Source organism: Dendrobates tinctorius, unplaced genomic scaffold (assembly GCF_039654945.1).
Source record: "Dendrobates tinctorius isolate UK_male_01 unplaced genomic scaffold, ASM3965494v1 ptg000201l, whole genome shotgun sequence".
NCBI classification, from domain to species: Eukaryota; Metazoa; Chordata; class Amphibia; order Anura; family Dendrobatidae; genus Dendrobates; species Dendrobates tinctorius.
This window is the reverse complement of record NW_027361868.1, coordinates 11,069,546-11,213,724: the sequence shown is the minus strand read 5'-3', so window position 1 is coordinate 11,213,724 and position 144,179 is coordinate 11,069,546. Positions and strand designations below refer to the sequence as shown.

The following is a 144,179-nucleotide window of genomic DNA, read 5'->3' as shown; positions in this document are numbered from 1 at the left end:
CTTATCCTGTATGCCCGTTTGTAAAGACTGTCAGTTGTCAAGTAAAAGTTTGATTGTATTTACGAATCCTGTGTCCCCTGGATTGATTGCTGTCAAGGTTCCAGAAGAGGAAAACCTGTAGCCACTGGAGGTCTGCGGACCAGAAGTGAGTGTGATGCACCTCGAACACAGCAGGGCCTTGGGACAGGGAAATATGTTGTCTGTAGAGTGCCAGAGCGAGTAGGAGCAGCAGCTTGCCCATGACTACCTCGCTTGGGCACTTTACACACTGGCAGTCAGGGTAATGGGGCTTGACTAGTGGCGTACCGCCAATGGTGGCAGACCATGTAGCCACTATGAGGCCTGTGAGTTGGGGGTGCCCTATGCCAGCGATGGAACCTGGCTCCCACTCCTGACATCGTACTGTCAATAGTATATGCATCCTGGTCCTGCATGTTGATTCAGTTAAAAAAAAATGATGGGAGAAGGAGTAGTCAGCCGATTCTCCCTCTCCCATAATTGCCCCTCTGTGTCTGAGCTCTGTGACGTCACTAGGTGCAGAGGGCACGATGACGACACTAAAGGTAGTGCAGAGGGTCAGAATGCGTGCTGCAGAGACCAGAGCAGTGAGGAATGGGGAGAGATGAGTATTTATTTTTAATGTGGGTCCCATATACTGTATGTAGGGACTATACAGGGCCCATAATAATGTACAGAGATTTATATGGGGACCATTATACTTTATGAAGGACTATGTGGGACCCCTAATATTGTATGGATGACTATATGGGGCCCATAATACTGTATGGAGGACTATTTGGCACACATAACACACGGGGATTATAAAAGATTCATCGGGTTTCAAAGAGGTATGTATCAAAATGTATTACATGCACAATAGTGAATGGCATATGATACCGAACATAAACTTTCCAAGTTTATCACATAATCTTTACAAATGTTCTATGTATCTTCCTTTTGTCACACGACACACATCTACGCGGTAATCCAGTTCTACCACAAAACACCGTGCAGCACATCCCCGTTGATGGTCATTAGAGTGGCGGTAAAATGTGATCCTGGAGCTCATCCAGTGCTGATGGCAATTATGACACAGAAACAATGTCTCAACAAGGAAGAAGAAAAAGCACTGCTGCAAAATTGCGCACACTAACCCAAAATAGAATAATATCAATGAACTTTATTAGTACACAAAAGAGCATTAAAACATAAGTAAATCACACAACCATGATTATCTGCAAAGTTAGCATAATACATAGATCTAGCAATATCATATCAAAAGATGTATAATTATATATATATATATACCCGGTAACATGTGCAAATATAACCCCCATCTATCGATATGGCTCATGAGGACATAATAGAATCTATATAGAGCTCCTAAAAAGTAACAAAGTCATGAAACATGACATAATAAATACAGCCATAGGGCTAAAATAAGGCTCCGTCCTGATAACATACAAGTTCCTCAAAATAGAGATCACGACTAGGGATATAATAAACCCTAGTCAGAAGAAAGCAAACGCCGAGCCTATGTAATGTGCATGGCCTGGCTTACAAGAAACTACAGTGGGCAAAATAGCTTAGTTACTCACCGATAACGGTGTTTCACGGAACCCATGACAGCACCACGGAGAGAGGGGGTCCGCCCATCAAGGACAGGAACCTACAGATAAAAAGGCGGCACCTCTCCTCCGCCCCCAGTTGGTTACAGAGCATCAGAGGGTCTCCCAGTTAGTTAACAACAAAAGTATATACATAACATTATAATATTGCATATTATGGAGAAGCACCGTGTCTAATGAAAACACTCGACACATTAAACCGTGCTCACCGCACACGTGAAGGGGGGGGAATAAGCGGGTGCTGTCATGGGTTTCGAGAAACACCATTATCGGTGAGTAACTAAGCTATTCTCTCTCACCCATGACAGCACCACGGAGAGAATTTCAGAGATTGGTAGCTTAGAGAGGGACCACCGCCTAAAGGACCCTTCTCCCGAAGGTCAGGTCAGACGTAGAGGCTAGATCTAAACGATAGTGTCTGAAAAAGGTGGAAGGTGTTGACCAGGTGGCCGCCTTACAGATCTGTTCTATCGATACCTCTGATCTTTCTGCCCATGAGGTCACCATTGCCCTTGTAGAGTGAGCTTTTAAACCCTCCGGGATGGTATTCCCGCTGGATGAATACGCCAGGGCAATCGCATCTCATCCACCTTGCTAGGGTACTCTTGGATGCCTTGAGTCCCTTCCGAGGTCCCTGGAAACACACAGAGAGACCCTTCCTTCCTACATCCCTTGGTGGCCTCTAAGTACTGAACTAGGCACCTCTTCACATCTAGGGTGTGAAATCTCTCCTCTCCCCTATTCCTAGGATTTGGGCAGAAGGAAGGAAGGACTATTTCTTGGGACCTATGGAAGTGTGACTCTACCTTAGGTAGATATGCCGGATCAGGTTTCGATATGACTCTATCGTCTAGGATTTTAGTGAACGGTGGCATCGTTGAGAGAGCCTGAATATCGCTACTCTGCGAGCGGATGTTAGGGCCACTAGAAGTACAGTCTTTAATGATAGGGTTTTTAGGGGTGCTGACTGGATGGGCTCAAATGGGGGCCTTGTTAGTGCAGACAATACTAGGTTTAGATCCCATGACGGTAATTTCTGGGTGATTATTGGTCTAGACCTGGCTGCGGCCCTAATAAACCGTGCTACCCAGAGATTGCCTGCCACATTCTGGTTATACAGGGTACCTAGGGCCGCTATCTGTACCTTCAATGTATTAGTCGCCAGCCCCTGTTCTAACCCCTTTTGCAGGAATTCGAGAATTTTGTCAATCTGGACTCCATCCTGCACTCTTGCCCCCGAGCTAGACAGAAATTTCCTCCAAGTTCTCCCATAGGCTTTGGTGTATTTGGTTTCCTACTCTTTTGTAGCGTGGAAACTAGGTTTTCTGAGAACCCCCTCAGCAGTGCCCTTTCAAATTCCATGCTGTTAAATGGAGGTTCACTGCCCGAGGGTGTAACACGGGACCTTGGGACAGAAGGTCCGGGAGATCTGGTAGAACCCAATGGTCTGTTATTGACAGTATTCTCAACCAGGAGAACCAGGTTCTTTTTGGCCAAAAAGGGGCTATTAGTATCATTCTTGCCCTGTCTTCTCTGACTTTCCTTATGACTGCCGGGATGAGAATGGGCGGCGGAAAGGCATAAATTAGGCCCTGTGTCCACGGAAGCATAAACGCATCCAGGGTCCGGGGATTTCCCCTGGGGTTTAGGGAACAAAATGCTTCCACTTTTTTGTTTTTGTGGTCAGCAAACAGATCCATGTCCGAGGTTCCCCACATTTTTACAATCTGTCGAAAAATGGACTGTTTTAGGACCCATTCCCCCTGGTGTAACTGGGTGCGACTCAGAAAGTCTGCTGTCTGGTTTTCTGCTCCCCGTATGTGTAGTGCAGAGAGGGATAGTAGGTTTTTCTCGGCTAGGGTGAATATTTCGGAGGATGTGTTCATTAGTGTTCGGGATCTGGTTCCCCCTGATGATTTATGTAGGCCACCGTCACCCGATTGTCTGAAAATATGCGGACATGATGACCCCGTAGTGCCGGTAGGAAGTGTGTTAGGGCATAGCCCACTGCCAGTAGTTCCTTTTGGTTCGAGGAGGCTTCTAGTTCCTGACCTTCCCATTCCCCCTGAGCCACCCTGTTGCTCATATGTGCTCCCCATCCCTTGGGACTGGCATCCGTGGTAATTATGTGTGTGATTTTTATTACCCAGGGAATCCCTTTGGATAGGTTGTCTCTGCTTCTCCACCAAGCTAGGGAATGAATAGTTTTGGAGTCTAGTGTAACGTGACCTTCCAAGTGACCTCCTAATGCTAACTGGTTGGCTAATACATCCCATTGTAGATCTCTAGTATGTAGCTGCGCCCACTGGACCGCTGTCAGGCAGGCGGAGAGTGACCCTAGTAGTGACATCGCTTTTCTTAGCGTCATGGAAGGGTTCTGAATCGCTCTTGCTACCATCTGAGCAATCCTCTCTTTTTTTGTGGTCTGGAAGGTAACACTCCTGGGTGTTTGAGTCCAGTGTTAATCCTAGGAACGCCTGAACTTTGCTGGGCTCCAACTTTGATTTTTTTTAGGTTTAGAAGCCAGCCGAGGTTTTGTAAAGTGTCCATCACTCTGTCCCTCTGTTCCTTGCATCTTTGGGCCGAGTTGCTCGCTATTAAAAAGTCGTCCAAATATGGGATTATTAGAATATCTTGTTCTCTTAGGTGAGCCATCATTTCTGCTACTAGTTTCGTGAAAATTCGCGGGGCTGCCGAAATCCCAAATGGCAGGGCCCTGTACTTAAATTCCCTTATTTCGCCTCCTATGGAGACCGCCAGTCTGAGGTATTTTCGGGAGTCTTTGTGGATGGGGACGTGATAGTACGCATCGCTGAGGTCTAATACGGTCATGAAGCAATGTGGGAATAGAATTTTGGTGGTTGACTTGATTGACTCCATTTTGAATTTTTGGTTTTTGACATAATCGTTTAGCCTCTTTAGATTTAGAATTGTCCGGAAGGTACCGTCTGGTTTGGTCACTAGAAAAAGAGGGGAGTAGAACCCTCTGCCTCTCTCCTGCGTGGGAACTTCCTGGAGGACTCTTTTGCTTAACAAGCTTAGGACCTCTTTTTCAAGAGCTTTTTGTTCCTTTATCGACGATCTTAGTGGAGTCACCACATATTTTTGAGGAGGGAGGGAGAGAAAGTCTATCCTTAGCCCTGATCCTATCAGATTTAATAACCAGGGGTTGTTCGATATTTCCCTCCAGGCTGGGAGAAAAAAGCTTAGCCTCCCTCCCACCCTGGGCAAACAGTCACTTGGAGGGTTTTTTGTCTCGGGACGAGTTACCGAAGAAGAACCCCCTGTCCCTCCTTCTGTCGTCCCATTTCTGTTCTCTCAGGGGTCTCCTTTGAAAAAACTTTTTATTCCGAAAGGACCTTTTAAAAGCATGTAGGACGCAGGTTTGGGAATCCCTTCTTTTTATTCCCTGCCTTTTGGAGGATGTCATCCAGTGTCTCTCCAAAAAGGAATTTTCCTTCACAGGGGATGGAGCATAGCTTCATCTTAGTCTGTAAGTCCCCTGGCCAACATTTGAGCCACAGCGTTCTCCGGGCTGCGTTTGACAGGGCTGCTGCTTTAGATGACAACCTTACTGAATCAGCTGATGAATCAGCTAAGAAGGCCGCCGCTCCCCTTATTACTGGAATGGATTCCAGGATGTTCTCCCAGGGTGTACCTTCCCTTAACTGCTTCTCTAGTTGATCCACCCACACCATGAGGGCTCTGGAGGTACATGTTGCCGCTATCGCTGGTCTAAGATTTCCCCCAGCTGATTCCCAAGTGCCTTTGAGGAAAGTATCGGCTTTTTTATCTAAGGGGTCTTTTAGAGTAGCCATATCCTCAAAGGGGAGTGCAAATTTTTTTGAGGCCTTGGCGACCGCCACGTCTAGTTTCGGGGCTTTGTCCCTATACGTGGATGCCTCCTCGTCAAATGGATATTTTCTCTTAAGGGAAGGGACCGTGGAGTTCTTCCTATCCGGTCTTTCCCATTCTTTTTTTATCAGGCCCTGTACATTCTCGTTTAGCGGAATCACTCTGCGTTTCTTTTGGCCTAGTCCCCCGAACATTATGTCCTGGACTGATCTATCAGGCCGAGGGTCTGCAACCCCCATAGTAGACCTTACTGCCCTTACTAACTTATGTCTACCTCATCTAGGGGAAAACAGTGACGGCCCCCGTTTCTCCATCTGAGGATGATGAGTCGGTGTCCGAAGTCTGTGAGGTAACTTCCCCTGACGTCGAGACTTCTGACTGGGAGCCTACTACTACATCCCTTCTTTTTGGTTTGCCCTTGTGTTTTAGCGATGAAAAGGCACTCTGAAACTCCGAACGGATTACTGCTCTTAGATCCGAGGCGTAATCCGGGGTTTCATCACAAAGAACTCCCTGTATGCAGGAGTCGCAGAGCTTTTTATCCCAAGAAGCTGGTAGTGGTCTGCTACAGGTGGGGCATTCCCTGTTCTTTGTTTTCTCTTTCTTCTTTCCCTAATAAGGGAAAGAATTCTATTACAATGGGGAACATTCACATAGATCACTTACCCCATTATGCGCAGTTGCAGGTACCGGTTCGGGAGGTGGATTCAGATCCCTCACGGGTTGATCCACGGAAGGTGACTTGCTCCTCGCAGTCAACTTGCTCCGCTGCGTGGAGTGGCTACTGGACCGGCCCTCACGCCTGTCCTTCTCTTTTTGCCGGTGATGGTGGTGTTGCCTGTGCTGCTGCTACTTAGGCTGCAGCATTGGCTGCTCCTCGTGCTGGTCGCTGTCCTCCATACTTACAGGACGCTTCCAGCAAGGAGTAGCCCCAGCGTTCTCCTTTTGAATTTCCCGGCCGTGACGTCACCTCCTCTCCCAGCCTGCCCCGCTGTACAGCCGGGGAGCGGGCAGTGCGCATGCGCCGACCGCGGGGACCCGGAAGTCGTTCACTCCGTTTCCAGTGCAGCGCCATCTTGGTACACCTCTGTACCGTGGTGCTGCCCCCGTGTGTACTGGCGTCCTCCAGCCCTGGCCTCCTTTCCAGAGTGGCGGCTCGGTCCTCTCCCCCCCGCTCACCCTGTGAAGACCCTCCGCTACAGCGGTGGCGGCTTCAGGAACCGACCCCCACCTCAGCAGGGGCCTCCCCGCTGCCAATACTACAGACGGGACGGCCCTGGACTCCTCTTCAAAGGTAAGCTGCTGCCGCTGCTGCTGGTTCCACGGGTCACCCATCAAGGACAGGAACCCAACTGGGGGCGGAGGAGAGGTGCCGCCTTTTTATCTGTAGGTTCCTGTCCTTGATGGGCGGACCCCCTCTCTCCGTGGTGCTGTCATGGGTGAGAGAGAAATAGGAGATGTTTACCTGGAAGATCATATGCCACAAGTGAAGTCCCAGAGTCATGGAGGCAAACCCTAAAGCATGGCCCCATGAGTATCACCGTAACATACACACAGCTCTACTGCCTGTATGTCCTACATATACACACAGCTCTGCTGCCTGTATGTCCTACATATACACACAGCTCTACTGCCTGTATGTCCTACATATACACACAGCTCTACTGCCTGTATGTCCTACATATACACACAGCTCTGCTGCCTGTATGTCCTACATATACACACAGCTCTACTGCCTGTATGTCCTACATATACACACAGCTCTGCTGCCTGCATGTCCCACATATATACACACAGCTCTACTGCCTGCATGTCCCACATATATACACACAGCTCTACTGCCTGCATGTCCCACATATATACACACAGCTCTACTGCCTGCATGTCCCACATATATACACACAGCTCTACTGCCTGCATGTCCTACATATACACACAGCTCTACTACAAATAATAATACATATGTGACAAAGTGCTAATCAGACGAAGTAGACGGTATCAACCCAAAATACCCTACTCCTCCACCAAGATGGAAAAGTGGCCCCATTGTGCATCCCTATAGGAGCCCACGTCCTGCAAGCCTTTTTTGCCTTTATTGTTTTTAATTTTATATGTGTTTTTTCACTAATTTTAACTTTTTCTTTTTTATGTGTATTTCCTTAGTTTATAGTACTTCTCCTGTTCTGGACACTGACGTGACTATCATATGATTGGACTGCTACTATCAAGTTTCTGCAGCACTATATGGATATTTATATTTGTCTGATTATTGGAATTCTTTTATAAAAATGCTCCGCTGTATATATGTATTCCTCTACTAAAATACCGCCATATCTACTCCTATATAAATTTTTAACCAACTAAGTGTTGCTGTTACTTGTATACTCCCTGTTTAGGCTATATATGCATCGTGCTATTTATATTTGGCTCTTTTTAGATGGACGTAAATATATTTTGTATGGTATTATATACATGCATTATGCATTTCTCTCCTTTTTTAAAATTTTGTATTACTTTTGCTGCACCTACTCTTTTGTTTAAACTTCCCTCCCTTTTCTTGTCCTATCTCCGTGATGGATGGCTGTGCGCATCGCTTCCTGCACTTTGCGGCTCCACTTTGCAGCCGGCATCTATATGTACTGCGCGTGCGCCTGGGGTACAAGATGCCCGCACTGCTTTGTAGGACCTGCGGTGACTGGGGCACATGCGCCAAGCGCGCCATTACCATTGGCTAACCCCGGTCACATGACCAAGTTCAGGGGCTACTTTAAGGTCCTGTTTGGACCTCTTATTAGATTCCTCTTGATAAAGCGGCCTGAGGCGCCGCGAAACGCGCGTCGGGGGTGGCATAGCCTGGTTCTCCCTCTCCTCCCTGTCCCGGTAAGCTCCCCTGTGGTCTGTCTTTGATATTGCTTGGCTGCACATTGCGGCTGGTCATTATACTATACTGGCGCCCTTCCTTACTTTGTCTCTTGATTTCTAATCTTGGATTTACTGTTTGGGCGCTTCCATCATTCCATTACTTGCAGGACATGAGCCCCTATGGAGATGCACACTGGGGCCACTTTTCCATTTTGGTGGAAGAGTAGCGTATAATGGGTCGATACCATCTACTTTGTCTGATTAGCACTTTGTCACATATGTATTATCATTTGTAGTATTTTATTCTAATAAAATTTGACAAATTTATATGCTAATTATCGCAAGCTCCCATTTTTTCTCCTGGTTCTCATATATATATATATATACAGCTCTGCTGCCTGCATGTCCTACATAAATACACACAGCTCTGCTGCCTGCATGTCCCACATATATACACAGCTCTACTGCCTGCATGTCACACATATATACACAGCTCTGCTGCCTGCATGTCCCACATACAGTGGGGAAAAAAAGTATTTAGTCAGTCAGCAATAGTGCAAGTTCCACCACTTAAAAAGATGAGAGGCGTCTGTAATTTACATCATAGGTAGACCTCAACTATGGGAGACAAACTGAGAAAAAAAAATCCAGAAAATCACATTGTCTGTTTTTTTTTCATTTTATTTACATATTATGGTGGAAAATAAGTATTTGGTCAGAAACAAAATTTCATCTCAATACTTTGTGATATATCCTTTGTTGGCAATGACAGAGGTCAAACGTTTTCTGTAAGTCTTCACAAGGTTGCCACACACTGTTGTTGGTATGTTGGCCCATTCCTCCATGCAGATCTCCTCTAGAGCAGTGATGTTTTTGGCTTTTCGCTTGGCAACACGGACTTTCAACTCCCTCCAAAGGTTTTCTATAGGGTTGAGATCTGGAGACTGGCTAGGCCACTCCAGGACCTTGAAATGCTTCTTACGAAGCCACTCCTTCGTTGCCCTGGCGGTGTGCTTTGGATCATTGTCATGTTGAAAGACCCAGCCACGTTTCATCTTCAATGCCCTTGCTGATGGAAGGAGGTTTGCACTCAAAATCTCACGATACATGGCCCCATTCATTCTTTCATGTACCCGGATCAGTCGTCCTGGCCCCTTTGCAGAGAAACAGCCCCAAAGCATGATGTTTCCACCACCATGCTTTACAGTAGGTATGGTGTTTGATGGATGCAACTCAGTATTCTTTTTCCTCCAAACACGACAAGTTGTGTTTCTACCAAACAGTTCCAGTTTGGTTTCATCAGACCATAGGACATTCTCCCAAAACTCCTCTGGATCATCCAAATGCGCTCTAGCAAACTTCAGACGGGCCCGGACATGTACAGGCTTAAGCAGTGGGACACGTCTGGCACTGCAGGATCTGAGTCCATGGTGGCGTAGTGTGTTACTTATGGTAGGCCTTGTTACATTGGTCCCAGCTCTCTGCAGTTCATTCACTAGGTCCCCCCGCGTGGTTCTGGGACTTTTGCTCAGCGTTCTTGTGATCATTCTGACCCCACGGGGTGGGATTTTGCGTGGAGCACCAGATCGAGGGAGATTATCAGTGGTCTCGTATGTCTTCCATTTTCTAATTATTGCTCCCACAGTTGATTTCTTCACTCCAAGCTGGTTGGCTATTGCAGATTCAGTCTTCCCAGCCTGGTGCAGGGCTACAATTTTGTTTCTGGTGTCCTTTGACAGCTCTTTGGTCTTCACCATAGTGGAGTTTGGAGTCAGACTGTTTGAGGGTGTGCACAGGTGTCTTTTTATACTGATAACAAGTTTAAACAGGTGCCATTACTACAGGTAATGAGTGGTGGAAAGAGAAGACTCTTAAAGAAGAAGTTACAGGTCTGTGAGAGCCAGAAATCTTGATTGCTTGTTTCTGACCGAATACTTATTTTCCACCATAATATGCAAATAAAATGAAAAAAAAACAGACAATGTGATTTTCTGGATTTTTTTTTCTCAGTTTGTCTCCCATAGTTGAGGTCTACCTATGATGTAAATTACAGACGCCTCTCATCTTTTTAAGTGGTGGAACTTGCACTATTGCTGACTGACTAAATACTTTTTTTCCCCACTGTATATACACAGCTCTGCTGCCTGCATGTTCCACATATATATATACACAGCTCTGCTGCCTGCATATCCCACATATATACACAGCTCTGCTCTCTGCATATCCCACATATATATACACAGCTCTGCTGCCTGCATATCCCACATATATATACACAGATCTGCTGCCTGCATGTCCTACATATATACACACAGCTCAACTGCCTGCATGTCCTACATATATACACAGCTCTGCTGCCTGTATGTCCCACATATATACACACAGCTCTACTGCCTGTATGTCCCAAATATATACACACAGCTCTGCTGCCTGCATGTCCCACATATACACACACAGCTCTGCTGCCTGCATGTCCCACATATACACACACAGCTCTGCTGCCTGCATGTCCCAAATATACACACACAGCTCTGCTGCCTGGATGTCCTACATATATACACAGCTCTGCTGCCTGCATGTTGTTAGGGCTGGCGGAATGCACCAAAATAATAAAAGATGGTAATGAGGTGCGTTTGCAGCCCGGGGTCCACCGTGCAGAGATGGTAGTCTGCTGCTCGGTAATGGCGGACAGAAACTGGCGGTATAGCAAACACACTCAGGTTAACTTCACCCGGTGAATAGGAGGCGGACCCTGTTGCTTCACAGGGCCGCGATACCGCAGAGTGAACGCTAGTGTCTTGGTCACAGGACCCTACCCCAAGGACACGGGGTTAGAGTCCCTCTAGACCCACTAGCGTTCGGTGCCGCAACTGCGACGCCATGGAGAGACCCTTACTGAAAGTTGTGCCCTGTTAACAGACACAGGGTGCAGCTGATAGATGAATACCGCACGAAGTACGTACAGCGCAGCTCTGGAGGACGCAACTAACCAGCCTAAGCTTTGGTCTGGAATGCGCATTAATGGCGCATGGCGCCGCTCTGATTGATATCGCTGAACGTGCAGTACCGTAGTGTCTCATGTAGTGTGGCGCCACTGGCGTTAACATGTGATAGGAGCTGGCGACACCGGCGCTATGCAGTGCCACTACTCGGCGCTGATTCGAAACACTAATCCCTACTAACGTGTATCAGAGGGAAGGGGTTTCATAATGAGTCAGTCAGCGGTTCACAAGCATCCATCATCACACACACTACTACAAATTACAGACTATACTAGCGCATGGCCGAGGGGCCATGCGAACCTTTTATAGCAGTGTCCTTCCGGGACCTTCCTGATGGTCCAATCCGAGCTGGAGAAGGACCTGAGCTTGTGACCCCCGACCTCCAATGAGAGGTCGTCCAATGGGCATGCTCAGAAGGCTGCAAAAAAGGATTTAACCTCTGGAGCTGCTGCCTAGTGCGGATTGCCAAAGCTGACCCAGAGGTGGCAGCAGCAACTAACCTGACCGCACTAGCCTGAGCAAGACGCTGGGAATGACATCTTTGCTGAGCAGACTGCTCTGCGGCTTGGACTGAATGGGAAACCGCAGAAGGCAAGGCTTGAGATTCCTCCTGTGCAGAGGTAGGAATCTGACATCTAACATTACCCCCCCCTCCTAGGGCCCCCTCCCTCCTGCGCCTCGCTATGCTCAAAGGCCGCAATGAGCAGGGGAGCACGAATATTCTCCACAGGCTCCAAGGTCCTATCCTCTGGGCCATGACCCTTCCAGTCTATCAGTAATACCTTTTGCCATGTACCACCTTACACCCCATGATGGCGTTCACCTCGTCCGAGGACAAGTCCGATGTCCCGGTAGATGACTCAGAAAGCTGGGATAAGTGAAAGGGCTTAAGAAGAGACACGTGGAAGGTGTCCGTGATACCCATGTGTCGAGGAAGGGCCAGACGGTAGACCACAGGGTTAACTTGCTCAAGGACCTTGCAGGGAGTTAAAAAGCGAGACGCGAACTTAGTGGACTCAACCCGCAGCCTGATGTTACGAGCGGAGAGCCACACCGAATCGCCGGGAGCAAAGGTGGGAGCGGGGCACCGGTGTACGTCAGTGGAAGACCTCATTCTCTCCTTGGAGGCCCGTATGGCATCTGTCAGGGGTGCTTCAGCAGCACCGCCACCTCAAGTAACAAGGACACAGAGAGTGTACGTGGAGGACTCTTACCCGGAGCCACGGGAGTCCTGGCGTCTAACGTGGGTAGGAGCAGAGTAGCTTGAGGACCTGCGGGAGGTGGAGCAACGATGAAGAGCTAGGTGCGCACAGGACCTACGATCATGTGACCGCAGGGGGCGGGGCTTAGCGTCCTACTACTGCAGATGATATAATATACTCGCTACAGGAATACTGAAGTAGAGGAGAGGGGAACTCAGGTCAGGCATGCCAGGAGGTCATACACAGAGCGGGTAGCGAGGTACAGGAGGGATAATCACAGAAAGGTCAATACTTAGCCAGGGGTCATACACAGAGCGGGCATAGAGGTACAGAGTTAGAATACAAGAGACGTTAACCGAGACAGGACCGAATCAAACACCAAGCAAGCATACGAAGACAGGCATGAAGCACAGACAGAACAGGGTCAGGCACACTCAGCTAGGAGTATAAACGACAGTGGACGGCTCCTCCATGAGGCTATACGAACCCTCCCCAGTTCCATAGAGAGGCTTCCCAGATTAACCTCTGCACCGCTTAACCTGGAGCCTCAGTAAACTATGACAGCATCCTAAGTGTGGTCACAAATGTCACGTGCCTCCACCGCCCAGTCTGACACCCTAGAGTCGGTGGACGACACGGGCATGGGCACAGGAATGCGCGGATGCTGGCCGTAATTAAGGAGGAATGGGGTCTGACCGGTGGAATCGGCCACAGCGTTGTTCAAAGCGAACTCCACCCATGGCAGCAAGGATGCCCAGTCATCTTGCCTGGCCGAGACAAAATGTCGAAGATATGTGACCAGGGTCTGGTTGGCCCTCTCTACCAACGCATTCATCTCGGGGTGATAAGCCGAGGAGATATTCAGCTCAATACTGAGCAGATGACATAACTCTCTCCAAAAGCGAGACTCGAACTGGGGACCCCGGTCGCTGACAATCTTGTTCGGCATACCATGCAGACGGAAGACATGCTTAATGAACAACGCCGCCAGGCCCCGTGCAGAAGGTAACCGGGAAAGAGGCACCAGGTGCACCATCTTAGAGAAATGGTCGGTGACAACCCAGATGTCACGTGGACCCGTCCTGTGTGACGCGACCAGCAGGCCAGTAACTGAGACAACAAGACACAGGGGAAGGGGAAACAGTTACAATGGTGGGCCCTGCGATAGGGAGCGGGGAACGTGGAGACCTCCTGCTCTCCCCCGAGTCAGTGTCCCTCACACTCCTAATGATCCCTAGGCCGGTTCCGCACTCTGACGCTGATCAGGATACCTGTCACCCTAGCACACCCTACACCTATTCCTTACTAGGGAGCTGGGTGGTGCAGGCACTGGCCCCACCGCTGTACTAATACACACCAGGGAAAAATACAAACGGGAAATACCAAAACACTTATCTTGCTCTGCTGCAGCACCAGGCAGCAGAGTGCATCACCGGATTAACTTTTCGCAGTGGCTTGACACCTCAGAGCCAGCTGCCACCTTCACCTTCTCACTCTGCTGCGGACACCGGGCAACCAGAGTTCACACCAGTTTCAACAGTGGCTCCAACCTACCAGCCAGCTGCTTACTTCACCAGGTTTCTGCAGTGGCTTCACACCTCAGCCAGCTGCTCCCTTCACCGTGGTTGGAATCCCAAAAAGACGCTATCACCAACACCTGCTCATAGACCATGTGACCCTATATAGGAAAAGGGAATGGTCAAATGATCAGGGGCCAAAAGCTGCAATAATCCCAGTGACCACCAGGGGCAAAAGGCAAAGCAAAGAAAACATCAAGTGCAATGACCCTAACGGCCACCGGGGGCAAAACTAGAAAAAAGATACCACTGTGTAATAACCCTAATGCCACCGGGGGGCAAAACCAAGCCTGAGCAAACAGCTCAAAGAAAAAAAAAGGTTACTTATACAAAAACCTGTCATAATCCAGCATGGATCATGACAGTACCCTCCCCTTAATGAGGGGCCTCTGGACCCTCAAGACCGCTCCTCATCAGGTAACCACCTACAGCGGGGCACCCAGGTCCAGAGCTCACCCCAGCAACTACCTGCACTTCAGGTTTATGACAAACGAGCACCGCTCTTATTGGCAATGTATGTTCCGGAGGCACCACACATCTCCGAAGCGCCGACCTGGGGAACAAGTTGTGTATGTGTATGTTTGGGGGTAACTCGAGCTGGTAAGACTCCCAACACACTTCCACTGGATGCTTTTTGTTGGCCACCCATACATGCTCGTTCACACACAGGTCCGAACCTGAACGTTTATTGCCACACATTAGTTTGTCACAATTCGGTGAACTCTTTCTGGGATTGACAACAGAGGCGTCCCCCTGTGTCACCGCACTCACCAAGGGGTACACCACCCTCCAACCCTTTCCACTACGAGGTCCGCGCCTCCCAGGGTTGGCCAATGGCGAGGGTTGAGACTAGCCCCTACTCTCCTGCAGCACATCCGCTGCTCTCACTGGAGAGGAAGGGGTCCATTGAAGAGAGACGGCAGAGACAGTCCCTAGGCAGCAGCCCTCACACGACTGCCCCCAGCCAACTACTTCCCTCGCCCGCCAATCAATTACCGGGTTGTGTTTTTTCAGCCAAGGGAGGCCTGAAACGATAGGTACTGGCGTTCCCTCCAAGACGTAGCATGACAAGGACTCCTCATGATGTCCTATACGTAGCTGGATTTTTTCTACGACTTGGGTCAAGTTCCCCTGGCTCAGTGGAACAGCGTTTATGGCCTGGACGCTTATAGGCTGGGCTAGCGTCCTACACCTCAGGCCATGAGTCTGGACAAAGCGAGCACCCACCAGACTGACTCCTGCTACGCTGTCCACAAGCACCGGTATCACCTCTGGTACCCCGCCAGCCAACACCTCTGCTGACATAGTACCTTGGGAGGGCAAAATGGAAGAAATATACACTCCCTGGTCGCTTCCCTCCAAGCGACCAGGGGAATGCGGCTTCTGAGATGACACAGACAACTTGGCGCGCATTGGGCAAGCCTTAAGGACATGACCAGTCTGCCCACCATAAAAACATGCCTACACCACTCCCTGAACCGTAGGCAGGCCTAAACACAAACTAGCTCCTCCTACTTGCATAGGTTCGTCTGGAGACTTGGCACGAACTGGATAGGCTCTCATGAAATGGCCCGGCTTCCCACAGGAAAAGCATACCCCCCACCACCACGAGCCGCAGACACCCCCTTTTTTGTACCAACAATCCCGGGCTGTCCTGGTTCCTCCGTCCGCACTGGTGGGTCCTCCTCCCTAGCGAGGACATCAGGGGGCACATTTTGTGTATGTCTCTCCCTAAGGTGTCTATCCACCCAGATGGCAAGGGACATGGCGGCCTCCAGCGAGATGGGGGCGGCGTACTGCACCAGAGTATCCTGCAACTTTGGAGACAGACCCTGCACAAATTGACTCCTAAGTGCAGGGTCATTCCACTGAGTGTTAGTGGTCCACCTCCTAAACTCTGAGCAGTACTCCTCAGCAACCCGGGCTCCCTGTTTACACCTACGGAGTCGGGATTCCGCCAGGGCGACGCCATCAGGATCCCCATACACTAGCGCCAAAGCCACAAAAAACTCGTCCACAGATTCTAATGATGGTGAATCGTCCGGCAGGGAGAAGGCCCAGGATTGGGGATCTCCCTTAAGAAGGGACATAATGATTCCCACCCGTTGCTCTTCACTCCCTGATGAACGAGGACGCAGCCTGAAATATAATTTGCAGGCTTGCTGAAAAACCAAGAATTGATCTCTCCCTCCAGAAAACCTGTCAGGAAGGGGTACCTTGGGTTCTGGCTGAGCCTGTTCATGAACAAAGCCCCCAGAGCCCAACAGCAGCTGCCGCCCCAACCCTCCGCGCAGCCCCCTAATCTCATCATAAAGGATCTGCAGCATTTGGGCAAAGGGCTGCATTGGGTCCATGGCTCAGCAGAAAAAAATGTTATGGTTGGTGATAATGTCACGTGGACCCGTCCTGTGTGACGCGACCAGCAGGCCAGTAACTGAGATAACAAGACACGGCACGTGAAACTGTCCTGTGTGACACGGCCCGCAGGCCGGTAACTAAAACAAGACACGGGGGAAGGGGAAAAAGTTACAACGGTAGTCCCTGAGATAGGGAACGGGGAACGTGGAGACCTCCTGCTCTCCCCTGAGTCAGTGTCCCTCACACTCCTAACGATCCCTAGGCCGGTTCTGCACCGGACGCCAATCAGGATACCTGTCATCCTAGCACACGCTACACCTATTCCTTACTAGGGAGCTGGGTGGTGCAGGCACTGGCCCCACCGCTGTACTAATACACACCAGGGAAAAATACAAACGGGAAACACCAAAACACTTATCTTGCTCTGCTGCAGCAGAGTGCATCACCGGATTAACTTTTCACAGTGGCTCGACACCTCAGAGCCAGCTGCCACCTTCACCTCCTCAGTCTGCTGCGGACACCGGGCAGCCAGAGTTCACACCAGTTTCAGCAGTGGCTCCAACCTTCCAGCCAGCTGCTTACTTCACCAGGTTTCTGCAGTGGCTTCACACCTCAGCCAGCTGCTCCCTTCACTGTGGTTGGAATCCCAAAAAGACGCTATCACCAACACCTGCTCATAGACCATGTGACCCTAAATAGGAAAAGGGAATGGGGTCAAATGATCAGGGGCCAAAAGCTGCAATAATCCCAGTGACCACCGGGGGCAAAAGGCAAAGCAAAGAAAACATCAAGTGCAATGACCCTAACGGCCACCAGGGGCAAAACTAGAAAAAAGACACCACTGTGTAATAACCCTAATGGCCACCGGGGGCAAAACCAAGCCTGAGCAAACAGCTCAAAGATAAAAAAAGGTTACTTATACAAAAACCTGTCATAATCCAGCATGGATCATGACACCAAATGACCGTGCTGCCCCTGGACTTGTGCAATCCCACCACAAAATCCATACCGACCATCTCCCAGGGCCTGTCCGCTACTGGCAGGGGGTAAAGTAGCCCAGTGGGCCGTTGCCGAGGGGACGTATTCTGGGCGCAGGAGACACATGCCCGAATATAGTCCCTGACGTCATGGGCCATATGCGGCCAGCAGTACGTCCTCGCCAGAAGCTCAGAGGTCCGTTTTGTCCCAAAATGTCCACCCACCTTGGATGAGTGAGCCCAAAAGAGGACCTCCGGTTGCAGACGGGCCGGGACAAATGTCTTGTCCGGGGGGTACAGACTCAAGAGCGACCGGAGCCACAGTCCTCAGGCTCTCAGAAGGGACAATCAGCCGAGGCTCCTCCTCCGATGACACCACGGAGCGGGAGAGAGCATCGGCCCGAACGTTCTCACTGGAGAGGAAATGGAGGGTGAAGTGGAACCGGGAGAAGAACAGGGACCAACTGGCCTGGCGAGAATTTAGCCGCTGGGCTGTCTGCAAATACACCAAGTTCTTGTGGTCAGTGAACACCTGGACAGGGAGGCGAGCCCCCTCCAAGAGGTGTCTCCACTCTAAGATAGCCAACTTCATCGCTAGCAACTCCCTGACCCCGATGGAATAATTCCTCTCCGCCGGTGTGAAGGTCTTGGAGAAAAAGAATCATGGGTGCTTCCGACCTTGCGAGTCCTTCTGGAACAGGACCGCTCCAGCACCAACGGAAGAGGCATCCACCTCCAGAATGAAGGGTTTATCCACATCGGGGCGATGTAGAATGGGAGCGCTAGCGAAATGGGACTTAATGGAGGAGAAGGCCTTGGAGACAGGTTCTGACCACAACTTGGGATTTGTACCCTTCTTGGTGAGGGCCACCAAGGGGGCTACCAAAGTCGAGAAGTGGGGGATAAATTGACGATAGTAATTTATGAACCCCATAAAGCGCTGCACCGCTTTAAAGGGAACCTGTCACCCCCCCAGGGCGATTTTCAGTTAAAGAGCCACGTTCAGCAGCACTATGGCTGCATTCTGTGAAGGTGGCTCTTTTTTTTCTGAACCCCAGTAATGCCAAAATATTGACTTTTATAATTAGCTCCTCATACCTGTAATGTGTCCCACAAGAATGTTGTGTCTCCCTGTATAAGCTGCCTACCATCCGTCAATCATGCCTGTCCGAGGCCTCGGCGCTGCCCACGATATGCCCATCATGATGCCCCGTGTGTCGCTGCCTCCTCTTGATTTGAATCCCGGCGCCTGCACTGTAACAAGTGTTCTCAGGCATGCGCAGTGCGCGCTGCCCGAGAACCGACATCAGGCTATTGCACCTGCGCATTGTGGAGGCCCCAGATCCCGCCCCACAGTGTGTTATGTATTTACACTGCGGGGCTGGGGCCTCCGCAACACGCAGGCGCAATAGCCTGATGTCGGTTATCGGGCAGATCGCACTGCGCATGCCCGAGAACACTTGTTACAGCGCAGGGGCCGGGATTCAAATCAAGAGGAGGCAGCGACGCATGGGGCATCATGATGGACAGATCGTGGGCAGCGCCGAGGCACCGGACAGGCATGATTGACGGATGGTAGGTGGCTGATAGAGGGGACACAACATACGTGTGGGACACATTACAGGTATGAGGAGCTAATTATAAAAGTCAATATTTTGGCATTACTGGGGGTCAGAAAAAGAAGAGCCACCTTCACAGAATGTAGCCTTAGTGCTGCTGAAGGTGGCTCTTTAACTGAAAAACGCCCTGGGGGGGTGACAGGTTCCCTTTAAGGGAGTGGGGTTCTTGCCAATCCATCACCACCTGTAGCTTGGCAGGATCCATGGCCAATCCCTAGGCGGAGATGATATAGCCCGGGAAAGGCAAGGACTCCTGCTCAAACACAAACTTCTACAACTTGGCATAGAGGGAGTTTGCCCGCAGGAGGTCAAAAACTTTGCAAACATCTCTCCGATGGGAGTCGATATCTGGAGAGTAGATGAGAATATCATCCAGACAGACTACTACCGAGGTGGTACGCATATCCCGGAAGATATCGTTCACAAAGTCTTAGAAGACGGCCGGGGCATTACAGAGCCCGAAGGGCATCACCAGGTATTCATAGTGCCCATCCCTGGTATTAAATGCCATCTTCCATTCGTCTCCCTCACGGATGCGAATCAGGTTATAAGCCCACCGCAGATCAAGTTTAGTAAAGACTGTCGCTCCCCGTAGCCTATCAAACAGTTCTGATATCAGGGGCAGAGGATACATGTTCTTAACGGTGATGGCGTTAAGACCCCTGTAATCGATGCAGGTACGTAGTTCTCCATTCTTCTTCTGGACGAAGAATCCCGCCCCCGCTGGTGACACTGGCTTCCTAATGAATCCCCTTGCCAGATTCTCCCTGATGCATTGAGCCATGGCCTCTGTCTCCGGGAGAAACAAGGGGTAGACTCGACCCCGGGAGGCTCAGCGCCAGGCAAGAGGTCAATAGGACAGTCATAGGGGCGATGCGGTGGAAGGGTTTCTGCTGCCTTTTTGGAGAACACGTCTGCGTACTGTCGATAGTGTTTGGGGAGAGAGGAAAGATCTGCGGGGACCTCAGTGGAGGCAACCTGGACGCACTCCCTCAGACATCTACCCTCACGTTTTACTCCATCTCAGAATTCTCCCTGAGGACCACTCTATATGAGGGGAGTGGTAGTGTAGCCAGGGAACCCCTAAAAGGATCTGATCGATGCCCTCGGGCATGACGAGAAGGGATATCGTCTCCTGATGGGATGGAGACACCGAGAGTACCAAAGGGGCGGTCCGGTGTGTAATCTGTGAGGGGAGGGTCGCGCCGTTCACCACTCTGACAGTGATTGTTTTGGACAGCATAAACAGAGGTATTGCGTGCCATTGAGCAAAGGCAGAAGACATAAAATTGCCCTCCGCTCCGGAGTCCACGCATACCTCCACCGCCAGAGTGGATGAACCAAACTCAAGCGTCCCCTCAAAGGACAACTTGGAGGAAAACGCCGCTGAATCCAGTAAGCCTCCCCCAATGACCACTGGACGGGGGCGTTTTCCTGACCGCTGTGGACATCGGTTGGCAAGGTGACCAGACTGTGACACACATAGCAGACCACGAGTGCTCGAGCGGACGGAGACCTGGTTCCCAAGCGAGAACCCTCCTTGGCCTCCTGGGGCTCGGATGCCCTATCAGAAGACTCCTGAGGTTTAGAAAAACTAGGTGCCAACCTAAACCTCTGCCTACACTGGGCCCGCTCCAACCTTCGCTCGACGAAGCAAAGGTCAATACGGGTAGAGACGGTAATAAGCTCCTCCAGTGTAGTGGGAATCTCCATGGTGGACAGGGCGTCCTTCATGTGGTCAGTCAGGCCTCTCCAGAACACTGGGATGAGGACCTTGTCTGGCCACTCCAGCTCAGAGACCAGGGTCCGGAACCGGATGGCATAATGGCTGACCAAGAACGAGCCCTGTGACAGTGCCAGCAGCTGGAGTGTGGTGTCATGGGTGGCTCGCGGTCCCAAGAAGACCTGCTTCAGAGAGGCCAAGAAATGAGAAGCGCTCTGCACCACCTGATCACCGCGCTCCCACAATGGTGTGGCCCACTCTAAAGCCCTGCCTGACAAGAGGGAAACCACAAATCCCACCTTAGACTGCTCTGAGGGGAATAGTGCCGCCAGCAGCTCTAGCTGTATAGAGCACTGGCTCACGAAACCCCTACACAAAGCACTATCACCCGAGAACTTCTCGGGCAGTGGGAGGCGGGACAAAGTCAGGGCAGGGATGGCAGTGATCACACGGGAGACAGCCTCCGTGGCTGCCTGAACAGCGACCGTAGTAACATCCGCAGCTGAACGCTCGAGAGCTGCCAACCTGCCCTCCAGCTGCCGGATGTACAGCAGTAGTCGCTGTTCGTCCGCCATTACTAGCCAGACCCTGGCGTTAGTATAATGATAGGGCTGGCGGAACGCACCAAATAATAAAATATGGTAATGAGGTGCGTTCACAGCCCGGGGTCCACCGTGCAGAGATGGTAGACTGCTACTCGGTAATGGCGGACAGAAACTGTTGGCATAGCAAACAGACTCGGGTTAACTTCACCCGGTGAATAGGAGGCGGGCCCTGTTGCTTCACAGGGCCGCGATACCGCAGAGTGAAAGCTAGAGTCTTGATAACAGGACCCTGCCCCAAGGACACGGGGTTAGGGTCCCTCAAGACCCACTAGCGTTCGGTGCCGCAACTGCGATGCCAGGGAGAGACCCTTACTGAACGCTGTGCCCTGACAAGTCACAGGGTGCAGCTGATAGATGAATACCGTACGAAGAACGTACAGCGCAGCTCTGGCGGACGCCACTAACCAGTCTAAGCTTTGGTCCGGAAAAGCGCATTAATGGCGCAAGGCGCCGCTCTGACTGTAGTTGCTGAACGTGCGGTATCGTAGTGCCTAATGTAGCGTGGCGCACACTGGCGCCAACATGTGATAGGAGCTGGGAGCACTGCGGCGCTAGGCAGTGCCACTACTCGGCGCTGACTCTGAACCCTACTAACATGCGTATCAGAGGGAAGGGGTTTCATAATGAGTCAGTCAGCGGTTCACAAGCATCCATCATCACACACACTACTACAAATTGCAGACTATGCTAGCGCACGGCCGTGCGATCCTTTTATAGGCGCAGCCTTCCGGGACCTTGCTGATGGCCCAATCAGAGCTGCTTGAGGACCTGAGCGTGTGACCTCCGACCTCCAATGAGAGGTCGTCCCACAGGCATGCTCAGAAGGCTGCAAAAAGGACTTTAGCCTCTGGAGCTGCTCGCTGCTGGCTACTGCGGATTGCCAAAGCTGACCCAGAGGTGGCGTAGCAACCAACCTGACCACACTAGCCTGACCAAGACGCTGGGAACGACGTCTTTGCTGAGCAGGCTCCTCTGCGGCTGGGACTGAATGGGAGAAGGCAAAGCTTGAGATGCCTCCTGTGCAGAGGCAGGAATCCGTCGCCTAACACATGTCCTACATATATACACACAGCTGTGCTGCCTGCATCTACCACATATATACACACAGCTGTGCTGCCTGCATGTCCCACATATACACACACAGCTCTGCTGCCTGCATGTCCTACACATATACACACACAGCTCTGCTGCCTACATGTCCCACATATATACACAGCTCTGCTGCCTACATGTCCCACATATATACACAGCTCTGCTGCCTGCATGTCCCACATATATACACACAGCTCTGCTGCCTGCATGTCCCACATATATACACAGCTCTGCTGCCTGCATGTCCCACATATATACACACTGCTCTGCTGCCTGCATGTCTCACATATATACACACTGCTCTGCTGCCTGCATGTCTCACATACTGTATACACACAGCTCTGCTGCCTGCATGTCCCACATATATACACAGCTCTGCTGCCTGCATGTCCAACATATATACACAGCTCTGCTGCCTACATGTCCCACATATATACACACAGCTCTGCTGCCTGCATGTCACATACAATATTAATAAGGATAGATTACCTGAACAACAGGTGGATAGACGTCTGAGAAAGTTTATGGGCCCTGTTGTTGCTGAACCCCATTATAATTTCAGATCCTGATCCCAAAGGATGATCCTTTGGATTTCTGGTGGTCTGGTCAGCTATGTGTTCTGCTCAGGTCGGATCCCATATTCATAGTCTTATTAGTTCTCTACACTCTCTATCTATAGACCCCTCTCTAGTACGGGCCTGCATACTAACATGTCTGATTTGAGCCTTATAAAAAGTATTTTCACTCTTCCTTATTTCTGTACAGATAATTTACCATCTGATAGCGAGGAGAGCTCCGCTACACAGGAGAGGTAAGTAGGCCAGATACATCTACCTCTATATAAAGCCACTAGCTGAAGAGCCTGGCGCTGCCCGGGCATAGTAACTAACTGTGGTTAGTTATAACAAATTATAATTATCCTCCATCACATAGTCCCGTGCCCATATACCCATCATACATATCCACCATTCCATATTCGAGTGCTCATATACCCATCATACATACCCATTTCTCCAGCGATGCTCTAGGTGTGCTGAACGCTTATGGAGGAAAACACGCACACCAGAAGACTTCATACACTTCAAATTTATGTTAAGGACATATAACTCTGCCCTTCACCTCGCCAAACAGACCTACTTCACCACCCTGATCTCCTCACTATCCAACAACCCCAAGAAACTTTTTGACACCTTTCACTCCCTCCTCAGGCCAAAAGCACAAGCCCCTATCACAGACATTTGCGCTGATGACCTTGCCTCCCACTTTATAGAGAAAATAGACAATATCCGTCAGGAAATCCGCTCCCAATCACCAAATTCAGTGACTCCCATCCCTCCCTGCATTTCCCCTGGCTCACTCTCCACATTCGATCCCATCACAGAAGAAGAAGTCTCCAGGCTCCTCTCCTCTTCTCGTCCGACTACATGCACAACCGACCCCATTCCCTCACATCTCCTCCAGTCTCTCTCTCCAGTCGTCACAACTCACCTAACTACAATCTTTAATCTCTCCCTCTCCTCTGGCATCTTCCCCTCCTCCTTCAAACACTCTATCATTACTCCATTACTAAAGAAACCCACCCTCGACCCATCCTGCACAAACAACTACAGACCAGTCTCCAATCTCCCCTTCATCTCTAAACTCTTGGAGCGCCTGATATACTCCCGCCTTACCCGTTACCTCTCCACTCACTCCTTCCTAGACCCTTCACAGTCCGGTTTCCGCCCCCTACATTCGACAGAAACTGCACTCATCAAAGTGACCAATGACCTTCTGACAGCAAAACGTAATGGTGACCACTCTCTGCTCATTCTTCTCGACCTTTCTGCAGCTTTCGACACTGTTGACCATCCTCTCCTACTCTCTAGGCTTCAGTCACTAGGCATTAAGGACACTGCTCTTTCCTGGTTCTCCTCCTATCTTTCCGACCGCTCCTTCAGTGTTCTGTTTTCTGGCTCCACTTCATCTCCTCTTCCTCTCGCTGTTGGGGTACCTCAGGGCTCAGTCCTTGGCCCCCTTCTCTTCTCTCTCTACACGGCCCCAATTGGACAGACCATCAGCAGATTTGGCTTTCAGTACCATCTTTATGCTGATGACACACAACTGTACACATCATCCCCTGACCTTACCTCTGCTGTACTACAGAACGCCACTGACTGTCTGTCTGCAGTCTCCAACATCATGTCTGCTCGCTATCTGAAACTCAACCTCTCCAAAACTGAAATTCTTCTGCTCCCACCATCTACCAACCTCCCTAAATCTGACATTTCCCTCTCTGTGGGTGGCACCATAATAACACCCCGACAGCAGGCGCGCTGTCGGGGTGTTATGTTTGACTCCGATCTCTCCTTCACCTCCCATATACAATCTCTTGCCCGCTCGTGCCGCTTACACCTAAAGAACATCTCTAGAATCCGCCCTTTTCTACCATGGAAACAACAAAAACTCTCACTGTCGCCCTGATCCACTCCCGCCTGGACTACTGTAATGCTCTATTAATTGGCCTCCCTCTCACTCGACTCTCCCCTCTCCAGTCTATCCTTAATGCAGCAGCCAGGGTTGTCCATCTGGCTAATCGTTACTCAGACGCGTCCGCTCTTCGCCAGTCGTTACACTGGCTGCCAATTCATTACAGGGTACAATTCAAAGTACTTGTTCTCACCCACAAAGCTCTCCACAGTGCGGCACTCCCTTACATCTCCTCCCTCATTTCTGTCTATCGGCCTAACCGACTGCTGCGCTCTGCAAATGACTTTCGACTAACCTCTGCCCTAATCCGCACCTCCCACTCCCGACTCCAAGACTTCTCCCGTGCTGCGCCAATTCTCTGGAATGCTCTACCCCAAGATATTAGGACCATCCACAATTTGCATAGTTTTAGGCGCTCGCTCAAAACACATTTGTTCAGAGCGGCCTATCACATTCAGTAATCAAAGTCATGTTATGTTTGTGTGTGTGTGTGTGTGTAGCCCATTCACTATCTCCATCTAACCCCCACCCCCTGAAGATGGCTGGACCATCATTGTAAATACATCATTGTAAATACAAACCTGTGCTTTGTATCTCCCCCACCTCATTGTAGATTGTAAGCTCCCACGAGCAGGGTCGTCTTATTTCGCTTTAATTATTGTATTGTTAACGTTGTTACTTATGACTGTTGTGTTTGAAACTGTTCAACTGTAAAGCGCTGCGGAATATGTTGGCGCTATATACTGTAAATTAAGATTATTATTATTATACATATTCTCCATCCCATAGTCCCATGCCCATATACCCATCACACATATCCTCCATCCCATAGTCCAGTGCCCATATACACATCACACATCCTTCATCTCATAGTCCCGTGCCCATATACCATCACACATCCTCCATCCCATAGTCCCGCGCAAATATACCCATTATGACATCATCATCACCATGGCAACCGTTATGACATAACCATCACCATTGCAACCTATTAAGACCTCTTCGTCACCATGGCAACCATTGTGACAGCATCTTCGCCATGGCGGGGCTTGCAACCCATGATGATATCAGTGTCGCCATGGCAACCATTATGACATCATAATGAGGGGCGGGGCTTGATACACACACTTTTTCCTGCCTGGATCACACTTCCGTTTTTTTAAATCCGTCCAAATCCATCGTTTTCCGTTAAAAAACAGATCCGCCATGTTTTTGGCGGATCCGTTTTTTTTTTCCCATAGACTTGCATTAGCGGCTACTGCGGATCTGTCAAAAAAAGGATCCAAACGGATCCGTTAGCATCCGTTAGTGGCAAAAAACGGAAACGGATCCGTTTGGCGGACACAAAAAACGGATGTGTGAAACGTAGATAAGGACAAAATTGTTTGGTAAATTGGAACGCGCGGGGTTACAATTTTGCCTCACAACATAGCCTAGGACACTCTCGGGGTCCAGACATGTGACTGAGCCAAATTTTGTGGCTGTAGCTGCGACGGTGCGGATGCCAATCCCGGACATACACACCCACATTGAGCTTTATATATTAGATGAACTAGGCAAGATGTTTCCTGTGGATTTATATAGGATTTCTTATCTTTGCCAGGACACCACGATGTAACGTCCCCGGCTGTTTCCTGGAAGATGTCATTTCTCCTACTTCCATCTATGTTACCCACTTCCAGGAAAATAAGGAGGAGCTGGTGGAGCGACTGTACAACTGGTACAACCGGACAGTCTTCGATAATAAGGTATCACATCTTATCATGGGTTTCTGGGTGATACATGACTTCTCTATTATCTCCCCCTTTAAACAATAAATTCCAAGAAAAATGGCTCTAACTTTCTGAAAGGCAGATTCCTAACCCCTTGGTCATGTTTCTGTAATATAGTTATTGAGTATCTCAGGTAAATCTTACTTAGTTTGGTAAATGCCGTCACCGTCTTCTTATCTGTGCGATGAGAGGAAACCTTAGATGATCCACCACTGCAGAGACAAAAAAGATTAACTTTTGGCTTGAAGTTCAAAGGATTTTTACATTTATACATTAAAAATATTAAGTTGATATTTGGACATTTTAGAATAAGTTTATTTTTATTTTTGTTCTCACATCTTGGACTTCTCGGTAGACCCCGTGCCTCATACAAGTAGACCAGTGCTGTAAATCACACATGAGAGTTAGGGACTTTACAAGGTTGGGGTCAAAGAGTTTACAGATGTAACGGAATTTGTTTTCTTTATTTTAGCTCCCTTTGAAAATGGACATTATGTGGAGCAAGAAGATGGGAACAGCATCCGGCCGATGCTGGAATAAGCTGCAGAACAACCGCCGACTCTCACGTATTGAGCTTTCTGAAACAGTCTGCGATTCTGCCGGTAGGTTTCACATCACATCCATCCTACAGCTTCATAAGACAACCTGTGTACAGGGCAAATAAACTGCTACTTGTTATGTAATACATCTTATAAACTCATTGTACATACTGTCTGCTCTGAATCCACTCCTGTGTCTCCATTCAATGTCAGCAAGCAGTTAATCCTGAATGCTATCTCTGTGTTTTCAACTCTGCAAGCTTATATATGGTAACCAGCTTTTCCAACCTCTGCTCTGAATCCACTCCTGTGTCTCCATTCAATGTCAGCAAGCAGTTAATCCTGAATGCTATCTCTGTGTTTTCAACTCTGCAAGCTTATATATGGTATATAGTTTTTTTCAACTTACTCTGCTTGTCCCCTTATGTTGTGAGGTCAAGAAACTTTTCAAAGTGCTTTATGATCCATGTAGTGCTGGACATGTGTTTATTTGACCACAACATTTTATTGGGTCCTGGTGTCTCAATTTAGTGTGATTGATTAACGAGAAGAGAGAGAGCCAAAAAAAAAAAAAAAGTTCTAAGTTTTATCCTCCTATATATTCAGACATAGCTTGGGGATAGCATTTATGCAGGGGGCATTTATGCACACTTTATCAAAGTACTGGCAGTTATAACATGGCAGTTAGACAGGTAAGACATTTATATACATCTACTCCCTATACATTTGGAGTACAACAAATATATACCATATGCATTTGTGTAATTTTAATCCTGGCCGCTGCATTCACACACATCCACCGCCCTGGCATTAACTCTCTACACTCCATCCACATTGGCCCCTCACTTCTTTCCTCTCCTATGTATAGCACTCATGCTCTTTTCACGTTGTTAAACTGCACAGATCCAGTCAGTCCCACCATTCAACATCAGAGACGCTCTCACAAATCACTTAACCATCTGCTCACTCTTTCTATCCTCCTTCTCCTAGTCGCAGGAGACATTGCTCCCAACCCTGGCCCCCCATGTTATAGAAAGTCAAACCTCCCGACTGCTACACTCAGAAACCCCTCTAATCTTATTAATATTCCCTGCCTGCCATCTGTCTCTCTTAATTGTGCACTTTGGAATTCTCGCTCAGTGTGTAACAAACTCTCTTTCATTCATGACTTTTTCCTTTCTAATTCTCTTAACCTTCTGGCTCTTACTGAAACCTGGATCCAGCAGTCAGACACTACCGCTGCTGCTGCTCTTTCATACGGGGGGCTTCACTTCTCTCATACCCCAAGATCAGACAATAGAGCAGGTGGAGGCGTTGGTCTGCTCCTATCACCAAAATGTACCTTTCAGGTTATACCTCAAGTACCCTCACTTGTCTTCCCTTCTTTTGAGGTCCATGCCGTCAGACTCTACACCCCCTTCTCCATGCGAGTGGCGGTGGTGTATCGTCCTCCCGGCCCCTCCCATCAGTTCCTGGATCATTTTGCCACTTGGCTTCCACATTTTCTCTCCTGTGACATCCCTACCCTCATCATAGGAGATTTCAACATCCCCATTGCTCTTCCCCTCTCACCATCTGCTACTCACCTTTTATCTCTAACCTCCTCATTTGGCCTTTCGCAGCTTACTAATTCTCCAACGCATGAAGACGGAAACTCCCTCGACTTGGTCTTCTCTCGGCTTTGTGCAGTGGATGACTTTGCAAACTCCCCTCTCCCGCTCTCTGACCACAATCTTCTTTCATTCTCTATCAAGAACTGCCAGGCTGCTCAGGTCACCCCCACTGTCCAGACTTATAGAAACATACAGGGCATTAACACCCAGAAACTTATGAAGAACTTGCAGTCTTCATTGGCCCCTATCTCCTCCCTCTCATGTCCTGATTCTGCATTGAAGCATTACAATGAAACACTTCAAACTGCCCTGGATGAATTTCCAGCCCCTATAAATAGAACACCACAACGCAGACGGCGACAACCCTGGCACACGGTGCAAACACGTTTCCTGCAGCGGTGCTCCAGGTGCGCCGAACGTCTGTGGAGAAAATCCAATCTACCCGAAGATTTCATCCATTTTAAGTTTATGCTTAGAACATACAACACTGCCCTTCACCTCTCCAAACAAACCTATTTCAACACCCTCATCACCTCACTGTCCAATAACCCGAAACGTCTCTTTGACACTTTTCATTCTCTACTCAATCCAAGAGTACAGGCCCCAACCACGGAGCTCCGAGCTGACGATCTGGCCAATTACTTCAAAGAAAAAATTGACCAGATCCGACAGGAAATTATCTCCCAATCACCTCATACCATGCACTGTCCTCCCTCCCCCACTGCATCTAGCTCACTCTCTGATTTTGAACCAGTCACAGAAGAAGAAGTAAGCAGGCTCCTTGCATCTTCTCGCCCAACTACTTGCACCAGTGACCCATTTCCGTCACAGCTCCTCCAGTCCCTTTCCCCTGCTGTCACCCCTCACCTAACTAAAATATTTAACCTCTCTCTCTCTTCTGGTATTTTTCCCTCCTCATTTAAGCATGCCATCATACATCCACTACTTAAAAAACCATCCCTCGACCAAAACTGTGCCGCTAACTATAGACCTGTCTCTAATCTTCCCTTCATCTCTAAACTCCTGGAACGCCTGGTCCACTCCCGTCTTATCCGCTATCTCTCAGAAAACTCTCTTCTCGACCCTCTCCAATCCGGTTTCCGCTCTTTACACTCCACTGAAACTGCCCTCACTAAAGTCTCTAATGATCTGCTAACAGCTAAATCAAATGGTCACTACTCCATGCTAATTCTCTTGGATCTCTCTGCAGCATTCGACACTGTGGATCATCAGCTCCTCCTCACTATGCTCCGTTCCATTGGCCTCAAGGATACCGTTCTCTCCTGGTTCTCCTCCTATCTCTCCGACCGCTCCTTTACTGTATCTTTTGCCAGTTCCTCCTCCTCTCATCTTCCCCTTACTGTTGGGGTCCCCCAAGGATCGGTTCTAGGCCCCCTCCTCTTCTCCTTGTACACTGCCCCTATTGGTCAAACAATCAGTAGATTTGGTTTCCAGTACCATCTCTATGCTGATGACACCCAATTATACGCTTCTTCTCCTGACATCACGCCAGCCTTTCTAGAAAACACCGGCGATTGTCTAAACGCTGTGTCTAATATCATGTCCTCACTATATCTGAAACTGAACCTGTCAAAGACTGAACTCCTGGTGTTTCCTCCCTCTACTAATGTACCTATACCCGACATTGCCATTTCTGTGTGTGGTTCCACTATTACTCCCCAGCAACAGGCCCGCTGTCTTGGGGTCATACTTGATTCCGAGCTTTCCTTTGCCCCCCACATTCGATCACTGGCTCGCTCTTGTCATCTGCACCTCAAAAACATTTCTAGAATTCGACCTTTTCTTACCTTTGACTCTGCAAAAACTCTTACTGTTTCTCTTATTCATTCTCGTCTCGACTATTGTAACTCTCTTCTAATCGGTCTCCCTCTTACCAAACTCTCCCCTCTCCAATCTGTCTTGAATGCTGCAGCCAGGATCATATTCCTCACCAATCGTTACACCGATGCCTCTACCTTGTGCCAGTCATTACACTGGCTACCCATCCACTCCAGAATTCAGTATAAACTTATTACCCTCACTCACAAAGCCCTCCATGGCTCAGCACCACCCTACATCTCCTCCCTTGTTTCAGTATACCACCCTACCCGCGCCCTCCGTTCTGCTGATGACCTGAGGTTAGCATCCTCAATAGTCAGAACCTCCCACTCCCGTCTCCAAGACTTTACACGTGCCGCGCCAATTCTTTGGAATGCACTTCCCAGGTCAATACGATTAGTCCCCAATCCCCACAATTTTAAGCGTGTCCTGAAAACGCATTTATTCAGACTGGCCTACCGCCTCAACACATTAACCTAATCTATCCCTGTGTGGCAGAGCCAAAAGTTTTACCATAACCAGGTTCCCCGCATCATTCTCCCACATGCTTTATGCATCCATTAGCCCTCTGTGTCCGTACTGTCACACACCTAACATTGTGGCTGGTCCATACAATCAGGGCAACTGTTACCACCCACCTTTCGTGTCTACCTCTTTCCTCATAGACTGTAAGCTTGCGAGCAGGGCCCTCATTCCTCTTGGTATTTGTTATAATCTACTGTATGTGATTATTGTTATGCTGTAATGTCTATTGTCTGTACAAGTCCCCTCTGAAATGTAAAGTGCTGCGGAATATGTCGGCGCTATAAAAATAAAATTTATTATTATTATTTATTACTGTCATAAGAAAAACTAAGTACACCCTCTTTGAATTCTAATATTTGACATATCAGGAGAAAATTAAAAAAAGTATCAGCTCTATAAAAAGTCATAAAAGTAGGGAAATACAATCTCAGAAAACAACTTGAAAAAAAAATATTGCATTATTCTTTATTTTAGAAAAAGTAGGCCAAAAGGCAAAAACGGCGTGTGATTAAGTACACCATTGATGCAACTTCAAGTTATTGCTGCTAAAGATGATTCTAAAAGCTATTGATTCATGGGGTGTACTTATTTTTCACTCCCTGTTTCTGCATTTTGAAGTAGTATTCGGTAAATAAATAATGGCACGGTTGACTTGTCACGTGTTGTTCATCTCAGGATGTAGTTTGTATTTTGTCCTGCTCTGTAAAACCAAATTGTTCAATCAGGGTGTACTCAGATTTTCTCATAACTGTATAATCTCTTGTTTTAGTGCGAGTACGATCCACCCTTGCGCACGAGATGTGCCACGCCGCCTGTTGGATAATCGCCGGTGAACAAAGAGACAACCATGGCCCGTTATGGCAGGCTTTCACAAGAAGGGTAAATCTTATCCATCCCGAGCTGCCAAAAGTGACACGATATCACAACTATACCATCAACAACAAATACAAGTACAAATGCGACCTGTGTGGTAAAGAGTAAGTGGATTTATGACTCATCTCCTCGGACACACAATCACTGCGGAGAGACATCCGTGCGGTTCTGTTGGTAGAATGCTTTCATACTTTACTACTATCAGAGCGGACTGACGTCTGGGGGCTGTAGGGTTCAGGATACTACATGTTATATTTTCTGTGCTGGGCCAGTTCATAATATATTGATTTCAATTTGTTCTTTTTAATATAATCCATGGTATTAATGAACGTTCATTCCAGCCCAGTAACCAATATCCCTCTTATCTTTGCAGAATTGGGCGATTTAGACAAATACCTGACAATAAACGTAAATGCCGCCGGTGCGGAGGACGAATGCGTCAACTACCCATCAGCTAAACATGTAACTATTCTTCAGAATATTTAGCCTCTAATTTGGTTTCTTTAAAATGTAAAGCCGAGACACTTTTATATATTTTCCCCTGAGTAGCGAGACAATGGATATCTGTGTTCATCACCAGCAATTAGCAGCAAAGATCCAGAATCCGTCCTCATAGGTCACCAGATAAACCCTGGTTACATTTCCCATAACTTGCTGGCTATGGAATGATTGACAATTCCCAACAATTATCTACAATGCTCTGGAAAACCTTCTATGAGTTTAAGCTTTGTTGGATGTAATTATTTTCTTTATATTTTCAGGTTCATTATTTGAACAGTGAGATTTATCTAAATATTGTCATCTCATCCACCTGTGATGGAGGTAAGAACGTAACTTCCATTATTGTCAGCAATCAATAATAAAAGTGATTTTTAAAATATTGAGAATCTTGAGTCTCTAATTTAGTCTTTTATTGAGTTTTATCATTTAAAGTTTAAATACTTCTCTATATTTTGCCTTTTTTTCACCGTGTAGGGAGACAATCAGTTTACGTCCTCATCACAAGCAGCTAACAGCGAACATTCAGAATCCACCTCTTCTGATGGACACAAAGCTTCTAACGTGTGTTTCCCAGGTAAATATTTCTGTAGTTTTCCTCCATTTATATATCTTCTTCATGTCAATAATAAATCATCGTAAGTAACAATCATTCTTGTTTTCAAGAAGTGCAACAGCGAGGACATGATAGTGTAAGCAAGGCGTAATAGAAGAAAAGCAATATAGTTTTTATTACTGTATTTATTTGTTCTAATTATTATTTTTTCTTGCTGCACAATTTTTTTAAATTCTGGTTGAGAAAGGAAAGAAATGATGAAAGTTATCAGCCTACTGCTGCGGAAGAATCGCCAACACACTGACGGGCGAGATGAGTCCCTCAGACATTGCACGCCGTATAGATCTATTGTGAGTGCTCTCACCATAGCCGTATGGTTCATGTCGCATTTTTCTAACATTACACTATTATTGGCAACTTCCTATTTTCAATTTCCATATTGGCCTTATTTGTAGACAATATATAATGCAATATTTCACGTCTATTTCAACTTCAGTTGATGACCAGAGATATGATGCTGAAGTTGCCTTCTCTGAGTTTGTTTCTTTTGATAACCAGTATATTTTGTCAAGCTTTTTAAAAACATCTTTCAATTGTTTTCAGGTTAATGAGAAAGGCGACTTATCGCTTCTACACAGGCATGACACATCTTGGAAGAAAAAGCTGAATACCTGCACCGACCTGCGCTGAGAACATGATCAGATGCAGTTTCCTAGACCTGGAGAATCTCTACAAGTGTTGGACATTTGAACTTCAATAGTCATAAATTGCTTTTTTTTTCTAATTTTTCTGAGTTAGATATAAATACCAATAAAAATGAATATATTAATTCTTTCTAGTTGGGATTTTTGTTCTACAAAACGATGGCTGTTGATAAACTTATTACAATCAATGAAGCACAGTACAACAAATGTACAAAAATACTCTGTTGTAAAAAAATATATATATCAGTAAACAGCAAGTGCTAGTAAAAAGATGATAATAATGCAGGGTATTTAGTTGATACGTTTTTTGCAAAAAATGTATGCTAAGCCGCTTTACCAAACGTCAAGGTATACCCATCAGAGCACTCCCTAACCTGATGTATTTAAAACCTGACCATGTGAATAGTACCTATATGAGCAGGATTCAGAAAGGGAATGTCCGATGTGGACCCGCTGTGGAAGATTATTACTTGTGTGATTCAGCCATCACCTGCCTCAAACAATCGAGAGGAGCGGAGCTTTGTCTGCTGTTAAATGTTAAATGCAGCTGTCAGTCTGTGAGCAGCATTTAACCCCTTAACGTCTAATGACGGACACAGTCCATCATGGCCGGGTGTCAGTTTCCGCACCAGGTCAGACTATGTCCGTCATGTATGTAAAGTGTCACTGAAACTTGCAAACGCACAGTGATAGTGCAGTGCCGACAGCTGTCATAGACAGCTCAGAGGCATGGGAAAACGTGCAGGGAGTCATGCTGTCGGTCCCCGCACCCAGATCGCTGTAATCGGGCAGTCAATCTGACTGACCAATCACAGCATGACCGTGCAGGAGATGCTGAAATATCAGCACTTTCTGCCCGATCAGAGGAGAAGCTCGACGGAGACAGTGCCTGAGCTGCTGCTGTCAGAAACTTGTGTGAAATCTAGAATCAATTTTTATCCCACTCCCAGTGTCACCCCAGTCTCCCTGTCCGTCCTCATATATATATACAGTGGGGAAAAAAAGTATTTAGTCAGTCAGCAATAGTGCAAGTTCCACCACTTAAAAAGATGAGAGGCGTCTGTAATTTACATCATAGGTAGACCTCAACTATGGGAGACAAACTGAGAAAAAAAAATCCAGAAAATCACATTGTCTGTTTTTTTTTCATTTTATTTGCATATTATGGTGGAAAATAAGTATTTGGTCAGAAACAAGCAATCAAGATTTCTGGCTCTCACAGACCTGTAACTTCTTCCTTAAGAGTCTCCTCTTTCCTCCACTCATTACCTGTAGTAATGGCACCTGTTTAAACTTGTTATCAGTATAAAAAGACACGTGTGCACACCCTCAAACAGTCTGACTCCAAACTCCACTATGGTGAAGACCAAAGAGCTGTCAAAGGACACCAGAAACAAAATTGTAGCCCTGCACCAGGCTGGGAAGACTGAATCTGCAATAGCCAACCAGCTTGGAGTGAAGAAATCAACTGTGGGAGCAATAATTAGAAAATGGAAGACATACAAGACCACTGATAATCTCCCTCGATCTGGTGCTCCACGCAAAATCCCACCCTGTGGGGTCAGAATGATCACAAGAACGGTGAGCAAAAATCCCAGAACCACGCTGGGGGACCTAGTGAATGAACTGCAGAGAGCTGGGACCAATGTAACAAGGCCTACCATAAGTAACACACTACGCCACCATGGACTCAGATCCTGCAGTGCCAGATGTGTCCCACTGCTTAAGCCTGTACATGTCCGGGCCCGTCTGAAGTTTGCTAGAGAGCATTTGGATGATCCAGAGGAGTTTTGGGAGGATGTCCTGTGGTCTGATGAAACCAAACTGGAACTGTTTGGTAGAAACGCAACTTGTCGTGTTTGGAGGAAAAAGAATACTGAGTTGCATCCATCAAACACCATACCTACTGTAAAGCATGGTGGTGGAAACATCATGCGTTGGGGCTGTTTCTCTGCAAAGGGGCCAGGACGACTGATCCGGGTACATGAAAGAATGAATGGGGCCATGTATCGTGAGATTTTGAGTGCAAACCTCCTTCCATCAGCAAGGGCATTGAAGATGAAACGTGGCTGGGTCTTTCAACATGACAATGATCCAAAGCACACCGCCAGGGCAATGAAGGAGTGGCTTCGTAAGAAGCATTTCAAGGTCCTGGAGTGGCCTAGCCAGTCTCCAGATCTCAACCCTATAGAAAACCTTTGGAGGGAGTTGAAAGTCCGTGTTGCCAAGCGAAAAGCCAAAAACATCACTGCTCTAGAGGAGATCTGCATGGAGGAATGGGCCAACATACCAACAACAGTGTGTGGCAACCTTGTGAAGACTTACAGAAAACGTTTGACCTCTGTCATTGCCAACAAAGGATATATATCACAAAGTATTGAGATGAAATTTTGTTTCTGACCAAATACTTATTTTCCACCATAATATGCAAATAAAATGAAAAAAAAACAGACAATGTGATTTTCTGGATTATTTTTTCTCAGTTTGTCTCCCATAGTTGAGGTCTACCTATGATGTAAATTACAGACGCCTCTCATCTTTTTAAGTGGTGGAACTTGCACTATTGCTGACTGACTAAATACTTTTTTTCCCCACTGTATATATATTATATACACTCACTGGCCACTTTATTAGGTACACCTGTCCAACTGTGTGTTAAGACTTAATTTCTAATCAGCCAATCACATGGCGGCAATTCAGTGCATTTAGGCATGTAGACATGGTCAAGACAATCTCCTGCAGTTCAAACCGAGCATCAGTATGGGGAAGAAAGGTGATTTGAGTGCCTTTGAACGTGGCATGATTGTTGGTGCCAGAAGGGCTGGTCTGAGTATTTCAGAAACTGCTGATCTACTGGGATTTTCACGCACAACCATCTCTAGGGTTTACAGAGAATGGTCCGAAAAAGAAAAAAAAAACAGTGAGCGGCAGTTCTGTGGCCGGAAATGCCTTGTTGATGCCAGAGGTCAGAGGAGAATGGGCAGACTGGTTCGAGCTGATAGAAAGGCAACAGTGACTCAAATTGCCACCCGTTACAACCAAGGTAGGCAGAAGAGCATCTCTGAACGCACAGTGCGTCGAACTTTGAGGCAGATGGGCTACAGCAGCAGAAGACCACACTGGGTACCACTCCTCTCAGCTAAGAACAGGAAACTGAGGCTACAATTTGCACAAGCTCATCGAAATTGGACAGTAGAAGATTGGAAAAACGTTGCCTGGTCTGATGAGTCTCGATTTCTGCTGCGACATTCGGATGGTAGGGTCAGAATTTGGCGTAAACAACATGAAAGCATGGATCCATCCTGCCTTGTATCAACGGTTCAGGCTGGTGGTGGTGGTGTCATGGTGTGGGGAATTTTTTCTTGGCACTCTTTGGGCCCCTTGGTACCAATTGAGCATCGTTGCAACGCCACAGCCTACCTGAGTATTGTTGCTGACCATGTCCATCCCTTTATGAACACAATGTACCCAACATCTGATGGCTACTTTCAGCAGGATAATGCACCATGTCATAAAGCTCGAATCATCTCAGATTGGTTTCCTGAACATGACAATGAGTTCACTGTACTCAAATGGCCTCCTCAGTCACCAGATCTCAATCCAATAGAGCATCTTTGGGATGTGGTGGAACGGGAGATTCGCATCAGGGATGTGCAGCCGACAAATCTGCGCCAACTGTGTGATGCCATCATGTCAATATGGTCCAAAATCTCTGAGGAATGCTTCCAGCACCTTGTTGAATCTCTGCCACGAAGAATTGAGGCAGTTCTGAAGGCAAAAGGGGGTCCAACCCGTTACTAGCATGGTGTACCTAATAAAGTGGCCAGTGAGTGTATACACATATACATACATACACACACATATACACTAGATGGTGGCCCGATTCTATTGCATCGGGTATTCTAGAGTCTCATTTAAAATAAAAAAATAGTCATATACTCACCTTCCGACGGCCCCCGGACTCTTTCTCTCCTCTCCACGCTCCCGGCATCTTCCGGTTCCAGTAATGCTTTGCGCGAAACACCGCTGACGTCGCGCTCTCGCAAGAGTGACGTCATCTTCAGCCCTTCTCGCTAAGCATTACTGGAACCGGAAGATGCCGGGCGCGTGGTGAGAGGAGGGACAGAGTCCGGGGGCAGTCGGAAGGTGAGTACATAACTATTTTTTATTTTAACAGAGACTCTAAAATACCCGATGCGATACACTAGATGGTGGCCCTATTCTATTATACTCCTGTTACACCCAGAGCTGCAGTCACTTTTCTGCTCTTACCTAATGTATTGTACTCCTGTTACACCTGGAGCTGCTGTCACTGTTCTGCTGTTACCTAATGTATTGTACTCCAGTTACACCCAGAGCTGCAGTCACCATTCTGCTCTTACCTAATGTATTATACTCCTGTTACAGCCAGAGCTGCAGTCACTGTTCAGATCTTACCTAATGTATTGTACTCACGTTACACCCAGAGCTGCATTCACTTTTCTGCTCTTACCTAATGTATTGTATATGTACAGGACTGTGCCTGTGTAATGAGCGACGCAGCAGATGCCTTTAACGACTGTAATGTGCTTGTACAATAAGCGATGCGGCCGTGTTGCCGCGACGACTGAGCGACTGTTGCTGATTGGTCACGGCCTAACTGCTGCGACCAATCAGCGATGCAGGATTTCGGTTACAGACAGACATAAGACAATTATATATATAGATATGAGAGAAAGATTGAGATGGCTGCGCATTTGTATTCGGCAGATGAGGCTTACGCTATGATCTGTTCGGATACAGACAGCGCTAGACAAATGGCCGGGCAGTTTTTGCTGATGTCGTCCTCGCCCACTCTCAGATCATAGTGGTCAACTGATGTCCTGTACGACACCCCTATGTTCATAGAGGTAATGGCCCGATGGCGATTTGAGAGCATTCTGCGATTTCTACATTTTGCAGAACACTCAAATTGCCCCCCTTCCAATGACCCCAGCTATGACCGACTTTACAAAGTCAGGCCCCTAATAAATTATTTTAACAATAAATTGTCCCAGACATTTATCCCAGAAAAAAAAAATTCCTGTGTGGTCTAGTCCTTGGTCTTTTTCAAGAGCAGGCTGCATTTCAAGCAGTACTGGCCGAATAAAAGGTCCCGATTCGGACTGAAAATATATAAGTTGTGTGAAAGCAACTCTGGCTACATACACAAATTCTGGATGTATGAGAAGAAAAAAACTCCCAGATTTTTCCACCCGAATGCCCCTTCTCAGTAAAATATAGCTGGGAAAATTGTGTGGGACCTGGTCCTTCCCCTTTTAGATAACGGGCACAACTTGCATTTTGACAATTATTATATACTGTATATACTCCAGTATAAGCCGACCCGAGTATAAGCTGACCCCGCTAATTTTGCCACAAAAAACTGGGAAAACTTATTGACTCGAGTATAAGCCTAGGGTGGAAAAAGGCAGCAGCTACTTTTAAATTTCAAAAATAAAAATGGATACCAATAAAAGTAAAATTAATTGAGACATCAGTAGGTTAAGTGTTTTTGAATAGCCATATGAATCAGGAGCCCCATATAATGCTCCATACAGTTCATGATGGGCTCCATAAGATGCTCCATACAAAATACACCCCATATAATGCTGCACAAAGGATAATAATGGCCCAATAAGATGCTCCCTAGAATAATATGCCCCATATGCTGCTCCATAAAGGTTATGGCCCCATAGGATGCTCCATAGATTATGCCCCATATGCTGCCCCATAAGATGCTCCATAGAATATGCTGCCCTATAAGATGCTCCATAGATTATGCCCCCATATGCTGCCCTCATAAGATGCTCCATAGATTATGCCCCATATGCTTCCCCCATAAGATGCTCCATAGATTATGCTCCCATATGCTGCTCCATATTATGCACCCATATGCTGCCCCCATAAGATGCTCCATATATCATGCCCCCATATGTTGTCCCCATATGCTGCTCCACATATCTCTCTCTCCTTTTCCCGAACCTCTGCTCCTTTAAATTTCATGCAAGAAATGGATCCGTTTTTTCACACTTTGGTGGGTTTCAACTGACGGCAAACTACTGAAGTGTGAAACAGGCCTAAGGAAGAAGTTGTTCTTCATTTGTATCTGGATCCTCAGTGTAATATAACAAATGTTTACAGATCTCTGAGAGTGAGAATTTTACTAGGTGGATCCAAGGGCGGAACAAGGTATTTTGGTGCTGTAGGCAGATGAAGCCGATGGTGCCCCCCCCGTAAGCTGAACTTTCAGCCCCCAAGTAAAGGAATGGGTCAGAGACTAAAGTGACAGGTCCCCTAATGCCCCTCTCCTTTCCTTCTGATGGGTTAAGTAACAAGCTGTTAAGACAACTTTCAATAGAATTGCTACCTTTTTCATTCAAAAATACCAGCAAAAGTCAAAAGAGAGATGTGATGTACTTTAGAGAAGTGGCTCAACAGGGAGTATTTTTTTTAAAGATAGGCATAGAATCATTCATTGTTTAAGGACCATTAACAGAATACAAATGGCTTTATTAATCCCTGACAGCCTATATTATTAAATCTAATACACGATGATGGTCATAGAAACTGGTATAACAATAATGGGGGCTGTTTGGTTTCAGTTAAGATGTCCAGCATTTGGAAGATATAATAGAAATTAAACAGACCCTATTATAGATATAGGGATACATATGATGATTTTACTTCCATCATGGTACAGTAGTTCTGGTGCCGTATTTCCGCATTGATGGTGGCTCTGGTGATGTATTCATGTATGGATAGTGGTTCTTATAATGTATTTATGTAGTAATGAATGTTCTGGTGACTGATTCATAACCAGAACCATCATCAATATAAAACCAAAATCATCATCAGTACATAAAATGGAAAACCAGAGCTATCACTAGTACATAAATATGGCACTAGAACCATCATTAGTAAATAATTACAGTGGGGGAAAAAAGTATTTAGTCAGTCAGCAATAGTGCAAGTTCCACCACTTAAAAAGATGAGAGGCGTCTGTAATTTACATCATAGGTAGACCTCAACTATGGGAGACAAACTGAGAAAAAAAAATCCAGAAAATCACATTGTCTGTTTTTTTTTCATTTTATTTGCATATTATGGTGGAAAATAAGTATTTGGTCAGAAACAAAATTTCATCTCAATACTTTGTGATATATCCTTTGTTGGCAATGACAGAGGTCAAACGTTTTCTGTAAGTCTTCACAAGGTTGCCACACACTGTTGTTGGTATGTTGGCCCATTCCTCCATGCAGATCTCCTCTAGAGCAGTGATGTTTTTGGCTTTTCGCTCGGCAACACGGACTTTCAACTCCCTCCAAAGGTTTTCTATAGGGTTGAGATCCGGAGACTGGCTAGGCCACTCCTGGACCTTGAAATACTTCTTACGAAGCCACTCCTTCGTTGCCCTGGCGGTGTGCTTTGGATCATTGTCATGTTGAAAGACCCAGCCACGTTTCATCTTCAATGCCCTTGCTGATGGAAGGAGGTTTGCACTCAAAATCTCACGATACATGGCCCCATTCATTCTTTCATGTACCCGGATCAGTCGTCCTGGCCCCTTTGCAGTGAAACAGCCCCAAAGCATGATGTTTCCACCACCATGCTTTACAGTAGGTATGGTGTTTGATGGATGCAACTCAGTATTCTTTTTCCTCCAAACACGACAAGTTGTGTTTCTACCAAACAGTTCCAGTTTGGTTTCATCAGACCATAGGACATTCTCCCAAAACTCCTCTGGATCATCCAAATGCTCTCTAGCAAACTTCAGACGGGCCCGGACATGTACAGGCTTAAGCAGTGGGACACGTCTGGCACTGCAGGATCTGAGTCCATGGTGGCGTAGTGTGTTACTTATGGTAGGCCTTGTTACATTGGTCCCAGCTCTCTGCAGTTCATTCACTAGGTCCCCCCGCGTGGTTCTGGGATTTTTGTTCACCGTTCTTGTGATCATTCTGACCCCACGGGGTGGGATTTTGCGTGGAGCACCAGATCGAGGGAGATTATCAGTGGTCTTGTATGTCTTCCATTTTCTAATTATTGATCCCACAGTTGATTTCTTCACTCCAAGCTGGTTGGCTATTGCAGATTCAGTCTTCCCAGCCTGGTGCAGGGCTACAATTTTGTTTCTGGTGTCCTTTGACAGCTCTTTGGTCTTCACCATAGTGGAGTTTGGAGTCAGACTGTTTGAGGGTGTGCACAGGTGTCTTTTTATACTGATAACAAGTTTAAACAGGTGTCATTACTACAGGTAATGAGTGGAGGAAAGAGGAGACTCTTAAAGAAGAAGTTACAGGTCTGTGAGAGCCAGAAATCTTGATTGCTTGTTTCTGACCAAATACTTATTTTCCACCATAATATGCAAATAAAATGAAAAAAAAACAGACAATGTGATTTTCTGGATTTTTTTTTCTCAGTTTGTCTCCCATAGTTGAGGTCTACCTATGATGTAAATTACAGACGCCTCTCATCTTTTTAAGTGGTGGAACTTGCACTATTGCTGACTGACTAAATACTTTTTTTCCCCACTGTATGTCACTAGAACTTCCATCAGTATATGAATTATGAATATGGCACCAGAACCTCCATCAGTTGATAAATGCATCACCAGAAAGATCATCAGTACATGAATACATCACTAGAACCATTATCAGTACATTAATATGTCACCAGAACCACAGCCAGTAAAATAAGTACAACACCAGCACCATTATCTACATAAATACGGAACCAGAACTGTAAGGAAAACACACGAGAAGAGAGATGGGGATACGGAGCGTACCCAGTCTCAGCTCTCTGGTGCCCCCCTTACTCTCAGGTCAGTCAGAGAACCGCACTTAGGATAAGTAGTCACCGGAGAGGCTGCCCTGCCATGTACAGGTTATCAGGGCACTCTGCAGTGATTGCAGCTCCAGGGAACAGCTATGGGGGCGGCTTTCTCCCCTGCTTACGCTAACCTGTTTCTGGGGCTGTGGGAGAGAGACCTCCCCCTGCTTGATCGGTTGTGGCCGGTGTGCCGCGTCCTTTCATGGACGCGGTACATCGACAACATTTTACTGATCTGACAGGGAACGACTGAAGATCTTCATGATTTTATGACATCGTTGAATAACAATGATTTGAATATCTATGTCACCTATAAGTGTGATCCAGTGTCTATAGACTTCTTGGATGTGGTTTTGAAGAAAGATAGTAGAGGCGAAATACAAACTAATATTTTTCGCAAACCAACTGCGACAAATATGTTATTACATGCATCCTCCTCCCACCCAAGGCACATGATCCAATCGGTCCCCAGCGGACAATTTCTAAGACTACGTAGGTTGTGTTCCACGGATGAAGACTTTTTTAGAGACAGTCAGAAGATCTTAAGTAGCGGTTGCTGGAGCATGGCTTCAGCAACCGTATGATTAAAAAAGCATTTAATAGGGCAAAATATTCAACAAGAAACACACTATTATATGGGACATGGCCCTCTGGGGAGTCCAGTTGTGTAAGATTTGTAACCAATTTCCATTCACAGTTCTCTCGGATAAGAAAAATTCATAATAAATCCTGGCACATTTTAAAGGCGGACCCAGTGGGTTCGAGGTTCCTCCCTGAGAGGGCCACTATTGCAGCCAGAAGGTCGAAGAATCTGTGGGATTGGTTGGTCAGCAGTCATTGAACTGGGGAGCCAGTTGTTACTTTTCTTGACCAAGTGGCGGAACGTAAAGGCAGTTCCTCGTGTGGCCGCTGCGTGTCCTGTCCCAACATTGATCACACGGATACCTTTGTAAATCAAGAGGGGTCAAGGGAATACAAAATTAAAAAATTATCACATGTACTAGTAAGAACGTGGTATATTATGCTGTCTGCCCATGTAATTTTATTTATGTGGGCATGACAACTAGACAGCTTAAGATACGTGTGCGTGAACACATTTTGGGTATCGAGGCAGCAGCGGCCACCGAGGATGTGACATCACTGAAAACTATTCCCCGCCACTTTAAAAATATCATGGCTGTGATGGCGGCCTCCTCAGGGTTAGGGGCATAGATATGTTGGAGGTGGGTATCCGCGGGGGTGGGACCGCTAGAAGGTTGGCCCAGCTTGAGTCCTGGTGGATATGAACACTTGGCACGGTCCATCCATCTGAACTCAACGAGAACATCAGCTATGCCCCGTTTCTCTAATCTCCGCTCTGCTGTTGTAGGCACGCATGTTGAGTGTGTTGTTTTTAACTTTTTATATTTTAATTTTTAGCGGTTTGGTCGCATATGTGGATGGTGGAATATGGAGGATGTCATTCATTGGAATATTGTGATCAACTGGTGACGGTCCATCAAATGAAGAAACAGCACAATTCTAGTGTATAATGCTATATTATGTCTTCTATGTATTGGTGATAGATTAGGTATATGTAGTTGTATTGTTTATACACATGTTGTTATTTCCTAGCTATGTCTGTATTATTGTTGAATTTATGATAAGGTACAGTGGGATGATGCAATAGGTATAGTGAGGGTTAATTACAAGGCATATCACTTTATTCTGTCCCATACATATTTGAAGATGTATTATGCATATGCAATTGTAATTTCTATGTATATGTTGTTATTTATATCTATATCTGACCTACTGGATTGTCCGTTGTTGACAAATTCCTATATCCCATATGCGTTATTATATATCTTAATATGGTGGTTATTAGTGTATATATAAGTTCGCTTCCTGGTCCTGTCGTGTCATGTACTGGTTATCAGGGCACTCTGCAGTGATTGCTGTATATATCACCAGTCCCAGTCCGGGAATAATAATAATAATCATCTTTATTTATATAGCGCCAACATATTCCGCAGCGCTTTACAGTTGAACAGTTTCAAACACAACAGTCATAAGTAACAATGTTAACAATACAATAATTAAAGTGAAATAAGACGACCCTGCTCGTGGGAGCTTACAATCTACAATGAGGTGGGGGAGATACAAAGCACAGGTTTGTATTTACAATGATGTATTTACCATGATGATCCAGCCATCTTCAGGGGGTGGGGGTTAGATGGAGACAGTGAATGGGCTACACACACACACAAACATAAAATGACTTTGATTACTGAATGTGATAGGCCGCTCTGAACAAATGTGTTTTGAGCGAGCGCCTAAAACCATGCAAATTGTGGATGGTCCTAATATCTTGGGGTAGAGCATTCTAGAGGATTGGCGCAGCACGGGAGAAGTCTTGGAGTCGGGAGTGGGAGGTACGGATTAGGGCAGAGGTTAGTCGAAAGTCATTTGCAGAGCGCAGCGGTCGGTTAGGCCAATAGACAGAAATGAGGGAGGAGATATAAGGGGGTGCTGCACTGTGGAGAGCTTTGTCGTTGAGAACAAGTACTTTGAATTGTATCCTGTAATGAATGGGCAGCCAGTGTAACGACTGGCGAAGAGCGGACGCGTTCGAGTAACGATTAGCCAGATGGACAACCCTGGCTGCTGCATTAAGGATGGGAATATATATATATATATATATATATATAAACCTCCGGTCAGTCACTGCCAGCATCCCCCAATAACATCAGAACAGTATACTTCCACCAGTTCCTCATTAGATATAAGCCCGGTCCATTAAAAAGATTATATCGGGTCAGAAACCAAACCCAGGAAGCGTATAAGTACTAGCTGAACTCACGGACGTGGGAAATTGGATTTCAAGATAAAAGAGCAGCCCAAGATTAATTGATATTTTAATTATCGAAAGGCGCACTAGATATTAAAATTATATACAGAGTAATATACAGATATTACAGTCAGAAGTACAGATATAAGTAGGGTACAGGTATGGGGATTGCAGTTAGCTGTATGTGTCACGTTACCGTTTCTTATCACTTGTGGATAAGGGATGCTCTCGTATCCACAGGTGCCTCCTAAGTTTCTGATCCGTCTCCACACGTGACCTGGCTTCCATGGCAGAACAAAGACAAAGGATAAAGGTGTGCAGCTAGCTTTTGAACCCCAAGCTCCCCCCTCCCTTTGCCCCTCTGGGTTGGACTGAATTCTCCTCCCTTGACCTCTAGCTAAAATAAATCCCAATATCTAGGTTGGGTCATAAATTCCTAGTGGGAGGTCCAAATGGAACGACTGACGTCTCAACAGGTTCGTTGGGTCAGGGCCAATATTAAGAGTCCATACTTGGGCCAGCTAAGTGGTTCTGGAGAGCCAGTCTCGATGCTCAGTATCCGGGGAAGCTAGAAAAATATGGGACACTGGTACTCTCATAATTCATCTATAGGTGTCGGTGATGCTCATTCTAGATCTTCCTTTGATGGCCACCTTGCGCAAAAGATAGCAGGCGGTTCTAGCCCTTGCCGTCATTAACACGTGGCCTCTAATTCTCTGGCCAAATGGCGAAGTTCTGTTCTTTTGGGTATTTGTGTACTTATCCCAAGGGTGGGGGCCACTTTAGGAATGGAGGAAGATCTCTGGACAATATATTGGGCCTGAATTAATACATCCAAAATGGAGTCTCCCTCATCCCTCACTTGGGGTTGTTTGGTTTCAGTCAAGATGTCCTGCATTTGGAAGATATCATAATAGAAACTAAACAGACCCTATTATAGATATAAGGATACATATGATGATTTTACTACCATAATGTTAGTTGTAGTGCCGCATTCCTGTATTGATGGTGGCTCTGGTGATATATTCACGTATGCATAGAGGTTTTTATAAAGTATTTATGTAGTGATGAATGTTCTGGAGATTGATTTGTAACCAGAACCATCAACAATATGAAACCAAAATCATCATCAATACATAAATTGAACACTAGGGCTTTCACCAGTACATACATACGGCACCAGAACCGTCATTAGTAAATAACTATGTCACTAAAGCGTCTATCAGTATATGAATATGGCACCAGAAGAACCATCACCAGAAAGATCATCAGTACATGAATACATCACCAGAACCATTATCAGTACATGAATGCGTCACCAGAACCACAGCCAGTAAATACACCAGCACCATTATCTACATAAATACAGCATCAGAATCATCATTGATAAATAACTATGCCACTAGAGCCACAATCAGTACATGAATACAGCACGATAACCAGCATCAGTAGATAAATGCATCAGTAATAATAATAATAATCTTTATATAGCGCCAACATATTCCGCAGCGCTTTACAGTTTAACAGTTTCAAAATACAAGTCATAAGTAACAACATTAACAATACAATAATTAAAGCAAAATAAGACCAAATAAGCCGCCATTGCTCGTGAGAGCTTAAAATCTACAATGAGGTGAGGGCGATACAAAGTACAGGTGTGTATTTACAATTGTGTATTTACAATGAAGGTCCAGCCATCTTGAGGGAGTGAAGGATGGATGGAGATAGTGAATGGGCTACACACGCACACTTACACATAGAATGACTTTGATTAGTGAACGTGAAAGGCCGCTCTGAACAAATGTGTTTTGAGGGAGCGCCTAAAACTATGCAAATTGTGGTTAGTCCTAATTTCTTGGGGTAGAGCACTCCAAAGGATAGGAGCAGCACGGGAGAAGTCTTGGATTCAGGAGTGGGAGGTACGGATTAGTGCAGAGGTTAGTCGAAATTCGTTTGCAGAGCGCAGCGATCGGCTAGGCCGATAGACAGAAATGAGGGAGGAGATGTAGGGGGGTGCCGCACTGTGGAGAGCTTTGTGGGTGAGAACAAGTACTTTGAATTGGATCCTATAATGAATGGGCAGCCAGTGTAATGACTGACGAAGAGTGGACACATCCGAGTACCGATTAGCCAGATGGACGACCCTGGCTGCTGCATTAAGTAAGGACTGGAGAGAGGATAGTCGAGTGACGGGGAGGCCAATTAATAGAGCGTTGCAGTAATCCAGGCGGGAGTGGATCAATGCTACAGTGAGGGTTTTTGTTGTTTCCATGGTGAGAAAAGGGCGAATTCTAGAGATGTTTTTTAGGTGTAAGCGGCAAGAGCAGGCAAGAGATTGTATATGGGATGTGAAGGAGAGATTAGTGTCACACATAACACCCAGACAGCGCGCCTGCTGCCGGGTGTTATTGTGGTACCACCCACTGAGAGGGAAATCAGTACATGAATACATCACAAGAACCACAGCCTGTAAATAAATACATCAGCACCATCATCAGTACATGTATACATCACCAAAACTATCACTAGTATGTGAATACATCACCAGAAGCACCATCAGTACTGTTGGGGTGATCTCTTAATGTGAGATCTTAGTGATTGCCTGCCGCTGACCTGATAAATATGAGCCGAATGCATAAATAGAAGAAGGACTTAAGACACAAGGTCAGGTGTGCTCCACTCTTGGCCAGATCTGTCACAGAACTGACTTTATTAGTATAAACAAAAGACCATGTATTAGAATCATAGAATCGTAGAGTTGGAAGGGACCTCCTGGGCCATCTGGTCCAACCCCCTGCTCAAAGCAGGATTCACTAAATCATCCCAGTCAGATGTCTGTCCAGCCTCTGTTTGAAGACTTCCATTGAAGGAGAACTCACCAATTCTCGTGGCAGCCTGTTCCACTCATTGATCACTCTGTCAAAAAGTTTTTTCTAATATCTAATCTGTGTCTCCTCCCATTCAGTTTCATCCCATTGCTTCTAGTCTTTCCTTGTGCAAATGAGAATAAAGATGATCCTTCTACAATGTGACAGCCCTTTAGATATTTGTAGACAGCTATTAAGTCTCCTCTCAGTCTTCTCTTTTGCAAACTAAACATTCCCAAATCCTGCAACCTTTCCTCATAAGACAGGGTTTGCAGACCGGTCACCATTCTGGTCGCTCTTTTCTGAACTTACTCCAGTTTGTTGATGTCTTTTTTAAAATGTGGTGCCCAAAACTGGACACAATATTCCAGATGAGGTCTGACCAAAGAGGAGTAGAGGGAAATAATGACTTCACGTGATCTAGACTGTATGCTTCTGTTAATACATCCTAGAATTGCATTTGCCTTTTTTGCTGCTGCATCACACTGTTGACTCATATTCAGTCTGTGATCTATTAGTATACCCAAGTCTTTTTCACATGTGCTGTCACTTAGCCCTATTCCTCCCATTCTGTATATGCTTTTTTCATTTTTATTGCCCAGATGTAGTACTTTGCATTTCTCCCTGTTAAAAACCATTCTGTTAGTTGCTGCCCACTTCTCCAGGTATTTAAATCTTTTTGAATCCTCTCTCTCTCTTCTCTAGTATTAGCTATCCCTCCTAGCTTTGTGTCATCAGCAAATTTAATCAGTTTACCCTCAATTCCGTCATCTAAATCGTTGCTCAGCTTCTCCAGAGCCATTGTACCAGTCTGTATAAGGTCCCTGCTAAGTCTATTCCACATATGGTCTTCAGTGTATCCTCATCACATTCCAAGGATCCCAGGGCATAGTTCCAGCATATAGACACCATCTTGCCACACCACGTCTAAACTAGCTTATGTTAGGTTAATAATTGATTTCATTAGCCATTCTCTCCTTCACAGTACAGCAATAAGTTGTAATGTCAAGTCAGGCCCATATACATTTGGATCTCATGAACCAACAACTCCCAATATGTCTTAAACAATGATAAGGAGATGCTAGGAGTGGTTATCATCAGTCATTATCAGACTGCGGACCATGCAGGAACCACAATACTGATGAAGCGCAGGCAGTATCATATGTAGACGTTTACATCCAGGTGCCTAATAGGTGACATCTTCTCTGATTGAGTGGTTTCTTTCTTCTTATTTCCATCTTGACCACATGTCATGAAGACTTTTCACATCCACAACTCTTCTCTACAGACTTCTCCAATCTTCTGGAGCACATCCCAAGATGGTGCCCTTAAAAATCAAAGTGTTACTAGATTGCCTTCTGCATAAAAAATATCTGTCCATACTATGCCCTAAATAAGCCCCCTATGGTGTATGGCCTCTACACTGTCTGCCTTACTAATCCACAACCACATTACTGTCTGCCATTATCAGCTATAGCTGCAACAATGTCCATCATTAAGAATCACGGCCTATACCATGGCTGCCCCCTCTCTACTGTTTTCCCTTTCACTCTCTATATCTCCATACTGTCCCCCGCTATGCTAACCTTTCTCCATACTGTGCACCCATTTCACGCTGTCCCCATTCCATATCCATTTTGTGCCCCCTCTTCACACTATGCCATCATACTGCCCACCATTTTGTCCTCTCCAAACTGTGCCACTACACAGCATAATGGTCACCACAGCCACCCACAGTCTATACATAACAGCTTCCAAGTATACACTATGATGTCAACCACAGCCCCCTATGCAGTATAATGTATACCTCAGCCCCCATTATATAGCATAGTCAACAGCACAGCCCGTAAAATACAGTATAATGCCCCCAACAGCATCCCATATAATATGATGTCCCCAGAGCCCCTCTTGCACTGTCCCCTGACCGTGCAGGAACATGGTCTGATCATACCACGTCTCCTGGGCAGAGGAGGAAGCAAAAGAGTATACAGACAGCACAGCACAGGATTGCAGCTGATTCTGTGAGATAAAGCAGTTTCCTGTCTATCTTTTAAAAAAAGTTTTACCTCAAAGAAAGAATTTGCGATCCTGGGCGGCGCCATTTTTATGGAGGACATTTTTTTCTTTAGCAAAATGGCGCCACCGCCACCTGCACAACAGTAGCTATTGGATCTCTATACAAACCGATAGCTGCTACTGCGCAGGCACCCCAGGCGCCATTTTCAAAATGAATTTTTTTTCCTTTGCTCAAGTAAATCTGCAAAAGGGATTAAGTTCACAGTAACCATGTGATTATGCTGCAGCGCATTCATTATGCAAACTAGGGGGCAGGGCCGTGAGAGATCAGCGAGGGGGTCCGTAGTCTGCATTATGAATATCTAATCGGAGCACCACATACATGAACCCCGCCTTAGGGCACGAGAATCTCATTAATACGAAACTGAAAATAAAGATTAAGAAAAAGCCACAAGACAGATTTCATCAACCAAAGTATCATTTTATTCAGTATAACAGCACCGACCTGACATTGTGTGTAGGTTACTGTGCACATTCCTGCTGACAGGTTCCCTTTAAGTAGGCGGCTTTATATAACAAGAGGGGAATTCGTTAGGAAATGGATAAAGAAAAAAAAATGGAGTATTACAGAATAGAAGAAATTACTAAAGAGAGTTATAAAATATGACGGTGTGGTTTTGCTCCTCAGAGAATTTTGAAAATTGTGTGAACAATTGGAAAAAAAATGTAGTGGAAGAGCATTAAAACTCGGGGGAGAGATAATCAACAACTTAAACATTAGTGGGGGTCTCTTTAATTTAAATGTTTGTTTATGTGGGTTTTTTTATTATTAGTTTTTTCTGAAAAATTTGAAAAAGGCTGGGAGTGAAGGAATTAGGCTGGGGTCACACTTGTGAGTGCAATGCGAGAAACTCGCGCAGGTCTCTCGCCTCAATACCCAGCACTGCGGCCGGCGGCTCGGAGCGGAGAGTTCAGTTGCAAAGAAATACATGCAGCCGCACACTCCAGTCCCGAGTGCCAGCGATATTGCCTTGTATTGAGGCGCAATTTCTCGCATTGCACTCACAAGTGTGACCCCGGCCTTAGGAAGATTGTTGTTTTAATCTAATTTCCTCTTTATGTATTGATACTGTATGTTTTGTACAATTTAATAAAGTTGCAAAATTCAAAAAATGAGCAAACAATTACAGCATTCTAATGATGTCACAAAGGGCTGGACGCTATAGAATGCCCCGTCACCCAGGGTTCCGTTGAGGGTTTTAGTAGGCGTTTGTGGAGAGAGGAGTGTTGGGAGTGACTTGTGCAAATATGATGCCAAGAAAGCGATTTAAGAGTATTATAGTTCTCTCGGATACCGAGGACAGCAGTGATGATGACGATTTACATCAGGTGAGTATCATTTTATATTCTTAAATAAATAAAATATATTTCGGATAAAAGTTCAAGAAAAAGATGGTGGGACAGAAAATATAGCTCCAAGTAGATGAGGCGATAACTCGGATCATGTTTGCAGAGTAAAGACTGCCCTCACTTGTAATATTTGTGACAATATGTCCATGTACAGGATACATAATATTCTATGAAGACACATAAATGTCACCACCGCCCCCATCCATATCCTAACCATAAGTGTCCCATACCCCCGTTATACTCTGTACATGAATTAAGCACAGGACAATGGAAACCACACTCATATCGATGTCTACCTCTAATCAGTGGAATATGGAGTAAGATTATAGATTGGAGATGTTCATGGTTATAGATTCTGACGTGTTTGTCATTTTTTCAGTCTCATCGAAGAAAGAGGCCAATACCGAGGTCTCCAGGCCAAGATAACACCACTGGCTTCAATTCGGACCCGACTCCGAATTTACCAGGTACTGTAACCCTAATCTAGTAAAGTCTCTGATGTATTAATAACCAATTGTAGTCACTGGGTGCAGATCACGTGCACATTGTGGTCAGGGCTTAGATTTATCTTTATTATACGTCTAAGGTAGAGTTTATATCAAACATTTCTGTTCAGCATTTGGTCAGGAATATTCATGCAGGCATTATAAAGTCAGACAGAAATGGGATTTGAGGATTGCTTCTCATGGTGACCACGTACAGGACACATTACTTTTGATATTGAGCCTCAGTCTTTGCTATTACAATAGTCTAATAATATATTTATGTTGTGTTGCCCCCACAGATCTGATTTTACCAACTTCAGATGATCCGGACAGTTCCAACTGGTAAGATTTACATCTCCTCCATTACTAGATACATGATGGGGATTAATGTCTAATGATGGCTCATATTCTGTTACATTCATTTCACAGCTACGATGACATCATTATTGATGATGCCGATTCCAATAGAGCAGGAACATCCATGTTTAATAGTAAGTTATCATTTCTAGACACAATCAAGGTTTATGTTATTGTAGAAATAGCAATGAATTTTCAGTTTCCAAATCTAACAATTACAAGGGCGCTGATCAGGAGTTGGAACAGTGAGCCACCTGGAAAATGTGCTGTAAATGCCACTGTCAGAGAATGACAGCAGCATTTAACAGGTTAACAGAAGGAGGCAGAGCTCCAATCAACTCTCGGCTGTCAGAGGCAGATGATGGATGAATGACACAACCAACATCTGCTGGGAAAGAGGCGGGCTCAACTCCTGAGCTCTCTCCATTCATTCTCTACTGATGAGCATCGTACATGGTTGTTAAGGGGTTAAATTAAAGATACCTTACAGAGGTAATCCTATTTTACACATGCTTGATTGGTGTGGATCCTGTGTCTCGAATATATCCATATTGGGAGAAAAAGTCACCGCCATGTTGACTTACGGCCATTGTTGTCCCTACAGAATTTATTACAGATGTGTAATACATTTGCTTGTGTCTTTTCGGAAATCCAATAGACATCAATGGAGAAAGCCCTGCACCAAGGAATCCCACATCTCCATTAAAACCAATGGAGGCTACCATGAATCAGCAAATGAGGTGATAGGACCTCTAGTCTTATTTCACATGAAGGCCCCAGAGAATTGACCCCTTCCATTTGAGGGTCCATCCTCCGGCCACTGAGGACATGTTCACTTCTGATCTTGTACTGAGCACATACAATATTAATAAGGATAGATTACCTGAGCAACAGATGGGATAGACGTCTGAGAAAGTTTATGGGCCCTGTTGTTGCTGAACCCCATTATAATTTCAGATCCTGATCCCAAAGGATGATCCTGTGGATTTCTGGTGGTCTGGTCAGCAATGTGTTCTGCTCTGGTCGGATCCCATATCCATAGTCTTATTAGTTCTCTACACTCTCTATCTATAGACCCCTCTCTAGTACGGGCCTGCATACTAACATGTCTGATTTGAGCCTTATAAAAAGTATTTTCACTTTTCATTATTTCTGTTCAGATAATTTACCATCTGATAGCGAGGAGAGCTCCGCTACACAGGAGAGGTAAGTTAGGCCAGATATATCTACCTCTATATAAAGCACTAGCTGAAGAGCCCGGCGCTGCCCGGGCATAGTAACTAACTGTGGTTAGTTATAACAAATTATAATTATCCTCCATCACATAGTCCCGTGCCCATATACCCATCATACATATCCACCATTCCATAGTCGAGTGCCTATATACCCATCATACATATTCTCCACCCCACAGTCCTATGCCCATATACCCATCATACATGTTTTCCATCCCATAGTCCCATGCCCATATATACCCATCAAACATATTCGCCATCCCAGTCAAGTCCCCATATACTCATCATACATCCTCCATCCCAGTCACATGCCCATATATCCATCATATATATCCGCCATCCCATAGTCCCGTGCCCATATACCATCACACATCCTCCATCCCATAGTCCCGTGCCCATATACCCATCGTACATATCCGCCATTCCATAGTCGAGTCCCCATATACTCATCATACACCCTCCATCCCATAGTCACATGCCCATATATCCATCATAGATATCCGCCATCCCATATTCCCGTGCCCATATACCATCACACATCCTCCATCCCAGTCCCGTGCCCATATACCCATTATGACATCATCATCACCATGGCAACCGTTAAGACATAACCGTCACCAATGCAACCATTGTGACAGCATCTTCGCCACTGCATCCTATTATGACATTAGCGTCGCCATGGGAACCATTATGACATCATAACGAGGGGCGGGCTTGATACACACTTTTTCCCCATTATGTAGATAGGGGCAAAATTGTTTGGTGAGTTGGAAGGCGAGGGGTTAAAATTTCACCTCACAACATAGCCTATGACGCTCTCGGGGTCCAGATGTGTGACTATGCAAAATTTTGTGGCTGTAGCTGCGACGGTGCGGATGCCAATCCCGGACATACACACCCACATTGAGCTTTATATATTAGATGAACTAGGCAAGATGTTTCCTGTGGATTTATATAGGATTCCTTATCTTTGCCAGGACACCACGATGTAACGTCCCCGGCTGTTTCCTGGAAGATGTCATTTCTCCTACTTCCATCTATGTTACCCACTTCCAGGAAAATAAGGAGGAGCTGGTGGAGCGACTGTACAACTGGTACAACCGGACAGTCTTCGATAATAAGGTATCACATCTTATCATGGGTTTCTGGGTGATACATGACTTCTCTATTATCTCCCCCTTTAAACAATAAATTCCAAGAAAAATGGCTCTAACTTTCTGAAAGGCAGATTCCTAACCCCTTGGTCATGTTTCTGTAATATAGTTATTGAGTATCTCAGGTAAATCTCACATAGTTTGGTAAATGCCGTCACCGTCTTCTTATCTGTGCGATGAGAGGAAACCTTAGATGATCCACCACTGCAGAGACAAAAAAGATTAGCAACTTTTGGCTTGAAGTTGAAAGGATTTTTACATTTATAAATAAAAAACATTTAGTTGATATTTGGACATTTTAGAATAAGTTTATTTTTATTTTTGTTCTCACATCTTGGACTTCTCGGTAGACCCCGTGCCTCATACAAGTAGACCAGTGCTGTAAATCAAACTTAAGAGTTAGGGACTTTACAAGGTTGGGGTCAAAGAGTTTACAGATGTAACGGAATTTGTTTTCTTTATTTTAGCTCCCTTTGAAAATGGACATTTCGTGGAGCAAGAAGATGGGAACAGCATCCGGCCGATGCTGGAATAAGCTGCAGAACAACCGCCGTCTCTCACGTATTGAGCTTTCTGAAACAGTCTGCGATTCTGCCGGTAGGTTTCACATCACATCCATCCTACAGCTTCATAAGACAACCTGTGTACAGGGCAAATAAGCTGCTACTTGTTATGTAGAACATCTTATAAACTCATTGTACATACTGTCATAAGAAAAACTAAGTACACCCTCTTTGAATTCTAATATTTGACATATCAGGAGAAAATTAAAAAAAGTATCAGCTCTATAGAAAGTCCTAAATGTAGGGAAATACAATCTCAGAAAACAACATGAAAAAAAAATATTGCATCATTATTTATTTAACAAAAAGTAGGCCAAAAGGCAAAAACGGCGTGTGATTAAGTACACCATTGATGCAACTTCAAGTTATTGCTGCTAAAGGTGATTCTAAAAGCTATGGATTCATGGGGTGTACTTATTTTTCACTCCGTTTCTGCATTTTGAAGTAGTATTCGGTAAATAAATAATGGCACGGTTGACTTGTCACGTGTTGTTCATCTCAGGATGTAGTTTGTATTTTGTCCTGCTCTGTAAAACCAAATAGTTCAATCAGGGTGTACTCAGATTTTCTCATAACTGTATAATCTCTTGTTTTAGTGCGAGTACGATCCACCCTTGCGCACGAGATGTGCCATGCCGCCTGTTGGATAATCACCGGTAAACGCAAAGACAACCATGGCCCGTTATGGCAGGTTTTCACAAGAAGGGTAAATCTTATCCATCCTGAGCTGCCAAAAGTGACACGATATCATAATTATACCATCAACTACAAATACAAGTACAAATGCGACCTGTGTGGTAAAGAGTAAGTGGATTTTATGACTCATCTCCTCCGGACACACAATCACTGCGGAGAGACGTCCGTGCGGTTCTGTTGGTAGAATGCTTTCATACTTTACTACTATCAGAGCGGACTGACGTCTGGGGGCTGTAGGGTTCAGGATACTACATGTTATATTTTCTGTGCTGGGCCAGTTCATAATATATTGATTTCAATTTGTTCTTGTTAATATAATCCATGGTATTAATGAACGTTCATTCCAGCCCAGTAACCAATATCCCTCTTATCTTTGCAGAATTGGGCGATTTAGACAAATACCTGACAATAAACGTAAATGCCGCCGGTGCGGTGGACGAATGCGTCAACTACCCATCAGCTAAACATGTAACTATTCTTCAGAATATTTAGCCTCTAATTTGGTTTCTTTAAAATGTAAAGTCGAGACACTTTTATATATTTTCCCCTGAGTAGCGAGACAATGGATATCTGTGTTCATCACCAGCAATTAGCAGCAAAGATCCAGAATCCATCCTCATAGGTCACCAGATAAACCCTGGTTACATTTCCCATAACTTGCTGGCTATGGAATGATTGACAATTCCCAACAATTATCTACAATGCTCTGGAAAACCTTCTATGAGTTTAAGCTTTGTTGGATGTAATTATTTTCTTTATATTTTCAGGTTCATTATTTGAACAGTGAGATTTATCTAAATATTGTCATCTCATCCACCTGTGATGGAGGTAAGAACGAAACTTCCATTATTGTCAGCAATCAATAATAAAAGTGATTTTTAAAATATTGAGAATCTTGAGTCTCTAATTTTGTCTTTTATCATTTAAAGTTTAAATACTTTTCTATATTTTGCCTTTTTTTCACCGTGTAGGGAGACAATCAGTTTACGTCTTCATCACAAGCAGCGAACAGCGAACATTCAGAATCCACCTCTTCTGATGGACACAAAGCTTCTAACGTGTGTTTCCCAGGTAAATATTTCTGTAGTTTTCCTCCATTTATATATGTTCTTCATGTCAATAATATAAATCATCGTAAGTAACAATCATTCTTGTTTTCAAGAAGTGCAACAGCGAGGACATGATAGTGTAAGCAAGGCGTAATAGAAGAAATGCAATATAGTTTTTATTACTGTATTTATTTGTTCTAATTATTATTTTTTCTTGCTGCACAATTTTTTTAAATTCTGGTTGAGAAAGGAAAGAAATGATGAAAGTTATCAGCCTACTGCTGCGGAAGAATCGCCAACACACTGACGGGCGAGATGAGTCCCTCAGACATTGCACGCCGTATAGATCTATTGTGAGTGCTCTCACCATAGCCGTATGGTTCATGTCGCATTTTTCTAACATTACACTATTATTGGCAACTTCCTATTTTCAAGTTCCATATTGGCCTTCTTTGTAGACAATATATAATGCAATATTTCACGTCTATTTCAAGTTCAGCTGATGACCAGAGATATGATGGTGAAGTTGCCTTCTGTGAGTTGTTTCTTTTGATAACCAGTATATTTTGTTAAGCTTTTTAAAAACATCTTTCAATTGTTTTCAGGTTAATGAGAAAGGCGACTTATCGCTTCTACACAGGCATGACACATCTTGGAAGAAAAAGCTGAATACCTGCACCGACCTGCGCTGAGAACATGATCAGATGCAGTTTCCTAGACCTGGAGAATCTCTACAAGTGTTGGACATTTGAACTTCAATAGTCATCAATTGCTTGTTTTTTTCTAATTTTTCTGAGTTAGATATAAATACCAATAAAAATGAATATATTAATTCTTTCTAGTTGGGATTTTTGTTCTGCAAAACGATTGCTGTTGATAAACATATTATAATGTTGTCTACTTGTGCTATTCAGACATAATCTGCCTCGAACAACCGAGAGGAACGGAGCTTTGTCTGCTGCTGTTAAACCGTTAAATGCAGCTGTCAATCTGTGAGAGTATTATTTAACCCCTTAACGTCTAATGACGGACACAGTCCATCATGGCCGGGTGTCAGTTTCCGCACCAGGATGGACTGTGTCCGTCATGTATGTATAGTGTCACTAAAACTTGCAAACACACAGTGATAAGTACAGTGCCGACAGCTGTGTATGACAGCTGAAAGGCACGGGAAGAGGTGCAGACACCTGTAGCGTAGCTACCAGGGGGGAAGAGGGTGCGGTTGCCTCGGGCCCCTTGCTCTGAGGGGGCCCACCCAGAGCTACTGCCGCTGGGTGTTCCACCTGAGTTGTAATCAGGGTTACCAGTTAGGGGTCCACTCAGATTTTTTCTCCCTCTGAGCTGAACCCCTAACTACGCCTCTGGCAGGGACCCATACTGTCGGTCCCCGCACCCAGATCGCTGTAATCGGGCAGTCAATCTGACTGACCGATCACAGCATGACCATGCAGTAGATGCTGAAATATCAGCACTTCCTGCCCGATCAGAGTAGAAGCTCTGCACTGACAGTGCCTGAGCTGCTGCTGTTAGAAACTTGTTTGAAATCTAGAATCAATTTTTATCCCACTGTAAGAGGGTCAGGGCCTAGCCCTGTAGATATTGTTGCTATTAGTTACCTGTAAATGATTGCCATATTTGATTGCATCTTATGTACATATCTGTGCATTATGTGTAAGCTGTATATGTGTGTTTATTACCATAATGTATTATATGTATAAGTTAGGGACAGTGCAGTTAGTAAAAAGGACACAAGATGGGGACACTGAGTGCACTCATTATGGGACACAGTGGTAGGACACTTCAGGGTTAATTGTAGGAGTGTTAGCCGGGAATGAGCTGAGTGAGATTTCCTGGTAATAGACAGGGTAGCCCCTGGTGCTGCTCAGAAGGTATTGTTCCTGGGCCGCACAGCTGACACACAAATGTGTGAAGTGGAATCCCTAGCAATCGAGAGCAGATGTGGGGGAGTTGTCAGAACAACAAAGTGAAGTGTGATACCTGCAGCAACGTGGTTTAAGAAGTCAGTCGAAGAGTCATGGAGGAAGTGCCAGCACAAGACGGGGTGCTGATGAAGTAGTCGAGTGGGTCACCAGCTAGTACACGAGCAGGATAACCAAAAGGGGTGGACGATCTAGTAGATGAATATATCCGTGTCTGGACTGAAGTCGGTTCCAGGGAGATCGGTCGAAGTGCCATTTTCACCACGCTCCTCGTCTCGTAGTGACTTTGTGGTCCATTCTGGTGTAGCTGAAGAAGCTAGGGAAAGCTGTAGAAGATGTATTGCTGGTACCGTGTCAAGTGTTCTAACGGTGTATTGGATGTCCTGTGGAAAATAAATCTTACTTGTTTGAAGTTGTCCTGGGCTCTGCCTCCAGTCCTTTGAACTTCAGGAGGAACGTGGGATGCACCAGGAATGAAGCAGCTGCCTCAGTGAGTACTGGGACGGCTGATGTGTCTACCCCCCTCCCAGTGTCGCCTCAGTCTCCCTGTCCGTCGGGAAAGAGGGAAAGAGAGAAAGAGAGAGAAAAAGTTGGAGATGGCTGCACGTTTGTATTCGGCAGATGAGGCTTACGCCATGATCTGTTCGGATACAGACAGCGCCAGTGAAACGGCGGAGCAGTTTTTGCTGATGTTGTCCACTAGTTCTAGCGACGATGAGAATCAGCAATAGTGCAGCGGGCGAGAACATGCTAGCGCTACTGCTGCTGTAAGTGATTGGGTGCCCATGGAATCCTACACTTCGTGCATGCCAGAATTTATTTCTGCCACGGGCGTCCATATGGACACTGCTGAATTTAGGGAGTATGAACAAATTGTGGTAAGCATAACACATGTGGGTAGGGAATGATTGCAGAAATAACAAGGCCAATTGCCACCTACCACTCAATCATGTGTGCCTTAACCAGACAAATACAGGGCCAACTGCAGAGAGCATGCTAAGAAAAGACTGAAAGCAGTCATAAAGTCCCATTAAAATTAATCGTTTTATTAGGTACAAATAATTTAAAATAGATCAAATACAATGATTGGGGCAGAAAAAATTGTACACATCAGGTGATCACACATAGTTCACGGCATACAGGCCAAACCCTCTACAATTACATATATAATAAATAACCACGAAATTGGTGTAGGCAAACATAAATATTCATCTGGCGCCACAAGAATAACATGTAGACATATTGCCAACAATATACAGATAGAACAACACTACTCTCAGAGCCAGTGCTCATGTAGCACAAGAAGGGGGCTGTTTTACACATGGTTAGAACCCCCTATCCCGCCCGTGCAAATGCCCAGAGCAATTGCTCAATATGGCAGCACAATTACGATGCAATACAAAAAATAAGAGGTGCCAATAATCATCTGGTGCAGGGAGAATTACACATGGGTATACTTCAAACAGTCATAAATTAAGAGCCTGTGCTCATATATAAGAAAAAGCGTTACTTTATATTAAGTTGAAACCTCATATACCACCCATGTAATATCCAGAGCACATGCTCAGTATAGCCCCAGAGAGATTCCAATAATAGGTGAGCAGCCACACACCAAGAGCAACATTTACCTAAGTGGCAGATGAATATTGCAGAGGATCCGTACCTTCAGCCCTTCCCCGACGCGCATTTCGGAGCATGAAGCTCCTTCCTCAGGGGGCGTGGAGAGAGGATGCAATCGCCATGTTTATATGCCGTGCCGACCGGATGCGCCCATACACCGGCACACCGACTACACTGAGCAGAGGCGCAGCCACCTCCCCCAGACGCTGACATAGGAAACACGCAGGGCCCCACGTGACCTGTTGTCAGACGGCAGGAGGAGGGACGAATCTTCAGTAGAATTACACCACAGCCGCCGCAAATATTGCAGGTGACCTACTGGAACCCGTATGGAATAATAATTTCCACACTTGGATGTGATCAAAATAATTTTCCTATGCTGAGATAATCTTATAAACATGCCCCTGCTATGTACTGTGTAATGGTCGTGTCTGACTGTGCAGGAACACAGTCTGATCATACCACAGCTCCTGAATAGGGGGGGGGGGGCAAACCAGAGAAAACAGACATTATAGCACGGAAATCACAGCTGCCGCTTTCTGTGAGGTAAAACATGTCGGAAAACAGAACTGTTTCACCTCAGAGAAAGAATTAGCTGCGATAATTCAGGGTCTGATTGATTATTGTATTGTGTCTTTTTTGTTTAGGGTTTGGCGTTTTGCTTTTTTTGCTGTTTTTCATTTGCGCCTTTTTTAAACTCTATTCTATTTGTGTTTGCCTGTTTGTTTTTTTTTGTATTATTTTCTATTCACCGTTGTGGATGCGATTTGGAATTTTCAGATGTTCTAATTCATCAATTGCAACTTTATAAAAAAAATTTAAAAAAGTTTTGCACAAATATACTCCAGTTCCCCTTGGGGGTAATTTATGTACATCTACTTTTTTTTTTTTCCCCATACACAAATGTGATATTAAGTCGAGTCGAACGAAATCGGCCGACTATAGCGAAAAGTCGGGAAAAGTCGTGAAACACGAAACCCAATGCAAGTCAATGGGGAGAAAAGTCGGCAGTGAGTGGAGGACTGTAAACACACCTGGCATGAATTTTAACCCCAGAGGCGGCGAAATCTCTCTCGTCTCCCTCTCCAGCTGCGCTCCGCTTCTCTCATTGGCTGAAAAAAGTCACGTGCAAGCATTCGGCGAAACCTGACTTTGGTGCTTGGGTCACCAACCGCATGGCCAACTTCATGCTGTGGTCAGGTTTCGTTTCATGAAACCCGACTTTGGTGAAAGTTTGCGACTTTTGAATCTGACCGACCTGTTTCGCTCAACTCTAATCGCAGGGCTACCGGCATCACAAGGCTATGGGCACCGCAGCGACATAAGTCCTGTGATTGGCCTGACTCCTGACTAAAGGCCCTTTTACATTTAGCGATGCACCAGCGATCCGACCAGCGATCCGACCCGGTCAGGATCGCTGGTGCATCGCTAAATGATCGCTAGTGAGCTTTCATACAGAAAGACCTCACAGCGATGCAGCAGCGACACAGCGCACGATACTTACCATTCACACACAGCGATCCTGCGTCCTCCCGCCCGCGTCCAGCGTCGCTCGTCGTCACAGCAGGAAGTCTCAGCAGGAAGCGCCCGACGAGAAATGGAGCCGGACATTCTCGCGCGATCAGCGATGGACAGCGGGGGAGCCGGTCGCTGGTAAGTATCACACATAGCGATATCGCTAGCAATATCGCTATAACGTCACAAAACCGGTGACGTTTTAGCGATATTGCTAGCGATATCGCTTAGTGTAAAACCCCCTTAAAACTTTTGCTCTGTTTCTCAATCTGGGGTCACGGTCAGTTTATGAGCAATTTTTGTAAAACTGAATATAAACAAATAATAAGTACTCGCGCTATGAATTTCATGAATTCTAGACAAGAAGTGACGTATACCCTCCGATAGAAGTTCAATTGAATGAGCTAGAAATTGAAGGAACAGGTATTTAGGGGGTTGATAGGAATTATTGCACTCATATAAAACAAGAATAAAAGGTCTAATTAATAAATATTTAAGAACGTGTCAAGTGCAATAAAAGCAATAATGTCAGTGCCTTTCAGTATGTGCAAATAAGCAAGAGAAAAATCATAGTATGTAGTAATGGCACTGATTTATGTGCACAAAGATCTGAAAACTAATATACCATTGGCGCTTAATGGTGCTAAGGATATACAGTGTGACCAAGGGCCAAAGGCCAAAACAGGTTGCTGATGCCATGCAGATATAGTTAATGCTGCCCCATATAAGTGCTGGGAGTGCTCAAAGGTGCTGCGCTGTAGGGCAGACAAGGTCAGATACCTGCGCTCTGAAAAATACTTTTTACTCCAATCAGTGGATCGTAGCGTACTTATCTTGGGTTCCGTATCAAGTCTCTCCGGAGTAGCAGTGAGTCCTGGAGCGTTGTCCCGGCCGGTGACAAGTTGACTGAATAAGCTGCTGGAGCGCGGATGATTGAGGTAAACGGTGTTGGGCTGTGAGCACAACCCCCATCTGTGTCGGGCACTCAGGCCATCCTCATGGAGTCGGTTTCTATCCATTTGTTCAGACACATGCACATTTATGGCCTGCTGGAGGTCATTTTGCAGGGCTCTGGCAGTGCTCCTCCTGTTCCTCCTTGCACAAAGGTGGAGGTAGCGATCCTGCGGCTGGGTTGTTGCCCTCCTACGGCCCCCTCCACGTCTGCTGGTGTATTGGCCTGTCTCCTGGCAGCGCCTCCAGCCTCTGGACACTACGCTGACAGACACAGCAAACCTTCTTGCTACAGCTCTCATTGATGTGCCATCCTGGATGAGCTGCACTACCTGAGCCACTTGTGTGGGTTGTAGAGTCCGTCTCATGCTACCACGAGTGTGAAAGTACAACCAACATTCAAAAGTGACCAAGACATCAGCCAGAAAGCACTGAGAAGTGGTCTGTGGTCCCCACCTGCAGAACCACTCCTTTATTGTGGGTGTCTTGATAATTGCCAATAATTTCCATCTATTGTCTATTCCACTTGCACAACAGCATGTGAAATTGATTGTCAATCAGTGTTGCTTCCTACGTGGACAGTTTGATTTCACAGGAGTTTGATTTACTTGGAGTTATATTCTTTTGTTTAAGTGTTCCCTTTATTTTTTTGAGAAGTGTATCTATAAATACATGCCAACATCACATCAGTGTCTCCACCCCAGACACACGGTGAATGAGTGTATATGAGTCTGGTGCAGAGACCACAGCCCCTCAGGGAGCAGTGCGGTGGCTGGGCGCTGTACATTAGTCCCCGCAGGCTGCACTACATGCTGCTCTTACCTCTCCACCGCACTGCTCAGGTCTCCTCTGTGATGCATGAGACTGTCGGTGAGTCTGGGCGGTAGTCCCGGGTGTCAGGGCCGGGCAGGAGGGCGCAGGCGGGGTTTGGTGCTCGCACTGTGGGCAGAGTTATAAGACAGGTCAGTTCGTGCAGTGACACCGCTTTATCTCCCAAGTGCACCGGAGACTTATAAGAGCAGCCGGGGCTGAAGTCACGGTTGTGACTGGCGGCGCCGGCAGTGCGCCTGTGCAGTCCAGGCGCAGCCTCCGTTCTTCTCAGTGAGCGCCGTGCAGGCTGCTGGCAGCTGCAGTGGGACCAGGTGTTGGATTTAGCCAGAGCTGTGAGGGGCACTTCTGCCTTCTGCACCTTAATGCCCCCGTCGCCAGCTCCCATCCTGCTACTAGCACCTACAGGTTCCCTATAGGAGGCCATGATACACTGGGGAGGTGGAATATCACTGAACAACTACACACATACCCCCATAAGTTGCTGCAATTGATTTTTGCTTGTAGCTGTGGTAAAACTACAACTCCCATCATGCCCTGGCAGCTGCTGGCTCTTAAAGAGTGCTGGGAGTGGTAGTTTTGCAGCAGCCTCACAGCCTCTGGCTGCAAACACAATTATTTTAGAAGTAAATAGTCCCATACGGCCTCATATGATACACTACTACCCCGCACAGCTGTGGCCACAGTTCACACAGATCACTACGCCCGGGCCCGGTGACCTTCACCTCAGGCTGCTCCTCGCCATCCTCTAAACCCCGCCTTGTCCTCCATGGTGGCCGGTGTGAACGGAGAATGATCCCAGTTCCCTGGGTCAGCCGCTCTCTCCGGCTACTGGAGCCGAGCCGCCATGTTTGTTTACGCAGCGATCACAGTTCAACAAACTTTATTGACATGTCCACAATATAACACACAGTGCCGGTAGGCTGCGCTGCCCACAGGAGGCGGGTGCTGTACACCGTGACCGAGCGCTCTCCCCACCACGTCCTCCATACAACAAGGAACATAGCAAGTATATAGTTAATTGTAGGAGAGGCTGCTGCATGGTAAGGGTCCAGATGGGCTCTATATCTACCTGTCTCTCTATTATCTGTCTGTCTCTCTATCTATCTCTATATCTGTCTCTCTATCTATCTACCTGTCTCTATATCTGTCTCTCTATTATCTGTCTGTCTCTATATGTAATGGTCACGTGTGACTGGACACACCGCCTCCAGCAGGGCGAATTTATATTCTATGAGGGGGCAGCATTATACCCTATGAGGGGGGGCAGCATTATACCCTATGAGGGGGGCAGTATTATACCCTATGAGGGGGGCAGCATTATACCCTATGAGGAGGGCAGCATTATACCCTATGAGGGGGGCAGCATTATACCCTATGAGGGGGGCAGCATTATACCCTATGAGGGGGGGCAGCATTATACCCTATGAGGGGGGCAGCATTATACCCTATGAGGGGGGCAGCATTATACCCTATGAGGGGGGCAGTATTATACCCTATGAGGGGGTGCATTATACCCTATGAGGGGGGCAGCATTATACCCTATGAGGGGGGCAGCATTATACCCTATGAGGGGGGCAGCATTATACCCTATGAGGGGGGGCAGCATTATACCCTATGAGGGGGGGCAGCATTATACCCTATGAGGGGGGCAGCATTATACCCTATGAGGGGGGCAGTATTATACCCTATGAGGGGGTGCATTATACCCTATGAGGGGGGCAGCATTATACCCTATGAGGGGGGCAGCATTATACCCTATGAGGGGGGGGCAGCATTATACCCTATGAGGGGGGGCAGCATTATACCCTATGAGGGGGGCAGCATTATACCCTATGAGGGGGGCAGCATTATACCCTATGAGGGGGGCAGCATTATACCCTATGAGGGGGGCAGCATTATACCCTATGAGGGGGGCAGTATTATACCCTATGAGGGGGTGCATTATACCCTATGAGGGGGGCAGCATTATACCCTATGAGGGGGCAGCATTATACCCTATGAGGGGGGCAGCATTATACCCTATGAGGGGGGCAGTATTATACCCTATGAGGGGGTGCATTATACCCTATGAGGGGGGCAGCATTATACCCTATGAGGGGGGCAGCATTATACCCTATGAGGGGGGCAGCATTATACCCTATGAGGGGGCAGCATTATTCCCTATGAGGGGGCAGCATTATACCCTATGAGGGGGGCAGCATTATACCCTATGAGGGGGGCAGCATTATACCCTATGAGGGGGGCAGCATTATACCCTATGAGGGGGGCAGTATTATACCCTATGAGGGGGTGCATTATACCCTATGAGGGGGGAAGCATTATACCCTATGAGGGGGGCAGTATTATACCCTATGAGGGGGCAGCATTATACCCTATGAGGGGGGCAGCATTATACCCTATGAGGGGGGCAGCATTATACCCTATGAGGGGGCAGCATTATACCCTATGAGGGGGGCAGCATTATACCCTATGAGGGGGGCAGCATTATACCCTATGAGGGGGGCAGTATTATACCCTATGAGGGGGTGCATTATACCCTATGAGGGGGGCAGCATTATACCCTATGAGGGGGGCAGTATTATACCCTATGAGGGGGCAGCATTATACCCTATGAGGGGGGCAGCATTATACCCTATGAGGGGGCAGCATTATACCCTATGAGGGGGGCAGTATTATACCCTATGAAGGGGGCAGCATTATACCCTGTGAGGGGGCAGCATTATACCCTATGTGGGGGGCAGCATTATACCCTATGAAGGGGGCAGCATTATACCCTGTGAGGGGGCATCATTATACCCTATGAAGGGGGCAGCATTATACCCTATGAGGGGGCAGCATTATACCCTATGAGGGGGGCAGCATTATACCCTATGAAGGGGGCAGCATTATACCCTATGAAGGGGGCAGCATTATACCCTATGAAGGGGGCAGCATTATACCCTATGAAGGGGGCAGCATTATACCCTATGAGGGGGGCAGCATTATACCCTATGAAGGGGGCAGCATTATACCCTATGAAGGGGGCAGCATTATACCCTATGAAGGGGGCAGCATTATATTCTGTGAGATGGCTGCATTATACCCTATGAAGGGGACAGCATTATATTCTGTGAGATGGCTGAATTATATTCTATGAGGAGGCTGCATTATATTATACTAGATGTGTGCCCGATGCTATTGCATCAGGAGGGCAATAACATCACGATGGGGGCAGCTTTGTGGCACTGGGGGTGGCGGCCTACCCACTTCCATGCCGTCATAACCGGCAGGAAAGACTGTTTTGCGGCCTGTGCTGGAGATGGTGTTTGGCGCCACCAGAGGGTGGCCGCACCCAATCTCCAGCACAGGCCTCAAGCCGCGGTGTTTCCTGCTGGCTGTGCCTGCACATACAGGCAGCGGCGGGATCCGCCGTGTGTAGTCATGCGGTGGGTCCTGGCGGGGTTCCGGCGGAGGCATCCCTCTCAGTCCCCCCACATTACACCCCCTCATTACACCCTCTCATTATACCCCCTTCATTACACCCCTCTCGTTATACCCTCTCGTTACACCCCTTTCACAGCCTCGTGATCGCAGCGGCGGCCTGGATCCGAGCGGCGGCTGGGATCCAAGCAGCAGCCGAGATCCCAGCGGTGTTCGGGATCGCGGCGGCAGCCTGGAACGCAGTGGTAGCTGGGATCCCAGCGGCAGTTGGGATCGCAGCGGTGGCCTGAGTGGCGGTCGGTATGGCAGCGGCGTTCAGAATCGCAGCAGCGTTCGGGATCGCAGCGGTGGCCTGGATCCGAGCGTAGCTAGGAGTCGGGATTACCGCTGCGTCCTGGATCCGAGCGTAGCTAGGAGTCGGGATTGCAGCTGGGTCCTGGATCCGAGCGTAGCTAGGAGTCGGGATTGCAGCTGCGTCCTGGATCCGAGCGTAGCTAGGAGTCGGGATTGCAGCTGCGGCCTGGAATCCGAGCGGCATCACTTGGGTGTACCAAAATGGCGGTCGGTGTACTTCCGGTACGGCGCACTGGATTGTGGGATTCGGGGACATCCAGACGGAAGTGGACGACAGACAATTTAAGGCAACTATATATATAGATGAGGGGGCTGCTTTATATTCTATGAGGGAGGCTACCCCAACTCTTGCTACATAATTAAGATTTGTACTACCTTATATTATACCCGGACCCGCACAATTGGTGGTCTTGTTTTATTTCTATGTAGCTACATAGTGGGCCCCAAGAATGATTTTCTCTGGTGGGCCCAAGGTGCTCCAGTCCGAAGCTGCTCCTGTTGGTGTCTATGATGGTGGATTTTATCAAATGTCTGAAGGACGTGTCCAATCTGACCTCTTTTTGGTTGTTGGAATCTCTTTTCCTTCGGTCTGAGTGTTTTCTGAATCTTCTGTATCATTGAAATATTCCCTTAGGCGCAGTTTCCTGAAATCATGTTCTATATCACTGCAGAGTTCAGTTTTATCTAGGGCCTTGGTAGGACAAAATGAGAGTCCTCTAGAAAGCACAGCCAGCTCCACTGTGTTGGGTTTATAATCTGAGAGATGGATGACACAGATGCTTTTGTGTCTGGAATGGAGTGGTTGTCCAAGTTGTCAGGTTTTGGCTTTGTTTTGTATCTGTTTGTATAGAGTCCTGAATTGAGGCGACTATTCAGCTTCATCCACAGGACATTATCCTATGGTTTTGTGCTGTCTGAAGCGTTTCTTCGTGCAGGAATCCAGTGTAATTGCCACGTTGATTGCAAAGCGTTAATTATTTCCAGCGTGATTATGTCTAATCATATCTATAGCATGGAAATAAAGGATTGAAGTATTGCAGCCTACTGAGTGCAAGTGCAAAAGTTCTGGATTTAACCGCCAGCACGACACCAAAGATGATAATTACCCATTCATTTAAAGAAAAATTTTAAAAAAAAGGAAAAACAGATCCACCAGGTGCTGCTATCATCTGTTTCCAGAAGATAATAGGTATCCTGCTCATAAAGCGGCTGTATGAGATTAGAAAAACATGGCTGCTTCTGTCCAGGGACAGCGCCACTCCTATCCATGGGTTGGGTCTGGTATTACACTCAAACTCATTCAAAGTAGTGAAGCATCAACATTTCTGAGGACCTGAAGATGACTATCGATCTATGGAGGACGATCACTCTAGGCTACTACACCTGTTCCTAGTACAGAGTCTGTACATACATTTGTAATCAAAAATATTCAACCCCTCATTGCAAATTAGGTTTATTAGTAAAACATACATACTTTTAGCAATAAAAAAAGCTCAACACAACTAATATTACAAGTGGTTTGTCCAAAATCAGCACAAAATATCACTGTTAGTGACTCCTGCAGTCTCGCAATTATTCACCCCTCCTTGACAAGGGTCTTTAGTATTTAGTAGAGCCCCTCTGACTGTTATGATCTGCTGCCCCTCTAGCTGTTATGACTTACTATAGACATGATGCATAGCTAGACAGCTGCGTCTGGCAACATTCCTGAGCAATCTTAGTCTATTCTTTATGGTTGATGGCCTCCTGGTCAGTAATATTCTTGGTTATGTGTCCTGCACCACAATCTTTAAATCCCACCAAAGATTTTCTATGGGGTTGAAGTCAGACGACTGACAGCCAAACCTTGGTGGGTTGCTTGGATAATTGTCCTGCCAGTGACCTCCAAGCTTCATCTTCCTCAAAGTAGAAATGACATTTTCTCCTAAGATTTTCTGACACTTGATTGAATCCATTTTGGCCGTCACACGCTGCAGGTTTCCAGTTCCCATGGAAGCAAAGCAGCCATACGGCATCACTGAGTCACCACCATGCTTTACTGTAAGCATCATTGAGTCACCACCATGCTTCACTGTAGGCATCGAGTCACCACCATGCTTCACTATAGGCAGGGTGTTATTTTCAGCATATGCTTCATTCTTCCTCCTCCAGTCATTCCTCCATTTATTTTTTATTGCTCCACAGAACACAATCTCAAAACTTCTGTGGCTTATGTTATAAGTCATGAAGTATGGACATGGAAACCTTTAGCATTTAGCATGCGCCTTACTAAACCCTCAGTGCTGCTGCGCCAAGTCTTGCTTTGTTTTTTTATTTACAATCACTCATAGGTTTTAGACCATCTGCCTTCTCAAGAACAGCTGGTGACATTGTCATTCTGCCACGTTCAAGTATGGTAGCCGGTGTTTTTATAACTTTGAACTTGTGATCATGGCTTGAGGCAACTACTGTATATCTCTAGTTACATTCGATGTATATATATAGTTCTGTATTTTTTTCTTGTTTGTGCATGCCAATGATATCTTCTAATAACTTTCTGGACCACTTGCTTGACATAATAGTCATGTTTCAAATATGCAATCACCTGTCTCACTCAATAAGCCCCCAGCCAGTCCGGGTATTTCATGTGTTTTATTTCAATCATGACCTGATGAAACTAATGAAGCTCTTTAATACATTAGTGGTGCATGAGACATCACCTGATTTATGAATCTGTGCTCTTATGATGGAACCTTTTCCGGGGGGATGAATAATTCTGAGAATGCAGGAGTCAGTAAAAGTGGCATTTGATGGTGTATTTGGAGAAACTACTTGTTATATTAGTTATCTTAAGCTATTGAAATTATTCTTGTTTCATTGGTTTAGGGGCAAAGAGCAGAAAGTTTGGACATTTCGATGATAAAACTAATTTACAATGAAGGATAAATTATTTTTATTACAAACAGCATGTAGATAACAAAAATGGAATCCTCGGACTCCCAAGAATGCTGACTATGATAGTCTTCAGAGAACTAAGGAAAGTGCATCATCCGCCTACTGTGGTATGTAGAAGTGAGTTTATGGTCACGTGTGAACAATTAGGCTACAGCTATGTGACGCAGCTAACGATAGGGAATGTGCCTGGGTTTCCACCAGTCAGTTGGACCTGCTGGATGTCTTCGCCACCATAGGGAATGTGCCTGGGCTTGCAACAGTCAGTTGGACCTGCTGGATGTCTTCACCACCACAGGGAATGTGCCTGGGCTTCCACCAGTCAGTTGGACCTGCTGGATGTCTTCACCACCATAGAGAATGTGCCTGGGCTTCCACCAGTCAGTTGGACCTGCTGGATGTCTTCGCCACCATAGGGAATGTGCCTGGGCTTCTATCAGTCAGACCTGCTGGATGTTTTCACCACCATAGGGAATGTGCCTGGGCTTCTATCAGTCAGACCTGCTGGATGTTTTCACCACCATAGGGAATGTGCCTGGGCTTCTATCAGTCAGACCTGCTGGATGTCTTCGCCACCATAGAGAATGTGCCTGGGCTTCTATCAGTCAGACCTGCTGGATGTTTTGTAAGGGAGAAGATCGGGTTGTGAGGGCTGACAGGGCACCGGGTCCGGAACTGATGGGGCCAATCCTGTTGTTGCAGGGAGGAAGGAAATTGAGGACGGAGGGGACCCATGAACTGCAGAGAGGGGGCGTGGTGAGTCAGAGGATGTTAAGGCGTTGTTGCGCGGGAAGAGAGCAGAGTTCCCGCCAGAGAGAAGAGAAAGCAGGGACCTGCTGCGTTCCGTGGGTAGCATTAGTTAACCCTTGCTCTGTGTCGCTGCATCCAGTTACCTCTGTTAGTTTCACCACCATAGGGAATGTTTCTGGGCCTCCACCAGTCAGCTGGACCTGCTGGATGTCTTTGCCATCACGTCAATTACACATACTGGACTAGCAGTACATTATTTATGAACTTAAAGGGAGTTTCAGCACAGAATGACTGTTCAAACTAAGCACAGGAAGAGGAAAAACAAGCAGGTGTGAGGGTGCACTTAAATGTTTGGCCACACCAAGGATGCACCGATCGCGTTTGAACAGTCGTGTGGCCACAAGTTGCCATGTAGCCCTAGCCTTAACCTATTCACTAATCTAAACCAAGAGCGATATCATTCTGACATATATTTTGTAGCCGTGAGATCCAGCCGCAACAAAAGACAGGTTGGAATTGGGTACCGTGAATCTTTCCTGTGTCATGGACGAGTCAGCCGGTCCTGCTGAAATCCACAGGTTCGGACAAAATAAATCTAATGTGTACGAGGAGCCTTTGCCATCTCTACAAATAACTGAGGCTTTCACCCTTCTGCCGTCTTAGATACCCAATATGATATAAATGTTTTGTCCGCGTAGATGGATCAGAACATGGATGCCGCTATAAATTTTTTTTGAGGGGGCCTTCATGCCGAGTTACTGAGACGGCGGATTGCATGTGAAGCTTCTCTGCTAACGCACCATTTTATCACCTTCTACACCTTCTAGCTGCTAATCTCCCAGCGTTGTCACTGGGGGATAATGATTACTTTCCCGCTTCTCATTACCTTACAAGGTGGTGATAAGAGATGAGTGTATCTCCCTAAATTCCTTGATATGGCCAGAATTATTATTGTTCCAAACTGAAATAGCCATAAAGGTCGAGGAAAAAAAAAAGAATTACGCTCTGAAGTTTCTCCAGCGCCACGGTGAGATTTTGGTGCGTATTTCACACAGTAGTGTCTTACAGTTCTGGCGATGCGGATGGGATTTATAGCATAATCTGACCTGTGGCGTGGGTTTCAAATCTGCAACATGTCACTTTCTCTTAGTTTTATGTGGGAATTTTCCCCATAGAATTGCATTAGATGCAGAAACTCGGCAGGCAAAAAAAAAAGGTAGCTTTATTTAAAACACGACACGCCAACCAGAGACAAAAACCAGTACGTAAAAAAGAAGATAAAAACACAATAAAAAAGTAATTTAATAGTTACTTAAAAACTCATCGTGGGAATGTAGCATAATGACTGGAGGGTCGAGAAAGGGTTAAGATAATAAAAAAACAGAGTACACTCACCTATCCTTATGTGGCCTCCACAGCTCTTCATCTTCCCCGGTGAGTTCTTTTAAAATCATTTAACACCTTTCCAGCTCTCCAAATAATCTAGCAAAATGGCTGCATTGAAGCCCCAAAATGTAAAATTCCCCAGAATTTAATGTGTTACAGATCGAATCGCTCAACTGTAGCAGCGACGGTGCCGAACATTTCATTCTAATGATAATTTTTTTTTATTTCTTCTTTACTGCCACCATAAATGATGATCTGCGTAAACCACAGCGATGTCAGATAATTATATGGAGGTTATTATAACAGGGCCGTCAGACGGCAGTATAAATCGGGGCGAGATCGGAATTCAGTGCGAAGACCACGGTGCATAGAAATATATACAGTGGGGCAAAAAAGTATTTAGTCAGTCAGCAATAGTGCAAGTTCCACCACTTAAAAAGATGAGAGGCGTCTGTAATTTACATCATAGGTAGACCTCAACTATGGGAGACAAACTGAGAAAAAAAAATCCAGAAAATCACATTGTCTGTTTTTTTTTCATTTTATTTGCATATTATGGTGGAAAATAAGTATTTGGTCAGAAACAAGCAATCAAGATTTCTGGCTCTCACAGACCTGTAACTTCTTCTTTAAGAGTCTCCTCTTTCCTCCACTCATTACCTGTAGTAATGGCACCTGTTTAAACTTGTTATCAGTATAAAAAGACACCTGTGCACACCCTCAAACAGTCTGACTCCAAACTCCACTATGGTGAAGACCAAAGCGCTGTCAAAGGACACCAGAAACAAAATTGTAGCCCTGCACCAGGCTGGGAAGACTGAATCTGCAATAGCCAACCAGCTTGGAGTGAAGAAATCAACTGTGGGAGCAATAATTAGAAAATGGAAGACATACAAGACCACTGATAATCTCCCTCGATCTGGTGCTCCACGCAAAATCCCACCCCGTGGGGTCAGAATGATCACAAGAACGGTGAGCAAAAATGCCAGAACCACGCGGGGGGACCTAGTGAATGAACTGCAGAGAGCTGGGACCAATGTAACAAGGCCTACCATAAGTAACACACTACGCCACCATGGACTCAGATCCTGCAGTGCCAGACGTGTCCCACTGCTTAAGCCTGTACATGTCCGGGCCCGTCTGAAGTTTGCTAGAGAGCATTTGGATGATCCAGAGGAGTTTTGGGAGAATGTCCTATGGTCTGATGAAACCAAACTGGAACTGTTTGGTAGAAACACAACTTGTCGTGTTTGGAGGAAAAAGAATACTGAGTTGCATCCATCAAACACCATACCTACTGTAAAGCATGGTGGTGGAAACATCATGCTTTGGGGCTGTTTCTCTGCAAAGGGGCCAGGACGACTGATCCGGGTACATGAAAGAATGAATGGGGCCATGTATCGTGAGATTTTGAGTGCAAACCTCCTTCCATCAGCAAGGGCATTGATGATGAAACGTGGCTGGGTCTTTCAACATGACAATGATCCAAAGCACACCGCCAGGGCAACGAAGGAGTGTCTTCGTAAGAAGCATTTCAAGGTCCTGGAGTGGCCTAGCCAGTCTCCAGATCTCAACCCTATAGAAAACCTTTGGAGGGAGTTGAAAGTCCGTGTTGCCAAGCGAAAAGCCAAAAACATCACTGCTCTAGAGGAGATCTGCATGGAGGAATGGGCCAACATACCAACAACAGTGTGTGGCAACCTTGTGAAGACTTACAGAAAACGTTTGACTTCTGACATTGCCAACAAAGGATATATCACAAAGTATTGAGATGAAATTTTGTTTCTGACCAAATACTTATTTTCCACCATAATATGCAAATAAAATGAAAAAAAAACAGACAATGTGATTTTCTGGATTTTTTTTTTCTCAGTTTGTCTCCCATAGTTGAGGTCTACCTATGATGTAAATTACAGACGCCTCTCATCTTTTTAAGTGGTGGAACTTGCACTATTGCTGACTGACTAAATACTTTTTTGCCCCACTGTAAGCCGCCATGCTTGGGTCAGGAAAGACGCCGGCCAATCCGTGCACTGTGTTCTGATCGCGCTCCGATTTATACTGCCGTCTGACTGCACCCTGGTGTCAATCATAGGGCCCCCTAGAGAGCATCAGCCACAAGGACCCCATATCAATGTCAGCCACAGTGTCTATAGAATAGCGCCAGTACGGTGCCAGAGTGCACCAGCCATAGGGACCCTCACATAGTGCCACCCATAACAGTGCCTGTCACAGTGTCCATAGAATAGCGCCAGTACGGTGTCAGAGTGCACCAGCCATAGGGACCCTCACATAGTGCCACCCATAACAGTGCCTGTCACAGTGTCCATAGAATAGCGCCAGTACGGTGTCAGAGTGCACCAGCCATATGGACCCTCACATAGTGCCACCCATAACAGTGCCTGTCACAGTGTCCATAGAATAGCGCCAGTACGGTGTCAGAGTGCATCAGCCATATGGACCCTCACATAGTGCCACCCATAACAGTGCCTGTCACAGTGTCCATAGAATAGCGCCAGTACGGTGTCAGAGTGCACCAGCCATAGGGACCCTCACATAGTGCCACCCATAACAGTGCCTGTCACAGTGTTCATAGAATAGCGCCAGTACGGTGTCAGAGTGCACCAGCCATATGGACCCTCACATAGTGCCACCCATAACAGTGCCTGTCACAGTGTCCATAGAATAGCGCCAGTACGGTGTCAGAGTGCACCAGCCATAGGGACCCTCACATAGTGCCACCCATAACAGTGCCTGTCACAGTGTCCATAGAATAGCGCCAGTACGGTGTCAGAGTGCACCAGCCATAGGGACCCTCACATAGTGCCACCCATAACAGTGCCTGTCACAGTGTCCATAGAATAGCGCCAGTACGGTGTCAGAGTGCACCAGCCATAGGGACCCTCACATAGTGCCACCCATAACAGTGCCTGTCACAGTGTCCATAGAATAGCGCCAGTACGGTGTCAGAGTGCACCAGCCATAGGGACCCTCACATAGTGCCACCCATAACAGTACCTGTCACAGTGTCCATAGAATAGCGCCAGTCTGGTGTCAGAGTGCACCAGCCATAGGGACCGTCACATAGTGCCACCCATAACAGTACCTGTCACAGTGTCCATAGAATAGCGCCAGTCTGGTGTCAGAGTGCACCAGCCATAGGGACTCTCACATAGTGCCACCCATAACAGTGCCTGTCACAGTGTCCATAGAATAGCGCCAGTACGGTGTCAGAGTGCACCAGCCATAGGGACCCTCACATAGTGCCACCCATAACAGTACCTGTCACAGTGTCCATAGAATAGCGCCAGTCTGGTGTCAGAGTGCACCAGCCATAGGGACCGTCACATAGTGCCACCCATAACAGTACCTGTCACAGTGTCCATAGAATAGCGCCAGTCTGGTGTCAGAGTGCACCAGCCATAGGGACTCTCACATAGTGCCACCCATAACAGTGCCGGTCACAGTGTCCATAGAATAGCGCCAGTATGGGTTCAGAGTGCACCAGCCGTAGGGACCCTCACATAGTGCCACCCATGACAGTGCCTGTCACAGTGTCCATAGAATAGCGCCAGTACGGTGCCAGAGTGCACCAGCCATAGGGACCCTCACATAGTGCCACCCATAACAGTGCCTGTCACAGTGTCCATAGAATAGCGCCAGTACGGTGCCAGAGTGCACCAGTCATAGGGACCCTCACATAGTGCCACCCATGACAGTGCCTGTCACAGTGTCCATAGAATAGCGCCAGTACGGTGCCAGAGTGCACCAGTCATAGGGACCCTCACATAGTGCCACCCATGACAGTGCCTGTCAGTGTCCATAGAATAGCGCCAGTACGGTGCCAGAGTGCACCAGCCATAGGGACCCTCACATAGTGCCACCCATGACAGTGCCTGTCACAGTGTCCATAGAATAGCGCCAGTATGGTGTCAGAGTGCACCAGTCATAGGGACCCTCACATAGTGCCACCCATAACAGTGCCTGTCACAGTTTCCATAGAATAGCGCCAGTATGGTGTCAGAGTGCACCAGCCATAGGGTCCCTCACATAGTGCCACCCATGACAGTACCTGTCACAGTGTCCATTAGGGTGACCGCAAAAAAATCGATGTCGGAATTTTGTCCGTCTGGACCCCACAAAACGATTCCCCTTTCCAGATATTGAGATAGCCAAAATTTGAGCTCGATCAAACGACGTTAACCCGTGCCGCTCGTCGCTCAAAGTTTGAAAAAATCCAAATTGAGGTATTTTAAGATTTAGGTATTTTGCATAGTCTGTTAGACTATAAAGAATGTGACAACAACATTGCAGAAATAGCCCTGACCAAATTTTCGAACCATTTGTGGTATTTGAATGCAGAGTTGGTGGGATTATCGTTTTTTGATCCCACCATTACAGACAATGAAAAGTTGTTAATGGCTAATAAATTGCTCAGTAGCACAGATGAACCATCAGAGCACGCTGGGGTTGTAAATCCAAAAGTTAGGAAAGAAAGATTAAAAGAGGTAGGAAGTAACCGACTTTAACGACCTTCTGACAAAAGATGAAGAACAAAAGCAATATGTCCTGCAAGTTGTAAGCAAATGCCGAGCATTATATTCTGACGTTTCAAAAACTACTTTAACAAAAGCTCTAGAATAGATTAGATAACTATGTAAAATTATCAACTCATGTAGGTTAGCGTGCTCTGATGGTTCATCTGTGCTACTGAGCAATTTATTAGCCATTAACAACTTTTCATTGTCTGTAATGGTGGGATCAAAAAACGATAATCCCACCAACTCTGCATTCAAATACCAAAAATGGTTCGAAAATTTGGTCAGGGCTATTTCTGCAATGTTGTTGTCACATTCTTTATAGTCTAACAGACTATGCAAAATACCTAAATCTTAAAATACCTCAATTTGGATTTTTTCAAACTTTGAGCGACGAGCGGCACGGGTTAACGTTGTTTGATCGAGCTCAAATTTTGGCTCTCTCAATATCTGGAAAGGGGAATCGTTTTGTGGGGTCCAGACGAACAAGATTCTGACATTTTTCCCCCCCCATATGAGATCCGGTCACCCTAGTGTCCATAGAATAGCGCCAGTCTGGTGTCAGAGTGCACCAGCCATAGGGACCCTCACATAGTGCCACCCATAACAGTGCCTGTCACAGTGTCCATAGAATAGCGCCAGTACGGTGCCAGAGTGCACCAGCCATAGGGACTCTCACATAGTGCCACCCATAACAGTGCCTGTCAGTGTCCATAGAATAGTGCTAGTACGGTGCCAGAGTGCACCAGCCATAGGGACCCTCACATAGTGCCACCAATGACAGTGCCTGTCACAGTGTCCATAGAATAGCGCCAGTACGGTGTCAGAGTGCACCAGCCATAGGGACCCTCACATAGTGCCACCAATGACAGTGCCTGTCACAGTGTCCATAGAATAGCACCAGTATGGTGTCAGAGTGCACCAGCCATAGGGACCCTCACATAGTGCCACCCATGACAGTGCCTGACACAGTGTCCATAGAATAGCGCCAGTACGGTGTCAGAGTGCACCAGCCATAGGGACCCTCACATAGTGCCACCCATGACAGTGCCTGTCACAGTGTCCATAGAATAGCGCCAGTATGATGTCAGAGTGCACCAGCCATAGGGACCCTCACATAGTGCCACCCATAACAGTGCCTGTCACAGTGTCCATAGAATAGCGCCAGTACGGTGCCAGAGTGCACCAGCCATAGGGACTCTCACATAGTGCCACCCATAACAGTGCCTGTCAGTGTCCATAGAATAGTGCTAGTACGGTGCCAGAGTGCACCAGCCATAGGGACCCTCACATAGTGCCACCAATGACAGTGCCTGTCACAGTGTCCATAGAATAGCGCCAGTACGGTGCCAGAGTGCACCAGCCATAGGGACCCTCACATAGTGCCACCAATGACAGTGCCTGTCACAGTGTCCATAGAATAGCGCCAGTATGGTGTCAGAGTGCACCAGCCATAGGGACCCTCACATAGTGCCACCCATGACAGTGCCTGACACAGTGTCCATAGAATAGCGCCAGTACGGTGTCAGAGTGCACCAGCCATAGGGACCCTCACATAGTGCCACCCATGACAGTGCCTGACACAGTGTCCATAGAATAGCGCCAGTACGGTGTCAGAGTGCACCAGCCATAGGGACCCTCACATAGTGCCACCCATGACAGTGCCTGTCACAGTGTCCATAGAATAGTGCTAGTACGGTGCCAGAGTGCACCAGCCATATGGACCCTCACATAGTGCCACCCATGACAGTGCCTGTCACAGTGTCCATAGAATAGCGCCAGTACGGTGTCAGAGTGCACCAGCCATAGGGACCCTCACATAGTGCCACCCATGACAGTGCCTGTCACAGTGTCCATAGAATAGCGCCAGTATGGTGTCAGAGTGCACCAGCCATAGGGTCCCTCACATAGTGCCACCCATGACAGTGCCTGTCACAGTGTCCATAGAATAGTGCTAGTACGGTGCCAGAGTGCACCAGCCATAGGGACCCTCACATAGTGCCACCCATAACAGTGCCTGTCACAGTGTCCATAGAATAGCGCCAGTATGGTGCCAGAGTGCACCAGCCGTAGGGTCCCTCACATAGTGCCACCCATGACAGTGCCTGACACAGTGTCTATAGAATAGCGCCAGTACGGTGCCAGAGTGCACCAGCCGTAGGGACCCTCACATAGTGCCCGTTATACTGACAGCGTCCCAGTCAATCAACTTTTACATCTCAAAAATCTACAACAACCTACAAACCCCACTCACACAAAATACAAGCGGATCCAAGATCTACTCTCAAGATCACATCTCACCACCTGTGCACTCGACCCGATCCCATCCCACTTCATCCCAAACCTCACCACAGTCTTCATCCCAACCCTAACCCATCTCTTCAACCTATCACTAACAACTGGTGTTTTCCCCTCAAGCTTTAAACATGCCTCCATCACACCTATCCTCAAAAAGCCCTCTCTTGACCCATCCTCTGTATCTAGCTATCGCCCTATATCACTTCTCCCATACGCCTCCAAGCTACTGGAACAACACGTCTACCTTGAACTGTCCTCCCATCTCTCTTCTTGCTCCCTCTTCGACCGCTTACAATCTGGCTTCCGGTCACACCACTCCACTGAAACTGCCCTTACTAAGGTCACCAATGACCTCTTAACTGCCAAGAGCAAGCGACACTACTCTGTCCTCCTCCTCCTGGACCTGTCGGCTGCCTTTGACACAGTGGACCATTCCCTATTATTACAGACCCTCTCATCCCTCGGCATCACAGACTTGGCCCTCTCCTGGATCTCATCATACCTAACAGACCGGACATTCAGCGTCTCCCACTCACACACCACCTCCTCACCTCGCCCCCTATCTGTCGGAGTCCCACAAGGTTCAGTCCTAGGGCCCCTGCTGTTCTCTATTTACACCTTTGGCCTGGGACAGCTCATAGAATCTCATGGCTTTCAGTATCATCTTTATGCTGATGACACACAGATCTACATCTCTGGACCAGATATCACCTCCCTACTAACCAGAATCCCTCAATGTCTGTCCACTATTTCATCCTTCTTCTCCACTAGATATCTGAAACTCAACATGGACAAAACAGAATTCATCATCTTTCCCCCATCTCACGTGACCCCCCCTACGAACCTATCAATTACAGTAAATGACTGCCCACTCTCCCCAGTCCCACAAGCTCGCTGCCTCGGAGTAATCCTTGATGCTGATCTCTCCTTCAAACCACATATCCAAACCCTTTCCACTTCCTGCCGACTTCAACTCAAAAATATTTCACGCATCCGTTCATTCCTCACCCAAGAATCTGCAAAAACCCTAGTCCATGCCCTCATCATCTCTCGCCTTGACTACTGCAACCTCATGCTCTGCGGCCTCCCCTCAAACACTCTCGCACCCCTCCAATCTATTCTAAACTCTGCTGCCCGACTAATCCACCTGTCCCCCCGCTATTCCCCAGCTTCTCCCCTCTGTCAATCCCTTCACTGGCTCCCAATTGCCCAGAGACTCCATTACAAAACCCTAACCATGACATACAAAGCCATCCACAACTTGTCTCCTCCATACATCTGTGACCTCGTCTCCCGGTACTTTCCTGCACGCAACCTCCGATCCTCACAAGATCTCCTTCTCTACTCCCCTCTTATCTCCTCTTCCCACAATCGCATACAAGATTTCTCTCGCGCATCACCCCTACTCTGGAACTCTCTACCACAACATATCAGACTCTCACCTACCATCGAAACCTTCAAAAAGAGCCTGAAGACCCACCTCTTCCGACAAGCCTATAACCTGCAGTAACCACCGATCGACCAAACCGCTGCACGACCAGCTCTACCCTCGCCTACTGTATTATCACCCATCCCTTGAAGATTGTGAGCCCTCGCGGGCAGGGTCCTCTCTCCTCCTGTACCAGTTATGACTTGTATTGTTTAAGATTATTGTACTTGTTTTTATGTATACCCCCCTCACATGTAAAGCGCCATGGAATAAATGGCGCTATAACAATAAATAATAATAATAATAATAATCCAGGTATCACTGCTGTGCTTTTCTGTAATTGATATGCTTGTAAATTGCAGCTAATAATGACCATTACATCAAGTTATACATTTGTATTGGGCTTGTTTGCACATTGTTTACTTATATTTTGGAAGGGAAATCGATATTTGCTATGATTAGTTTTTATATATTTTCATATGTAACGTTCTGTTGGTTATTGGCGGATTATGTGAGCGGTATCGGATCACTGTCACCCTGTGATCAACCGGAGGCACAGAAATGTCAGAACGGCCTCTGCTGCCATCTAGTGTATATTTGATAGAATGCATCTAAGAACATCATCCAAAACTTTACTGAAATGATTGGTACAAGATATGCAAATTGCCTTTTCAGAAAGAAAGAGGACTTTTACTCTACATCGCCACCTATTGGTAGTAGCGATCCTACAAGTCACAATCAACCCTTTAACGAGTCTTGTAGTATGACTTAGGATACAAGCCAAATCAGAATCTCAATTTGCAGACACGGTATTTCGAGCTGTTGGCTCTCGTGAGTGCAAAGTATGAGATCTGATTTGGCTAGGTGAGAGGCTCTGGACTAGGGTCTAAGGGGTAAGGTTTCTCCTTGCGGAGAGTGACATGCCAGCTGTGGCTTGTCAAGGTAAGGAGGCTTATTCGCCGTGCAATGCTCCTCTGGGAAAATAATATGCAAATTGCCTCTTCAGAAAGAAAGAGGACTTTTACTCTACAGCGCCACCTATTGGTAGTAGCGATCCTACAAGTCACAATAAACCCTTTAACGAGTCTTGTAGTATGACTTAGGATACAAGCCAAATCAAAATCTCAATTTGCAGACACGGTGTTTTGAGCTGTTGGCTCTCGTCAGTGCAAAGTATGAGATCTGATTTGGCTAGGTGAGAGGCTCTGGACTAGAGTCTAAGAAGTAAGGTTTCTCCTTGGTACAAGATATAATTTATAGACTGGATTATATCATATGTAGAATAGTAATAGACTAAAGCGCTAATGACAGTAAATAACAGTACACAAACTACAATCCGATTAACAAAATACATATTATACAATGCAAACATAGATTACCGATTTTATATTCTACAAATTATTAATCCACCAGACACGATATTTCCCCTATCCCCAAAGCTAAGTCATATTAATATTGTTCTTTGATTTCCTTATCAAACATCTCCAACTTCTTTGTAGAAAGCAAATCAAACTTCTGTCTGCCATCTTGAGTAACCCCTTTGTACATGGAATTTTACTTTTTTTTTTTCACTTTTGTATTTTTCTCACCTTATTTCCTGAAGACCCTTTTTTTTTTTTTCTTCCATCGATTTTTTTTTTTTTTTTGGCTGATCAGATGCATTTTTGAATTACACCATTCACTTTACAATACACAGTAATTCCAAGTGGGATGAAACTGAAAAAACAAACAAAAAACTCCCCATAAATCCGCTATTGATATTCAGGTTGTCTGATTCTACAGGTCAATGTGATAACATTGATACCAAATTTATATATATATATATATATATATATATATATATATATATATATAAATATTGCAGTGGTTATTTATTTTTTTTTTTAACTTAGTTTGTGTCACCATTTTCCGTTACCCATAACTTTAGTTTTCCTTCAATGGAGCTGCGTGAGGGCTTTTTTTTTTTTTTGCACACTGAGCTCTGATATTTTTGTGAATACCATTTTCAAAGACTGTTGAAATTTTAATCACTTTTTTATTGCATTTTTAGGGAAAAGTGCAGCAATGGATAAACCACAAATACGGTGTTTTGATTTTACTTTTGGAGTTTTAATGGTTTGATTAATTTTATGTTTTGATAGATCGGACTTTTACAGGTGCTGTGGTAGCATATCAATCCCCCGACCCAATTTCTTTATTTTGAAAAAGAGATATTTTAAACTTGATGATTTTTTTTTTTAATTATATTTTCATATTTTTTTGTCTCCCCTCCCCCCCAGGGGACTTTAACCTGCAATCATTGAATCTTTTTTGTTAATTACAGTATATGGTTAAATTGACATCTTTCTATGAAGCTCAGCTATAGGATGGGCTTCTTTGCAAGACGAACATGGCTGCAATGGGGGCATGCAGCAAGAAGCAGAACATGGTGATGCAATGGGAACTCGCATTTTCATCACGGCGGAGTAGCCAGTGATCTCGCCATTTAAATGATGATGGTACAGATTAACAGCAGTTAAACAGCAGTGATAGGAGCTAGCGCCGGCCGCTGCTGGCTGTGTAACACAGCAGTAACGTGCCCGGTAAGGATGGGGCTCAGCGTCTGAGCCTCCTCGATGCACGCGCACCATGAATGTGTTGGACAGATAAGCAAGTGTAAGTTACAATTGTGGCCAAAAGTATTGACATCCCTGTAATTTTGTCAGATAACTCAGTTTTTTCCTGAAAATGATTGCAAACACAAATTCTTTGGTATTATTATCTTCATTTAATTTGTCTTAAATGAAAAAACACAAAAGAGAATGAAGCAAAAGCAAAACATTGATCATTTCACACAAAACTCCAAAAATGGGCCAGACAAAAGTATTGGCACCCTCAGCCTAATACTTGGTTGCACAACCTTTAGCCAAAATAACTGCGACCAACCGCTTCCAGTAACCATCAATGAGTTTCTTACAATGCTCTGCTGGAATTTTAGACCATTCTTCTTTGGCAAACTGCTCCAGGTCCCTGATATTTGAAGGGTGCCTTCTCCAAACTGCCATTTTTAGATCTCTCCACAGGTGTTCTATGGGATTCAGGTCTGGACTCATTGCTGGCCACCTTAGAAGTCTCCAGTGCTTTCTCTCAAACCATTTTCTAGTGCTTTTTGAAGTGTGTTTTGGGTCATTGTCCTGCTTCAAGACCCATGACCTCTGAGGGAGACCCAGCTTTCTCACACTGGGCCCTACATTATGCTGCAAAATTTGTTGGTAGTCTTCTGACTTCATAATGCCATGCACACGGTCAAGCAGTCCAGTGCTAGAGGCAGCAAAGCAACCCCAAAACATCAGGGAACATCCGCCATGTTTGACTGTAGGGACCGTGTTCTTTTCTTTGAATGCCTCTTTTTTTGTGTTGTGAAGAAGAAACGGAGAGTGGTGGTCATGGGGGATTCCCTGTTGAGAGGAACAGAGGCCGCTATCTGCAGACCGGGTGTATCTTCAAGAGAAATGTGCTGTCTTCCAGGTGCAAAAATTAAAGATGTGTCTGACAGGATATCAGGACTCTTCAGACCTACAGATGACTACCCATTCCTGCTACTACATGTGGGGACAAATGACACCGCAAGAAATGACCTGGAAACCATCTGCAGAGACTTTGAAGACTTAGGCTAAAGTGAAAGAACTGGGAGTGCAGGTGGTCTTCTCTTCCATCCTCCCAGTGGATGGCCATGGAACAAGGAGGTGGAATAAGATTCTGCCGGTGAACAACTGGCTACGTCGATGGGGCCGTCAACAAAGATTTGGATTTCTGGATCACGGAGTGAATTACTTATACGATGGACTACTTGCTAGAGATGGGGTGCACCTTACGAAGACTGGAAAGCATGTATTTGGAAGTCGTCTTGCTACACTTGTAAGGAGAGCTTTAAACTAGAACAACATGGGAAGGGAAGCAAAAGACCAGAAAAAGCCATACACCTGACAAATGCTATTGAGAACTCTGCTATTAGAAGTGGAAAGGAAGAACAAAGACAAAAGAATCTAATTAATAAAAATATTGGAGAAAGAGAAAACAATCACAAACTAAAATGTTTTTATACTAATGCACAAAGCATGGGCAACAAACAAGGAGAATTGGAACTACTAACGCAGGAAAAGAAATATGATGTCATTGGAATCACTGAAACTTGGTGGGACAATACACATGATTGGAATACAAGACTATAAGGATACAACTTATTTGCAAGAAACAGACTTGATAAACGAGGAGGAGGTGTCGCATTGTATGTTAGAAACGCGTATATCTGCACAGAGATTGAAGCTTCAGAGACCGGGAGTTCTGTGGAAACTGTTTGGGTAAGAATACAAGGACAGAACAGTGGAAAGGACACCATTGTAGGCATTTACTACAGGCCGCCTGTGCAAGCTGAAGACATGGATGAACTCTTTATGCATCAAATGGCCAAGTTCTCCAAAAAATATGACATAGTTGTCATGGGAGATTTCAACTATCCAGACATTTGTTGGGAATCTCTCTCAGGCAAAACTAACAGGTCAAGGAAATTCTTATCCTCTCTTGCTGACAACTTTATCTTCCAAAAGGTAGGGGAGAAAACAAGGGGAACTGCTACCTTGGATCTAATCCTTATAAACAGGGAGGAAATGGTTGAGGAGGTAATAGTGGCTGGGACCCTAGGAGGTAGCGACCATGCTATTTTAGAATTATGGATAACTAGAGGCGGAAGACCTGTGAAGACTCAGACGTCAAGGTTAGATTTCAGAAAGGCAGATTTTAAGGGATTCAGAAAGAGAATTGGAGGGATCCAATGGCTGGATATCCTTAAAGACAAAAATGTCCAGGAAGGATGGGAAATCTTGAAAAATGAAATTCTCAAAGCACAGTTGTTAACAATTCCGAAAAGAGGGAAGAATAGGAAGCATTTAAGGAAACCAGGATGGATGAACACAGAACTTAAGCACATGCTAAAAAGGAAGAAAAAAATGTTTATAAAATGGAAAGAGGGAGGCATATCTAAAGAAGAATATAATGCTGTCTGCAGAACCTGCAGGGCACAAATCAGATTACTAAAGCTGAAATGAATTGAGGCTTGCAAGAGATGTCAAAAGCAATAATAAAGGATTTTGGGGATATGTCAAAAGTAAAAGAAAAGTCAAAGATGCTATAGGATTTTTACAGGATGAAAATGATGAAATGGTAAGACAGGATGTTGAGAAGGCTGAACTTTTAAATTCCTATTTTGCATCTGTATTCTCTCAGAAAGGAAATGTAACATCAACTGTTCTTCACTGTCCTATTAAGGGAATAGAAGAATCCAGGATATCTATAAACAGAAAGATAGTGAGGAAACACTTAGCTAACCTAAATGAATTCAAGTCTCCAGGTCCAGATGAATTACACCCCAGAGTACTGAAGGAGATAGCAGAAGAAATTTTTGAAGCCCTCTCCATAATCTTTGAAAATTCTTGGAGAACAGGAGAAGTGCCAGAAGACTGGAGAAGAGCAAATGTTGTTCCTATCTTCAAAAAGGGGAAGAAGGTGGACCCAGGGAACTATAGGCCGGTGAGTCTGACTTCTATACCAGGAAAGATCTTTGAACAAATTATTAAACAACATGTATGTCAGTACCTGGATAAGAGTAAAGTGATTAAACAGAGTCAGCATGGGTTTGTAACTAATAAGTCATGTCAGACTAGCTTAATTTCCTTCTATGACGGAATCACTGATTGGGTGGATCAAGGAAATGCTGTAGATATATCTTGACTTCAGCAAAGCATTTGACAAAGTCTCTCATACAATCCTTATTGAAAAAATGACTAAGTATGGAATGGACAAGGCAACTGTTAGGTGGATTCATAACTGGCTTAGTGATCGAACCCAAAGAGTGGTCGTAAATGGCTGCACATCCAGTTGGAAGAATGTCTCAAGTGGGGTACCACAGGGCTCTGTATTGTTCAACATCTTTATCAACGATTTAGATGAAGGAATTGAGGGTAAACTGATTAAATTTGCTGATGACACAAAGCTAGGAGGGATAGCTAATACTAGAGAAGAGAGAGAGAGGATTCAAAAAGATATAAATAAACTGGAGAAGTGGGCAGCAACTAACAGAATGGTTTTTAACAGGGAGAAATGCAAAGTACTACATCTGGGCAATAAAAATGAAAAAAGCATATACAGAATGGGAGGAATAGGGCTAAGTGACAGCACATGTGAAAAAGACTTGGGTATACTAATAGATCACAGACTGAATATGAGTCAACAGTGTGATGCAGCAGCAAAAAAGGCAAATGCAATTCTAGGATGTATTAACAGAAGCATACAGTCTAGATCACGTGAAGTCATTATTTCCCTCTACTCCTCTTTGGTCAGACCTCATCTGGAATATTGCGTCCAGTTTTGGGCACCACATTTTAAAAAAGACATCAACAAACTGGAGCAAGTTCAGAAAAGAGCGACCAGAATGGTGACCGGTCTGCAAACCCTGTCTTATGAGGAACGGTTGCAGGATTTGGGAATGTTTAGTTTGCAAAAGAGAAGACTGAGAGGAGACTTAATAGCTGTCTACAAATATCTAAAGGGCTGTCACATTGTAGAAGGATCAACTTTATTCTCATTTGCACAAGGAAAGACTAGAAGCAATGGGATGAAACTGAATGGGAGGAGACACAGATTAGATATTAGAAAAAACTTTTTGACAGTTAGAGTGATCAATGAGTGGAACAAGCTGCCACGAGAAGTGGTGAGTTCTCCTTCAATGGAAGTCTTCAAACAGAGGCTGGACAGACATCTGAGTGGGATGATTTAGCTAATCCTGCTTTGAGCAGGGGGTTGGACCAGATGGCCCAGGAGGTCCCTTCCAACTCTACAATTCTATGATTCTCCTGTAAACTCTATGTTGATGCCTTTACCCAAAAAGCTCTACTTTTGTCTCATCTGACCAGAGAACATTCTTCCAAAACTTTTTAGGCTTTTTCAGGTACGTTTTGGCAAACTCCAGCCTGGCTTTTTTATGTCTCGGGGTAAGAAGTGGGGTCTTCCTGGGTCTCCTACCATACAGTCCCTTTTCATTCAGACTCCGACGGATAGTACGGGTTGACACTGTTGTACCCTCGGACTGCAGGGCAGCTTGAACTTGTGTGGATGTTAGTCGAGGTTCTTTATCCAACATCCGCACAATCTTTCGTTGAAATCTCTTGTCAATTTTTCTTTTCCGTCCACATCTAGGGAGGTTAGCCACAGTGCCATGGGCTTTAAACTTCTTGATGACACTGCGCACGGTAGTCACAGGAACATTCAGGTCTTTGGAGATGGACTGGTAGCCTTGAGATTGCTCATGCTTTCCTCACAAGTTGGTTTCTCAAGTCTTCAGACAGTTCTTTGGTCTTCTTTCTTTTCTCCATGCTCAATGTGGTACACACAAGGACACAGGACAGAGGTTGAGTCAACTTTAATCCATGTCAACTGGCTGCAAGTGTGATTTAGCTGTTGCCAACACCTGTTAGGTGCCACAGGTAAGTTACAGGTTCTGTTAATTACACAAATTAGAGAAGCATCACATGATTTTTTGAACAGTGCCAATACTTTTGTCCACCCTCTTTTTTATGTTTGGTGTGGAATTATAACCAATTTGGCTTTAGGACAATTCTTTTTGTGTTTTTTCATTTAAGACAAATTAAATGAAGGTGATAATATCAAAGAATTTGTGTTTGCAATCATTTTCAGGAAGAAACTGAGTATTATGTGACAGAATTGCGGGGGTGTCAATACTTTTGGCCACAACTGTAAAGATTTACTGATCTGCTGGCAGTTGCATGTCCATGTCCTATAATGACTTGACAAGATGAGATGTGTCTGGCTAACATCTATTAGACGTTAACATTACACTATATAGGTTCCTTCAAAGTGTGAACTACTACTGGAAGACACATATTAAGACCTCCTTCACACATCCTGATTTTAGCGGCACTGGAAAAACCAGAAGCGGTGTTATCTGAGTTGCATGTCAGTGTCAGGAGGCTGACGAAGAAGAGAAACGTGCCTTGGGGTGGTGGTGGTGTTGCTCTCTATACACTATCGCCTAACCAGCTACAGTAAAGGAAAAGTAAACCCAATCGGATGGGCAAATAATAGTAGTAGTCTTTATCTGTATTTTTTACAATGTGAATTGTTGTCATGTTGTGTGGTGTTTATTGCAGTCCCTGCTCTTTGGTTATTGTGATTGAAGAAAAACTGTTTTTATCAGGCATTAAATACTTTTCGGGCTTGTTCCAGCTATTTTTGTTGTGTTCTAGAGTTTCAAGTTTTGCCTTTTTCATATTGTATTTATGGATATTTTACTGCAGTTATTACTAATATGGCCCTGTTTGTAGTATACATAGCAAAATCCAGCTGACAGGTTCTCTTTGAGGCTGGGTTCACACATAGCGGAACTCTCGTGGAAATTACAGCGAGAATTCCGGAATTCCATTCCGCGGGAAAATCGCATTTTCAATTCCCGTGATTTTCCCGCGGAAAAACTAGCATTTTGCAAGCGTAATTAGCTTGCAGATTTGCTAGCGTTTTCCAAGCGATCTGTAGCATCGCTTGGAGAACTGATTGACAGGTTGGTCACACTCGTCAGAGATAGTGTTTGACGAGTGTGACCAACTTTTTACTATTGAGGCCGCCTATGCGGCCTCAATAGTAAAAGATAGAATGCAAAAAATAATAATAAAAAAAAAATATTGTTATTCTCACCTTCCGACGTCCCGCGCAGCCTTCCCGCATCTCTCCACGCTCCCGGTCCCAGTAATCCTTTGCGACAATTACCGCAATGACGTCTGTTCTCACGGGATGGCGACGTCTCGCGGTCATTCGCGATGACGTCGCGCAAATGACCGCGAGAACGGACGTCATCGCTCGCAAAGGCTTACTGGGACCGGAAGCGTGGAGAGAGGCAGGAAGGCTGGGCGGGACGTCGGAATGTGAGAATAACAATATTTTTTATTTTAAATTCTATTTTTTACAGGGATATGGTACCCAAAGCCCGGAGGACAGTCTCCTCTCCTCCGGACCGTGGGTACCATCCGTAAATGTTCTGCTTACTTTTCGCATGGTGTGCACAGCCACATGCGGAAAGTAAGCAGAACAATGCATTCCTATGGGTGCGGGATTGACGCAATTCCGCGAAATTAATGAGCATACTGCGTTTTTTACCGCGAAGCGATTCCGCCGCGGTAAAAACCGCAGCATTAGCACAGCATTGGGATGCTTATTTTTCGCGTTTTCGCGGCAAAATCGCGTGGTTAAAACCGCCGCGGAAACGCGAAAAAAACGCCACTTGTGAACTCGGCATAAGGCTAGCCCATTGTAGGGAAGAGGTTTGGGAGTCTCTGGTTAGTGTGAGGAACAGGAAATAGTGTTCAACTGGAAAGTGAGAAGTGACAGCAGCAGTTGCAGGTAATAGGCTGCTAGGAACAACGTGGGCTTAATACAGTGGATTGCCAAAGAACCCTTCCATGTGAATCCGTCTGCTGGCCTGGGAACCTTGAGATGTACATCGGGCCTTTGGGCGCACTCAGTCTGTGAAGATACAGGGTAAGATGGACTCAAACTCTAAAAGGTGGGAGGTGTTGAAATATGGGTGCAATGCTCGTGGGGAAGGAGAAATCCTAGTGCTAGAGAAGACATCAGGAGGGACATTCTGCCCATACTGAGAACCAGTGCTGAAGTTGTGTCCGGTACCTGTGGGGAAGACGTCAACCCGTTGGGCCTTATCCTGTATGCCCGTTTGTAAAGACTGTCAGTTGTCAAGTAAAAGTTTGATTGTATTTACGAATCCTGTGTCCCCTGGATTGATTGCTGTCAAGGTTCCAGAAGAGGAAAACCTGTAGCCACTGGAGGTCTGCGGACCAGAAGTGAGTGTGATGCACCTCGAACACAGCAGGGCCTTGGGACAGGGAAATATGTTGTCTGTAGAGTGCCAGAGCGAGTAGGAGCAGCAGCTTGCCCATGACTACCTCGCTTGGGCACTTTACACACTGGCAGTCAGGGTAATGGGGCTTGACTAGTGGCGTACCGCCAATGGTGGCAGACCATGTAGCCACTATGAGGCCTGTGAGTTGGGGGTGCCCTATGCCAGCGATGGAACCTGGCTCCCACTCCTGACATCGTACTGTCAATAGTATATGCATCCTGGTCCTGCATGTTGATTCAGTTAAAAAAAAATGATGGGAGAAGGAGTAGTCAGCCGATTCTCCCTCTCCCATAATTGCCCCTCTGTGTCTGAGCTCTGTGACGTCACTAGGTGCAGAGGGCACGATGACGACACTAAAGGTAGTGCAGAGGGTCAGAATGCGTGCTGCAGAGACCAGAGCAGTGAGGAATGGGGAGAGATGAGTATTTATTTTTAATGTGGGTCCCATATACTGTATGTAGGGACTATACAGGGCCCATAATAATGTACAGAGATTTATATGGGGACCATTATACTTTATGAAGGACTATGTGGGACCCCTAATATTGTATGGATGACAATATGGGGCCCATAATACTGTATGGAGGACTATTTGGCACACATAACACACGGGGATTATAAAAGATTCATCGGGTTTCAAAGAGGTATGTATCAAAATGTATTACATGCACAATAGTGAATGGCATATGATACCGAACATAAACTTTCCAAGTTTATCACATAATCTTTACAAATGTTCTATGTATCTTCCTTTTGTCACACGACACACATCTACGCGGTAATCCAGTTCTACCACAAAACACCGTGCAGCACATCCCCGTTGATGGTCATTAGAGTGGCGGTAAAATGTGATCCTGGAGCTCATCCAGTGCTGATGGCAATTATGACACAGAAACAATGTCTCAACAAGGAAGAAGAAAAAGCACTGCTGCAAAATTGCGCACACTAACCCAAAATAGAATAATATCAATGAACTTTATTAGTACACAAAAGAGCATTAAAACATAAGTAAATCACACAACCATGATTATCTGCAAAGTTAGCATAATACATAGATCTAGCAATATCATATCAAAAGATGTATAATTATATATATATATACCCGGTAACATGTGCAAATATAACCCCCATCTATCGATATGGCTCATGAGGACATAATAGAATCTATATAGAGCTCCTAAAAAGTAACAAAGTCATGAAACATGACATAATAAATACAGCCATAGGGCTAAAATAAGGCTCCGTCCTGATAACATACAAGTTCCTCAAAATAGAGATCACGACTAGGGATATAATAAACCCTAGTCAGAAGAAAGCAAACGCCGAGCCTATGTAATGTGCATGGCCTGGCTTACAAGAAACTACAGTGGGCAAAATAGCTTAGTTACTCACCGATAACGGTGTTTCACGGAACCCATGACAGCACCACGGAGAGAGGGGGTCCGCCCATCAAGGACAGGAACCTACAGATAAAAAGGCGGCACCTCTCCTCCGCCCCCAGTTGGTTACAGAGCATCAGAGGGTCTCCCAGTTAGTTAACAACAAAAGTATATACATAACATTATAATATTGCATATTATGGAGAAGCACCGTGTCTAATGAAAACACTCGACACATTAAACCGTGCTCACCGCACACGTGAAGGGGGGGGAATAAGCGGGTGCTGTCATGGGTTTCGAGAAACACCATTATCGGTGAGTAACTAAGCTATTCTCTCTCACCCATGACAGCACCACGGAGAGAATTTCAGAGATTGGTAGCTTAGAGAGGGACCACCGCCTAAAGGACCCTTCTCCCGAAGGTCAGGTCAGACGTAGAGGCTAGATCTAAACGATAGTGTCTGAAAAAGGTGGAAGGTGTTGACCAGGTGGCCGCCTTACAGATCTGTTCTATCGATACCTCTGATCTTTCTGCCCATGAGGTCACCATTGCCCTTGTAGAGTGAGCTTTTAAACCCTCCGGGATGGTATTCCCGCTGGATGAATACGCCAGGGCAATCGCATCTCATCCACCTTGCTAGGGTACTCTTGGATGCCTTGAGTCCCTTCCGAGGTCCCTGGAAACACACAGAGAGACCCTTCCTTCCTACATCCCTTGGTGGCCTCTAAGTACTGAACTAGGCACCTCTTCACATCTAGGGTGTGAAATCTCTCCTCTCCCCTATTCCTAGGATTTGGGCAGAAGGAAGGAAGGACTATTTCTTGGGACCTATGGAAGTGTGACTCTACCTTAGGTAGATATGCCGGATCAGGTTTCGATATGACTCTATCGTCTAGGATTTTAGTGAACGGTGGCATCGCTGAGAGAGCCTGAATATCGCTCACTCTGCGAGCGGATGTTAGGGCCACTAGAAGTACAGTCTTTAATGATAGGGTTTTTAGGGGTGCTGACTGGATGGGCTCAAATGGGGGCCTTGTTAGTGCAGACAATACTAGGTTTAGATCCCATGACGGTAATTTCTGGGTGATTATTGGTCTAGACCTGGCTGCGGCCCTAATAAACCGTGCTACCCAGAGATTGCCTGCCACATTCTGGTTATACAGGGTACCTAGGGCCGCTATCTGTACCTTCAATGTATTAGTCGCCAGCCCCTGTTCTAACCCCTTTTGCAGGAATTCGAGAATTTTGTCAATCTGGACTCCATCCTGCACTCTTGCCCCCGAGCTAGACAGAAATTTCCTCCAAGTTCTCCCATAGGCTTTGGTGTATTTGGTTTCCTACTCTTTTGTAGCGTGGAAACTAGGTTTTCTGAGAACCCCCTCAGCAGTGCCCTTTCAAATTCCATGCTGTTAAATGGAGGTTCACTGCCCGAGGGTGTAACACGGGACCTTGGGACAGAAGGTCTGGGAGATCTGGTAGAACCCAATGGTCTGTTATTGACAGTATTCTCAACCAGGAGAACCAGGTTCTTTTTGGCCAAAAAGGGGCTATTAGTATCATTCTTGCCCTGTCTTCTCTGACTTTCCTTATGACTGCCGGGATGAGAATGGGCGGCGGAAAGGCATAAATTAGGCCCTGTGTCCACGGAAGCATAAACGCATCCAGGGTCCGGGGATTTCCCCTGGGGTTTAGGGAACAAAATGCTTCCACTTTTTTGTTTTTGTGGTCAGCAAACAGATCCATGTCCGAGGTTCCCCACATTTTTACAATCTGTCGAAAAATGGACTGTTTTAGGACCCATTCCCCCTGGTGTAACTGGGTGCGACTCAGAAAGTCTGCTGTCTGGTTTTCTGCTCCCCGTATGTGTAGTGCAGAGAGGGATAGTAGGTTTTTCTCGGCTAGGGTGAATATTTCGGAGGATGTGTTCATTAGTGTTCGGGATCTGGTTCCCCCTGATGATTTATGTAGGCCACCGTCACCCGATTGTCTGAAAATATGCGGACATGATGACCCCGTAGTGCCGGTAGGAAGTGTGTTAGGGCATAGCCCACTGCCAGTAGTTCCTTTTGGTTCGAGGAGGCTTCTAGTTCCTGACCTTCCCATTCCCCCTGAGCCACCCTGTTGCTCATATGTGCTCCCCATCCCTTGGGACTGGCATCCGTGGTAATTATGTGTGTGATTTTTATTACCCAGGGAATCCCTTTGGATAGGTTGTCTCTGCTTCTCCACCAAGCTAGGGAATGAATAGTTTTGGAGTCTAGTGTAACGTGACCTTCCAAGTGACCTCCTAATGCTAACTGGTTGGCTAATACATCCCATTGTAGATCTCTAGTATGTAGCTGCGCCCACTGGACCGCTGTCAGGCAGGCGGAGAGTGACCCTAGTAGTGACATCGCTTTTCTTAGCGTCATGGAAGGGTTCTGAATCGCTCTTGCTACCATCTGAGCAATCCTCTCTTTTTTTGTGGTCTGGAAGGTAACACTCCTGGGTGTTTGAGTCCAGTGTTAATCCTAGGAACTCCTGAACTTTGCTGGGCTCCAACTTTGATTTTTTTTAGGTTTAGAAGCCAGCCGAGGTTTTGTAAAGTGTCCATCACTCTGTCCCTCTGTTCCTTGCATCTTTGGGCCGAGTTGCTCGCTATTAAAAAGTCGTTCAAATATGGGATTATTAGAATATCTTGTTCTCTTAGGTGAGCCATCATTTCTGCTACTAGTTTCGTGAAAATTCGCGGGGCTACCGAAATCCCAAATGGCAGGGCCCTGTACTTAAATTCCCTTATTTCGCCTCCTATGGAGACCGCCAGTGTGAGGTATTTTCGGGAGTCTTTGTGGATGGGGACGTGATAGTACGCATCGCTGAGGTCTAATACGGTCATGAAGCAATGTGGGAATAGAATTTTGGTGGTTGACTTGATTGACTCCATTTTGAATTTTTGGTTTTTGACATAATCGTTTAGCCTCTTTAGATTTAGAATTGTCCGGAAGGTACCGTCTGGTTTGGTCACTAGAAAAAGAGGGGAGTAGAACCCTCTGCCTCTCTCCTGCGTGGGAACTTCCTGGAGGACTCTTTTGCTTAACAAGCTTAGGACCTCTTTTTCAAGAGCTTTTTGTTCCTTTATCGACGATCTTAGTGGAGTCACCACATATTTTTGAGGAGGGAGGGAGAGAAAGTCTATCCTTAGCCCTGATCCTATCAGATTTAATAACCAGGGGTTGTTCGATATTTCCCTCCAGGCTGGGAGAAAAAAGCTTAGCCTCCCTCCCACCCTGGGCAAACAGTCACTTGGAGGGTTTTTTGTCTCGGGACGAGTTACCGAAGAAGAACCCCCTGTCCCTCCTTCTGTCGTCCCATTTCTGTTCTCTCAGGGGTCTCCTTTGAAAAAACTTTTTATTCCGAAAGGACCTTTTAAAAGCATGTAGGACGCAGGTTTGGGAATCCCTTCTTTTTATTCCCTGCCTTTTGGAGGATGTCATCCAGTGTCTCTCCAAAAAGGAATTTTCCTTCACAGGGGATGGAGCATAGCTTCATCTTAGTCTGTAAGTCCCCTGGCCAACATTTGAGCCACAGCGTTCTCCGGGCTGCGTTTGACAGGGCTGCTGCTTTAGATGACAACCTTACTGAATCAGCTGATGAATCAGCTAAGAAGGCGCCGCTCCCCTTATTACTGGAATGGATTCCAGGATGTTCTCCCAGGGTGTACCTTCCCTTAACTGCTTCTCTAGTTGATCCACCCACACCATGAGGGCTCTGGAGGTACATGTTGCCGCTATCGCTGGTCTAAGATTTCCCCCAGCTGATTCCCAAGTGCCTTTGAGGAAAGTATCGGCTTTTTTATCTAAGGGGTCTTTTAGAGTAGCCATATCCTCAAAGGGGAGTGCAAATTTTTTTGAGGCCTTGGCGACCGCCACGTCTAGTTTCGGGGCTTTGTCCCAAGACGTGGATGCCTCCTCGTCAAATGGATATTTTCTCTTAAGGGAAGGGACCGTGGAGTTCTTCCTATCCGGTCTTTCCCATTCTTTTTTTATCAGGCCCTGTACATTCTCGTTTAGCGGAATCACTCTGCGTTTCTTTTGGCCTAGTCCCCCGAACATTATGTCCTGGACTGATCTATCAGGCCGAGGGTCTGCAACCCCCATGGTAGACCTTACTGCCCTTACTAACTTATGTCTACCTCATCTAGGGGAAAACAGTGACGGCCCCCGTTTCTCCATCTGAGGATGATGAGTCGGTGTCCGAAGTCTGTGAGGTAACTTCCCCTGACGTCGAGACTTCTGACTGGGAGCCTACTACTACATCCCTTCTTTTTGGTTTGCCCTTGTGTTTTAGCGATGAAAAGGCACTCTGAAACTCCGAACGGATTACTGCTCTTAGATCCGAGGCGTAATCCGGGGTTTCATCACAAAGAACTCCCTGTATGCAGGAGTCGCAGAGCTTTTTATCCCAAGAAGCTGGTAGTGGTCTGCTACAGGTGGGGCATTCCCTGTTCTTTGTTTTCTCTTTCTTCTTTCCCTAATAAGGGAAAGAATTCTATTACAATGGGGAACATTCACATAGATCACTTACCCCATTATGCGCAGTTGCAGGTACCGGTTCGGGAGGTGGATTCAGATCCCTCACGGGTTGATCCACGGAAGGTGACTTGCTCCTCGCAGTCAACTTGCTCCGCTGCGTGGAGTGGCTACTGGACCGGCCCTCACGCCTGTCCTTCTCTTTTTGCCGGTGATGGTGGTGTTGCCTGTGCTGCTGCTACTTAGGCTGCAGCATTGGCTGCTCCTCGTGCTGGTCGCTGTCCTCCATACTTACAGGACGCTTCCAGCAAGGAGTAGCTCCAGCGTTCTCCTTTTGAATTTCCCGGCCGTGACGTCACCTCCTCTCCCAGCCTGCCCCGCTGTACAGCCGGGGAGCGGGCAGTGCGCATGCGCCGACCGCGGGGACCCGGAAGTCGTTCACTCCGTTTCCAGTGCAGCGCCATCTTGGTACACCTCTGTACCGTGGTGCTGCCCCCGTGTGTACTGGCGTCCTCCAGCCCTGGCCTCCTTTCCAGAGTGGCGGCTCGGTCCTCTCCCCCCCGCTCACCCTGTGAAGACCCTCCGCTACAGCGGTGGCGGCTTCAGGAACCGACCCCCACCTCAGCAGGGGCCTCCCCGCTGCCAATACTACAGACGGGACGGCCCTGGACTCCTCTTCAAAGGTAAGCTGCTGCCGCTGCTGCTGGTTCCACGGGTCACCCATCAAGGACAGGAACCCAACTGGGGGCGGAGGAGAGGTGCCGCCTTTTTATCTGTAGGTTCCTGTCCTTGATGGGCGGACCCCCTCTCTCCGTGGTGCTGTCATGGGTGAGAGAGAAATAGGAGATGTTTACCTGGAAGATCATATGCCACAAGTGAAGTCCCAGAGTCATGGAGGCAAACCCTAAAGCATGGCCCCATGAGTATCACCGTAACATACACACAGCTCTACTGCCTGTATGTCCTACATATACACACAGCTCTGCTGCCTGTATGTCCTACATATACACACAGCTCTACTGCCTGTATGTCCTACATATACACACAGCTCTACTGCCTGTATGTCCTACATATACACACAGCTCTGCTGCCTGTATGTCCTACATATACACACAGCTCTACTGCCTGTATGTCCTACATATACACACAGCTCTGCTGCCTGCATGTCCCACATATATACACACAGCTCTACTGCCTGCATGTCCCACATATATACACACAGCTCTACTGCCTGCATGTCCCACATATATACACACAGCTCTACTGCCTGCATGTCCTACATATACACACAGCTCTACTACAAATAATAATACATATGTGACAAAGTGCTAATCAGACGAAGTAGACGGTATCAACCCAAAATACCCTACTCCTCCACCAAGATGGAAAAGTGGCCCCATTGTGCATCCCTATAGGAGCCCACGTCCTGCAAGCCTTTTTTGCCTTTATTGTTTTTAATTTTATATGTGTTTTTTCACTAATTTTAACTTTTTCTTTTTTATGTGTATTTCCTTAGTTTATAGTACTTCTCCTGTTCTGGACACTGATGTGACTATCATATGATTGGACTGCTACTATCAAGTTTCTGCAGCACTATATGGATATTTATATTTGTCTGATTATTGGAATTCTTTTATAAAAATGCTCCGCTGTATATATGTATTCCTCTACTAAAATACCGCCATATCTACTCCTATATAAATTTTTAACCAACTAAGTGTTGCTGTTACTTGTATACTCCCTGTTTAGGCTATATATGCATCGTGCTATTTATATTTGGCTCTTTTTAGATGGACGTAAATATATTTTGTATGGTATTATATACATGCATTATGCATTTCTCTCCTTTTTTAAAATTTTGTATTACTTTTGCTGCACCTACTCTTTTGTTTAAACTTCCCTCCCTTTTCTTGTCCTATCTCCGTGATGGATGGCTGTGCGCATCGCTTCCTGCACTTTGCGGCTCCACTTTGCAGCCGGCATCTATATGTACTGCGCGTGCGCCTGGGGTACAAGATGCCCGCACTGCTTTGTAGGACCTGCGGTGACTGGGGCACATGCGCCAAGCGCGCCATTACCATTGGCTAACCCCGGTCACATGACCAAGTTCAGGGGCTACTTTAAGGTCCTGTTTGGACCTCTTATTAGATTCCTCTTGATAAAGCGGCCTGAGGCGCCGCGAAACGCGCGTCGGGGGTGGCATAGCCTGGTTCTCCCTCTCCTCCCTGTCCCGGTAAGCTCCCCTGTGGTCTGTCTTTGATATTGCTTGGCTGCACATTGCGGCTGGTCATTATACTATACTGGCGCCCTTCCTTACTTTGTCTCTTGATTTCTAATCTTGGATTTACTGTTTGGGCGCTTCCATCATTCCATTACTTGCAGGACATGAGCCCCTATGGAGATGCACACTGGGGCCACTTTTCCATTTTGGTGGAAGAGTAGCGTATAATGGGTCGATACCATCTACTTTGTCTGATTAGCACTTTGTCACATATGTATTATCATTTGTAGTACTTTATTCTAATAAAATTTGACAAATTTATATGCTAATTATCGCAAGCTCCCATTTTTTCTCCTGGTTCTCATATATATATATATATATACACAGCTCTGCTGCCTGCATGTCCTACATATATATACACAGCTCTGCTGCCTGCATGTCCTACATAAATACACACAGCTCTGCTGCCTGCATGTCCCACATATATACACAGCTCTACTGCCTGCATGTCACACATATATACACAGCTCTGCTGCCTGCATGTCCCACATACAGTGGGGAAAAAAAGTATTTAGTCAGTCAGCAATAGTGCAAGTTCCACCACTTAAAAAGATGAGAGGCGTCTGTAATTTACATCATAGGTAGACCTCAACTATGGGAGACAAACTGAGAAAAAAAAATCCAGAAAATCACATTGTCTGTTTTTTTTTCATTTTATTTACATATTATGGTGGAAAATAAGTATTTGGTCAGAAACAAAATTTCATCTCAATACTTTGTGATATATCCTTTGTTGGCAATGACAGAGGTCAAACGTTTTCTGTAAGTCTTCACAAGGTTGCCACACACTGTTGTTGGTATGTTGGCCCATTCCTCCATGCAGATCTCCTCTAGAGCAGTGATGTTTTTGGCTTTTCGCTTGGCAACACGGACTTTCAACTCCCTCCAAAGGTTTTCTATAGGGTTGAGATCTGGAGACTGGCTAGGCCACTCCAGGACCTTGAAATGCTTCTTACGAAGCCACTCCTTCGTTGCCCTGGCGGTGTGCTTTGGATCATTGTCATGTTGAAAGACCCAGCCACGTTTCATCTTCAATGCCCTTGCTGATGGAAGGAGGTTTGCACTCAAAATCTCACGATACATGGCCCCATTCATTCTTTCATGTACCCGGATCAGTCGTCCTGGCCCCTTTGCAGAGAAACAGCCCCAAAGCATGATGTTTCCACCACCATGCTTTACAGTAGGTATGGTGTTTGATGGATGCAACTCAGTATTCTTTTTCCTCCAAACACGACAAGTTGTGTTTCTACCAAACAGTTCCAGTTTGGTTTCATCAGACCATAGGACATTCTCCCAAAACTCCTCTGGATCATCCAAATGCGCTCTAGCAAACTTCAGACGGGCCCGGACATGTACAGGCTTAAGCAGTGGGACACGTCTGGCACTGCAGGATCTGAGTCCATGGTGGCGTAGTGTGTTACTTATGGTAGGCCTTGTTACATTGGTCCCAGCTCTCTGCAGTTCATTCACTAGGTCCCCCCGCGTGGTTCTGGGACTTTTGCTCACCGTTCTTGTGATCATTCTGACCCCACGGGGTGGGATTTTGCGTGGAGCACCAGATCGAGGGAGATTATCAGTGGTCTTGTATGTCTTCCATTTTCTAATTATTGCTCCCACAGTTGATTTCTTCACTCCAAGCTGGTTGGCTATTGCAGATTCAGTCTTCCCAGCCTGGTGCAGGGCTACAATTTTGTTTCTGGTGTCCTTTGACAGCTCTTTGGTCTTCACCATAGTGGAGTTTGGAGTCAGACTGTTTGAGGGTGTGCACAGGTGTCTTTTTATACTGATAACAAGTTTAAACAGGTGCCATTACTACAGGTAATGAGTGGTGGAAAGAGAAGACTCTTAAAGAAGAAGTTACAGGTCTGTGAGAGCCAGAAATCTTGATTGCTTGTTTCTGACCGAATACTTATTTTCCACCATAATATGCAAATAAAATGAAAAAAAAACAGACAATGTGATTTTCTGGATTTTTTTTTCTCAGTTTGTCTCCCATAGTTGAGGTCTACCTATGATGTAAATTACAGACGCCTCTCATCTTTTTAAGTGGTGGAACTTGCACTATTGCTGACTGACTAAATACTTTTTTTCCCCACTGTATATACACAGCTCTGCTGCCTGCATGTTCCACATATATATATACACAGCTCTGCTGCCTGCATATCCCACATATATACACAGCTCTGCTCTCTGCATATCCCACATATATATACACAGCTCTGCTGCCTGCATATCCCACATATATATACACAGATCTGCTGCCTGCATGTCCTACATATATACACACAGCTCAACTGCCTGCATGTCCTACATATATACACAGCTCTGCTGCCTGTATGTCCCACATATATACACACAGCTCTACTGCCTGTATGTCCCAAATATATACACACAGCTCTGCTGCCTGCATGTCCCACATATACACACACAGCTCTGCTGCCTGCATGTCCCACATATACACACACAGCTCTGCTGCCTGCATGTCCCAAATATACACACACAGCTCTGCTGCCTGGATGTCCCACATATATACACACAGCTCTGCTGCCTGCATGTCCTACATATATACACAGCTCTGCTGCCTGCATGTTGTTAGGGCTGGCGGAATGCACCAAAATAATAAAAGATGGTAATGAGGTGCGTTTGCAGCCCGGGGTCCACCGTGCAGAGATGGTAGTCTGCTGCTCGGTAATGGCGGACAGAAACTGGCGGTATAGCAAACACACTCAGGTTAACTTCACCCGGTGAATAGGAGGCGGACCCTGTTGCTTCACAGGGCCGCGATACCGCAGAGTGAACGCTAGTGTCTTGGTCACAGGACCCTACCCCAAGGACACGGGGTTAGAGTCCCTCTAGACCCACTAGCGTTCGGTGCCGCAACTGCGACGCCATGGAGAGACCCTTACTGAAAGTTGTGCCCTGTTAACAGACACAGGGTGCAGCTGATAGATGAATACCGCACGAAGTACGTACAGCGCAGCTCTGGAGGACGCAACTAACCAGCCTAAGCTTTGGTCTGGAATGCGCATTAATGGCGCATGGCGCCGCTCTGATTGATATCGCTGAACGTGCAGTACCGTAGTGTCTCATGTAGTGTGGCGCCACTGGCGTTAACATGTGATAGGAGCTGGCGACACCGGCGCTATGCAGTGCCACTACTCGGCGCTGATTCGAAACACTAATCCCTACTAACGTGTATCAGAGGGAAGGGGTTTCATAATGAGTCAGTCAGCGGTTCACAAGCATCCATCATCACACACACTACTACAAATTACAGACTATACTAGCGCATGGCCGAGCGGCCATGCGAACCTTTTATAGCAGTGTCCTTCCGGGACCTTCCTGATGGTCCAATCCGAGCTGGAGAAGGACCTGAGCTTGTGACCCCCGACCTCCAATGAGAGGTCGTCCAACGGGCATGCTCAGAAGGCTGCAAAAAAGGATTTAACCTCTGGAGCTGCTGCCTAGTGTGGATTGCCAAAGCTGACCCAGAGGTGGCAGCAGCAACTAACCTGACCGCACTAGCCTGAGCAAGACGCTGGGAATGACATCTTTGCTGAGCAGACTGCTCTGCGGCTTGGACTGAATGGGAAACCGCAGAAGGCAAGGCTTGAGATTCCTCCTGTGCAGAGGTAGGAATCTGACATCTAACATTACCCCCCCCTCCTAGGGCCCCCTCCCTCCTGCGCCTCGCTATGCTCAAAGGCCGCAATGAGCAGGGGAGCACCAATATTCTCCACAGGCTCCAAGGTCCTATCCTCTGGGCCATGACCCTTCCAGTCTATCAGTAATACCTTTTGCCATGTACCACCTTACACCCCATGATGGCGTTCACCTCGTCCGAGGACAAGTCCGATGTCCCGGTAGATGACTCAGAAAGCTGGGATAAGTGAAAGGGCTTAAGAAGAGACACGTGGAAGGTGTCCGTGATACCCATGTGTCGAGGAAGGGCCAGACGGTAGACCACAGGGTTAACTTGCTCAAGGACCTTGCAGGGAGTTAAAAAGCGAGACGCGAACTTAGTGGACTCAACCCGCAGCCTGATGTTACGAGCGGAGAGCCACACCGAATCGCCGGGAGCAAAGGTGGGAGCGGGGCACCGGTGTACGTCAGTGGAAGACCTCATTCTCTCCTTGGAGGCCCGTATGGCATCTGTCAGGGGTGCTTCAGCAGCACCGCCACCTCAAGTAACAAGGACACAGAGAGTGTACGTGGAGGACTCTTACCCGGAGCCACGGGAGTCCTGGCGTCTAACGTGGGTAGGAGCAGAGTAGCTTGAGGACCTGCGGGAGGTGGAGCAACGATGAAGAGCTAGGTGCGCACAGGACCTACGATCATGTGACCGCAGGGGGCGGGGCTTAGCGTCCTACTACTGCAGATGATATAATATACTCGCTACAGGAATACTGAAGTAGAGGAGAGGGGAACTCAGGTCAGGCATGCCAGGAGGTCATACACAGAGCGGGTAGCGAGGTACAGGAGGGATAATCACAGAAAGGTCAATACTTAGCCAGGGGTCATACACAGAGCGGGCATAGAGGTACAGAGTTAGAATACAAGAGACGTTAACCGAGACAGGACCGAATCAAACACCAAGCAAGCATACGAAGACAGGCATGAAGCACAGACAGAACAGGGTCAGGCACACTCAGCTAGGAGTATAAACGACAGTGGACGGCTCCTCCATGAGGCTATACGAACCCTCCCCAGTTCCATAGAGAGGCTTCCCAGATTAACCTCTGCACCGCTTAACCTGGAGCCTCAGTAAACTATGACAGCATCCTAAGTGTGGTCACAAATGTCACGTGCCTCCACCGCCCAGTCTGACACCCTAGAGTCGGTGGACGACACGGGCATGGGCACAGGAATGCGCGGATGCTGGCCGTAATTAAGGAGGAATGGGGTCTGACCGGTGGAATCGGCCACAGCGTTGTTCAAAGCGAACTCCACCCATGGCAGCAAGGATGCCCAGTCATCTTGCCTGGCCGAGACAAAATGTCGAAGATATGTGACCAGGGTCTGGTTGGCCCTCTCTACCAACGCATTCATCTCGGGGTGATAAGCCGAGGAGATATTCAGCTCAATACTGAGCAGATGACATAACTCTCTCCAAAAGCGAGACTCGAACTGGGGACCCCGGTCGCTGACAATCTTGTTCGGCATACCGTGCAGACGGAAGACATGCTTAATGAACAACGCCGCCAGGCCCCGTGCAGAAGGTAACCGGGAAAGAGGCACCAGGTGCACCATCTTAGAGAAATGGTCGGTGACAACCCAGATGTCACGTGGACCCGTCCTGTGTGACGCGACCAGCAGGCCAGTAACTGAGACAACAAGACACAGGGGAAGGGGAAACAGTTACAATGGTGGGCCCTGCGATAGGGAGCGGGGAACGTGGAGACCTCCTGCTCTCCCCCGAGTCAGTGTCCCTCACACTCCTAATGATCCCTAGGCCGGTTCCGCACTCTGACGCCGATCAGGATACCTGTCACCCTAGCACACCCTACACCTATTCCTTACTAGGGAGCTGGGTGGTGCAGGCACTGGCCCCACCGCTGTACTAATACACACCAGGGAAAAATACAAACGGGAAATACCAAAACACTTATCTTGCTCTGCTGCAGCACCAGGCAGCAGAGTGCATCACCGGATTAACTTTTCGCAGTGGCTTGACACCTCAGAGCCAGCTGCCACCTTCACCTTCTCACTCTGCTGCGGACACCGGGCAACCAGAGTTCACACCAGTTTCAACAGTGGCTCCAACCTACCAGCCAGCTGCTTACTTCACCAGGTTTCTGCAGTGGCTTCACACCTCAGCCAGCTGCTCCCTTCACCGTGGTTGGAATCCCAAAAAGACGCTATCACCAACACCTGCTCATAGACCATGTGACCCTATATAGGAAAAGGGAATGGTCAAATGATCAGGGGCCAAAAGCTGCAATAATCCCAGTGACCACCAGGGGCAAAAGGCAAAGCAAAGAAAACATCAAGTGCAATGACCCTAACGGCCACCGGGGGCAAAACTAGAAAAAAGATACCACTGTGTAATAACCCTAATGGCCACCGGGGGGGCAAAACCAAGCCTGAGCAAACAGCTCAAAGAAAAAAAAAGGTTACTTATACAAAAACCTGTCATAATCCAGCATGGATCATGACAGTACCCTCCCCTTAATGAGGGGCCTCTGGACCCTCAAGACCGCTCCTCATCAGGTAACCACCTACAGCGGGGCACCCAGGTCCAGAGCTCACCCCAGCAACTACCTGCACTTCAGGTTTATGACAAACGAGCACCGCTCTTATTGGCAATGTATGTTCCGGAGGCACCACACATCTCCGAAGCGCCGACCTGGGGAACAAGTTGTGTATGTGTATGTTTGGGGGTAACTCGAGCTGGTAAGACTCCCAACACACTTCCACTGGATGCTTTTTGTTGGCCACCCATACATGCTCGTTCACACACAGGTCCGAACCTGAACGTTTATTGCCACACATTAGTTTGTCACAATTCGGTGAACTCTTTCTGGGATTGACAACAGAGGCGTCCCCCTGTGTCACCGCACTCACCAAGGGGTACACCACCCTCCAACCCTTTCCACTACGAGGTCCGCGCCTCCCAGGGTTGGCCAATGGCGAGGGTTGAGACTAGCCCCTACTCTCCTGCAGCACATCCGCTGCTCTCACTGGAGAGGAAGGGGTCCATTGAAGAGAGACGGCAGAGACAGTCCCTAGGCAGCAGCCCTCACACGACTGCCCCCAGCCAACTACTTCCCTCGCCCGCCAATCAATTACCGGGTTGTGTTTTTTCAGCCAAGGGAGGCCTGAAACGATAGGTACTGGCGTTCCCTCCAAGACGTAGCATGACAAGGACTCCTCATGATGTCCTATACGTAGCTGGATTTTTTCTACGACTTGGGTCAAGTTCCCCTGGCTCAGTGGAACAGCGTTTATGGCCTGGACGCTTATAGGCTGGGCTAGCGTCCTACACCTCAGGCCATGAGTCTGGACAAAGCGAGCACCCACCAGACTGACTCCTGCTACGCTGTCCACAAGCACCGGTATCACCTCTGGTACCCCGCCAGCCAACACCTCTGCTGACATAGTACCTTGGGAGGGCAAAATGGAAGAAATATACACTCCCTGGTCGCTTCCCTCCAAGCGACCAGGGGAATGCGGCTTCTGAGATGACACAGACGACTTGGCGCGCATTGGGCAAGCCTTAAGGACATGACCAGTCTGCCCACCATAAAAACATGCCTACACCACTCCCTGAACCGTAGGCAGGCCTAAACACAAACTAGCTCCTCCTACTTGCATAGGTTCGTCTGGAGACTTGGCACGAACTGGATAGGCTCTCATGAAATGGCCCGGCTTCCCACAGGAAAAGCATACCCCCCACCACCACGAGCCGCAGACACCCCCTTTTTTGTACCAACAATCCCGGGCTGTCCTGGTTCCTCCGTCCGCACTGGTGGGTCCTCCTCCCTAGCGAGGACATCAGGGGGCACATTTTGTGTATGTCTCTCCCTAAGGCGTCTATCCACCCAGATGGCAAGGGACATGGCGGCCTCCAGCGAGATGGGGGCGGCGTACTGCACCAGAGTATCCTGCAACTTTGGAGACAGACCCTGCACAAATTGACTCCTAAGTGCAGGGTCATTCCACTGAGTGTTAGTGGTCCACCTCCTAAACTCTGAGCAGTACTCCTCAGCAACCCGGGCTCCCTGTTTACACCTACGGAGTCGGGATTCCGCCAGGGCGACGCCATCAGGATCCCCATACACTAGCGCCAAAGCCACAAAAAACTCGTCCACAGATTCTAATGATGGTGAATCGTCCGGCAGGGAGAAGGCCCAGGATTGGGGATCTCCCTTAAGAAGGGACATAATGATTCCCACCCGTTGCTCTTCACTCCCTGATGAACGAGGACGCAGCCTGAAATATAATTTGCAGGCTTGCTGAAAAACCAAGAATTGATCTCTCCCTCCAGAAAACCTGTCAGGAAGGGGTACCTTGGGTTCTGGCTGAGCCTGTTCATGAACAAAGCCCCCAGAGCCCAACAGCAGCTGCCGCCCCAACCCTCCGCGCAGCCCCCTAATCTCATCATAAAGGATCTGCAGCATTTGGGCAAAGGGCTGCATTGGGTCCATGGCTCAGCAGAAAAAAATGTTATGGTTGGTGATAATGTCACGTGGACCCGTCCTGTGTGACGCGACCAGCAGGCCGGTAACTGAGATAACAAGACACGGCACGTGAAACTGTCCTGTGTGACACAGCCCGCAGGCCGGTAACTAAAACAAGACACGGGGGAAGGGGAAAAAGTTACAACGGTAGTCCCTGAGATAGGGAACGGGGAACGTGGAGACCTCCTGCTCTCCCCTGAGTCAGTGTCCCTCACACTCCAAACGATCCCTAGGCCGGTTCTGCACCGGACGCCAATCAGGATACCTGTCATCCTAGCACACGCTACACCTATTCCTTACTAGGGAGCTGGGTGGTGCAGGCACTGGCCCCACCGCTGTACTAATACACACCAGGGAAAAATACAAACGGGAAACACCAAAACACTTATCTTGCTCTGCTGCAGCAGAGTGCATCACCGGATTAACTTTTCGCAGTGGCTCGACACCTCAGAGCCAGCTGCCACCTTCACCTTCTCAGTCTGCTGCGGACACCGGGCAGCCAGAGTTCACACCAGTTTCAGCAGTGGCTCCAACCTTCCAGCCAGCTGCTTACTTCACCAGGTTTCTGCAGTGGCTTCACACCTCAGCCAGCTGCTCCCTTCACTGTGGTTGGAATCCCAAAAAGACGCTATCACCAACACCTGCTCATAGACCATGTGACCCTAAATAGGAAAAGGGAATGGGGTCAAATGATCAGGGGCCAAAAGCTGCAGTAATCCCAGTGACCACCGGGGGCAAAAGGCAAAGCAAAGAAAACATCAAGTGCAATGACCCTAACGGCCACCAGGGGCAAAACTAGAAAAAAGACACCACTGTGTAATAACCCTAATGGCCACCGGGGGCAAAACCAAGCCTGAGCAAACAGCTCAAAGATAAAAAAAGGTTACTTATACAAAAACCTGTCATAATCCAGCATGGATCATGACACCAAATGACCGTGCTGCCCCTGGACTTGTGCAATCCCACCACAAAATCCATACCGACCATCTCCCAGGGCCTGTCCGCTACTGGCAGGGGGTAAAGTAGCCCAGTGGGCCGTTGCCGAGGGGACGTATTCTGGGCGCAGGAGACACATGCCCGAATATAGTCCCTGACGTCATGGGCCATATGCGGCCAGCAGTACGTCCTCGCCAGAAGCTCAGAGGTCCGTTTTGTCCCAAAATGTCCACCCACCTTGGATGAGTGAGCCCAAAAGAGGACCTCCGGTTGCAGACGGGCCGGGACAAATGTCTTGTCCGGGGGGTACAGACTCAAGAGCGACCGGAGCCACAGTCCTCAGGCTCTCAGAAGGGACAATCAGCCGAGGCTCCTCCTCCGATGACACCACGGAGCGGGAGAGAGCATCGGCCCGAACGTTCTCACTGGAGAGGAAATGGAGGGTGAAGTGGAACCGGGAGAAGAACAGGGACCAACTGGCCTGGCGAGAATTTAGCCGCTGGGCTGTCTGCAAATACACCAAGTTCTTGTGGTCAGTGAACACCTGGAAAGGGAGGCGAGCCCCCTCCAAGAGGTGTCTCCACTCTAAGATAGCCAACTTCATCGCTAGCAACTCCCTGACCCCGATGGAATAATTCCTCTCCGCCGGTGTGAAGGTCTTGGAGAAAAAGAATCATGGGTGCTTCCGACCCTGCGAGTCCTTCTGGAACAGGACCGCTCCAGCACCAACGGAAGAGGCATCCACCTCCAGAATGAAGGGTTTATCCACATCGGGGCGATGTAGAATGGGAGCGCTAGCGAAATGGGACTTAATGGAGGAGAAGGCCTTGGAGACAGGTTCTGACCACAACTTGGGATTTGTACCCTTCTTGGTGAGGGCCACCAAGGGGGCTACCAAAGTCGAGAAGTGGGGGATAAATTGACGATAGTAATTTATGAACCCCATAAAGCGCTGCACCGCTTTAAAGGGAACCTGTCACCCCCCCAGGGCGATTTTCAGTTAAAGAGCCACGTTCAGCAGCACTATGGCTGCATTCTGTGAAGGTGGCTCTTTTTTTTCTGAACCCCAGTAATGCCAAAATATTGACTTTTATAATTAGCTCCTCATACCTGTAATGTGTCCCACAAGAATGTTGTGTCTCCCTGTATAAGCTGCCTACCATCCGTCAATCATGCCTGTCCGAGGCCTCGGCGCTGCCCACGATATGCCCATCATGATGCCCCGTGTGTCGCTGCCTCCTCTTGATTTGAATCCCGGCGCCTGCACTGTAACAAGTGTTCTCAGGCATGCGCAGTGCGCGCTGCCCGAGAACCGACATCAGGCTATTGCACCTGCGCATTGTGGAGGCCCCAGATCCCGCCCCACAGTGTGTTATGTATTTACACTGCGGGGCTGGGGCCTCCGCAACACGCAGGCGCAATAGCCTGATGTCGGTTATCGGGCAGATCGCACTGCGCATGCCCGAGAACACTTGTTACAGCGCAGGGGCCGGGATTCAAATCAAGAGGAGGCAGCGACGCATGGGGCATCATGATGGACAGATCGTGGGCAGCGCCGAGGCACCGGACAGGCATGATTGACGGATGGTAGGTGGCTGATAGAGGGGACACAACATACGTGTGGGACACATTATAGGTATGAGGAGCTAATTATAAAAGTCAATATTTTGGCATTACTGGGGGTCAGAAAAAGAAGAGCCACCTTCACAGAATGTAGCCTTAGTGCTGCTGAAGGTGGCTCTTTAACTGAAAAACGCCCTGGGGGGGTGACAGGTTCCCTTTAAGGGAGTGGGGTTCTTGCCAATCCATCACCACCTGTAGCTTGGCAGGATCCATGGCCAATCCCTAGGCGGAGATGATATAGCCCGGGAAAGGCAAGGACTCCTGCTCAAACACAAACTTCTACAACTTGGCATAGAGGGAGTTTGCCCGCAGGAGGTCAAAAACTTTGCAAACATCTCTCCGATGGGAGTCGATATCTGGAGAGTAGATGAGAATATCATCCAGACAGACTACTACCGAGGTGGTACGCATATCCCGGAAGATATCGTTCACAAAGTCTTAGAAGACGGCCGGGGCATTACAGAGCCCGAAGGGCATCACCAGGTATTCATAGTGCCCATCCCTGGTATTAAATGCCATCTTCCATTCGTCTCCCTCACGGATGCGAATCAGGTTATAAGCCCACCGCAGATCAAGTTTAGTAAAGACTGTCGCTCCCCGTAGCCTATCAAACAGTTCTGATATCAGGGGCAGAGGATACATGTTCTTAACGGTGATGGCGTTAAGACCCCTGTAATCGATGCAGGTACGTAGTTCTCCATTCTTCTTCTGGACGAAGAATCCCGCCCCCGCTGGTGACACTGGCTTCCTAATGAATCCCCTTGCCAGATTCTCCCTGATGCATTGAGCCATGGCCTCTGTCTCCGGGAGAAACAAGGGGTAGACTCGACCCCGGGAGGCTCAGCGCCAGGCAAGAGGTCAATAGGACAGTCATAGGGGCGATGCGGTGGAAGGGTTTCTGCTGCCTTTTTGGAGAACACGTCTGCGTACTGTCGATAGTGTTTGGGGAGAGAGGAAAGATCTGCGGGGACCTCAGTGGAGGCAACCTGGACGCACTCCCTCAGACATCTACCCTCACGTTTTACTCCATCTCAGAATTCTCCCTGAGGACCACTCTATATGAGGGGAGTGGTAGTGTAGCCAGGGAACCCCTAAAAGGATCTGATCGATGCCCTCGGGCATGACGAGAAGGGATATCGTCTCCTGATGGGATGGAGACACCGAGAGTACCAAAGGGGCGGTCCGGTGTGTAATCTGTGAGGGGAGGGTCGCGCCGTTCACCACTCTGACAGTGATTGTTTTGGACAGCATAAACAGAGGTATTGCGTGCCATTGAGCAAAGGCAGAAGACATAAAATTGCCCTCCGCTCCGGAGTCCACGCATACCTCCACCGCCAGAGTGGATGAACCAAACTCAAGCGTCCCCTCAAAGGACAACTTGGAGGAAAACGCCGCTGAATCCAGTAAGCCTCCCCCAATGACCACTGGACGGGGGCGTTTTCCTGACCGCTGTGGACATCGGTTGGCAAGGTGACCAGACTGTGACACACATAGCAGACCACGGGTGCTCGAGCGGACGGAGACCTGGTTCCCAAGCGAGAACCCTCCTTGGCCTCCTGGGGCTCGGATGCCCTATCAGAAGACTCCTGAGGTTTAGAAAAACTAGGTGCCAACCTAAACCTCTGCCTACACTGGGCCCGCTCCAACCTTCGCTCGACGAAGCAAAGGTCAATACGGGTAGAGACGGTAATAAGCTCCTCCAGTGTAGTGGGAATCTCCATGGTGGACAGGGCGTCCTTCATGTGGTCAGTCAGGCCTCTCCAGAACACTGGGATGAGGACCTTGTCTGGCCACTCCAGCTCAGAGACCAGGGTCCGGAACCGGATGGCATAATGGCTGACCAAGAACGAGCCCTGTGACAGTGCCAGCAGCTGGAGTGTGGTGTCATGGGTGGCTCGCGGTCCCAAGAAGACCTGCTTCAGAGAGGCCAAGAAATGAGAAGCGCTCTGCACCACCTGATCACCGCGCTCCCACAATGGTGTGGCCCACTCTAAAGCCCTGCCTGACAAGAGGGAAACCACAAATCCCACCTTAGACTGCTCTGAGGGGAATAGTGCCGCCAGCAGCTCTAGCTGTATAGAGCACTGGCTCACGAAACCCCTACACAAAGCACTATCACCCGAGAACTTCTCGGGCAGTGGGAGGCGGGACAAAGTCAGGGCAGGGATGGCAGTGATCACACGGGAGACAGCCTCCGTGGCTGCCTGAACAGCGACCGTAGTAACATCCGCAGCTGAACGCTCGAGAGCTGCCAACCTGCCCTCCAGCTGCCGGATGTACAGCAGTAGTCGCTGTTCGTCCGCCATTACTAGCCAGACCCTGGCGTTAGTATAATGATAGGGCTGGCGGAACGCACCAAATAATAAAATATGGTAATGAGGTGCGTTCACAGCCCGGGGTCCACCGTGCAGAGATGGTAGACTGCTACTCGGTAATGGCGGACAGAAACTGTTGGCATAGCAAACAGACTCGGGTTAACTTCACCCGGTGAATAGGAGGCGGGCCCTGTTGCTTCACAGGGCCGCGATACCGCAGAGTGAAAGCTAGAGTCTTGATAACAGGACCCTGCCCCAAGGACACGGGGTTAGGGTCCCTCAAGACCCACTAGCGTTCGGTGCCGCAACTGCGATGCCAGGGAGAGACCCTTACTGAACGCTGTGCCCTGACAAGTCACAGGGTGCAGCTGATAGATGAATACCGTACGAAGAACGTACAGCGCAGCTCTGGCGGACGCCACTAACCAGTCTAAGCTTTGGTCCGGAAAAGCGCATTAATGGCGCAAGGCGCCGCTCTGACTGTAGTTGCTGAACGTGCGGTATCGTAGTGCCTAATGTAGCGTGGCGCACACTGGCGCCAACATGTGATAGGAGCTGGGAGCACTGCGGCGCTAGGCAGTGCCACTACTCGGCGCTGACTCTGAACCCTACTAACATGCGTATCAGAGGGAAGGGGTTTCATAATGAGTCAGTCAGCGGTTCACAAGCATCCATCATCACACACACTACTACAAATTGCAGACTATGCTAGCGCACGGCCGTGCGATCCTTTTATAGGCGCAGCCTTCCGGGACCTTGCTGATGGCCCAATCAGAGCTGCTTGAGGACCTGAGCGTGTGACCTCCGACCTCCAATGAGAGGTCGTCCCACAGGCATGCTCAGAAGGCTGCAAAAAGGACTTTAGCCTCTGGAGCTGCTCGCTGCTGGCTACTGCGGATTGCCAAAGCTGACCCAGAGGTGGCGTAGCAACCAACCTGACCACACTAGCCTGACCAAGACGCTGGGAACGACGTCTTTGCTGAGCAGGCTCCTCTGCGGCTGGGACTGAATGGGAGAAGGCAAAGCTTGAGATGCCTCCTGTGCAGAGGCAGGAATCCGTCGCCTAACACATGTCCTACATATATACACACAGCTGTGCTGCCTGCATCTACCACATATATACACACAGCTGTGCTGCCTGCATGTCCCACATATACACACACAGCTCTGCTGCCTGCATGTCCTACACATATACACACACAGCTCTGCTGCCTACATGTCCCACATATATACACAGCTCTGCTGCCTACATGTCCCACATATATACACAGCTCTGCTGCCTGCATGTCCCACATATATACACACAGCTCTGCTGCCTGCATGTCCCACATATATACACAGCTCTGCTGCCTGCATGTCCCACATATATACACACTGCTCTGCTGCCTGCATGTCTCACATATATACACACTGCTCTGCTGCCTGCATGTCTCACATACTGTATACACACAGCTCTGCTGCCTGCATGTCCCACATATATACACACTGCTCTGCTGCCTGCATGTCCCACATATATACACAGCTCTGCTGCCTGCATGTCCAACATATATACACAGCTCTGCTGCCTACATGTCCCACATATATACACACAGCTCTGCTGCCTGCATGTCACATACAATATTAATAAGGATAGATTACCTGAACAACAGGTGGATAGACGTCTGAGAAAGTTTATGGGCCCTGTTGTTGCTGAACCCCATTATAATTTCAGATCCTGATCCCAAAGGATGATCCTTTGGATTTCTGGTGGTCTGGTCAGCTATGTGTTCTGCTCAGGTCGGATCCCATATTCATAGTCTTATTAGTTCTCTACACTCTCTATCTATAGACCCCTCTCTAGTACGGGCCTGCATACTAACATGTCTGATTTGAGCCTTATAAAAAGTATTTTCACTCTTCCTTATTTCTGTACAGATAATTTACCATCTGATAGCGAGGAGAGCTCCGCTACACAGGAGAGGTAAGTTAGGCCAGATACATCTACCTCTATATAAAGCCACTAGCTGAAGAGCCTGGCGCTGCCCGGGCATAGTAACTAACTGTGGTTAGTTATAACAAATTATAATTATCCTCCATCACATAGTCCCGTGCCCATATACCCATCATACATATCCACCATTCCATATTCGAGTGCTCATATACCCATCATACATACCCATTTCTCCAGCGATGCTCTAGGTGTGCTGAACGCTTATGGAGGAAAACACGCACACCAGAAGACTTCATACACTTCAAATTTATGTTAAGGACATATAACTCTGCCCTTCACCTCGCCAAACAGACCTACTTCACCACCCTGATCTCCTCACTATCCAACAACCCCAAGAAACTTTTTGACACCTTTCACTCCCTCCTCAGGCCAAAAGCACAAGCCCCTATCACAGACATTTGCGCTGATGACCTTGCCTCCCACTTTATAGAGAAAATAGACAATATCCGTCAGGAAATCCGCTCCCAATCACCAAATTCAGTGACTCCCATCCCTCCCTGCATTTCCCCTGGCTCACTCTCCACATTCGATCCCATCACAGAAGAAGAAGTCTCCAGGCTCCTCTCCTCTTCTCGTCCGACTACATGCACAACCGACCCCATTCCCTCACATCTCCTCCAGTCTCTCTCTCCAGTCGTCACAACTCACCTAACTACAATCTTTAATCTCTCCCTCTCCTCTGGCATCTTCCCCTCCTCCTTCAAACACTCTATCATTACTCCATTACTAAAGAAACCCACCCTCGACCCATCCTGCACAAACAACTACAGACCAGTCTCCAATCTCCCCTTCATCTCTAAACTCTTGGAGCGCCTGATATACTCCCGCCTTACCCGTTACCTCTCCACTCACTCCTTCCTAGACCCTTCACAGTCCGGTTTCCGCCCCCTACATTCGACAGAAACTGCACTCATCAAAGTGACCAATGACCTTCTGACAGCAAAACGTAATGGTGACCACTCTCTGCTCATTCTTCTCGACCTTTCTGCAGCTTTCGACACTGTTGACCATCCTCTCCTACTCTCTAGGCTTCAGTCACTAGGCATTAAGGACACTGCTCTTTCCTGGTTCTCCTCCTATCTTTCCGACCGCTCCTTCAGTGTTCTGTTTTCTGGCTCCACTTCATCTCCTCTTCCTCTCGCTGTTGGGGTACCTCAGGGCTCAGTCCTTGGCCCCCTTCTCTTCTCTCTCTACACGGCCCCAATTGGACAGACCATCAGCAGATTTGGCTTTCAGTACCATCTTTATGCTGATGACACACAACTGTACACATCATCCCCTGACCTTACCTCTGCTGTACTACAGAACGCCACTGACTGTCTGTCTGCAGTCTCCAACATCATGTCTGCTCTCTATCTGAAACTCAACCTCTCCAAAACTGAAATTCTTCTGCTCCCACCATCTACCAACCTCCCTAAATCTGACATTTCCCTCTCTGTGGGTGGCACCATAATAACACCCCGACAGCAGGCGCGCTGTCGGGGTGTTATGTTTGACTCCGATCTCTCCTTCACCTCCCATATACAATCTCTTGCCCGCTCGTGCCGCTTACACCTAAAGAACATCTCTAGAATCCGCCCTTTTCTACCATGGAAACAACAAAAACTCTCACTGTCGCCCTGATCCACTCCCGCCTGGACTACTGTAATGCTCTATTAATTGGCCTCCCTCTCACTCGACTCTCCCCTCTCCAGTCTATCCTTAATGCAGCAGCCAGGGTTGTCCATCTGGCTAATCGTTACTCAGACGCGTCCGCTCTTCGCCAGTCGTTACACTGGCTGCCAATTCATTACAGGGTACAATTCAAAGTACTTGTTCTCACCCACAAAGCTCTCCACAGTGCGGCACTCCCTTACATCTCCTCCCTCATTTCTGTCTATCGGCCTAACCGACTGCTGCGCTCTGCAAATGACTTTCGACTAACCTCTGCCCTAATCCGCACCTCCCACTCCCGACTCCAAGACTTCTCCCGTGCTGCGCCAATTCTCTGGAATGCTCTACCCCAAGATATTAGGACCATCCACAATTTGCATAGTTTTAGGCGCTCGCTCAAAACACATTTGTTCAGAGCGGCCTATCACATTCAGTAATCAAAGTCATGTTATGTTTGTGTGTGTGTGTGTGTGTAGCCCATTCACTATCTCCATCTAACCCCCACCCCCTGAAGATGGCTGGACCATCATTGTAAATACATCATTGTAAATACAAACCTGTGCTTTGTATCTCCCCCACCTCATTGTAGATTGTAAGCTCCCACGAGCAGGGTCGTCTTATTTCGCTTTAATTATTGTATTGTTAACGTTGTTACTTATGACTGTTGTGTTTGAAACTGTTCAACTGTAAAGCGCTGCGGAATATGTTGGCGCTATATACTGTAAATAAAGATTATTATTATTATACATATTCTCCATCCCATAGTCCCATGCCCATATACCCATCACACATATCCTCCATCCCATAGTCCAGTGCCCATATACACATCACACATCCTTCATCTCATAGTCCCGTGCCCATATACCATCACACATCCTCCATCCCATAGTCCCGCGCAAATATACCCATTATGACATCATCATCACCATGGCAACCGTTATGACATAACCATCACCATTGCAACCTATTAAGACCTCTTCGTCACCATGGCAACCATTGTGACAGCATCTTCGCCATGGCGGGGCTTGCAACCCATGATGATATCAGTGTCGCCATGGCAACCATTATGACATCATAATGAGGGGCGGGGCTTGATACACACACTTTTTCCTGCCTGGATCACACTTCCGTTTTTTTAAATCCGTCCAAATCCGTCGTTTTCCGTTAAAAAACAGATCCGCCATGTTTTTGGCGGATCCGTTTTTTTTTTCCCATAGACTTGCATTAGCGGCTACTGCGGATCCGTCAAAAAAAGGATCCAAACGGATCCGTTAGCATCCGTTAGTGGCAAAAAACGGAAACGGATCCGTTTGGCGGACACAAAAAACGGATGTGTGAAACGTAGATAAGGACAAAATTGTTTGGTAAATTGGAACGCGCGGGGTTACAATTTTGCCTCACAACATAGCCTAGGACACTCTCGGGGTCCAGACATGTGACTGAGCCAAATTTTGTGGCTGTAGCTGCGACGGTGCGGATGCCAATCCCGGACATACACACCCACATTGAGCTTTATATATTAGATGAACTAGGCAAGATGTTTCCTGTGGATTTATATAGGATTTCTTATCTTTGCCAGGACACCACGATGTAACGTCCCCGGCTGTTTCCTGGAAGATGTTATTTCTCCTACTTCCATCTATGTTACCCACTTCCAGGAAAATAAGGAGGAGCTGGTGGAGCGACTGTACAACTGGTACAACCGGACAGTCTTCGATAATAAGGTATCACATCTTATCATGGGTTTCTGGGTGATACATGACTTCTCTATTATCTCCCCCTTTAAACAATAAATTCCAAGAAAAATGGCTCTAACTTTCTGAAAGGAAGATTCCTAACCCCTTTGTCATGTTTCTGTAATATAGTTATTGAGTATCTCAGGTAAATCTTACTTAGTTTGGTAAATGCCGTCACCGTCTTCTTATCTGTGCGATGAGAGGAAACCTTAGATGATCCACCACTGCAGAGACAAAAAAGATTAACTTTTGGCTTGAAGTTCAAAGGATTTTTACATTTATACATTAAAAATATTAAGTTGATATTTGGACATTTTAGAATAAGTTTATTTTTATTTTTGTTCTCACATCTTGGACTTCTCGGTAGACCCCGTGCCTCATACAAGTAGACCAGTGCTGTAAATCACACATGAGAGTTAGGGACTTTACAAGGTTGGGGTCAAAGAGTTTACAGATGTAACGGAATTTGTTTTCTTTATTTTAGCTCCCTTTGAAAATGGACATTATGTGGAGCAAGAAGATGGGAACAGCATCCGGCCGATGCTGGAATAAGCTGCAGAACAACCGCCGACTCTCACGTATTGAGCTTTCTGAAACAGTCTGCGATTCTGCCGGTAGGTTTCACATCACATCCATCCTACAGCTTCATAAGACAACCTGTGTACAGGGCAAATAAACTGCTACTTGTTATGTAATACATCTTATAAACTCATTGTACATACTGTCTGCTCTGAATCCACTCCTGTGTCTCCATTCAATGTCAGCAAGCAGTTAATCCTGAATGCTATCTCTGTGTTTTCAACTCTGCAAGCTTATATATGGTAACCAGCTTTTCCAACCTCTGCTCTGAATCCACTCCTGTGTCTCCATTCAATGTCAGCAAGCAGTTAATCCTGAATGCTATCTCTGTGTTTTCAACTCTGCAAGCTTATATATGGTATATAGTTTTTTTCAACTTACTCTGCTTGTCCCCTTATGTTGTGAGGTCAAGAAACTTTTCAAAGTGCTTTATGATCCATGTAGTGCTGGACATGTGTTTATTTGACCACAACATTTTATTGGGTCCTGGTGTCTCAATTTAGTGTGATTGATTAACGAGAAGAGAGAGAGCCAAAAAAAAAAAAAAAAAAGTTCTAAGTCTTATCCTCCTATATATTCAGACATAGCTTGGGGATAGCATTTATGCAGGGGGCATTTATGCACACTTTATCAAAGTACTGGCAGTTATAACATGGCAGTTAGACAGGTAAGACATTTATATACATCTACTCCCTGTACATTTGGAGTACAACAAATATATACCATATGCATTTGTGTAATTTTAATCCTGGCCGCTGCATTCACACACATCCACCGCCCTGGCATTAACTCTCTACACTCCATCCACATTGGCCCCTCACTTCTTTCCTCTCCTATGTATAGCACTCATGCTCTTTTCACGTTGTTAAACTGCACAGATCCAGTCAGTCCCACCATTCAACATCAGAGACGCTCTCACAAATCACTTAACCATCTGCTCACTCTTTCTATCCTCCTTCTCCTAGTCGCAGGAGACATTGCTCCCAACCCTGGTCCCCCATGTTATAGAAAGTCAAACCTCCCGACTGCTACACTCAGAAACCCCTCTAATCTTATTAATATTCCCTGCCTGCCATCTGTCTCTCTTAATTGTGCACTTTGGAATTCTCGCTCAGTGTGTAACAAACTCTCCTTCATTCATGACTTTTTCCTTTCTAATTCTCTTAACCTTCTGGCTCTTACTGAAACCTGGATCCAGCAGTCAGACACTACCGCTGCTGCTGCTCTTTCATACGGGGGGGCTTCACTTCTCTCATACCCCAAGATCAGACAATAGAGCAGGTGGAGGCGTTGGTCTGCTCCTATCACCAAAATGTACCTTTCAGGTTATCCCTCAAGTACCCTCACTTGTCTTCCCTTCTTTTGAGGTCCATGCCGTCAGACTCTACACCCCCTTCTCCATGCGAGTGGCGGTGGTGTATCGTCCTCCCGGCCCCTCCCATCAGTTCCTGGATCATTTTGCCACTTGGCTTCCACATTTTCTCTTCTTTGACATCCCTACCCTCATCATAGGAGATTTCAACATCCCCATTGCTCTTCCCCTCTCACCATCTGCTACTCACCTTTTATCTCTAACCTCCTCATTTGGCCTTTCGCAGCTTACTAATTCTCCAACGCATGAAGACGGAAACTCCCTCGACTTGGTCTTCTCTCGGCTTTGTGCAGTGGATGACTTTGCAAACTCCCCTCTCCCGCTCTCTGACCACAATCTTCTTTCATTCTCTATCAAGAACTGCCAGGCTGCTCAGGTCACCCCCACTGTCCAGACTTATAGAAACATACAGGGCATTAACACCCAGAAACTTCTGAAGAACTTGCAGTCTTCATTGGCCCCTATCTCCTCCCTCTCATGTCCTGATTCTGCATTGAAGCATTACAATGAAACACTTCAAACTGCCCTGGATGAATTTGCAGCCCCTATAAATAGAACACCACAACACAGACGGCGACAACCCTGGCACACGGTGCAAACACGTTTCCTGCAGCGGTGCTCCAGGTGCGCCGAACGTCTGTGGAGAAAATCCAATCTACCCGAAGATTTCATCCATTTTAAGTTTATGCTTAGAACATACAACACTGCCCTTCACCTCTCCAAACAAACCTATTTCAACACCCTCATCACCTCACTGTCCAATAACCCGAAACGTCTCTTTGACACTTTTCATTCTCTACTCAATCCAAGAGTACAGGCCCCAACCACGGAGCTCCGAGCTGACGATCTGGCCAATTACTTCAAAGAAAAAATTGACCAGATCCGACAGGAAATTATCTCCCAATCACCTCATACCACGCACTGTCCTCCCTCCCCCACTGCATCTAGCTCACTCTCTGATTTTGAACCAGTCACAGAAGAAGAAGTAAGCAGGCTCCTTGCATCTTCTCGCCCAACTACTTGCACCAGTGACCCATTTCCGTCACAGCTCCTCCAGTCCCTTTCCCCTGCTGTCACCCCTCACCTAACTAAAATATTTAACCTCTCTCTCTCTTCTGGTATTTTTCCCTCCTCATTTAAGCATGCCATCATACATCCACTACTTAAAAAACCATCCGTCGACCAAAACTGTGCCGCTAACTATAGACCTGTCTCTAATCTTCCCTTCATCTCTAAACTCCTGGAACGCCTGGTCCACTCCCGTCTTATCCGCTATCTCTCAGAAAACTCTCTTCTCGACCCTCTCCAATCCGGTTTCCGCTCTTTACACTCCACTGAAACTGCCCTCACTAAAGTCTCTAATAATCTGCTAGCAGCTAAATCAAATGGTCACTACTCCATGCTAATTCTCTTGGATCTCTCTGCAGCATTCGACACTGTGGATCATCAGCTCCTCCTCACTATGCTCCGTTCCATTGGCCTCAAGGATACCGTTCTCTCCTGGTTCTCCTCCTATCTCTCCGACCGCTCCTTTACTGTATCTTTTGCCAGTTCCTCCTCCTCTCATCTTCCCCTTACTGTTGGGGTCCCCCAAGGATCGGTTCTAGCCCCCCTCCTCTTCTCCTTGTACACTGCCCCTATTGGTCAAACAATCAGTAGATTTGGTTTCCAGTACCATCTCTATGCTGATGACACCCAATTATACGCTTCTTCTCCTGACATCACGCCAGCCTTTCTAGAAAACACCGGCGATTGTCTAAACGCTGTGTCTAATATCATGTCCTCACTATATCTGAAACTGAACCTGTCAAAGACTGAACTCCTGGTGTTTCCTCCCTCTACTAATGTACCTATACCCGACATTGCCATTTCTGTGTGTGGTTCCACTATTACTCCCCAGCAACAGGCCCGCTGTCTTGGGGTCATACTTGATTCCGAGCTTTCCTTTGCCCCCCACATTCGATCACTGGCTCGCTCTTGTCATCTGCACCTCAAAAACATTTCTAGAATTCGACCTTTTCTTACCTTTGACTCTGCAAAAACTCTTACTGTTTCTCTTATTCATTCTCGTCTCGACTATTGTAACTCTCTTCTAATCGGTCTCCCTCTTACCAAACTCTCCCCTCTCCAATCTGTCTTGAATGCTGCAGCCAGGATCATATTCCTCAGCAATCGTTACACCGATGCCTCTACCTTGTGCCAGTCATTACACTGGCTACACATCCACTCCAGAATTCAGTATAAACTTATTACCCTCACTCACAAAGCCCTCCATGGCTCAGCACCACCCTACATCTCCTCCCTTGTTTCAGTATACCACCCTACCCGCGCCCTCCGTTCTGCTGATGACCTGAGGTTAGTATCCTCAATAGTCAGAACCTCCCACTCCCGTCTCCAAGACTTTACACGTGCCGCGCCAATTCTTTGGAATGCACTTCCCAGGTCAATACGATTAGTCCCCAATCCCCACAATTTTAAGCGTGCCCTGAAAACGCATTTATTCAGACTGGCCTACCACCTCAACACATTAACCTAATCTATCCCTGTGTGGCAGAGCCAAAAGTTTTACCATAACCAGGTTCCCCGCATCATGTTCCCACATGCTTTATGCCTCCATTAGCCCTCTGTGTCCGTAATGTCACACACCTAACATTGTGGCTGGTCCATACAATCAGGGCAACTGTTACCACCCACCTTTCGTGTCTCCCTCTTTCCTCATAGACTGTAAGCTTGCGAGCAGGGCCCTCATTCCTCTTGGTATTTGTTATAATCTACTGTATGTGATTATTGTTATGCTGTAATGTCTATTGTCTGTACAAGTCCCCTCTGAAATGTAAAGTGCTGCGGAATATGTTGGCGCTATAAAAATAAAATTTATTATTATTATTTATTACTGTCATAAGAAAAACTAAGTACACCCTCTTTGAATTCTAATATTTGACATATCAGGAGAAAATTAAAAAAAGTATCAGCTCTATAAAAAGCCATAAAAGTAGGGAAATACAATCTCAGAAAACAACTTGAAAAAAAAATATTGCATTATTCTTTATTTTAGAAAAAGTAGGCCAAAAGGCAAAAACGGCGTGTGATTAAGTACACCATTGATGCAACTTCAAGTTATTGCTGCTAAAGATGATTCTAAAAGCTATTGATTCATGGGGTGTACTTATTTTTCACTCTCTGTTTCTGCATTTTGAAGTAGTATTCGGTAAATAAATAATGGCACGGTTGACTTGTCACGTGTTGTTCATCTCAGGATGTAGTTTGTATTTTGTCCTGCTCTGTAAAACCAAATTGTTCAATCAGGGTGTACTCAGATTTTCTCATAACTGTATAATCTCTTGTTTTAGTGCGAGTACGATCCACCCTTGCGCACGAGATGTGCCACGCCGCCTGTTGGATAATCGCCGGTGAACAAAGAGACAACCATGGCCCGTTATGGCAGGCTTTCACAAGAAGGGTAAATCTTATCCATCCCGAGCTGCCAAAAGTGACACAATATCACAACTATACCATCAACAACAAAAACAAGTACAAATGCGACCTGTGTGGTAAAGAGTAAGTGGATTTATGACTCATCTCCTCGGACACACAATCACTGCGGAGAGACGTCCGTGCGGTTCTGTTGGTAGAATGCTTTCATACTTTACTACTATCAGAGCGGACTGACGTCTGGGGGCTGTAGGGTTTAGGATGCTACATGTTATATTTTCTGTGCTGAGCCAGTTCATAATATATTGATTTCAATTTGTTCTTTTTAATATAATCCATGGTATTAATGAACGTTCATTCCAGCCCAGTAACCAATATCCCTCTTATCTTTGCAGAATTGGGCGATTTAGACCAATAGCTGGCAATAAACGTAAATGCCGCCGGTGCGGAGGACGAATGCGTCAACTACCCATCAGCTAAACATGTAACTATTCTTCAGAATATTTAGCCTCTAATTTGGTTTCTTTAAAATGTAAAGTCGAGACACTTTTATATATTTTCCCCTGAGTAGCGAGACAATGGATATCTGTGTTCATCACCAGCAATTAGCAGCAAAGATCCAGAATCCGTCCTCATAGGTCACCAGATAAACCCTGGTTACATTTCCCATAACTTGCTGGCTATGGAATGATTGACAATTCCCAACAATTATCTACAATGCTCTGGAAAACCTTCTATGAGTTTAAGCTTTGTTGGATGTAATTATTTTCTTTATATTTTCAGGTTCATTATTTGAACAGTGAGATTTATCTAAATATTGTCATCTCATCCACCTGTGATGGAGGTAAGAACGAAACTTCCATTATTGTCAGCAATCAATAATAAAGGTGATTTTTAAAATATTGAGAATCTTGAGTCTCTAATTTAGTCTTTTATTGAGTTTTATCATTTAAAGTTTAAATACTTCTCTATATTTTGCCTTTTTTTCACCGTGTAGGGAGACAATCAGTTTACGTCTTCATCACAAGCAGCGAACAGCGAACATTCAGAATCCACCTCTTCTGATGGACACAAAGCTTCTAACGTGTGTTTCCCAGGTAAATATTTCTGTAGTTTTCCTCCATTTATATATCTTCTTCATGTCAATAATATAAATCATCGTAAGTAACAATCATTCTTGTTTTCAAGAAGTGCAACAGCAAGGACATGATAGTGTAAGCAAGGCGTAATAGAAGAAATGCAATATAGTTTTTATTACTGCATTTATTTGTTCTAATTATTATTTTTTCTTGCTGCATAATTTTTTTAAATTCTGGTTGAGAAAGGAAAGAAATGATGAAAGTTATCAGCCTACTGCTGCGGAAGAATCGCCAACACACTGACGGGCGAGATGAGTCCCTCAGACATTGCACGCCGTATAGATCTATTGTGAGTGCTCTCACCATAGCCGTATGGTTCATGTCGCATTTTTCTAACATTACACTATTATTGGCAACTTCCTATTTTCAAGTTCCATATTGGCCTTCTTTATAGACAATATATAATGCAATATTTCACATCTATTTCAACTTCAGCTGATGACCAGAGATATGATGGTGAAGTTGCCTTCTCTGAGTTTGTTTCTTTTGATAACCAGTATATTTTGTTAAGCTTTTTAAAAACATCTTTCAATTGTTTTCAGGTTAATGAGAAAGGCGACTTATCGCTTCTACACAGGCATGACACATCTTGGAAGAAAAAGCTGAATACCTGCACCGACCTGCGCTGAGAACATGATCAGATGCAGTTTCCTAGACCTGGAGAATCTCTACAAGTGTTGGACATTTGAACTTCAATAGTCATCAATTGCTTGTTTTTTTCTAATTTTTCTGAGTTAGATATAAATACCAATAAAAATGAATATATTAGTTCTTTCTAGTTGGGATTTTTGTTCTACAAAACGATGGCTGTTGATAAACTTATTACAATTAATGAAGCACAGTACAACAAATGTACAAAAATACTCTGTTGTAAAAAAAAAATATATATATCAGTAAACAGCAAGTGCTAGTAAAAAGATGATAACAAGACAGGGTATTTAGTTGATACGTTTTTTGCCAAAAAATGTATACTAAGCTGCTCTACCAAACATCAAGGTATACCCATCAGAGCACTCCCTAACCTGATGTATTTAAAACCTGACCATGTGAATAGTACCTATATGAGCAGGATTCAGAAAGGGAATGTCCGATGTGGACCCGCTGTGGAAGATTATTACTTGTGTGATTCAACCATCACCTGCCTCAAACAATCGAGAGGAGCGGAGCTTTGTCTGCTGTTAAATGTTAAATGCAGCTGTCAGTCTGTGAGAGCAGCATTTAACCCCTTAACGTCTAATGACGGACACAGTCCATCATGGCCGGGTGTCAGTTTCCGCACCAGGTCGGACTGTGTCCGTCATGTATGTAAAGTGTCACTGAAACTTGCAAACGCACAGTGATAGTGCAGTGCCAACAGCTGTCATAGACAGCTGAGAGGCATGGGAAGAGGTGCAGGGAGTCATGCTGTCGGTCCCCGCACCCAGATCGCTGTAGTCGGGCAGTCAATCTGACTGACCAATCACAGCATGACCGTGCAGGAGATGCTGAAATATCAGCACTTTCTGCCCGATCAGAGGAGAAGCTCGGCGGAGACAGTGCCTTGTGTGAAATCTAGAATCAATTTTTATCCCACTCCCAGTGTCACCCCAGTCTCCCTGTCCGTCCTCATATATATATATATATATATATATATACTAGATGGTGGCCCGATTCTATCGCATCGGGTATTCTAGAGTCTCATTTAAAATAAAAAATATTCATATACTCACCTTCCGACGGCCCCCGGACTCTTTCTCTCCTCTCCACGCTCCCGGCATCTTCCGGTTCCATTAATGCTTTGCGCGAAACACCGCTGATGACGTCGCGCTCTCGCAAGAGTGACGTCATCTTCAGCCCTTCTCACTAAGCATTACTGGAACCGGAAGATGCCGGGCGCATGGAGAGGAGAGAAAGAGTCCGGGGGCAGTCGGAAGGTGAGTATATATTTTTTTTTTATTTTAACAGAGGCTCTAAAATACCCGATGCGATACACTAGATGGTGGCCCTATTCTATTATACTCCTGTTACACCCGGAGCTGCTGTCACTGTTTTGCTGTTACCTAATGTATTGTACTCCAGTTACACCCAGAGCTGCTGTCACTGTTCTGCTGTTATCTAATGTATTGTACTCCAGTTACTCCCAGAGTTGCAGTCGCCATTATGCTCTTACCTAATGTATTATACTCCTGTTACACCCAGATCTGCAGTCACTGTTCGGCTGTTACCTAATATATTGTACTCCAGTTGCACCCAGATCTGCAGTCACTGTTCTGCTTTTACCTAATGTATTGTAGTACAGTTACACCCAGAGCTGCAGTCACCATTCTGCTCTTACCTAATGTACTATACTCCTGTTACAGCCAGAGCTGCAGTCACTGTTCAGATCTTACCAAATGTATTGTACTCAAGTTAAACCCAGAGCTGCAGTCACTGTTCGGCTGTTACCTAATGTAGTGTACTCCTGTTACACCCAGAGCTGCAGTCACTTTTCTGCTCTTACCTAACGTATTGTACTCCAGTTACACCCAGATCTGCAGTCACTGTTCTGCTGTTACCTAATAAACTCCTGTTACACCCAGAGCTGCAGTCACTGTTCTGCTCTTACCTAATGTATTGTATATGTACAGGACTGTGCCTGTGTAATGAGCGACGCAGCAGTGATGCCTTTAACGACTGTAATGTGCCTGTACAATAAGCGATGCGGCCGTGTTGCCGCGACGACTGAGCGACTGTTGCTGATTGGTCACGGCCTAACTGCCGCGACCAATCAGCGATGCAGGATTTCGGTTACAGACAGACATGATAAGACAATTATATATATAGATATGAGAGAAAGATTGAGATGGCTGCACATTTGTATTCGGCAGATGAGGCTTACGCTATGATCTGTTCGGATACAGACAGCGCTAGAGAAATGGCCGGGCAGTTTTTGCTGATGTCGTCCTCGCCCACTCTCAGATCATAGTGGTCAACTGATGTCCTGTACGACACCCCTATGTTCACAGAGGTAATGGCCCGGTGGCGATTTGAGAGAATTCTGCGATTTCTATATTTTGCAGAACACTCAAATTGCCCCCCTTCCAATGACCCCAGCTATGACCGACTTTACAAAGTCAGGCCCCTAATAAATTATTTTAACAATAAATTGTCCCAGACATTTATCCCAGAAAAAAAAAATTCCTGTGTGGACTAGTCCTTGGTCTTTTTCAAGAGCAGGCTGCATTTCAAGCAGTACTGGCCGAATAAAAGGTCCCGATTCGGACTGAAAATATATAAGTTGTGTGAAAGCAACTCTGGCTACATACACAAATTCTGGATGTATGGGGAAAGACTCCCAGATTTTTCCTCCCGAATGCCCCTTCCCAGTAAAATATAGCTGGGAAAATTGTGTGGGACCTGGTCCTTCCCCTTTTAGATAACGGGCACAACTTGCATTTTGACAATTATTATATACTGTATATACTCCAGTATAAGCCGACCCGAGTATAAGCTGACCCCGCTAATTTTGCCACAAAAAACTGGGAAAACTTATTGACTCGAGTATAAGCCTAGAGTGGAAAAAGGCAGCAGCTACTTTTAAATTTCAAAAATAAAAATGGATACCAATAAAAGTAAAATTAATTGAGACATCAGTAGGTTAACCCCTTCACGAACCATGACGACTATGTGGCGTCATGAATTGATTGCCCCCCTGCGGGTCGGGTGACCGGGGTCACTGAAAGGTCACCCGACCCGCACACAAAGGACCCTTCAGAGTTAACACCTGGGGTCGTGGCTTAGCCCCCACGTGCCTACGATCGCTCTGATTGGCTGTTAAAAGTGAAACTGCCAATCAGAGCGATTGTAATATTTCACCAATGAAATGAACTGACGGCACCGATCGGCTGCTGCCACCGTCTGACGGCACCGATCGGCAGCCGCCATCATAATCTGCCCCCCCGCCTTCCGATCATCCCCTCTCACCCTCCGATCACTCCCTCTCACCCTCCTTTGTGCCTCCGACCTCCAGCTATCCGTCCCAGTGTCCCGCCGTCCAGCGTCATGGGCGCCGCCATCTTGGAAGATGGCGGGCGCATGCGCAGTGCGCCGAATCGAATCTGCAACGCTGCAGATTCATTTATTTAGTTTGATCACTATGATAAACTTTCATAGTGATCAAAATAAAAAAAAAAGTAAATCACCGCCCCCCTTATCACCCCCATAGGTAGGGACAAATAATAAAATAAAAAAAAATATATTTTTTTATTTTTACATTAGGGCTAGGGCTAGGGTTAGGGCTAGGGTTGGACTAAGGGTTAGGGTTGGACTTAGGGTTAGGGTTGGACTTAGGGTTAGGGTTGGAATTAGGGTTAGGGTTGGAATTAGGGATGGGATTAGGGTTAGGGTTGTAATTGGGATTAGGGTTAGGGTTGGATTGGGGTTGGGATTACGGTTAGGCTTGTGGTTAGGGTTAGAGTTGGGATTTCGTTAGGGGTGTGTTGGGATTAGGGTTGTGGTTAGGGTTATGATTAGGGTTGGGATTAGAGTTAGGGGTGTGTTAGGGTTGGAGATAGAATTGAGGGGTTTCCACTGTTTAGGCACATCACGGGGTCTCCAAACGCGACATGGAGCCACCATTTATTCCAGCCAATTTTGCGTTCAAAAAGTCAAACGGTGCTCCCTCCATTTCGAGCCCCGACGTGTGCCCAAACAGTGGTTTACCCCCACATATGGGGTATCAGCGTACTCAGGAAAAATTGCACAACAACTTTGGGGGTCTAATTTCTTTTGTTACCCTTGGGAAAAAAAAATGGGGGCTAAAATAATTATTTTTGTGGAAAAAAAATGATTTTTTATTTTCACGGTTCTGCGTTATAAACTTCTGTGAAGGACTTGGGGGTTCAACGTGCTCACCACACATCTAGATAAGTTCCCTGGGGGGGTCTAGTTTCCAAAATGGAGTCACTTGTGGTGGGTTTCCACTGTTTAGGTACATCAGGGGCTCTGCAAACGTAACATGACACCCACAGACCATTCCATCAAGTCGGCATTTCAAAACGTCACTACTTCCATTCCGAGCCCCAACGTGTCCCCGAACAGTGGTCCCCCCTACATATGGGGTACCAGCGTACTCAGTACAAACTGGACAACAACTTTTGAGGTCCAATTTATCCTGTTACCCTTGTGAAAATAAAAAATAGTGGGCTAAAAATCATTTTTTGAGGAAAAAAAATCATTTTTTATTTTCACAGCTCTGCGTTATAAACTTCTGTGAAACACTTGGGGGTTCAAAGTGCACACCTCACATCTAGATTAGTTCCTAGGGTGAACTAGTTTCCAAAATGGGGTCACTTGTGGGGGGTTCCACTGTTTAGGTACATCAGGGGCTCTGCAAACGTAACATGACGCCCACAGACCATTCCATCAAGTCGGCATTTCAAAACGTCACTACTTCCCTTCCGAGCCCCAACGTGTGCCCAAACAGTGGTCCCCCCCACTTATGGGGTACCAGCATACTCAGGACAAACTGGACAACAACTTTTGGGGTCCAATTTATCCTGTTACCCTTGTGAAAATAAAAAATAGTGGACTAAAATTCATTTTTTGAGGAAAAAAAATATTTTTTATTTTCACGGCTCTGCGTTATAAACTTCTGTGAAGCACTTGGGAGTTCAAAGTGCTTACCTCACATCTAGATTAGCTCCTTGGGTGATCTAGTTTCCAAAATGGGGTCATTTGTGGGGGGTTTGCACTGTTTAGGTACATCAGGGGCTCTGCAAACGTAACATGACGCCCACAGACCATTCCATCAAGTCAGCATTTCAAAACGTCACTACTTCCCTTCCGAGCACCGACGTGTGCCCAAACAGTGGTCCCCCCCACTCATGGGGTACCAGCGTACTCAGGACAAGCTGGACAACAACTTTTGGGGTCCAATTTATCCTGTTACCCTTGTGAAAATAAAAAATAGCAGGCTAAAAAAATATTTTTTGAGGGAAAAAAAATTTTTTTTATTTTCACGGCTCTGCGTTATACACTTCTGTGAAGCACCTGGGGGTTCAAAGTGCTCACTATGCATCTAGATAAGTTCCTTAGGGGGTCTAGTTTCCAAAATGGGGTCATTTGTGGGGGAGCTCCAAAGTTTACGCACACAGGGGTTCTGCAAACACGACATGGTGTCCGCTAACGATTGGAGCTAATTTTCCATTCAAAAAGTCAAATGACGCTCCTTCCCTTCTGAGCCATGCCGTGCGCTCAAACAGTGGTTCCCCCCCACATATGGGGTACCAGCGTACTCAGGACAAACTGGACAACAACTTTTGGGGTCCAATTTATCCTGTTACCCTTGGGAAAATAAAAAATAGCGGGCTAAAAAAATTATTTTTGAGGGAAAAAAATATTTTTTTATTTTCATGGCTCTGCGTTTATAAACTTCTGTGAAGCACTTGGGGGTGCACAGTGCTCACTACACATCTAGATAAGCTCCTTGGGGGTTCTAGTTTCCAAAATGGGGTCACTTGTGGGGGTTTCTACTGTTTAGGCACACAGGGGCTCTGCAAACGCAACATGACGCCCACAGAACATTCCATCAAAGTCTGCATTCCAAAATGGCGCTCCTTCCCTTCTGAGCTCTCTCATGCTTCCAAACAGTGGTTTCCCCCCCACATATGGGGTACCAGCATACTCAGGACAAATTGCACAACAACTTTTGTTGTTCAATTTCTCCTGTTAGCCTTGTGAAAATAAAAAATAGCGGGCTAAAAAATCATTTTTGAGGAAAAAAAAATGATTTTTTATTTTCACTGCTCTGCGTTATAAACTTCTGTGAAGCACTTGGGGGTTCAAAGTGCTCACCACACATCTAGATAAGTTCCTTCGGGGGTCTAGTTTCCAAAATGGGGTCACTTGTGGGGGAGCTCCAATGTTTAGGTACACAGGGGCTCGCCAAATGCGACATGGTGTCCGCTAACGATTGGAGCTAATTTTCCAATCAAAAAGTCAAATGGCGCTCCTTCCCTTCCGGGCCCTGCCGTGCGCCCAAACAGTGGTTTATGACCACATAAGAGATATCAATGTACTCAGGAGAAATTGCCCAACAAATTTTAGGATCCATTTTATCCTGTTGCCCATGTGAAAATGAAAAAACTGAGGCTAAATAAAATTTTTGTGAAAAAAAAAGTACTTTTTCTTTTACGGATCAATTTGTGAAGCACCTGGGGGTTCAAAGTGCTCACTATTCATCTAGATAAGTTCCTTGGAGGGTCTAGTTTCCAAAATGGGGTCACTTGTGGGGGAGCTCCAATGTTTAGGCGCACAGTGGCTCTCCAAACGCGACATGGCAACAGCTAATTATTCAAGCATATTTTCCATTCAAAAAGTCAAATGGCACTCCTTGCCTTCTGAGCCCTGCCGTGCGCCCAAACAGTGGTTTATGACCACATATGAGGTATCGGTGTACTCAGGAGAAATTGCCCAACAAATACTAGGATGCATTTTATCCTGTTACCCATGTGAAAATGAAAAAACTGATGCTAAAAGAAAATTTTGGTTGGAAAAATTAAAATATCCATTTTTTCATTCCATGTTGCTTTAGCTCCTGTGAAGCACCTGAAGGGTTAATAATCTTCTTGAATGTAGTTTTGAGTAGCTTGAGGGGTGCAGTTTTTAGAATGTTGTCACTTTTGGGTATTTTCTGCCATATAGACCCCTCAAAGTGACTTCAAATGTGAGGTGGTCCCTAAAAAAATGGTTTTGTAAATTTTGTTGTAAAAATGAGAAATCGCTGGTCAACTTTTAACCCTTATAACTTCCTAACGAAAAAAAATGTTGTTTCCAAAACTGTGCTAATGTAAAGTAGACATGTGGGAAATCTTATTTATTAACTATTTTGTGTCACATAACTCTCTGGTTTAACAGAATAAAAATTCAAAATTTGAAAATTGCAAAATTTTCAAAATTTTCGCCAAATTTCCATTTTTTTCACAAATAAACGCAAAAATTATTGACCTAAATTTACCACTAACATGAAGCCCAATATGTCACGAAAAAACAATCTCGGAATCGCTAGGATGCGTTGAAGCGTTCCCGAGTTATTACCTCATAAAGGGACATTGGTCAGAATTGCAAAAAATGGCCAGGTCATTAAGGTCAAAATAGGCTGGGTCATGAAGGGGTTAAATAAGTATTTGATGACCTACCAACCAGCCAGAATTCTGGCTCTCACAGACCTGTAAGTTTTTCTTTAAGAAGCCCTCCTACTCTGTACTCATTACCTGGATTAATTGCACCTGTTTGATCTTGTTACTTGTGTAAAAGACACCTGTCCACACAATCAATCACACTCCAACCTCTCCACCATGGCCAAGACCAAAGAGCACCAGGGACAAACTGTAGAACTGCCCAAGGCAGGGATAGTCTACAGGATAATAGGCAAGCAGCTTGGTGAGAAGGCAACAACTGTTGGGACAATTATTAAAATATGGAAGAAAGACAAGATCACGGTCAATCATCTTTGGTCTGGGGCTCCATGTAAGATCTCACCTTCTGAGGTAAGGAATCAGCCCAGAACTACATGGGAGGACCTGGTCAATGACGTGAAGAGAGCTGGGACCACAGTCTCAAATATTATCGTTAGTAACACACTACGCCATCATGGAATAAAATCCTGCAGGGCACACAAGGTCCCCCTGATCACACCAGCACATGTCCAGGTCCATTTGAAGTTCACCAATCACCATCTGGATGATCCAAAGGAGGCATGGGAGAAGGTCATATGGTCAGATGAGGCCGAAATAGAACTTTTTTGTATCAACTTTACCTGCCGTGTTTGTAGGAAGAAGGATGAGTACAACCCCAAGAACACAGTACCAACTGTGAAGCATGGTGGGTGAAACATCATACTTTGTAGGTGTTTTTCTGCAAAGGGGATGGGATGACTGCACCATATTGAAGGGAGAATGGATGGGGTCATGTATAGCGAGATGTTGGCCAACAACCTCCTTTCAGTAAGAGCATTGAAGATGGGTCATGGCTGGATTTTCCAGCATGACAATGACCCAAAACACACAGCCAGGGAAGCTAAGGAGTGGCTCCATAAGAAGCATTTCAAGGTCCTGGAGTGGCCTAGCCAGTCTCCAGACCTGAACCCAACAGAACATCTTTGGAGGGAGCTGAAACTCAATGTTGCCCAGTGACAGCCCTAAAACCTGAAAGATCTGAAGAGGATCTGTATGGAGGAGGGGGCCAAAATCCCTGCTGCAGCGTGTGCAAACCTGGTCAAGAACTACAGGAAACGTCCGACCTCTGTAATTGCAAACAAAGGTTTCTGGACCAAATATTAAGTTCTGTTTTTGTATTGTATCAAATACTTATTTCATGCAATGAAATGCTGACTAATTATGTAAAAATCATACAATGTGATTTTCTGATTTTTATTTTTTGATTCTGTCTCTCACAGGTGAAGTGTACCTACGGTAAAAATTATGACCTCTCCATTCTTTGTAGGAGGGAAAACAACAAGCTACAAAACTATTACCCAAATATAATGAACACTAAAAAAATGACAAAAATGTAGGTTTTTTATTATACTGACATGCAAAAAATGGAATAAAAAGTCATATAAAAAAGAAAAATCATAGAAAATGTCATCTCATCCCGCAAGGAATGCGACTTGTCAGTGTCAATTTTTTTTTCTATGTGCGGCCCATTTATCGAGTTGAGTTTGAGACCCCTGCTCTATAGTGCAGCTTTACCAGGTCATCATCATACTGAAGTGAATGGCCAACTAATGAGACAATACCTGGATCAGTGAAGATTTTAGACAGATCCCATTACGGGTGAATAAAATAAGTTTGCATTTAACTCGAAGAGACGTCTCCATTGGGGTCAGCCCAACTGGAGGTGCTATCAGAATCTCTCGGGAATGTCGTCACAGATTCCCAGCTTGCGCCTTTATTTTATCAGTTTTCACTCTTTTATTTTGCACTATAGGGCACGTCTATGAATGATCCCATTGTAGGAAATGTTGTTTTCCAATTGCTGACTGGTGACATTTCCAGGTCACGATGACAGGCTGCTTATCTTTAGTGCCCGAAGGAACATTGATCAGTAAATCCTGGATCACACCATAGAATGTTGGAGGCCTGATACTGAAGATTAGATAGAACAGTCATAAAAGTCTAAAATTTTACTCTCCTGAAACATTCATTTCCTGGAGCACATAATGAGTTAATAAAAAAGGAAAAAGTAAACAAAAAAAAAAGTGGAAATGAGTTACACCGTGTAGTATGTGAAAAGTTGCTCCTCACTGGTTCAGCTAGGATCCAAATCTGTTGACCACCGGAAATTTCACAGGAAAAGGAGAAGATCCATTGGCTGAATTCTGATAAAAGTTCAGATCTTTATTTCACACAATTAAAAAGGAATTGTCCAGACACTTTAAAAAGTAGAGTCTATTCTGACTAAGGGCTATGGCCAGAAACGCGTCAGATAATGGGATATGTAAAGCAATAAAGAAAAATTTTTTAGGGTGGTGAACAGGAACCAACTGCCTTCTGCAGCACTCTTTTGCCGGAGGCTGAACCCTCTGTAACAGAGATGTCTAATCTGTAACGCTGCACAAAGGTAGACATAGATGACCAGGTGGCTGCTCTACAGATGTCCTCTAGTGGAACATGAGCCAATATAGCCCAAAAAACGGAGATAGCTCTGGAGCGAGCCCTGACAGAAAGTGGTGGATTTTGGTGATTTTGTAAATGAGTATTGCAAATTAGACGTTTGATCCATCTTGACAAAGTACCCTTACTCAATTTTTTGCCTTGCTTTGGACCACCAAACTCCACGTTTTCATTCTTTCTGAAAATTTGAGACCTCTGAAGGAAAAAGAGGAGGATTATCCAGAGATCTAACAAATGTAAACATTGTTGCTTGTCCCCTATTGTATTGGAAAAAACACCTTCTGATTGATGCTCTAGGCCAAGTTGACCTTAGAAATAAATTCTGGCATAAGCCTCAGGGCAATATGATCTGGGAAGATGCGCAAGTAAGGCTCCCTTGACATCAAAGCTTGCATATCCCCCAGATGTTTAGTGGTTGTAACAGCTACCTGAAACTGTCATCAATGACAGATATTTAATAGATCTGACGGATCCTGCAAGACTCACAGCATCAACGCTAGATCCCACGAGGGCACCGGAGCTAGAAAGGGAGGTCTGAGGTTTTCAACCTTTTTGAAAATGTGCATATAAGGTGGTGACCTGAAAATTAACATTTCAGACAGGGATTGACTGTCGAGAATTGAAATTTAATCGTGTTAACCTTTAAACCCTTCTCGGATCCTGCTTGGAGAAACTCCAGAATGGAAGCTAGAGGTTTCAGATCGAGCTGCTTCAAAGAACACCTGCTACCTGATGCACAAGCATGACCTCACCACTGGTTCCAGTGAACACCAAGGTAGCTGTTTAGACACCCCCCCCCAGGGTAGGTACGGTCTGTGGCAGTGGGTCCACGAACACGTGTGACATCTTCGGGCGTGATATAGTGCTATTAGAATTAAATTGCCATTTTACAGAATACACACAAAACACAAATACAAAAAATACCCCTGGGTCCTGTTGCTTTAAGCGGAAAGAGAGAAGTGGGGCCACCAGGGAAATAAATACAGATGAATGATCCATTTTTTCTGAATTAAAGTAAAGAGGAGTTGCGGAGACACAGGGGGGGTCAATGGAGGCTCTAGTCCACTAGCCGAAACCGCATGGACCAGGGCTCAGCCCACCAAACACCCCCTCTCCTTTTACCGTGGTCAGAATACTATTTAGACAATGCTGGGTGAGGGTAAAACAGTGTGGCAATACTTTATTGAACCACAAAACAGGTAAATAACACATAGAACAGTCCCAGCAAAATACACAAGATGGTGCAAAATTAGAGTCTCATCCTTCCGCTCACTCGCCGGGATAAAAGCAGCTGTGACTTCAGAGCTTCCAGGGCTGTCTAACTTCACCTGTGGCACATACACAGCGAGGAGGTAATGACAAGCGTAGGAAGCTTACAGTCCACTGTGGTACAAGGCCAGGTGACTAGAGGGTCACAACTTGGCTTCTCTGTTATGATTGAGTCACCGTAGGAGGCAAAAACAGAAATGCTAGCTAAGTCCAGAAAACCAGAGAAGTTGGCAGCTATCGGATTGCAGACCCCTGAACTTATCAACACAACTAGCAGTAGCCGTGGGGGGTTCCTACGATGCCCTAGACCCCTCGATCACAGCCGGAGAATTAAATAGGCCTAAAGAAAGAAAGGGGAAATCTAAACTGCCCCAGAGCAGACCCCAAAGCAATAGGCAGCCCCCAACATATAATGACGGTGAAGCAAGATGAAAACACTAACACAGACAGAAAGATAGACTGAGCAAAGACGGGGCCCAAGCTAACTACATGGGAAAGGACAGGAAGGCTGCTGTCTGCAATCCGTGAAAAACCCTATGAAAATAAGAGCCAACAGACTGACAGTGAAAAAGGCCCTGAAGACGCTAGGCTTCAAAAAGCTATGTCAGTACTCAGGAATATTCTGAAGACAGAGCAACAGGCAAAAGGAGATTCAGCTCACCCCAGCAGGGAATGGCAGAATCCAGAAAAGCAAGGAAAACAAAAACAAAACACAAATGCAACAGGCAAAGCAAAAAACTTAGCTTTAGGGGAGCAGGAATCAGACTGGTGTCCTAGAAGTCCACAGAGAAATCACCCGCAGGGCAGAAGGGCGTCGGCAGCCTTATATCCAGTCCGTGACTCCACTCAGCCAGTCATCCTCATTAGACTCAGGTGCCTGATAATCAGGCTCATTACCTTCCTTTACCAGAATAGGGAGTTCACAAGACCTCAGTGACGAAGGGGAAAATTAACTCACAACACTTCTCCGAACATCTCCATGGAGCCAGGTGATTGGTGGGTCCCAATCCTACCTTTCTCAAACATATCCATGAAGCCAGGTGACCGGTGGGTCCCATTCCTGGCTTCCCCAAATGTATCCATGGGACTCAGGTGACCGATGGATCCAAATACTGGCTTCCCCAAACGTATCCATGGGTTCAGTGATGCTCAATGGAGCAGATCTGTATTCTTTCAGCTGGTCCCCGAAGCTGACATCCTGTAGAATGTAAAATCTGTGTCCCTCGTGATGGAACCATGATGTCCTGGCTTCTGTCTTGTAGAGTGTTCCTGACTGTGGTTTTATAAAGAGTGTCTGGTTCTTTGGATCTCTTGGATGCCTTGGAACAGAGGCATATCTCCTTTATATAGTTCACAATGGTTGTCCTTTAAGCTATCATTCACAGGTCTAGGGGAAGGGATGATGAGATTAACTCGCATTGTTTGATTATTTATAGTTTATCATTCAATGTTTGAAAGTCAGCAAACTGCATGGCGTGGTGTAATGTGTAATCAACATATCAGCAAACTTCATTGTTCAGTGACCCTGCATCCCTGTTTTACAAAGATATGATATAAGAGATAAATAACAGCCATTCATCAATTTACAAATATCAATTCAACCTACAAGAAGAGTCAACATAAAGATAACAGTCTATACCTCCTGGCCTAGTGAAAATAGACGTCTGGATAATTTAGATTAAGTGCTGTGTTGTCACAGGGATATTTATAAGTTGGTAGTCCTAACGGTGCCCAACTTTTCCAGATAGGTACCCCTAATGGTTACATATCCTCAGAAGAGAATCAGACTTGGGCACCACGTGTGAGCAGAGAATCAGAGGTGGGCACCACATGTGAACAGAGAATCAGACTTGGGCACCACATGGGAGCAGAGAATCCGAGGTGGGCACCACATGTGAGCAGATAATGAGTGGTGGGCACCACATGTGAGCAGAGAATCAGAGGTGGGCACCACATGTGAGAAGAGAATAAGACTTGGGCACCACATGGGAGCAGAGAATCCGAGGTGGGCACCACATGTGAGCAGATAATCAGAGGTGGGCACCACATGTGAGCAGAGAATCAGAGGTGGGTACCACATGTGAAAAGACATAGAGAGGTGGGCAACACATGTGACCAGAGAATCAGGGGTGGGCACCACATGTGACCAGAGAATCTGAGGTGGGCACTACATGTGGGCAGAGAATCAGAGGTTGGCACCACATGTGACCAGAGAATCAGAGGTGGACACCACATGTGAGCAGACAATCAGAGGTAGGCACCACATGTGAGCAGGCAATCAGAGGTGGGCACAGATGGAGGAAGCCAACACAGCCAGAAGCGATCTGGTGTATTACATTTTTGGAATAGCCATGTTACATCTCAGGACAGTGGGACATTATTGGCTACTGGGTAGAGATGAGCAAATTAATTTGAATTGAAGTCAATTTTTTTAAAATGCAATTTAAAATTCAATTTGCAATTCAATTTCTGTAAATTTCCAGAAATGCCCTCCACTATTTTACACAATGCAGAAGAAGGCATCATCCACAGAAGGCTTACATGACCTCAGTCGCAACCAATCAGGTTTCCCCCATTAATGCCTTGCAACTCATAGTATAGCAAAGCCTATCGTAGCCTGTATAAAAGCCAAGGCAGAGAATGCAGCACAGCAACTATTTTGAGTGAATCTGGATGATGGTAGGACGTCACAGCTTGGCAACAGAAATGAGGAGAACAAGCCAAAAAAACCTGAATATACCATACCGTGTGAAAAGTCAGCAGTGAAGATCGCTTACCATCCATTTACCCATAGTCATGTATATGAAGGTTACTTGGATGTTACTGTGTCTGCATTATAGAGCTTGAAAGAGGTTGGATACGGTCCTCGGAGACCTCAGAGTGTCATATATGTCTTTTCAGGGCAATTGAAGTACCTGCAATTTTAATTTTTGAGGAAAAATTTGTTCAAGCTGGCAAATTTACATTTCAAGACATTTGATTGGCTTGACTGCTGGGCCTACAACTTTCCATAATACGAAGCCCTGTACCGTGCCAACATGAATGGAGTAGTGGCTGAGTGCATGCTGCTTTCTCCATTCGCTAATATGGGAGAACATAAAGTTGCCGAGTACCCTCGCTTCACGTGAAAGTGAATGGAGTGAGCTGGGCATGCTTGGCCAGCTCTGCAATGTATGGATGTAAGTACATGTAAGTGCTTCTCATTAAATTAGAATATCATCAAAAGTTAATTTATTTCACTTCTTCAATACAAAAAGTGAATCTCATATATTCTATAGAGTCATTACAGACAGAGTGATCTATTTCACGTGTTTATTTCTGTTAATGTTGAGGATTATGGCTTACAGCCAATGAAAGCCCAAAAGTCATTATCTCAGTAAATTGCAATACTTTATAACACCAGCTTGGAAAATGATTTTAAAATCCGAAATGTTGGCCTACTGAAATGTATATTCAGTAACGCTAGCTTCACATTAGCATTTGAGTCCGCAGCGTGGTGTTGCGGACTTCTTTCCTTAAGCTCCACCTACTTCCGGATGCATCCTGCATACCTATCTTTAACATTGTGTACGCAGGGACATGCGTTGTATGTGGACGCATCCGCGTGCATTGTTTTGATGTGCTCGCCAAACGCAAGAAAATGCAACATGTTGCGTTCGGAGGGCACGCGGACGCATCCGCATACATCGCATGTCCCTGCGTACACAAAGTTAAGGATAGGTACACAGGACGCATGCAGAAGTAGGCGGAGCTTCAGGAAAGAAGTCTGCAACACCACTCTGTGGACTCAAACGCTAATGTGAACCCGGCCTCAATGCACTCAATACTTGGTCGGGGCTCCTTTTGCATCAATTACTGCATCAATGCAGCGTGGCATGGAGGCGATCAGCCTGTGGCACAGCTGAGGGGTTATGGAAGCCCAGGTTGCTTTGATAGCTGCCTTCAGCTCGTCTGCATTGTTGGGTCTGGTGTCTCTCATCTTCCTCTTAACAATACTCCATAGATTCTCTATGGGGTTAAGGTCAGGGGAGTTTGCTGCCAATCAACCACAGTGATACTGTTGTGTGTACACCAGGTATTGGTACTTTTGGCAGTGTGGACAGGCGCCAAGTCCTTCTTGAAGAATGAGATTTCCATCTCCAAAAAGCTTGTCGGCACAGGGAAGCATGAAGAGCTCTAAAATTCCCTGGTAGACGGCTGCGCTGACTTTGGTCTTGATAAAACACAGTGGAGCTACACCAGCAGATGACATGGCGCCCCAAACCATCACTGACTGTGGAGACTTCACACTAGACCTCCAGCAGCTTGGATTGTGGCCTCTCCACTCTTCCTCCAGATTCTGGGACCGCGATTTCCAAATGAAATGCAAAATTTACTTTCAACTGAAAACAACACCTTGGACTACTAAGCAACAGTCCTGTTCTTTTTCTCCTTGGCCCAGGTAAGACGATTCTTGTGTTGTCTATTGGTCATGAGTGGCTTGACACAAAGAATGTGACACTTGTAGCCCATGTCCTGGATACGTCTGTGTGTGGTGGCTCTTGAAGCAATGACTCCAGCAGCAGTCCACTCCTTGTGACTCTCCCCCATATTTTTGAATGGCCTTTTCTTAACAATCCTTTCAAGTCTGCGGTTATCCCGGTTGCTTGTGCACCTTTTTCTACCACACTTTTTCCTTGCACTCAACTCTCCATTAATATTCTTGGGTACAGCACTCTGTGAACAGCCGGCTTCTTTAGCAATGACCTTTTGTGACTTACTCTCCTTGTGGAGTGTGTCAGTGACTGCCTTCTGGTCTTCTGTCAAGTCAGCAGTCTTCCCCATGATTGTGGAGCTACTGAAACAGACTAAGGGACCTTTATAAACACTTAGGAAACCTTTGCAGGTGTTTTTTGTTAATTATTCTTAATTACTGAGATAATGACTTTTGGGTTGTCATTGGCTGTAAGCCACAATCATCAACATTAACAGAAATAAACACGTGAAATAGATCACTCTGTGTGTAATGACTCTATAGAATATATGAGTTTCACTTTTTGTATTGAAGAACTGAAATAAATTCACTTTTTGATGATATTCTAAATTTCTTGCATGTATAATCCAGGTAGTCACAGGTCCAAGAGGTGGAATTTAGGATTTATTGAAATCCATGGTGTTTGTTTGCACATGAGTCCAGTGGGCGGTCCTGCCAGTGTCATATAGGGAGTAGGACCATCCACTGGACTCCCGGATACAAACGTCAGGGATGTCTATGAACAAAATACAAGGTTTACTGAAACTTTTCCTAAAAAATATATATAATTCTGCCCAGCTTCTTCTGCTCTGATTCTGATTAATATCCTTAGTGCAGGCCATACATATTCTTCCCTTCAGAAATGTTATGATATCATAGTTTTTCTATTATTTATATATTTATAATTGCGGATTTAATTTTTTATTTGCGTTTTGTATTTTTCTTTATGTATATGGAGACTCTTCCCAGTGATGTAAGAGCTAAGATAGTGATATATAATGGGGAGGTCAGGGGGGTGGAGCAGTTTGGGGGGAGGACAGGTGCTGGAGAGAATACAGTTGTCAGAAACAAGTGGAATATAATGGCTTACTTACTCAGGGGATGAGCAGGTGCGGAGAGGGCACAATGTTACCGCTGTGAAGCTCATGAGGCCGAGTGAGGCTGTGCTCCAATGGCGAGTTTTTGGGGAGTTTTTTACTCTGGATATTTTTGAAAAAAATGCAAGAAATCGATTTTACTTAATGGGTGCAAAAATTGTGGTGAAATTCTGCAACATCAAAAGCTCAAGGCTTCATCCAAACGTAATTTTTTTTTCTTTTCTTTAGAATCTGTATTTTTAGCACCATATTTATACATGATTTTATATATATATATATATATATATATATACAGTCATGGCCAAAAGTATTGACACCCCTGCAATTCTGTCAGATAATATTCAGTTTCTTCCTGAAAATGATTGCAAACACAAATTCTTTGGTATTATTATCTTCATTTAATTTGTCTTAAATGAAAAAATGCAAAAGAGAATGAAGCAAAAACAAAACATTGATCATTTCACACAAAACTCCAAAAATTGGCCGGACAAAAGTATTGGCACCCTCAGCCTAATACTTGGTTGCACAACCTTTAGTCAAAATAACTGCGACCAACCGCTTCCGGTAACCATCAATGAGTTTCTTACAATGCTCTGCAGGAATTTTAGACCATTCTTCTTTGGCAAACTACTCCAGGTCCCTGATATTTGAAGGGTGCCTTCTCCAAACTGCCATTTTGAGATCTCTCCACAGGTGTTCTATGGGATTCAGGTCTGGACTCATTGCTGGCCACCTTAGAAGTCTCCAGTGCTTTCTCTCAAACCATTTTCTAGTGCTTTTTGAAGTGTGTTTTGGGTCATTGTCCTGCTTGAAGACCCATGACCTCTGAGGGAGACCCAGCTTTCTCACACTGGGCCCTACATTATGCTGCAAAATTTGTTGGTAGTCTTCTGACTTCATAATGCCATGCACACGGTCAAGCAGTCCAGTGCCAGAGGCAGCAAAGCAACCCCAAAACATCAGGGAACCTCCGCCATGTTTGACTGTAGGGACCGTGTACTTTTCTTTGAATGCCTCTTTTTTTCTCCTGTAAACTCTATGTTGATGCTTTTGCCCTAAAAGCTCTACTTTTGTCTCATCTGACCAAAGAACATTCTTCCAAAATGTTTTAGGCTTTTTCAGGTAAGTTTTGGCAAACTCCAGCCTGGCTTTTTTATGTCTCGGGGTAAGAAGTGGAGTCTTCCTGGGTCTCCTACCATACAGTCCCTTTTCATTCAGATGCCGACGGATAGTACGGGTTGACACCGTTGTACCCTCGGACTGCAGGGCAGCTTGAACTTGTTTGGATGTTAGTGGAGGTTCTTTATCCAACATCCGCACAATCTTGCGTTGAAATCTCTTGTCAATTTTTCTTTTCCGGCCACATCTAGGGAGGTTAGCCACAGTGCCATGGGCTTTAAACTTCTTGATGACACTGCGCACGGTAGACACAGGAACATTCAGGTCTTTGGAGCTGGACTTGTAGCCTTGAGATTGCTCATGCTTCCTCACAATTTGGTTTCTCAAGTCCTCAGACAGTTCTTTGGTTTTCTTTCTTTTCTCCATGCTCAATGTGGTACACACAAGGACACAGGACAGAGGTTGAGTCAACTTTAATCCATGTCAACTGGCTGCAAGTGTGATTTAGTTATTGCCAACACCTGTTAGGTGCCACAGGTAAGTTACAGGTGCTGTTAATTACACAAATTAGAGAAGCAGCACATGATTTTTCGAACAGTGCCAATACTTTTGTCCACCCTCTTTTTTATGTTTGGTGTGGAATTATATCCAATTTGGCTTTAGGACAATTCTTTTTGTGTTTTTTCATTTAAGACAAATTAAATGAAGATAATAATACCAAAGAATTTGTGTTTGCAATCATTTTCAGGAAGAAACTGAGTATTATCTGACAGAATTGCAGGGGTGTCAATACTTTTGGCCATGACTGTATATATATATATATATATATATATATATATATATATATATATATATATAATAACTGAACCCCATAAACTGAGTAATTATTATTTTTTAGAATTAGAAGAGAAAAAAGTAGAACAGAGTTAACATTTGATTCATAGTGTTCTCTATTAATATATACATTATTATTATTATTATTATTATTATTATTATTATTATTTTCTGCAGACAGGATGTAAAAACCAGAGGTAATATAGGGAAAAAATGTCCTTACTGGTATCTGTTCTGGTCCATTTTTCATTGACATGACATGTCA

The 144,179-nt window shown here is 46.0% G+C and overlaps 2 protein-coding genes and 2 long non-coding RNA genes across 6 annotated transcripts; 3 read left to right on the top strand and 1 right to left on the bottom strand.

Annotated features, from left to right (window-relative positions):
- Positions 1-21,404: 21,404 nt before the first annotated feature.
- Positions 21,405-34,013, top strand: LOC141056942 (germ cell nuclear acidic protein-like). Of its 2 annotated transcripts, XM_073553420.1 has the most exons (9): positions 21,405-23,311; positions 26,573-26,717; positions 27,214-27,343; positions 32,027-32,234; positions 32,504-32,592; positions 32,892-32,952; positions 33,106-33,205; positions 33,432-33,534; positions 33,788-34,013. In XM_073553420.1, the coding sequence occupies exons 1-5, from the start codon at positions 23,211-23,213 to the stop codon at positions 32,586-32,588; spliced, it is 669 nt and encodes a 222-aa protein (XP_073409521.1). In that variant the 5' UTR covers positions 21,405-23,210; the 3' UTR covers positions 32,589-32,592; positions 32,892-32,952; positions 33,106-33,205; positions 33,432-33,534; positions 33,788-34,013. The 2 variants fall into 2 exon arrangements, with proteins under 2 accessions (XP_073409521.1, XP_073409522.1); XM_073553421.1 differs by lacking the exon at positions 33,432-33,534.
- Positions 34,014-50,911: 16,898 nt separating this feature from the next.
- On the bottom strand, positions 50,912-65,113 carry LOC141056941 (uncharacterized). The gene is made up of 3 exons (XR_012221959.1): positions 64,980-65,113; positions 64,249-64,365; positions 50,912-55,296 (listed from the first exon to the last, which is right to left on the bottom strand). It is a non-coding gene; the product is annotated as an uncharacterized lncRNA (long non-coding RNA).
- On the top strand, positions 57,116-58,277 carry LOC141056879 (uncharacterized). Its single transcript, XR_012221949.1, has 4 exons — positions 57,116-57,179; positions 57,323-57,422; positions 57,651-57,753; positions 58,006-58,277. It is a non-coding gene; the product is annotated as an uncharacterized lncRNA (long non-coding RNA).
- Positions 65,114-65,160: 47 nt separating the features above from the next.
- Positions 65,161-125,190, top strand: LOC141056940 (germ cell nuclear acidic protein-like). 2 transcript variants are annotated; one of them, XR_012221958.1, is made up of 9 exons: positions 65,161-65,297; positions 114,462-114,507; positions 117,770-117,914; positions 118,411-118,540; positions 123,228-123,793; positions 124,093-124,153; positions 124,307-124,406; positions 124,635-124,737; positions 124,991-125,190. XR_012221958.1 is itself a non-coding variant. In XM_073553419.1 (8 exons), exons 1-4 carry the CDS (start codon positions 114,407-114,409, stop codon positions 123,437-123,439), a joined length of 588 nt encoding a protein of 195 aa, XP_073409520.1. In that variant the 5' UTR covers positions 112,556-114,406; the 3' UTR covers positions 123,440-123,793; positions 124,093-124,153; positions 124,307-124,406; positions 124,635-124,737; positions 124,991-125,190. The 2 variants fall into 2 exon arrangements, 1 of the variants encoding a protein (XP_073409520.1); XM_073553419.1 differs by lacking the exon at positions 65,161-65,297 and having other exon boundaries at positions 112,556-114,507.
- The last annotated feature ends 18,989 nt before the right edge of the window (positions 125,191-144,179 follow it).

Excerpts from the sequence above, each read along its gene's own strand:
- LOC141056942 (XM_073553421.1), top strand. The coding sequence starts at position 23,211 with ATGTCTGATTTGAGCCTTATAAAAAGTATTTTCACTCTTCCTTATTTC. Across the intron at positions 23,312-26,572 it reads AGCTCCGCTACACAGGAGAG|GACACCACGATGTAACGTCC; the intron begins GTAAGTAGGCCA and ends TATCTTTGCCAG. Across the intron at positions 27,344-32,026 it reads AACAGTCTGCGATTCTGCCG|TGCGAGTACGATCCACCCTT; the intron begins GTAGGTTTCACA and ends CTCTTGTTTTAG.
- LOC141056940 (XM_073553419.1), top strand. The coding sequence starts at position 114,407 with ATGTCTGATTTGAGCCTTATAAAAAGTATTTTCACTCTTCCTTATTTC. Across the intron at positions 114,508-117,769 it reads AGCTCCGCTACACAGGAGAG|GACACCACGATGTAACGTCC; the intron begins GTAAGTTAGGCC and ends TATCTTTGCCAG. Across the intron at positions 117,915-118,410 it reads GGACAGTCTTCGATAATAAG|CTCCCTTTGAAAATGGACAT; the intron begins GTATCACATCTT and ends TCTTTATTTTAG.